The sequence below is a fragment of the Pinus tabuliformis genome, chromosome X, assembly GCF_031772625.1.
Source record: "Pinus tabuliformis cultivar Carrire ecotype Pingquan chromosome X, CPIR1, whole genome shotgun sequence".
Classification (NCBI taxonomy): domain Eukaryota; kingdom Viridiplantae; phylum Streptophyta; class Pinopsida; order Pinales; family Pinaceae; genus Pinus; species Pinus tabuliformis.
In genome coordinates this window covers 318,361,649-318,487,542 of record NC_142308.1, presented here as the reverse complement: position 1 = coordinate 318,487,542, position 125,894 = coordinate 318,361,649, and the positions used below count along the sequence as shown (strand labels likewise).

General features: G+C 37.0%; 1 protein-coding gene and 2 pseudogenes across 1 annotated transcript in view; 2 read left to right on the top strand and 1 right to left on the bottom strand.

The window, feature by feature from the left end:
- Positions 1–23,103: 23,103 nt before the first annotated feature.
- LOC149139716 (uncharacterized) lies at positions 23,104–23,703 on the top strand (annotated as a pseudogene).
- A 16,544-nt stretch (positions 23,704–40,247) lies between these two features.
- On the top strand, positions 40,248–99,530 carry LOC149139715 (uncharacterized; annotated as a pseudogene).
- Positions 99,531–122,768: 23,238 nt separating this feature from the next.
- Positions 122,769–125,894, bottom strand: part of LOC149139714 (mitogen-activated protein kinase 10-like) — a 7,198-nt gene continuing 4,072 nt past the window's right edge. Inside the window, exons 3-5 of the mRNA XM_089450798.1 lie at positions 125,880–125,894; positions 125,654–125,713; positions 122,769–122,867 (exon numbers count right to left, since the gene is read on the bottom strand). The exon at positions 125,880–125,894 is cut by the window's right edge and continues 113 nt beyond it. Coding sequence (XP_089306924.1) covers positions 122,769–122,867; positions 125,654–125,713; positions 125,880–125,894 — 174 coding nt within the window. The remainder of the gene's footprint in view (positions 122,868–125,653; positions 125,714–125,879) is intronic.

Genomic DNA, 125,894 nt, shown 5'->3' with positions numbered 1-125,894 from the left:
AACTTCAACTGGAGTGACCTTCTCTAATACCAATTGTTACGAAAAATACTTGGGGGGCGGGGGGGGGGGGGTGGCAGGGAGGGTGAATAAGTATTTTTAAGTCACTTTAAATTTTCATTTTCTTCTTATGAATTATGTATGCTATTGTTCTTTATGCAACCAGTGTATGTACATGACTTCAATTGAATCAAACAACATATATCTAGTTAACCTATTCTTCATAAGTTCCATCAGATCTTTATCTTTAACCAGTGCATTATTAATTTCATCAGGCATATAGTATGCAGTAAAGAGAAAAATAAACCATCACACATAAGAAACACAGTAACACATGAGAACACCAAGATTTTTAGGTGGAAAACCAATGTGGGAGAAAACCACTATTGTTGTCATCTCTATCTTCTTTTTTATTATTAGGAAAAATTCATTACATCTTGTACTAGTGCAAAATCTTACCAACACATAGGCACCCACCTACAGAAGGCCACAATCTCCATTCGTTTTCCAACACCCATTGGAAGGGATCTCCAAACCCCTTATCTAGTTTATCGGATCCTACTGGAAGGGAGCACCTACCCCCTAAAAATGTTTACTAGCTTCCACTTGAAGGAAGCTCTGACTCCCTCACTAAAGGCTCCAACCCTTAGCACCCTTCATGGACCACGTTTCATAATATTTCATACTGGATCCACGTTAATCAAAACATCAAAACCTATAGGCCACTTTTCATCATATTTTCAAACTGGACCCACTTCCATCATTAAGTCCAATACCAAGTAACAACTCTAAAACCAAATACTAAATCAAATCATCCATCCATTTAACCAACCAAATCATTGTAACATCATAAAACCAATCATTGAGCCGACTGAATCATTGTAACATCAACAAACCAAACACTAAACCAAATCAAACCAATCCATAAAAATATAAACCATTCAAATCAAGTCATCATAACAAGTACACAGAACCCATCAACTGTGAACAACTAGCAGCATTGCAAACCCTTACCAGCTTTAACTTCAAATTGTATACACTACTATTTAGAATAGAAACTACGTATATATGTGCTTCCTCTATATCACACCTTCATACATATCTCGGAATACTTGAATATTAAATTACTTGATCACTGTAACATTGTATCAATAACCGAACCATACACAGGTCACTGAGCCAATAACAAATCACTGAACCAATCCAAGATTAGTGTAACATAATTACTAACCAATATTCCAATCATGAATAACTAACCTTATCAACACTGCAAGACATAGATTAACATGATCAAGACTTCATTGACAGACAACAACAAACATAACAAAATTAATCAAAGGTGATCATCAAGCCATAATGCAAACCCTAGAACATATATGCGACATCAATGAAGCATATCATCATATGTACGTGACCACCATGCATAACACCCGCATATAAATATCAACATACGAAAGACCATATATAAAAATATATATGCGACCCTATAGAGAAATATTCACATATGTACATGACCATCCAAAGAAAAACCTACGTACATATCTAAAAACTTTCGCTGCAAACAAAAATTCACTCTCCTCAACCTTCATTGTCAAAACTACATAGTTCTGAATAATTCATTTAGATCATATCATCATTGTAACCACATATCTATCATTGTTAGTTACTTAAACATTTTCAATAAGTAAACAAATCAAGCATATATGTCAACATACTTCATATCTTTCAGATATGAGACTTCTCCTTGCTCCCCGGTGCACATATGTTTCAAAAAGATCACAATGAGTAACCCATTTTTGCAAACTTAACACCTTGATCTCCATATCCTTATATAACATTTAGCCTTAGCCAATACCTTAGGTAAATCCCTTGGTAATGTCATTTGTATTCCTTGACGGGATCAAATAAACATTGTCACTCCAATTACTATGGGTCAATACCATGGTAAGGACCCATGGTATCCATAATTACATGGTTTGGATTACGTATGCGACCTTTACTCATAGGACCTGTGTATATACGTGATTCTTATTTACAGGAGCCACACATACTTTCTCAAACTTTTAATTTTATCATCCAACTTTCACTGAATTAGCATTCCTCTATACATGTCCTTTGTAGTATCTATACCAAACCACACTTGATCATAATATCACAATTTTGACATCAAGTACATCTTTATCAATCAGGTCGACATCAAGAAGCACACATTATCCATAATTCCAACACTAACCTAGACCTTGTTTTTCATCACTTTCAGCTCTCAATATCCCAAAATCCACTGGAGAGGTGATAGTCTATGGGGATTTCCATCTCATAGTCTACTAAATACACTAGATCCATACTGACACCGCTACAGCCCACAATTTCCACCTCAGCTTTTAGAGGTTTTTTGATGCGCAATGTCGCTAGAAAGGTGTTAGGATATTGACATTAAAACCTATGAAAACGTCACTGTAAATAGTAAAAAGTCAAAATAACCTCCCATTCCTCAAAAACTTTGACACAATAATTTGATCTCTGCAGCCTATAGACTGTAACTATCTTGATGTATGTTCCCTATATTATTAGCTGCTTCATCCACCTTGAAACCCTAGCTACTCTCCCTCCTTCATCCTCCCTCAACTTGCGAATTCAATTTAACATAATAAATTTTTTTAATTAAGTTTGTATTACCTAACAATTTCAAAATATATTATCAAATACATCACAATTCATACAATTTTTATGGTATTTGGTCTCAATATGCCTCAAGGGAAAACAAAGCTATTAACTATAGACTAAAATTCAAATATAACAAAAATATAAACATTTGTTGCTAAGAACTACTAGAGCTAATATGTACTAAACTATATAAAGAAGAGAAATAACAACTAAAATATATATCATGATATCAAGAGTCTTAAGAGATCATTGGAGTTGGGTCATGGGTACTTGCACTTGTAGGAGCAGGAGGCTCAATTTCAGACTCAAGGTGATTTTCCAAGTGAACTAACCAAGCATCAAAATTAACCAAACAAAAATGTTGAGATTACCACACCATTTAATTCTGTTCAAGGATGAGATGACATCGTTATGGTCATCATGCTTCTATTTCAAGACCCCACCCAAAAGAGTTTTCATCTACCAATGGAAAGCGATGGAGTTTAGATATTGGCTCTATTTTTCCCTGGTATGACTAATGTTAGGAATCCAATTAGCTACCTCTTTAAGGATTTTGGAGTCAGAATAAGCTTAATGTTTGCTAGTAGCGAGGGCCTCAAGCTAGTGGATTTCTTCTCAAATTTTAAGTGGAGTAGTATAACGAAATATAGTTGGAGCTTCATGGGCATGGGATTGGGCATGTAACATCTCTATGTAACTCCGCCACTATCTCCCTCATGACTATGCATACTTTTCTAGGGCATATTGTACCAAAAGAGGAAGAGTTAGTTAAGACAGTCATCCCACAATAGCCCATGACTAAGAGGAATGAGACTGAGCAAGCTGAAATGGAAGAAAAGCCAAGATTTATTAGGGAGTTTTAGCATCCCAAGCTATCAAGTAAAGGAGGATCTATAAATCGAAGAGATGGATGAAAAAATCCAGGAAGGGTTACATACTAACCAAGAGACATCGTGATGTAAGCCACAGCCCTTTTAGAATTTAAGGGAAAGGCTCCAAAAATACATTAGAGATACATAGAACCAAAGAAGAAAAAAATTGAGCCAAGAGAATAAGACAATACCCTAATATATCTAGACAACTTTACTTAAGCTAATGAATTCACTTGCATTGAGGATAGGATGATGCCACCTACAACTACAACCTATAGCTCCATTATAATTCATAAAGTATCATACTATGTAGCCTTTGCGTGCCTAAAACCAAGCTCTAGTCTGATATCCATCAGCCCATGTGAGCAACAAGTCCCTTCAAACTCTGAAGGAAAATTGGCTTGCATGGAGACACAAGTCACATCAACTCCATTGCTAGAGGCAAGCAACCTCGACTCAAGAAATTCCCATGAATTATGCCATTCCTCTACAATCTTTTCAAAACACATAGGTATGTCACTTCCAAACAAACAAGAGAATAGCCCGACTTGTGACAGGGGAGGATGCCAAGCACACCATAAAATATAGAATGTAAGTTCTTTCCTCATAGAACAATTGAATAAAGAAAGGATTACATGGTAATGAGCGAGGTATGAATGGTTCACATTTGTAATTCATGTGGTGGGTTGACCACACTACCCCTGCCCCCCCCCGCTCCTAAATGTTGTGGGACAAAATGAGGTGGTGAGCTCCCCCCGCCCAATCTCCCGAAAAGAAGGACCTCCAACATCACTTTTCCCAACACCTCATTTGGGGGAACATAATATTTATCCTTGAAAAATATAACATCAGATACTAAATTAGATAACCCAAAAAGGTCATAATCCATCAGTAGTCATATTTAATATTAAATGCTAGTAGATATTGTTGGAGACTTAAATCCTACTTTCATTGTGCATATTAAGTGATATTCCTGATCATAAAATTTAATTGTTATGTGAATTATTTGGTTTTTAATTCGTTGGATTTGAGATATTAGCTCACAATTTAATGTTTGGTTGAAATATTTTCTCAACTACTTGACTACGTGGTTAAGATAGTATTTCAATCTCAGATCAATACATGACGTATTTATGTGTTTTTAAAAATAAGCTTTTATTTTAGAATATTTCTAAACTAGTATGAAAGATCGTAGCTCTGGGTGTAACTCCCTTATGGGAGACCCAGGAATATGAGAAAAATGTGAGATTTATTTGTTGTATGGATAGGTTAGTGTAGATAGGTAGGTGTTTTATTTGATGTGAAGTCTCTTATGTTCTTCAATGCATATGTTTAGTGAAGGACCTTCCACTCAGTCAAAAGGCCATGCATTCACTCAAGAAACTAACAAAACAACAAAAAAAGAAGAATTAAGTCTTGGCATAGGTTTTATTAAAACTTTTCCTTGAAAAAGTGAGATTACATTTACTTATGTAGACTACTATGGAGAGAACGCTAAATCCCCATTAAGCTCCAAGATTGAGAATATATTACCCTCAATAAAAGGGATCCTTTTGTTAAAAAACTATTCTTTTGTTGGGGACGCATCAATACAGCTTAAGAATAGGAAGGATTATACTTACGAGCATCAGATATGGATCATGAACATGTCCCAAATTCATTGTCTATGCTTTTGCATCACATTTATGTACAACTAATAGAGGTTGAAAGATGCAAGTCAAGAGAAAAAACATAAGTGTCGATGTATGCATTTTCTTTTGTAGTTGATTTGATTATGTGATTATTTGTTGTTGAAATACAAACATAAAAATGAAAAATCACTCAATTACATTCAAAGAATCAGTTTGACACACTTTTGTCACTACTTGAAAATGAGTGCTAGTTGAATTTATCTCTTAGATGAGTTTCAATTGTGCCTACAAATTTAAAACATGTGACCACTATTGCAAAAAAAATCATCTTTTCAAGTACTAACCTATTATGTTAACTAAATAATAGTAAGGTTTGATGGTTTATGCTAATAAGTTTTTTTTTCACTACAAAATTATTGGTTCTGATGTTGAAGGGCATCACAAGGGAGTACAAATCTTATGCCCTCGTGTCTTTTGACAATAAAATACAGAATGCTCAATTCACTATGGTGGGCCTCACAATATTCGTCTGTTTGTTTGAGAAACCAATGTATTATGTTGATGGGTTATGATTAGGTGTTTCTCAAGTATCGTGCATCAACACTTCGAATCCTTAGGCTGCCAAGGTCAGGGACTTGGGATGCTACCCAATTTATAGTCTAGATACAATAAACCTAAAAGAAAAAGAAAGATTAAAGATCAACCTACTTAAGCCCTTTATGCCCTTTATAGATTGGACAACTTTAATGATGCTAGAAATAAAGTTAAAAATTCTCCTCATTCCATAAATACTCTCTCTCTCTCTCTCTCTCTCTCTCTCTCTCTCTCTCTCTCTCTCTCTCTCTCTCTATATATATATATATATATATATATATATATATAATTCTTTTTTCAATTTAACATGAATTTTTTCTTAGATATTTAGATTTGTTAAAAATAAATTATAACCTTAGTGTTTATAAATATTTGATTAAGTAATTATAAGATAGCATTGAATCATTAATTACAACCTAAATACAAGATAATGCAATCCCATTTTTATAAGTGAATTAGGGCATCATATTGTTCCTTATGCAAAAGCATAAATAAGTGTTTCTCTTTAAGTGGATTTTGATTTGTTAAATTAATGAAAGTGAGAGCATCTAATTGTTATGTTTGTATATTTAATTTTTTATTCACTCAATATTTTTCATTCACTTAATAGCATGTCTCTTGTTTTTAGGAATCATTTTTCATTCACTTAATAGCATGTCTCTTGTTTTTAGGAATCATGGTAAGAAAAAGTTAAACCCTTAAAGAAAATGTGAACAAAACTAATTTAAAAGAAGTAGATTAGTGTAAAAAATTAGTAGTTAGTTTTTGTTTTATGTTTTTTATATGTCGATTATTTAAAAAACAATAAAAGGCTTAATTAATTTTTTTTTAATGTCATTTTATATTTCTATTTTTAATATATTTTAACAAAATTTAAAAAGAAATGAAATATAGACATCAATGAAATAAAGTATGTGCATTTGTAAACATTAAAATAAATTAAAAGTGCGCAGTAAAAAATGTGAAAACTGAGAGATTTGGACAAAATTCTAGAATTAAAGTAAAACCAGGATTAAAATAATGCAAGAAAGAGGAATTAAAATCAGTAAGTAGATATTTATAGCTCTCACTACTTTATTACAAAGCATTACAAGCACATTAAATATAAGGACAAAAAGTGATAGCTCAAAGATAAACAATACTCTGTAAAAATTACCACATTTCAAGACTGGCCAAGTTTTGAACGTAGGATTTTTTTACAAAAATATATAAATGGTACTTTTGTTAAGCACTGGTTCAAGGAGAATTGTTTCACTTGAGAAGTAGTCCTGCAATCAGCAATCAATATCACCTGCTCACAATTCTTTAACGCACGGAAAAGGGAAAAGCAACAAGGAGCACTCTCTTCGAGAAAAAAACCCTTACACACTAAAAAGATAAGCATTTGGGCAGGAAAGACGTTTGAGAACCTCTTGTTATGGAAAATCCTCTCCTTTTTTTATAATGGTCTTCACGTTCATTTGGAGTTGGCTCTTTGTGTGAAACTGATTCCCAATGGCGTTTGTCCAATTAAACAACTCATATTGTTCTTAGTTTGGTTGATTATGTAAGCTGGTATTTTTTGTTCTTAGTTCGGTTGATTATGTACGTTGGTATTTTTTGTTTGTAAAGGGATTAGAATTTTGTTGGGTATACGACCAATAGTCCCACATTGACTAGAAGTGGGGAAGATCATGGGTATATAAGGATGGACAAATATCTCCATTGGTATGAGGCCTTTTGGGGTAAAGCCCAAGAACAAATCCATGAGGGCTTAGGCCCAAAGTGGACAATATCATACCATTGTGGAGATATGTGGTGTCCAGAGTTCTAACAAGTGGTATCAGAGCCATGCCCTGAAGTTAGCCAAGTGGATGAATCCTCAGAATACCGAACCGAACGAAGGTGGTGGGCCCCGGTAATATGACGATGGGATCCGTGGATGAGCTCGGTTAGACAGGCGGTGTGCTCCGGATTCTTCATGGACGTGTCCTGGTCCCAACACGGTGAAGAGGAGTTGACCTGGGAAGAGCAAGCTCTCGAGGCAGGTGGTGCTTCCATGTAAGGCGTGTGCTTCCAACGCATTGGAGCTGAGAATCCTGGTTGGTAGAGAGTGGACGGATGGATAATCGTTTGAGGGGAGGCTCGATGGTCCTTTGTTCGAGGGGAGGATTGTTGGGTATACGACCAATAGTCCCACATTGACTAGAAGTGGGGAAGATCATGGGTATATAAGGATGGACAAATATCTCCATTGGTATGAGGCCTTTTGGGGTAAAGCCCAAGAACAAATCCATGAGGGCTTAGGCCCAAAGTGGACAATATCATACCATTGTGGAGATATGTGGTGTCCAGAGTCCTTACAAATTTATCCTTCTCTTTTATTCCAAAACTATCGATAATTTATAAATCTCCAAAGTAACTATTTTTAACATGCACATACGCATACCAAAAGTATAGATATTAATCAACTTAATATTTAAAGTAACTATTTTTAACATTCACGTACCAAAAATATAGATATAATATATTCATGTATAAATCTTCAAAGTAACTATTTTTAACATGCACATACCAAAAGCATAGATATTAATCAACTTAATATTTAAAGTAATTATTTTTAACATTCACATACCAAAAACATAGATATGGCATAGATATTAATCAACTTAATATTTAAAGTAATTATTTTTAACATTCACATACCAAAAACATAGATATTAATTTGCTCGAAGCCATGGACTCATTAGTATTTAGAATCTGACATGAGTGGTGGATGAAATAAAATATTTTTGTCATGCCCAAAATATCTTTTACTGTCATCCTTTCCATATTTGCATGCAACTTTCCTTGATAAAATCAAGGAATCCCTCTTTCTTTATTATTATTTGATAACCTTAATCAAGGAATCCCTCTTTTTTATTATTATTTGATAACCTTATTTTTCACATTGTTCGTGGGAAACTGAAATGCGATAACCTTATTTTTCACATTGTTCGTGGGAAACTGAAATGCATAGTATATGTAGTGTATTTATTTTCATTGTAATTTGAAGATGAAGTGAGCCTTTGAAACGAAATGTAAGGACCTCTTTTGGTTGTGAATATGAAGTGGCCATATACATACTTTTATTTTTTTAATAAATAAGAAATATCCTACATTGATCGTGAGAGGGTTTCTTTCAATGCCTATTCATCTTGATGACTTAGGGACCATCTAACAATAGGTGGGTCTTTGAACCTCGGGAAAGAAAATAGAATATTTGATATATAGTGAGAAATAAGAATGTGAATATGTGAAGACCTCTTTTTTTCAGTTTTTTTCTTTCAGAAGCATTATCTTTATAAACATTGTAAAGAGAGGAAAAATTGTCTTTTCTTCCAACTTTGTGAAGGATCGAAATGAACAAAATTATACGAAATTCATATGGATGAAGTTGAAGATGGGAATACTACACTCACAATGTCTTGCGGAAACTTTGAAACTATTGAGATGTGTCAAGATTTGGCAATTCCACAGGGAGGTTTGGAAATTGTGAACCAGAACTTATAAGACTATGGAGATATGATGGAACTAAGAATGGGAAAAGTAAAGAGGGTAAAGGGAGCGAAGGAGCAAGACAAGGTAGGAAATATCAAGGGTAAGAATAAGTGGCAGAAGATGAGCCTTCAATAAGCCACGTAGGGTATGCCAGATCACTCGAGAATGTAAAGAAAATGGGGGAAGCAAGGAAGTGAGTGAACAAGATGAAAATTTCTTTCGAGCAAGACACTTCTATATGAGTGGGCCATAATCAGGTTAGGTAGGCTAGATAGAGATAGGCCTAGGAGGTATGTACAATTTTTTCTTGCTTTCCTATTCTCCACCAAAACTAGCAAGTTAGTGATGATTAATACAAGATATGTCTACCTCTTACCGTTGGTCCTTTCATAAAGAAACAAAAATTCTTCCTTATAATTATAGAGAAACAATAGAATGAGAGGCAATAAGATGTATTCACATTCAATGGATAAAGTAGAGCACACAAAATTGAAACATGACAAAACTAAAAGCATAAAATAAAACAAAGCAACAAAACAAGAACAAACTAAAGAAGGAAAAGGAAATTTTTTTTTCCTCATTTATTTTCTTTTTATATTTGTTGTTTATTTATGTGCAATTTGAGGGATTCAAGATTGTCAATTGGTCATACAATATGACACTTGGCGTATAGGGTGATCCGGATTTAAACAGGAACGCAATAAAACACAGAGAACCATAAAGACAGATATGCAGCGGAAATAATACTTCATTTCATTAATGTAAAAATACTGAAATATGCTTACAAACAGAAATGGAAATAAACCAGCTAGGGCGATGGTAGCTTATCTCTGAGAAGAGATGTGGCGGCTACATGCCTCTGAACTGTCCCAAAAACTGTGTTACAATGAGGCTCAAAGGCCTATTTATTGTTGAGAAACAATAGAAAATCTTTCACATCCCGAAACCTAACCCTAGAAGATGAAATGCCAAATTGTGGGCCCCATTTGGGTAAATTGGTACATCAATTTCTCGGGGCCGTAACTTTGGCATACGATCTCCGTTTGACGCGTACAATAGCTCGTTAGAAAGATCTATCCGAGCACTACAACTTTGGGTGGCAACATCGTTCCATGGACCCATGTTGCCCCAGATTCCCAAAAAAACGTCGTTTAGGGCCTCAAAACGGCTCCGGAAGTTCAGGACCCGAAAAACTGCTAAAAATAGTAAACTGTGCTACAATTTAGGAAACTGAAAAGACTGAAAGAGATAGTTGTGGGGGTCTAAATGGGATAGGTGGGTGGCCACCAACATCCACTTGGACCCTTCCTCCCCCCTTGGGAAGCAATGGTCCCCATTGCGTTGAGTTCCTCCATTTGCTGAACTTATCCTGCAATCTCTGATGTGTCCAGTAATGGTGAGAAGCATGGTCGACGATGGTCCATATTGAACACTTGGTGCAAGCAAAGGAATGGAGGAATGATGTGCTCCAAAGCATTGTTCCCCATAGCCTTGGTACTGCTGTAAGGACCATGTCGGAGTGGTCTGAGCTTCTGATGGGTTCTGGTAAGGCGTTCTCTCTGCAGATGCAACCAGACTTTGTTGCCCACCTGAAACTTGTGTGGTATCTCTGTGGGTGAGGAGAAGTTTTTCCTGTGTTCTATCATGACCGTATCCCTTTGCTACTGCCGCTGCATGGAGGAACCCTTTGCAGGGGTCATGGATGTAGCAACGATCTTCCCCTTACTTTGCGAGTGAACCAAACAGATAAATTTCCTGGTCTGGGAGATGAGCTTGCTGCCTTTCTTAGCAGTGATCAAAGATGTGGCAGTAGGTGGGGCTACCTCTGGTATCCTGTATAATGAATTATTTAAAGAAATAATGACAGCACGAGGCCTGGACTCATACACAACATGTTGCCTCCACAAGTATGGCTGGCCTAATAATACATCACAAACATCCAGAGGCGTAACATCACACAATACCTCGTCTGTGAAGGGTTTGATGCTGTAGGGAAGGCGGCACTGCTGGCGAACTTTTAGATCTCGTCCTTCGTGAAGCCACCCGATACTGTACGGCTGCGGGTGCGGTGTAGTCGGTAGGCCCAACCGCTTCATGACCTCTACTGAAATGAGGTTCTTTTGGCTGCCACTGTCGACAATGAATTGTAGCAGCGAACCCTTCACCCACATCTGTGAGTGGAAAAGACGCTCCCCCTCTTCTGGATCTGCAGGTTCATTCTTCTAGATCTTGGCAGTGGCAACAGTGGCGTTGGGATCCGCATCAATGATCTGCTTCCCTTTGCCATTCCCCTTGTCAAGTTCTGGCTCAGGGTCAGAACATGCATCTGATTCGGAAGCCTTCAAATCGGCCACCAGCGACTGCTTGGTCCGACACTCACTTGTGTTATGAGTCGGACTCTTGTGGAACTCACACCACTTTCCTGTGTTCTTCTTCGGCTTCGTGGTGTTGTTCTTTTCTTGCGGCTTCGACGGGTTGTCTTGGGTCACCTCGCCTTGGCTTTGTCCTTTGGGCTTCGGATTTGTAGATCCAAAGTCTCGCTTCTTCTGTTTGAACTTTTGCTCGATTTTGACAGCGTATCAGTATGCTGTGCCAAGTGAGGAGATGTTCAAGAACCCCATCTCTTCCTGGATGTATCTGTGTAGGCAGCCGCGGTATTTGAGTACCAGATGCAGCTCAGAATCTTTGATACCCAACTGTGTGCGAAGGGCATGAAAAATGTTTGTGAACTCCGACACATCTTGGTCTTGTCCCTGCCACAGTGTGGTCCATTTGATGTATTTGTCCTCATAGCTTTCGACAGGGTAGTACTGCTCCTTGATGGCATCCCGAAAGTCATTCCAAGTGGGTGCGGCTGAAAATAGTGAGCCTGTACTTTCATCCTTCTGCTCGCAGTAGGTTTCCCACCAGTCCTTGACGTGGGGGGCTGCTTTGAGAAGAGCGAAAACAATCTTTTCCCGACTTGAAAATTCATGAATAGAAAAATACTCATCTAGCAGATTTAACCATTTATCTACGGCATCTGTGTCTATTTGACCCTCGAAGATGGGGATTTCAAAATTAACTTGTACCTTAAATGGTGTGGCGTTTCCAGAGTAGCTGCTGGAAGTCGATGCGTCGCTTCTGGGTAGCCGTTGAAGGATCTGCGCAAAGTTATCCATCATCGTGTTCCTTTGCCGCTCGAGCACTTCTTCGAGCAAGATTTTGATAGGATCTCCTGCCCCCTCGTCTTTCTTCTCATCCGCCATGGGAGGTCGTCGGGATTTGCGAGGCTGATCTTGCAAAGGTTCGACCAGTTCAAGCCCTAACTCCTTATATCCCGACCTTGTTGGGGACATGCAAAGAAAAACATAGAAAAAGCAGACCGCTCTGATACCACTGATCCGGATTTAAACAGGAACGCAATAAAACACAGAGATAACCATAAAGACAGATATGCAGCGGAAATAATACTTCATTTCATTAATGTAAAAATACTGAAATATGCTTACAAACAGAAATGGAAATAAACCAGCTAGGGCGATGGTAGCTTATCTCTGAGAAGAGATGTGGCGGCTACATGCCTCTGGACTGTCCCAAAAACTGTGTTACAATGATGCTCAAAGGCCTATTTATTGTTGAGAAACAATAGAAAACCTTTCACATCCCGAAACCTAACCCTAGAAGATGAAACGCCAAATTGTGGGCCCCGTTTGGGTAAATTGGTACATCAATTTCCTAGGGTCGTAACTTTGGCATACGATCTCCGTTTGACGCGTACAATAGCTCGTTAGAAAGATCTATCCGAGCACTACAACTTTGGGTGGAAAGACCCATGTTACCCCAGATTCCCAAAAAAACATCGTTTAGGGCCTCAAAACGGCTCCAGAAGTTCAGGACCCGAAAAACTGCTAAAAATAGTAAATTGTGCTACAATTTAGGAAACTGAAAAGAATGAAAGAGACAATTGTGGGGGTCCAAATGGGATAGGTGGGTGGCCACCAACATCCACCTGGATCATAGGTACACATCTCAAATATTAGATTCAAGATTAATGATTTGTTGGATGGCAGTTGGGAAAGGGTGATTAACCTACCAACCAACAAGATTGGGTGGGTGTCACACTATTTTAACAAGAAGCCAAAAAAAATCGTCATCATGCATAACTATCCAACAAGTGTGTGATCGAAATCACATACCATAATAGATAAGCGAGGAGGTTCAGGTGTAAAATGCCCAGTATTTATGCCAGGAAGAAGGCCATAATCGTTAGTTATATCACAAGGTGCCTTAGGCATTGCAGACTTGATTCCTTCAAACTCAAATGGAGTAGAAAACATGGCACCTGTTGGATTAGAGAAAAAGGTTTTTCCCTTAATTTCATAAATCTCAAGAAAGCATGAGGCCTTACCCAAGTCCAAAGAAGAAAGTCCCTTTTCAAGTTCACTACAGAACAACTCATCTTCCTTAGAGTCATCAAAAATAACATTATCATTGGGATGAAAAAGGTCATAATCATAATCATTGATATTCAAGAAATGGGAGGTTTTATCAAGATAGGGAGTGGGAAATATTATTCGTCATAAGCTAAGGAAATGGATTAGTCGTGTGGAGAAAGAAGGGCATCCTCATCATCAGGATTCAACACTTTTTCTCAAAATCATCATGAATAACAACATTTTTAGGACAAATAAGTTCGAGATTGGCTTAGGAATCACATTGATCATGGAATTTAGTATTTTCTTCAAAAAAAGAGTCCTCAAATGGAAGGATGTCACATGGGATTTCTGAGTCGATCAGGCAGGGATCAGGAGTGACCTCTTTGTATGAAGAAGAATATGCATGTACAAAGTCTACAAACTGGTGCCCTAACATTGTTAGGCCAACCCTCTTTGATATTTCCCCTATGGTGTACTTTCTGTGAGAATGCCAATCATCTTGCAACTTGTCGAGTTCTCACTAAAGCCAGGAGACTATGTAAACTAGAAAGAAACCATCCTCCTACTTCCTGTTGGTTCCAGTACTCATACCTAGAGAGAGCTTCCTATGGGTTTAAGTTTGCCAATTCTGGAGACTATTCCCCTATTTCATATGGTTTTCAGTTCGTAGATCCCAAACCCGCTTCTCATGTTGAAAGAGCAAGGGATTGAATCTAGAATCTTTGGTTTTGCATACCAAAGCCTTATCAATTGGGCTATACAGTCGCCCAAAATGTTGATGGTTTGTGATTAGGTGTTGCTCCAACACCACATCAACACTTAGAATCCTTATGATAGTTAGGTCAAGGACTTGGGATGCTACCGAGTTTATAGTCGATTAGAATATGATACAAAGAACCTAAAAGAAAAAGAAAGATAAACGATCAACATACTTAAGCCCTTTATGGATTGGACCACTTTAACGACGCTAGAAATAAAATTAAAAATTTATCCCCTTCGATTAAGACAAGTTATATATCTATATATCTATATATATATATATATATATATATATATATATATATATATATATATATATATCTATCTGTGTGTGTGTGGTTCTTTTGTCAATTTAATATGAATTATTTCTTGCATATTTAGTTGTTATTAAAAATAAATGGTAACCTTAGTACTTATAAAGATCTGATTAATTAAGTATAAGGTGGCATTGAATTATTAATTAACAACTAAATACAAGGTAATGCAATCCAATTGTTATAAGTGAATTAGGGCATCACAATGTTCCTTCTATGAATGCATAACATAATGTTTCTGTTTAAGTCAATTTTAATTAGTTAAATTAATGAAAGTGAGAGCATCTAATTGTCATGCTTGTATATTTAATTTGTCATACACTTAACATTTTAAAATTGTAACAATGAAATTATATTGTAAAAGTGATGACATGTCTCATGTTTTTAGGAATCATTATAAGAAGTAAGTTAAAACTTTAAGGAAAATGTGAATACAACTATGTAAGTTAGAAGAAGTAGATTAGTGTAAATAATTAGCAGTCAGTTAATTTTTTGTTTTTTAAATGTTGAATATTTACAAAGACAAGAAAAAGGGTAAATTGAAAAGTAAAAAATTATGTTTTTTTTGTATTATGTTAATTTATATTTTTTTCCCTGATATATCTTAAAACAAAACTTAAAAATAAATTAAACTTAGGCATGAATGAAATAAATATACATTTGCAAACATTAAAGAAATTAAAGTGGGCAGTAAAAAAGGTGAAAAGTGAAGGATGTAAAAGGAAATCTATAACTGAAGTAAAATTAGTTTAAATTAATGAAAAAAGAAGAATTAAAATCAGTGAGTAAATATGTATCATCCTCAATACTTTACTGCACAGCATTACAAACAGATTAAATATAAAGACAGAACCAATGGCTCAAAGATAAACAATACCCTGTAAAAATTACCACTTGTTCAAGAAGAAATTCTTCACTTCTTCGACCAACTTGAAAAGTAGTCCTGCAATTAGCAATGAACATGGCCTGTTCACAAACCTGGGTAGGAAAGAGATTGGAGAACCTCTTGTTATGGAAAATCCTCTCCTTTTTCCTTCACGTACATTCAATTTATAATGGTCTTCATGTTAATTTGGAATTGGGTATTTGTGTGAAACGGGTTTGTGCTGGAAGTGTTCTTTGTTTCGTTGATGATGTACAATGATATTTTCTTTGTTTCGTTGATGATGTACAATGATATTTTTAGTTTGCAGAGCGATTAAAAATTATCTTTTTCTTTTCTTCCCAAAACTATCTATAATTTATAATCTCTCGTTTACTGTATATATAAATATTCAAAGTAACTATATCTAACTTGTAAATATCAAAAGCATGTATATTAATCAACTCGAAGCCATGGGCTCATTCACATTTTTGGAATGTCAATGAGTGGTGGATGAAATAAGGTAATTTTTCTCATGTCCAAAAAAAATATTTTATTGTTATCTTTTCCATATTTGCATGCAACTTTCTTTTATAAAATAAAGGAATCTCTATTTTTTATTATTATTTGATAACCTTATTTTCCATATTGGTTATGAGAAAGTGCAATCTATAGTATATTTAGTGCATTCCTTTATTTATTTTGGTATTTAGAAGCATGTACTACATGTTCAATTATTACAAACAAAAAAATTGATTGTGGTCTAAAACAATTTTATATTCAAGAGATCAAATGGAATAAAGCTTACAAACAAAAAACTAAAATTAATTCTTGTATATTCAAGAGTGCAATGCATAATATATGTAGTGTGTGGTCTAAAGAAATTGTATATTAAAGAGATATTAATTGTATATTCATAATAGAAATTGTATATTAAAGAGTCTAGTGCGTGATCTAAAGAAATTGTAGATTCAAGAGAAATTGTATATTCAAGATATGTAGTGTGAGTAATCGGGTTGTTCCTTCACATGGAATCAACATTAAGAAATGTGATCGGTAAAGTCTCTAGGAATGATTAACAATAATGTTTCCTCCATCCACAACAAGGTTATGCTTGTCAAAGTAATCCTACAGGATTTGTTGTATATTACTAGGTTTAGTTTTTTTCATTTATTCCCGTATGGAGAAGTTATTCAATCTAACTATCTCCCTTTGTTTTTTCATATGTATAAATTCATGTGTTTGATCAATAAAATATAATGATTCATATTTGGTGAAGTTCATTATGAACCTGACAGTGGTATCAGAGCAAGGCTCGGAGGCACCAACCGCATTGTGTCCTATGAGACTGTTACTTCCAGGAGAAGAGGCGTGTGTCCTCAGTGGTTTTGGAAATCATTGTCCTGGCATTAGCATAGAGCGGCTTGAAGATCCTTCGACTTGGAAAAGTATGCATGATGAGTGAGAAACTGGTGTGGTGTGTAGTTCCCACTCTAGTTTCCTGACCCTAATATGACATTATCTTAGATACTTTATTCTTTGAGGACCTTAGGTTCAGGATCCGGACACATGACTCTATTAGTAGTGATTGTGATATTAGTGGTTGTGATGTTTATGTATGCTCTCCATTGACATTATGCTGATGATAATATTAATGGTTAGGTATGTTCTCTATTGGTATTATGGTGATTGTAACATTAATGGTTATGCACGTTCTCTATTGATATTATGATGATTGTGGCATAAATGGTTATGTTTGTTCTCTATTGAATTTACGATGATGATAGCACTAAAGGATATGTATGCTCTCTATTGATATCATGATGGTGATAGCTTTGATGGATAGGTCTGTTTTCTATTGATGTTACGATGTTGATAGCTTTGATGGATATGTATGTTTTCATTGATGTTATGATGATGATAACCATGATGGGTGTGTCCCCTATGTTACCTACATGCATTAGTTCTGGTTCACAATGAACAATGATGCGAATGACTAGGTGATGGTGATGATGTTATTATGACAATGGCTAACACTGAGAAACCTTGTTACTAATGATTAGAGTATGGAAGGAAACCACCAGAGGCACTTGCATATGACAAGTTGACGACACCTGGTTCGATGAAAATTTATATTACTTTATCTTTGAAATTCTAAGTCAATTTTGAAACCTGCTAGATATGTTTATCTATATTCTGATGATATGTTAGTGGTTGCAGGAACAGATTAGTTGCTTGGCCGAATGACTCACATATGGGTGATGGGGTTGTACAAGTGGATGGAACTACATGGGAGGGGTGGGACAATGTCCTTGATCTCACCCACTAGCACTCCCGCCATGACTTGGGCTAGAAAGGTTGAAACACCTTCGCCTTGAAGATCACGATGTCATGAGGGCAGGTCCCAAAGTTGGTCCACGGGTGTGCATCAACGTGGATTCCTTGATCCCCGACACCATTAGTTTCACTATAGCAAGCAACATAAATGATGATAGTGGTCTAGGTCATTGCACCTATACTTTCCCCTCGTAGTCACTGAATGCTTGAAGGGTAAGTGGTGTGGCACCATTGGAACTTCAAGGGAATTTCTTGAAGGGCACGACAAACTTGGCACCCTTGGCATCAAAAATAAACTATTAGGCGTGGCACCCTTGGAACTTCAAGGGAAGTTCTTGAAGGGCACGACCAACCTTGGCACCCTTGAAATCATTAAAAATAAATTAAATAATAAATATAAACAAGCAATGAAAACTAGGTAAATTTACATCAAGGGTAAATGATGTAAGAAACCGAGGTAATTAAATCAAAAATAAAACTTGGGTTAAGAGGATCATAAGAAGAAATAAAATAGGTCACCTTAAAAAATCTACCCTTCCCATGTTCGAAAATAGGAGGTAGATTATGTAGTTTAATTAGGTAAAATGGGAAAGAGGGACATAATTGTAAGGATAAAGATTAATCCTAAAATAGTTAAACCTAATTAAGGGAAGAGGATGGTGAATTAAAATAAGATTAATAAATTAAATTTTAGAGAAATGTAGAGAACCTCCATGTGGCAACAACCAACATAAGAATATCCATCTAAGAGATAATTTGATTTAAATTAGGGAGTAAATAGGGGATCAAATATTGACTCATTAATTGACTTTAGTAATGAACACAAATTGAGTAAAAAGGGGGATCAAGAGGCAACTAGGAGAAGAAATAGGAATCTTGTTGAGGTGAGGAAAATATTAGTTTTAAATTAAAATTGAAGTAAATAATTTTGGAGACCCTTGATGAGAGAGTGACACATGGGTGGGTGAATAATCAAACTATTGAATTATAAAAAAATAATTAATTATGCATGACATGCCAAGTGTCACCTATGCGGACTCCTATAAAAGAAGGGGAAAACCATGGGAGAAAGGACTTTTTTGGAATCCTATTTTTGGAGGGATGAGACGATGTCAGAGCAGTGATTACGAAACTATAATGAGTTTGGTGAAGGAGAGGATTTTAGAGGGGACTTTTGAGCTAAGGAGTGCTCTCCTCTACCAGCTATTGCATTCCTCCATTGTACAACCCCATTGCAGCTCGGGGGTCAGCGGGGAAGAAGAGTACCCAAGGAGTAGGCTGGGAGGTTAACCGGTAGGTCATCGCATTCGGATCAAGTACGTTGTCATTCACTCTTGGAGGTGACCGACAACAAGGGAAGACAAGTAACGACAATTCAAGTGAAGTCTCGCCTTTTGGTGAACGGTACATATGTGTTGCAATATTATTTTGTATGATTTATTTATTGCATTATTTAAATATATGTGAATTTTATGATATGTTCAGTGAAATGAAATTCAGAAATGTGTTAGACAATGCTGAATAAATTTGAATTCCCAATGTTTTTCTCTTTTGGTTGTATTTTATTGTGATTTATTTAAAAATAAAAATAAAAAATATATATAGTATAGAAATGGTCCTTAAACTTGGTATCAGAGCTATGTTGAACCCTTGAGACCTATGGGCCCATGCATGCATGACTAATTTGGTTCAATATCTATTACATTTATAATTTTGCAATTGTTGTTCCAAACTTGAGCAATGATGATTTTTGTTGAGTGCTCATGGCTTCTCTCAATTCCTCTGTTATTTTCACTGCATGCATTGTATACCAAAATGCGATCATGCATATTGGTGTTAGGGCACTCGTTATCTGTGTATGATCGGTGCTCAGCGCAAAAGAATTTTTCACAGCCATCGCAGCTGAAAGGCAAGAAATCCAGCTAATTGCAGGATTCTTGGCTGCAGTGCTTGCCAAGATCAGGAAACAAAGGCGTTCCCCCATATTTCTATTATTCCCTTACCCTCTGTATCATGGATTTCTTTTTTTTTTTTTTTATCTGAATCACTGGACAGGATGAGCAGATTGAATTGAGACCAAGTCATGAAAGAAAGGGCAGGTGCCCAATTTATACATACCACAGAAACTTGGGGGTTAGGTCATGCATGCCGACACGATACGCGAACCCAGATAAGTTTCCTATTTCTATTTGTATTTCTGAACATTTCCAGAAGTTTCCAATAGCCATTTTTGGAAGCAGTTTTCATAATCCAGCTTGTTAGGTTAATTTTTGTCTTTTGTTAGGTTAAGTATTGTCTTTTTAATATTTGCAAAAATCCTTTTCTGAATCATAGTCTTGGTCTTCTGTGGAGTAACAATATTGTATAAAACACACATAATGGTAAACAAGGCACAACCAACAGTAATGATCCCTGTTTCGTCGGGGAGTAATATTCCATAAGTTTCTTCATGGCAGAGATCCATAAATTTCAATATTAAGACAACAAGATACGGACAAATTACCAATTCTACTTAGCCAAATCTTTAACTTGTTTTTATTATTTTAAATACATTACTTTGGTTATTATATGTAAATAATTAATTCAATTTGTGGGAATTTATTGCATCATTTTATATTTATTTTAATCTAGAATTGTGAAAAATAAAATGGTTCATCACATTGTTTATGTATGGAAATTATCAATTTTATTTTTACGTAAGGAAGAAAGCATCCACTCTATTAAAAAGAAAGGAGTACATGGACTTAAATCATTAAACAAAAATGCCCTGAGTAAGTAGTAGATCACGAAGTAGTTACTATAACAGAGAAACAACCATGACATAAGGTGCCAGACACAGATGGTTCATGTAGAATCCAGGTTGCATCAAAATTCTAGAAATGATATGAGAAAATAGACAAAATATTCTTCCAGCAGAAATGAAAACAACAAGATATTGAGTGTACAGTTGACTGATGGGACCACACATCCTTGATGTTGAAACAATCATAATTCATTCCCAAATCTTGTTTTGGAGGTCTTGCTAGAAACAGTGTTGTTCTCGAGAAAAATGATCTGCGGAGATAGAAATGTGCCCTCAAAAAAATATGTAACCATCTTTTGCACAGAGAGCCTTCTTGGAGAGAGAGTCTGTCTGTCTGTTCCACTCTATGTGGATGTGCTAAAAAGGAAGAGAGTGAATTGTTTTTAGGCCAGAAATTCTGTCCATCTAGTGTTTTAAGCTTAGAACCTGTAGATTGTTGATTCAAGTGATCCAGTCAATGACACATTTTGAGTCACCAAAAACCTGTAGAGCTGTAAGATGCATGTGGAAGGAAAAATAAAGGAAGGTCTAGCATGCATAGATATCAACCTTAATGTTAGTGCTAGAACCAAAGTATATGGAAGGAAGATGTCCCTTGAAGTGCCTCCTTGCACTCTGGACTAATTGACCTAGACACAAGTGTTAGTAGATCTCTGTTAGAACCTGTTAGGAGAATGCCATAGACATAAAATTCTTCCAAGTGCAGAATCGTGACACAACCCTCACGATTAGGCTCTAGGGTTCCCCGGACATTCCCTAATTGTGTATGTAAAAAAAATTAAAAAATGATGAAACACTATGCTAAAACTCCACGGAAACCAGACTTATCGATGTAATTGGTTGGGTACTCGAGTACTCATGTTTTATAGGGAGCAAGTATAAATTCTGGGTATATAACTTGAGTTGAGTTGCTTGTTACCATAACCAATACCTTATACTACCAAAGTAGTACTTTACCAAACTTTACTGTGTGTTATTTGTGCATATTTAATTCCAAATATCTTCTCTTAGCGCCACGCTCCTTTTGCCAACTTTACAGCGTGTGGTTTCTGGGTTCCTCGAATTGACACGTATAACAATTCTGCACCATATTTTTAATTGTTCTTTGAATAAGAAACAATGCCCATATTCAATTTTGTTGGAATGACTCCGAACTAAATTTCTTTGAGGACTCTGCACAGTTCAGTATAGCTGCCTGTGTTATGTCAGTGTCACTACTTTTATTGAATCATGGAGAGCATGGCTGGGAAATGTTTTTATCACCCACTTCAATCTGCTCTACCTCTAAATGAATCGAATACCAGATGAGCCTGGTTCCGGCCATCAAAGGTGTGCAGAATTAGAAATAACGTAAGCTTTAGCAAGATAGGTTTTGGTTCTGGTTTTGGAAGGCCTTTAAAGGTACAGGTGCAGGCACATGCATCTCTATTTCCCTTCCTAAACAAGAGAAAAGACACAACTATTGTGAAAGAGGAGCTGTTGGAAGCCATCAGACCATTGGACAGAGGAGCTAAAGCAACTCCTGAGGATGAGTACCGCATCGATCAGATTGCACAAGAACTAGAAGTGATTCGATCAGATTGCACAAGAACTAGAAGTGATTAATCCAACTAAAGAACCTCTTCAGTCTCCCTTGTTAAATGGAAAATGGGAGCTTTTGTTCCTGAGATGGCCATTGTACTAATTTGTTCATCAAAAATTGCAGGCTTGAGCCTTGACCTGCCTCTCCTGCTGCAGATCTGCCCTAACAGAAATGTTGTAGTCTGCTCAGACAATACCAGCCAGCCCTTGAGATTGGTCTACTCCAAAACAAGGAGAAAAATACGCTTGACAACTCAGTCCTTTTTCTTTAGTTAGCACAGCCCTCCACCAACTTGTTGTTGCTGCTACCAAAGGTGTCTGAGGGTAGGCCCTGTGGCCCGCACACCTGGGCTGCACCTGCGATCTACAAACAGGTCGATGGTCCCAAAAATTTCGGCCTAGATGATCACAGAAGTTCAACGTTGTTCTTTACTGTAGAGAATATCGTAGACAGACCTTGCAAAACTCAGATTTTGCAACACATAATCATAGAATATACCTAAGAAATTCATCCTTATCCCAAAGCTTCAACTGGAAAATACACCCTCTTGCAAACCTTGTGTTTTAATTTTTGTAAATAATTAATGAAAAGGATATTACATTTCTATTTATTGGTGAAAAGGGTGACTATGTAGCATGTGTTGGAAATATCACACAACGAAACGAATTGGATGAGATGCAAACTCCACCTTTATCAGAGGGAAACATAAAATAGTCCAATGATTTACAGCAGTAGGCTTGCCTTATTTTAAATGGCATATGTATGTGCGCTTCCCCTCTCTCTTTTTCATGTGTCTTTCAGCGCTTGCTCATCACCAGCCAAGAGGGTGACTCCTTACCCCAATCCTTGCTCTACAATAGGCTGGCCATTATATACAGTAGCCAACACCCAAATTTTTATGGTTGTTCCGATGGTGAAGCTCTGAACTTGCTAAGGAGAGGCTTGCTGAAGGGAATTGGAATAACTGGGATTTCAATGTGTGTGTCAGTGATAAGTGAGCCCTATGTTCAAGGTACAACATCGTGAGGTTGGAAAAACTTTCAAGGTTTACGCAATAGACCTGTTGGGTTTTGGATGGAGCGAGAAAGTAGTTATTGACAACCATGCTTCTATATGGAGGGATCAGGAGGCTGACTTCTTAAATGAAATAGTCAAATATCAAGCAATATTAGTAGGAAATAGCCTAGGAGGACTCACAGCATTGATAACGGCAGCCGACTGTCCAGAATTTGTTTCAGGAGTCGCAATCTTAAATAGTGTGGGACAGTTTCGCAATCCTTAAGAACAATCGAAAAATGTCGTGGAAGAGACGACCATACAAAGGATTATAATAAACCCTTTGAAGGATTAAGGCCAATATTTATTGAAATATGTCAAATCTTGCAAGCTATTGAAATTTTATTCTATTTAAGTATTTGATTTTTGCAAAATCATTTATTAAAAGTTAATAAAAATTTGGACCAAACCTATGAAGACACTAAATATCACTGGCAAGTACCAATGGGACCCTTCCAATGAATTTAACCAATTAAGAAAGAAGCTTTATTTATGAATGAATGGATTATGGAATTTATTTTACAATTTCTAATACACATATTGAATTGCTAAAGTTAAAGAATAAGAGACTTTGCTTAGGGTGGTAATGAAACATACAGTTGAAAAGCACTCATCCTTAAAATGAACTGGTTAATGCACATGTTTTATGACAGCTAAGGACGTCTGAGTGCTTAATATATTTATAATAATTTAATGATTAACAATCACCAGAAAATAATAACAATAAAATAAAACATACAAATAAGTTTGACTAATGAAACTAGTTCCATCTCATTTCAATAAGTTGTCTTTTTCATCATATAATACCAAAAACTTAATCTTGACCTTGTCATACGTTAATTTTCTTGGTTTAGGCTTTGAAATCGGATGAGTGGTTGGATGTGAAGCATTTTTAATGCTCTAACACTAATCAAGCCATTCTTTTAAAAATTAATGACGAGTTATAAGTGCCACATTATAGATTGACATATGGAAATTATGTTTGTGTAGTAATATCTTGGTTAATAAATTTAATATTTACATCAATTGTATAGAATTTTTATATAATGGTATGTATTAAAGAAAAGTCAATAATTAAATGTTCATTTCAAAAGGATTTTTTTTACATGCGTACATGAAAAGTTATGAGTATATTTTAAAATATTATTAAATTAATTTGTTTTGAAAATTTTAATAATAACTTGAATTAAATCATAGTTTTCATAAATATAATTATTGATATAAATATATATTACAATTTGGATATAATAATTTTAATGTGTTGTCATGATAATTTAGCAATTTATTTAATTATTTATGTATGAGTGAGTGAAGTGGAGTGGTCACTGGTCATAAGTTATGACCACTTAATAGTATCCTTGGGTTTTCTTTGAGAGAGGTTGTGATTTTTCTTTTGGGATGAACCTTAGTGATAGCAGGGGATGTCACTATCTCTTTCTTTATAGGTGAGGCATGGTAGGTGTTATAATCAATTTGATTCATCTCGATAGTTTCTATGTAGCTAAAACAAAATTTTCCCACCTTTGCAAATAGAAGACAACTTCCTTGGATTGGGAAGTATGCTTTTTGTTTGATTGGCATAAGTTCCTTATTTAGAGTATTCTTGTTTATTTCTCAATTCGATGCTCGATATATTATCAACTGCATGATTAGATCCTTCAATTGTTAGGTCACATGTCACATCATCTCTAACTAGTTGAGACACTAACATCATCGCTTACTAGTTGGTGTAACAAGAATATTACTATAATCAATTAATGTGGTGATGTTTCAAAGAGTTTCTTGGTTGACTGAACTCAGAGGAACTATTCCTTAAACACTACATCTTGATGCACAATCACTTGATTTGTATGGTATCTATTTATTTATTTATTTACAACTGCTACTAAAGATGTTTTAAGTTTTAGCACTTTTGACATCAAAATCATTCATCTTTTTGCAAACTCATGAGATTAAGTTCACCATTTGAAATTCTTCTTCTTAATTGTCCACCTCTTTCGATTTTTTTTGCATATGGCCTAAATGAAATACTATAAATATCATTTTAGGGAATATACTGATAAGGGTCCAAAATGACACTTATTGAGATATTGGGGAAAATACTCCAGAATTATCATAAGGGATAACTTAGAATTTAAGAATTTTGAAAATATAGAACATATGAACAACTTAATAAAATAAAAATAAAAAAGGGGAGAATGAAAAAAAAAAAAACAATCTCAAAGACTCATTGAAATAATTTGTATGCTCTTTTCTTCTACGACAATATTATTGCAACGTCTATGACAGTGAACTTTAACATATGCAATGATGATCATACAAATCACTTTTTGTTACATATTCTCCCCGACATTGTCATGTATAGGGTCATGTAGACGTAGTTTGAAATGAACTACTATAATTGGAAGCTACAGGAGTATAGTGTGTGAATGACTTTACTTGGTTGAATGCATCATATATATTAATTGTACCATGAGATGAATATTGATTTTGATTGTCCTGCTTCTTGTTTTGTTGTTTCTTAATACATAAATAATTGTGGGTTGCAATGATCACCAGATATAGTCCTTTAGTTTATAATGTAATCCATGGTATAGATACCTTGGGAAATTCTAACCTACCCACTAGAAAGTAAATCAATTTGGATATTCACTTACTAAAGAGTCACTATTCTTTTAATATCTTCACCTTCAGATTTTGCAATTGAAATACACCTTCCTCACTTCTTAAGGAATCAACTTCAAAACTTTGATCATCCACTTCTTCAATAATCCCCAAATCATCATCACTAGATTGGCAAGGAAAATGTCCATGACTAAAAATATCATTGGCCATACCTTTTACCAGCATAATATTTTCTCTGGGTTTTGCAACATCCTTGGATTGTTTGCATGTTTTAATTTTCTGAGTTTTCTTCTTCTTATTCTTTACCATAATCCCACAATCTTCTCTCAAGTGATCAAGTTTCACTGAGATAACCTTGCCCTGATACCAATTATCGGAAATGTATTCACTACTAAGGTGGGAGCGGTGAATCAGTAATGACTATGTTTCTTAACTTTTAAAATCCTTCTCAATTAATGCAACACAATCTTCATTAATTCATTAATAGAATAAATCATATAGAAAAAATATGAGAACCATGAGAAATAACCAAATAAACATGCACAAGAGGACACAATATTGTTGTTGTGCTACTCAAATAATTATATTAATCGTCAAGCAATTCAATTATATATAATATATAAATCGCTACTATTAAAGAGAACTATGATCCTAACCTATGACTCTACATACACCCATCTGATCAACAAGCCTTGCCCAACACCCATTGGACTTATGAAAAAATGTGTTCTCTACACTAAATTTTCCATAGCACCCACTCCACTCTTTTATCTAACCTTTGTTTCATAATATTTCAAACTAGATTCAATCTAAATCGCTCAACTAGAACAACACAACAACCTCTAGCAATATAGGCTCAATACAATATAGAAAACTCACTGAAAACCAATCTGCACAACTCACTCAATCACTACAACAATCCAATCAATAATACATGCAACATACATAAAATATAATCTGTTGAAAACATGATAAGCAAGTATGAAGGAAATGATCTACAATCCTTCCTACTATGTTACCATACTACTACATATGATCTTAGTTGAATCATAGTTTTGTTGCCATCTTATGTCATTGTGATCTACTGAAGATATTCTACATAAATCCCTGCACAGTTTGCACACACCTCTCTTCACTCACTCACACTCTCCAAGCTCACACAACCATCACACTTTCTTCTCAAGTGAACCAACCAAATAGACTCATGATCTCCATCTATTTGTAATCTTTTATAAAGGTTAAATCAATAATTGCACTTTTGTATTGGATCTATGTTCATATGTTGGGAGTGGTTCGATTCATTACTTCTGAACTCAATCAAGTCACTAACTTCATTTACTAATGAATATTCTCTTTTAAACAAATTTTATAAGCACAATAACCTTTTTATAACCTTTACATGATGAATCTCGAATAAGACAAGTCAGAAAAAATAAATAAACACCTAATGAGTGCAAGAAATGTAGAGGAATTTTAGTGACAAACATCGATCACACCCACATCACAAGCGCCATATGACTGTAACTCCTCAGTCACTCCCATATACCTATCTTCCAGCAACTAGAGCTTTCGCTCACTCCTATAACACATTCATGCAAGTGAATATGGCATAGGATGATTAAAAACACTTTTCCTTCGCTCATATTTTTCCCAAACTTGCTCCACTGGTTGATCATCATCAGTAAGTCGTCAGGAAGACACTGTAGCCTCTGCAACACTCCATAAATCCACTGTAGCAACTCCATCATCATCAAAAGTCACCCTAGGTTGACTTGAATTCCATTCATCAGCTGCTCCAACACTCAAGCCATCAAATTTCACCACAACTACTCCAACATCTACAACAATCAATGATAGACCCTGCAACTGATCATACAAGATGAAAACTTTCCACACACACACCTAGCTCCATAAACATGACTTGAAATCCTCCAATACTATCAACTCAGTGTAGTATTTCCACATCCTTCCAATGCATCCATACACAAGGCAACAATCTGCCCTAACATATGCAACCACTAAGTTAAGGTCTGCAACCAATGCACAAGCCAAGTACCATCTCACTAGCATAAGCACAGTCTTGTACCTATCAACCAATAGTAGATCATCCATACACACACACACACACACACTAGAGACCATAAACCAATAAACTATATATTAATCAAACATATGAATACACAATCTCATACATCAATTCCAACCAATCACTAACGCAACCTCCAAAATCATGTAGAAATTTTGACTGTAGATTAACCTAATAATGCAATATAACTAAATCAAAATACTTTAATCTACTTCTATAATCAAAATTGCAGAAGCTTAATAGATTTGAGCAAGATCAAGTAGAATAGATATAACCAGAAGCAGAATCAATGCACATGAAACACATAAGAATACTTAGGGGAAAGCCTCATCTAGAAACCCCACTATCTATATTATCATACAAGGTGGAAATATCTCAGAATTACACAAAGCTTTAGCTCTCACAGCTAGCCAACTCTCAGTACAATCCTCTTGGATGGTCACAGGCAAGCAAGGCTTCTCACAAACCTTCTCCTCAACCCTCCAAGCCTCATATTTCCTTGAGCTGTTTCTCTTGGGTGATCCTACTGTTACCAAGTGTAACACTAATCTCACACCCTATAAAACTACGCAATCCTCAAGGAACCTTGTTCCTTCTGCATGGATGAGTTTCCTTTATAGGAATACTCATGCAACGGATAGTACAATGTCCTTGTATTTAATCTCAACTAGGTCTTTCTATGAATAGACATGCATGAGTTATTAATGAGAGCACCTTCAGTTATCTCGAATACACTAGTTTGATGCATGCATGCATTAACTAATTGAACTCACAATTAGTTCCTCAAATTGTTTGGAACTAATTTAACAGGACATAACTCAGTTAACTGAGCTAAGTAATTACAACTCAATTATAAATCATCCTTACCTCCTTAATTAAGGGATAATTGTTGCATGACTTCACAAAGACTTCTAGCTTGAATTTCTCCAACTAATTAATCCAAGATGAATTAATTAATTATTTTTCAAGCAGCTGGTGAGACTAAAGTCGAATTTAATTCACAATTTTAATTCAAGGACAAATTAAAATTGGAATATTCTGAATGTTATTTTTAGCATTTCTATTTTTAGTATTTCTTGTTGCTATTCTCAACATTCCCTCTCAACAAGAAAGGAATTCAACTCGATCCCAATCTTGAATCTTTGGAATGTTCTGCATGCAACACTTCTCTCAAGTGTTGATGTTGTAGCAACTCCAAAAACAAAAAAAAAATCCAACTTGAATCAGTATGATGCCTCTATCATCAAAGTCTTTAACTGCTATTGCCTTTGTCGACTAAAAACTCTGAACTTCTACTGACTCAGCCTTTTTGCACTGTTGTCAATCCTTCTCTGCGCTCTTCAGTATCGTACTGCTCTAGCCTCTGTCACTTTGATCTTTGACTACTTTAATCCCTTTGATTCCTCCTGCTACTATGTACTTTGGGCTCCCATAGCAAGGTATGATCCATGAGATAAAACTTCTCAATGGACCCTGCCCAATTTCAGTCTTCTTGAGACTATCACTTCACATCGCCCCACCTCACACCTGGAGGTATGGCTGCATGTGATCCCTCTGCTGACTTGGCTCGAAATTTCCCCCTACTAGAGGTCTCTCCATGAGTGGATGCCTCCACTCAGTCTCCTCGTAGCATCTCCACTTGTGGCTCCTCCACAATTGTCTGAGACTTCTTCTGGGGTTGCATGTTGAGAGGTAATTTACTCTCCCTCTTAACCACCAAGTCTCTAACCTCTGCCTTTCTCCTCAAGGCTTTGCATGCATCTTTAACCTTAAGAGCATACAGGTTCCTGACTCATGAACTGATCTGCTTCACCTGTCTCATGGTGATGTGTCTAAGGAAAACCTTTCCCTTACTGAAGACAACATCGTAGCCTTTGTCCTCCAACATCGCGATCGATATCAAATTATTCTTTAGTCCAGGCACATACTTCACATCTGTCAAGGTGATAAGAGCTCCATGCTCCCTCTGAAAAGAAACTGTGCCCACTCTTGAAACACTATACCTTTCATCATCACCCATCTCTATGTGCATCTTGACGTCTTTCTCCTCCAAGGTACTGAATAAACTTTTATCGCTGGTCATGTGGAATGAGGCTCCACTATCAAGAAACCAACCACTACCCATCATCGATGACACCATGCATGTGATGAGAGTAAATTCAATTTCGAACTGAGAGGCTAATGTCTCACCTTCTGATCCTTCCAAGGAGCCCTTCTTGGACTTCTTCGATGGGCAATTAGTCGCATAATGACCCATCTCATGACAATTAAAGCATCTCACTTTAGACTTGTCAACCTTCTTCCCTCCATGAGAAGAATTCAATTTGGAATGAGAAGAATTTGATTTGGAATGAGAATCCTTCTCCTTGCTTTACTTGCTAAGGCCAGATTTTCTTCATCGTCCTTGGATGAAGAACCATCTCATGTGCTCCTCATGATCTCCTCCTGCATGAGATCCGACCATAGTTGTTCCCAATCTGGCAGTTTCTCCCTTCCATTCATAGAGTCCTGGTAGCTATTCCAGCTCTTTGGAAGGCCGAGGAGAGTGAGGCTCACCATATCTTCATCAGCAGTAGTTATTCCCACACTTCTAAGCTCATCTCTGCAAGTGGTGGGCTTGCTCAGATATGTGGAAATAGTATCGCCGTTCTCCATCTTGATTCTTCGAAGCTTATGCTTAAGCACCAATTTCCTCTGGTCACTACTGTTCTGGTAGAGGTCCTTGAAGGTCTTCCACATTGAATATGGAGTATCCTTCCCATGGAGACTCGAGACAATATGGTCTCAAACTCCCTCAAGGATGATCTATGTCACCCTCGCCACACACCTATTCCACTTAGCTAAATCTTGTGCATTAGTTGAATTTGGCTTTGGGATTTATCGATCAATGAAATCTTTCAAGCCCTTGTCTTCTATTACATCCTCCATGCGATCTTTCCATGTTATGTAATTTGAACTACCATCTAAGGCATACTCGAGTCTCAAGCCACAGAACGCCATTGACCAACTTGAAGTATGAGATGAATTTGATTTGCACCTACAACCCCGAACTTCAAACTTCGAATTCTCTTCTCAGTATACTATTCACAACTTTGATAACCTTTGCTTTGATACCATGTAGAAATTCTGACTGTAGATTAACCTGATAATGCAATATAACTAAAGCAAAATACTTTAATCTACTTCTACAATCAAACTTGCGGAAGCTTAATATATTTGAGAAAGATCAAGCAGAACACATATAACCAGAAGCAAAATCAATGCACATGAAACACAGAAGTATACTCAGGGGAAAGCCTCAGCTAAAAACCCCAATATTTGTATTATCATATAAGGTGGAAATATCAAAGAATTACATGAAGCTCTAGCTCTCGCAGATAGCCAGCTCTTAGTACAATCCTCCTGAATTCTCATAGGAAAACAAGGCTTCTCACAAACCTTCTCCTTAGCTCTCCAAGTCTCCTATTTCCTTGCGCTGTTTCTCCTGGGTGATCCTATTGTTACCAAGTGTAACACTGATCACTCACACCTTGTAAAAATGCGCAATCCTCAAGGAACCTTGTTCCTTCTACATGGTTGAGTTTCCTTTACAGGAATACTCATGCAACTAATAGTACAATGTCCCTATCTTTAATCTCAACTGGGTCTTTCTATGAATAGACATGCATGAGTTATTTATGAGAGAATCTTTAGTTATCTGTAGTACACTATTTTGATGCATGCATGCATTAACTGACTAAACTCACAATTAGTTCCTCAAACTGTTTGGAACTAGTTTAACTGGACATAACTTAGTTAACTGAGCTAACTAATTACAACTCAATTATAACTCATCATTATATCCTTAATTAAGGGATAACTGTTGCATGACTTCACAAATACTTCTAGCTTTAATTTCTCCAACTAATTAATCCAAGATGAATTAATTAATTATTTTTCAAGCAGCTGATGAGACTAAATTCAAATTTAATTCACAATTTTAATTCAAGGACAAATTAAAATTGGAATATTTTGAATGCTATTTTTAGCATTTCTTGTTGCTATTCTCAAGAAATCAATGCTACTAGGTTGACATCAATGCCAACCAAACAACTAAGTCATAATGTGAAGAACAATCTCTCACTTGGAGACTGATTATATAAACTCCATCGCTGCTTCATTTGTTGGACAATGACTCCACTTGGACCTAGTTGTTTCTTATCTTTATCATCATTCTTGAAGGCCAATTGAAATGGAGCAGAAGCTTAATTTCTCATTGATTACAATCCTTGTCAAAATATATGCAAGATTCTGGTTAGTGTGTGTCTTTCTGAACTTCAATTGTCCATCATCTAAAAATGACTATATGAAATGATACTTGAGCTGTATATGTTTAGTCTTAGAATGAAAGGTTGAATTATTTGCAGGATGGATGGCACTTTGGCTATCACTATATACCTGCTCATCTCTTTCTTATTTCCCAACTCATCTGTAAACCTTTGTAACCAAATCATTTTTTTACTAGCCTTTGTAGCAGCAACATATCTTGCTTCTATTGTTGAAAGTGCAACAATGTTTTTCAATTTTAAAACCCAACTGAAAGTTGTTCCACTTACTATAAACATATACCATGTGGTGATCCTCTTGTTATCTCTATCACTTGCCATATATTCATCAACATAGCCCTGTATAGCAATTTTTGAACCTCCAAAACATAATGTTTGATTTCTGGTACCTTGTAAATACTTGAGAATCCACTTCACTGCCATCCAATGCTCTTTTCCTAGATTTTTCACATACCTTCTTATAACTCCAACTACATGTGCAATATCAAGTTTTATGCAGACCATTTCATATATTAAGCTTCCAACAACTGCTACATATGAAACTTTACACATATAATCCATATCTTCCTCGGTCTTGGGACACATCTCCTTATGTAGTTTGAAATGGCTAGCCAATGGTGTACTAAATCGTTTTTCATTCTGCATATTAAATTTTTTCAATACCTTTTCTATGTACTCGCTCTGAGACAATGTTAATTTGCTATTTTTCTTGTCTCTAGTTATTCTCATACCAAGGATTTGTTTTGAAACTCCCAAATCCTTCATTGCAAATGAATCAGACAATTTTCTTTTGAGCACATTTATTTCCTGCATGTTAGACCCTGCAACAAGTATGTCATCTACATACAATAGCAATATAATATGTTCCTTATCATTTTTCATTTTAAGATACACACAATGGTCAGAGTGACATCTAGTATAACCTTGTTTAGACATAAACCTGTCAAATTTTAGATACCATTGTATTGGGGCTTTTTTAATCCATATAGCTCTTCTTCAACCTGCATACTATTTCCTCCTTCCCTTTGACTTCATACACTTGTGGCTACTTCATATAAATCTCTTCCTCCAAATCCCCATGGAGAAAGGTTGTCTTTACATATTACTATTCTAGATGCAAATAATCTGTTACCACTAAACTTAAAATTGTTATGATTGAAGTCATTTTAACAACAGGAGAAAATATTTCAACAAAGTATATAGCCTTATTTTGTGCGAACCCATTCACCACAAGTCTATCCTTGTACCTCTTTTTAACTTCATCTTCTTCCTTCAACCTATAAACCCATTTATTCTGCAATGTTATTTTGCCTGTAGAAAACTTGACTAAGTCCCAAGTCTGGTTATGCATCAAGGAGTCCATCTCTTCTTCCATGGCTTACTCCCACTTCTTCCTGGTTTCCACCTGCATTGCTTCTTCATATATTTCCAGTTTACCAGAATTAGTCAACAATACATAATATAATGAAGGAGAGTATCATTCAGGGGCTCTACTTATCCTTGTAGATCTTATAACACCACTTTTAGGTGTTATAGGTTCATGTCATTGTTGTGGTTTTTTTTGTTGTTGTGGCTATTGATCATTATTATTTTTAAGCACCTTTAATTTTTCTCTAATCTCATCAAGCACTATGTCTTATTTTTTTTCCTTTTCCTATTTTGTTCCCTACATCTGATCCTTATAAATGCATTTTCATTAATATAACATCTCTGCTCCTAATAATTTTGTAATTTTCATAATTATATTTCATAACCAAAATCATTAACACCATATCCAATAAAGTTACATTTATTTGATTTATCTTCAATCTTTGTTCTATTTTCTTTATTATTGTGGACGAAGGATTCACAAACAAAAGTCTTTAAAAATGAGTAGTTTACCTTTTTACCTGTCCATGGCTCCTCAAGAATGCCACCATCCAAGGAAATTGAAGGCCCTCTATTTATTAGATAAACAATAATATCTACAACATCTTCCCATAATTATAAGGGCTATCGTGCCTGCAATCTCATGCACCTTACACACTCCATGACTATCTCATTCATCCTTTTTGACACATCATTTTCCTGTGATGTTCTTAAAACTGTCATCTCTCTATGAATTCCATTCTCTGAAAAATAGTTATCAAACTCTTTGTTGGAATATTGACTTCTATTTTCTATTCTGAGACACTTCAACTTCTTTCATGTGTCATTCTCAACCAAAGCTTTCCATTTCTTGAAAGTATCAAATGCATCATATTTATTATGAATATAATCAATACAGGTTTTCCTAGTTGCATCATCAATAAAGTAACATAATAGCTACATCCACCAAGATATTATACCTGATCACGTCCCCATACATATGTATGCATGAACTCTAATTTTTCGTTTTTCCTTCCAAACTCTAAAAAATCTGACTTTCTTTTGCATAAACACAATTTTCACACTTCAAACCTGGCAACAAATTTCTTGAGTGAAGAATTTGCATACCCTTTTTACTCATGTGTCTGAGCCTATGATTCCAAAGTGTCATATATACACATGTGGAGGTTAAAGAATTAACATAATTAGAAATCCCATTGCATAAATACAATGTACCAACCTTTTCTCCTTTCTCTATTGTTGGGGATCCTTTAATGACATTCTAGGTTTTGTCTGTAAAAGTAGTTACACATCCTTCACCTCCCAATTTCCCTCTTGAAATTAAATTTTTGTTTAAATCTAGAACATGCCTTACCTTCTTTAATATCCATTGGTCTCCATTTTGTTTCTTTACAAAAACCTTACCCACACCAATGATTTTACATGTTTATCATCACCCAAATGAACCGGTCCAAAATCTCCATGAGCATAGTCATGAAAATGTTTCCTATCAGGTGTGGCATGGAATGAAGCCCCTAAATCTACCACCCATGAATAAATAATATTTTCTAAGAAAGAATCAAACCATCTTGCAACATATCACATATTACATTCGCTTCATGATTGTTCTCTTGAGGTCCATCTCCTTCTTTTACCTTTCGAGATTTACAATCTTTCATCAAGTGTCCTTTCTTCCCATATTTCCAACACACTATCCTGAATCTAGACTTGGATATTCCTTTCCTCAACATACTGTGATGTCTTAGGCTATTTCCTCTCTCTAGTTTTCTTACACTAGTATGTGAAGTTAAAGCATTACATGTTGTCTCACCTGAGCTTTTAATCCGCATTTCCTCACTAAACATAGCACCAATAACATCATTAAACTTTAAAGCACTAGATCTAGAGATAGGGATACTAATAGCCATGACTAAGCCATTCCAACTTTCTAGCAATGAGCACAAAACAAATAGAGCCCTAGCTTCATCATCAAAATTTATCCCTACAAAACTTAACTGGCTAGTAAGCATGTTAAATTCGTTTAAATGATCAACAACAGATCCACCTTTTGACATCTTCTTATTAAATAGATGCTTCATAAAAATACCTTATTTGAGTTTGAGGGTTTTTATATAGTTTGGCCAATGCCATCATTAAACCTTTTGTTGTCGTTTCCTTTGAAATGTTGAATGCTACTGACTCCCATACATAGTCGTATTCTTCCTAATGCCTTTGTGTCGAGAAGATCCCATTCTTCACCAGTCATACTCGTCGGCTTCTTTGATTTTCTACTTAATGGTAGGTACAAATGTTTCTAATACAAATAATATTCCATCTGCATATTCCATACCTGGTATTTTTGGCCGTTAAATTTATCAACCCTAAACCTACCATCTTCCACCATTACTCCCACTCGAACTAGGAACCCTTATCTCATGCGAGTTTATCAGCCAAATACACCTTTGGCTCTAATACCAGTTGTTATAAATTAATTAATGGAGCAATGAAAAACATTAAATATTGTGGAATACAAACACATAAATTCATAAAAGAAGAGAGACACAGATATATGTGTTTTCACCCAATTTGGGCTATGTCCATGGAGAAACAACCAGTCCTTCCTTTTATATTATCCAACAAAATGAAGAGATACAACCTGTAGCAAATCCATTGTAATTTCCTCTTTGCTCTCACAAAGTATCCTCTGTCTTTCTTGCTCAGAATAATAATACACAACTGCAATACAATTCCCTCATATAAACTTAGGGTTGCCTTCTAGGGAAGAAAACCATAAATTAACACAATTGCTACCATCAGATCATCCGCTTAATGAACGATGCAGATTTACTACTAAATTACAATATTTTAGAAGGTAATTTTTCATCTATTTTTAGCTTCAGGGGCACTTCCCCTAAACCCCCACCAGGGGGGCCTCATAAATATCGTTGTTCCCCCCCCCCCACCGTATCCCCCTGAAGGCAATCATACAAGCGGCATTTCCGCCCTATTAGGACTAGGGATCCAACGTAGCTGAAACAAAAAATTCTAAATAATCATGAATATAATCAAGCTCCATAACCAACAATGTTGAATTCCATTACCATTTTCTTTCTGAGTGCTTTGATGAAGTTGATATGCTTTTTGTCTTCAAATTTCTTGTTACTTGTCTCTCCTCCACAACCCAAGCCAATATTTATTAGAAGATATATTTGAGATTTAAGAATTTCATCTAACTTTTCAGATCCTTTAATTTTCTTTATATTTTAATGTAGTTAAGCTTGGGATTTCTCCAATTCCATTCTTAGTGTGATTACCTCTTCTTCCAATTTTTCACATTATTTGCCTTTCTCTTTCGGTTGTTGCAATAAAATGTCTTCATCTTCATTGCTTCTTCCAATTCTACCTTTAAAATTCTTCATGTCTAGGTTCTTCTTTAACATACTTAACCAATAACTCTTTTTGTTTCTTATTCTTTTTCTTAAGTCCATAAATTTCTTCTAAGACATGTATTAATTCACCTTCTAGGTCTACGTCACATTCGCTTCACTTAATTCACATTCATTATGTCCATCTTGTATTTCTAAGGCCATAGGCATGAAATCACTAACTTCCTCATCAACAAAATATTGTTCATTATTATCTTTAGAAGAACTACTATCTTCTTGAGTATAAAAGATTTTATTTTTGAAGTTCTTCTCTTTCTTAATTCTCTTATATTTATTATTTTCTTTGCGATATAATTTATTTTCCCTTTTGAATGGATTTAGATGCATAGTGGCCTACTCTTCCACAATTAAAACATGTGGTGGGTATCTTACCTTTATAATTTCCAGTTACTTTCTTCAGTATTCTAACAAACTTAGCCTCTTCATCATCAGATCTAGAACTTGAGTATTTTTGGTCATATTTATTTTTTCTATATGCTTTAAATGCTACTTCCCTCGATGTGGATTTACATCTAGCATTTCTCATTTCATAGGTTGTTAGAGATCCAAGTAATTGATACATTTCTAAAGTTTCAATGTTAGACATTTCCTCAATAGTTGATACTTTAGGATTAAATTTGGTAGGAAGAGACCTCAACACCTTTTGAAATATTTTGGACTCCTTTATCTATTGGAATTATGACTAATATGTTGTCCTTGATGCAAACATACTTGATAAAGATGTCAACATGATAGTTATGCAGATACTACAGGTGAGATAGGCAAGGGGATATCAGTTCAGAGATAGAGGAATGATAAGGGTGAAGTTTGGAAGGTATATGAGGGTCCTGTGAATAAAGGTCATGTACATACGCGGGTATGGTGAATAAAATTCACGTACACTTTTCGCACCATGGTATTGTCAATACCAATGGTCTTTACCATGGAATTGGTCAATGGTAATGAGCGCGGCAACGAATATTTGATCCCTTCATAGAATACCATCAAAATTACTAAGGGATTGGCATAAGGTATTGGCTAAGGCCTAAGCTATATAAGGAGATGGATATAAAAGTGTTAGGTGTGCAAGTTTTGTGTTTAATATGAATGATTCGATCTGAAACAAGTGTATGCCATGGAGCAAGGAAAATATACAGATCTGTAAAATCTAAAGTATGGTATCATATGTACTTGTTTGATTTTTTTGTTGAAAATATCTAACTGTGATACATTTGTGGTGTTAATGATACTCTGACATGAATATGAGAGAGTAAGGGTTGTAAAGTATATTCTGTGGTTGCAGTGAAAGCATGACTTAGTGATTTCATATTTGTATGGTAGTTTTCCTCTGAGAGATCACGCACATAGACAAATATTCTTCTAACTAGTCGTGTATATATTTTGTAGTATGGAAAAACCTATACGGGGGTGTCAAGTATAAAAAGTGCATACATACACAGAAGTTCTTTATAAAAGTAGTGTACATCTACTAGCGTTTTGTAGTATGAGTTGTTAATGATGTCTAATCAGTTATGTTATGTTTATTGTTGTCTATTGATGATGTCTCTCCCATGATAATCTGTGTTCATTAGTCTAATTGGGTTGAATTATTTATGGACTGATATGTTTACTAGGGATGATACTACTGTGTGATGATCTGTATTTGTTTCAATTATTTATGTTGGCTTCAATATCTGATTAGGTGATTGATTTAGTGGCACAACGATTCATATTCAGTTAACGATATTTTGATATTTGTACACGGGTATTCTTCAGGAGAAGCATGTACATACACATGTATGATTAAGAATAGTAGAGTATAAAATATGATGCATGCTTGATCAGAGTTTGCAGTGGAAAAAATTAGTTTATATGATGGGTAACAATGTTTGACTTGGTATATTAATGAGTGGTTTTTCATTCGCATGATTTTTTTTTAATCTAGTTTGATCTAGTTTCATTGGTTACATTAGTAGATTTGATGATTCAATATTTGAGTAGTTGAATTCAAAATTGTTGGCAGTAGATCCAGTTTAAAACATTCTAAAAAGTGATCCACAAAGGGTTAAGGATAGAAGTCTTCTGGAAGGGGCTTGTAGATCCCTTCTAGTAGGAGCTGGAAAACAAGAGAAGGTTGTAGCCTTCTGTAGGTAGGAGCCTATGTACTAGTTAACATCTACGCCAGTACAAGATTGTAAGAAGATTATTTTTAATAAAAGAATATAGAGACAACAACAATGGTAGTTTTCTCCCACATTGGGTTTCCACCTAAAAATCTTGGTGTTCATATGGTTGTGTGTGTTAATATGCTTCTTAACTGCTCTTTTTTACTATTTAATTGATGAATAATGGAATCATATAATGCACTAATTAATGTTTCATAGATAATGAGATAACTTATTTCGATATACGCGGGTTTCTATAGTAACAGTCACGTACATACGCTAGTTTCCTTTCCAACAGTCATGTATAGAAATCATAATTTGAAATTGAAATTGAAGTGTGTAAAATATTGAGTCACCCCCCCCCATCAATATTTTTCCTAGCAATTGGTATCAGAGCAGGTCCTTCAGAAGAAGCTTGATCGCTTGAAGGGAGATTCATCAAGATGAGAAATCAAGAGGGAGTAGCATCTATCAGACCATCATTGTTCAAAGGAACCCACTTGATTTTCTGGAAATTTAGAACAAGAGGTTATCTATAGTCACTTGGAACTAATGTTTTGGGAATCGTTGAAGGAGGCTATTAGTATCCATCCTCCATTCCAACAGATGAAGCATAAAAGAAAAAGTAGGAGACCAATGAAGGTGACACTAAGGTAAAGAGTGCCAAACTTGCAATGTTTCAAATTCAATATGAAACCCTCAGAATTCATAGTGATGAAATTATTGCAATTTTCTTTCTTAGGGTAGATGAGATAGTTAATTCAATGAGAAATCTTGGAGATGAAGTCAAATAATCAATTCTTGTTGAGAAAATCGTAAGATCTTTAACCCAAAAATTTGATTTGAAAGTCTCTTCCATTAAATAAATGCGAGATTTGAAGAACCTTATTGTTGAACAACTTCATGGGGTATTAATAGCTTATGAAATTGGAAAAGCGGGTCCTTCAAATATCATAGAAGAAGAATTCAAAGCTACTTCTAAAGGAAAGGAAAAGGAGGAGCTTAAGGAATCAAGTTATGTATCAAATGAACAAGCTGTGAACTTAGTAAGCAAACTCCAAGTAGCAACTGGAAGATTTAGAGGTAAGATTCCTTTCAAACTGTTTTTCTTGTGGAAGAGTTGGTCATTATTTTTCTAGATTCCCTTATAAAGAAAGGCATGAGAAAGGGAAAATTTCAGCAAAAGTAAATTTTAGAGGAAGGTTTGAAAACAATAAAATATTCTACACACATGAAGATAGTGATGGTATTTCAAATGGTGAAGAAGGTGAGTGTGATCAAGAATATCAATTAATTATGGCATTTTAAGATAAATGTATTGATGAGTTTGATGGTGTTTTTATGGATTCCCTAGAAGAAAAATATAATCTCATTGAAGAAATAACTCAACTTAAAATTATTCTAGAAGAAGCTATATTAGCAAAAGAAGCACTAAAGAAACAAATTCTAGAAAAGTAGAGGCAAAATGAAAAGTTAGACCTAGAAATAGTAATTCTAATAAAAGAACTTGGGAAAACAAAAGGTATAAACCTTAGACTTGCTAAAGGATCTGATACCCTAGAAGAAATCATCAAAGTATAATGCTATCCTCTAATAAAAAAGGGCCCTTGATACAATGGAGAGTCATCAAAGACTGTAAAATGTTCTGAAACAAGTACAAGAAACTATCTCAGTGTAGTAAAGGGGAGGAGTCAACAAAATTCCAACTCTCAGCAAAGGAATGAGGGATAAAATGTCTCTCAGGTAAATCATCCTTACCACAATCAAAAGGGAAACTATAGAAAAAGGTACTATACTCCCAAGAATTTCTACTTCAATGGTCAATGCTTCACTTGTCATAATTTTAGTCATAAGGTCGCTCGATGTGTCACTTATAAAACTAAGCAAGAAAACAAAAGAATGAGATTGGATTAAAGAAATACTTTTACAATACTTTCTCACCTCTCCAAGATGAGACAAAATTTTTCTTTTGCAATAATTGTGGGTTTATACAGTCTAAATGCAGAAGTAGAATGAGAACAAACAAGGAAACAACATCCAAGGTATGGAAAAAGAAAACAATAGAATCTGAAAATTGTGGTTTAGCTTTGTATGAAGGAGATCAAGAAAATTTGTGGTACATTGACAGTGGATGCTCAAAGCATATGATAGGTGATAAAGATAAGTTTATGTCCTTTAATGAAATAAAGAAAGAAAAGAACATAACCTTTGGAAATAACTCACCAGTTGCTACAAAGGGAAATGAACTATTTTTCTAAAGGATAAGGTTAAAGATAGAAATGTTTTGTTTGTTGATGGATTAAGACATAACTTGTTGAGTGTTAGTCAAATGTGTGACCAAGGGAATGATATTGTTTTTAGTTAAAAGAATTGTGTAATATGAAATCTCGATATAGTTAAGATCAAAATAAAGGGAACAAGAACTCCAGGTAATGTCTATGTCTTGGAAGGAGGCCAAGAGCATTGTTACTTGAGAAAACCATAAGAAATTTGGCTTTGGCACAAAAAATTGGGACATCTAAGCTTCACTCAATTAAACAATTAAAGCATAATGGGAGCAGTACATGAATTTCCTAACATCTCTCTGCAAGAAAACAACATATGAAAACCACGTCAATTCAGTAAGCAAACTAGAGTTTAGTTTAATGTTAAAGATGGTACTTCAAGTAAGCCACTTGAAATTATTCATATTGATTTGTGTGGTCTTATGAGAAAGAAGTCTCCTCTAGGTGAACAATACTTCATATTACTCATTGATGAGTTTACTAGAATGTGTTGGATTGGCTTATTGAAACATAAAGATGAAGCATTTGCTAAATTTAAAGTCTTCAAAGCTCTAGTAGAAAATGAGTTAGACTTAAAAATAAAATGCCTTATATCTGATGTTAGTGTCGGTATCTTCATCCCTCCATCAGAGATAAAATACTCTTGTTGCATTGCATATTAGGTGTCCCGTTCAATCAAATGCATTCCATTAGGCACATGGATCATCTGACGGTAGTGGCTTTCCTACAATTTCCCTCATGTCATTTATCTGCTGGCTCATGTTGTTCATTTCAAATCATATACAGTAATCTTTTGTCTTCAAGATTGCAAAGGTTTTGCTTTAGGGTTTCATTGTCATTTAGTTCTAGGGTTTCATTAGGGTTTCATCAAAAAATGTTTCAAAGTGTCTAATAATAACTAGCAGGCCATGAGGAGGTCCCAACATCAATAAATTTCATCATCAAGTGCTTAGAGATGTGTCTTTCCTCAAAACTCTATTTTGAGGAAAAACAGAGTATTTTTGCTTTTATGGTATAAATTTATGTAATTTTATTTTCTCCATATGTAAATCACTCCATCTGTAACCCTAGTTTCTTTCCTTAGCCCAGTAGTTCCAACAACTGCAAAACAAGCAAAGCTCAGGTCATTTAGTCCATCACAAAGCTCAATGAAGTGAAAAAGTCCAAAAACAGAGTAAAAAACAAAGTCATTTTCAAACATTATGAAAGTGGGTTTTGCAAAATTAAAATTTAAAAGCTCCATGTATAAATCATGTCTCCAAATGTTTAAATCTCATTTGCACTCCAAGATCAAAGAGAAAGCAAAGCAAAATCATGTTGTGGTGAGCAAGTGAGAAAATTGGGTGAAAATCGCTCCAAGTCACTGGGCGCGGCGCACTGGGCAGGAGGCGCGGCGCACATAACTGGCGCGGCGCATTGGGCCACATTTCTCAGTGCAAAAAGACACAGGCGTGGCGCATATGCTGGGCGCAGCGCATTGGGTTGTATGTGCGGCGCACACAGCCAGAAAGCCTGAAAACTACCAAAACTTGCTCCAATCGCTCGAAACTTGTGGATCATCACTTATTCAAGTAGGTTGAGCCTCTGTCACTAATTTTCATCCAAATTTGGTGGTTTTTGTATGGTGTTTAATGTATGGTGATTGTTTCAAGGAAAACAAACCCTATCTCTTCAAAAAAATTAAAGAAAATTGCTGCCTAGGGTTTTATATTGACTGTTTTGCTACCAAGTTATCCTCTCACCTTACCACTCCCTTAGCCCATTTTTCCATTGATTTCCTTATTCTCTAAGTTCTCCTACCCCCTAAATTCACTAATCCCCTATCCCAAGTTCCCTTTCCCAAAATCTCAAATGCAAATTCCCAAACCCTAGTCTCATACTTAAAACTCCCAAACTACACTCTAATTCCCTGTCTAAACCCTATCGCAATAGTCCCTCAATACCTCACTATTTTTCCCTCCCCTTACAGTCCTTTGTATCACTCTTCCCTTGGTGGCAAAGGTCAAAAAACACCATCAAGACAGTTCAATACATCACAGCTCACCTATTTCTCATCAAGGTGGCTCCAAGACAGTTTATCCACTAGCAAACATGGCATCTGATCCTTCATATGATTATGAAGAGGAGACCCACAGTGACTCACCTACAGAGGGACATGCACCTAGGAGGCCTCATAGAGGTGGCAAACATATTAGAGAAGAACCAACCACTCTTGCTGAATTACAGGCCTGCCCTCTTGCCATCTCTTGTTTCCAACATCAGTCATGTTATGAATTTTGTGAGAAGGTTGCTAGCATTCAGTTTCATCATGAGTTGGCTCGTTTGTTTGTGTTGCATTTACATGATGGTCAAGCCACTCTAGCTGGTGTCACTTTCATATTAACACCAGAATCCATTTCACTAGCAACCGGTATTCCCAACATTGGAGAGCAATGGAACAAGAGGCAGAAAATTGACCGGTAGCATTATGAACCATACATCAAACCTGGCTATATGAGGCAACTCAGCAGAGTATTTCCTTTCTGGTATCTCAAAGATGCTTATGCTCCTTTGATGAAATTTATCATGAGGTATTTCAGCTGTGAGGGTCGGTTTTCATGTTTGTATGCTTATCATATCAGGCTGCTGATGCATTTTACTAGGGTAAGGATGATGAACATCCCTTACTTCATGTGATGAAAAATAGAGAAGATGACCACTTTATTGCAGCACAAGACTCCTCAGTAGCAGTTCAACAATATTTACCATTTTGTTATCATTAAAATTGTGGTCATTCATCAGCTTGGCTTACAGGGCATCACTTGGGAGGACTTCATCTCTCGTGAGTTTTTCAGAGCTCCATAGGGACCTTCAGAGGCTTTACATGAGACAGGTGGACCTTCTTATCAGCATGAGGGCCATGAGACACAGACCGCTAGCATGCCGATGTTCATCACCTATCAGAAGGGCACTAGATGGTTGTTTGTAGCAGCAAAGCGAGTGTTATCTCCACCCGGGGTGGAAGGGGCCTCGCTTCTATCATTAGCACAACAGGTTCAGGACCGAGGCAAGAGGCCACTGTAGGAGGAAGGACCATCAGGTGAGCGGGAGACTGATTTCATTCTCATTGAGGGCGGTGATACTAATATTGGCCCGCAAAGCACAAATCTTAGAGAAATCATTCAGGAGCTGCAGGCGGACATTGATGCCTTGTCTATCAACTTGGATAGAGCCCAATGGACAATACAGTACCTAGATCAAAGAAATAAGCAGCTTGAGGACCAGCAGGTGATTATGGAGTTGCAAAACATTCGGGAGAATCGCCAAGCTGCCCAAAGGAGGAGGGTAGAGTTCACTTCACTTGAGCAAGAGATTAATGCTGATAGGGAGTCGTGGCTTGAAAGAGTCAATATCCACTTGGAGAGGAAGCTAGAGAAGGCCATAAATGACAATAAAATTCTTAGAAACCTGTCATATCATTACTTTTCAAGGAACTTGGTGTGCCAAGCGAGAATCAAGAGTTTGAAGGCAAAGTTGAAGAGAGCATCAAGGAGGCGAAAAGAGGATGAAGGACTTCAGATATTGGCTGAGGCTTCCTTGGCCCAACACCATATTTGATAGAAGAAACTCAGCCCAAATTTCAAAAACTTCGGAGCACTTTTTTCATTTTTCAAATTTTTGGCACAAAAAATAGGTTTTTCTGCCCTATACGTTGTGCCACGTGGCGCTCGCTTTTTCTAGCAGCCTCCAAAGCACAAAAACTCAGTATTTTTGGATTTGGGTTGAAACAATATGCTTGCCTACCAATGGCCAAGAAATTTGGATAGGTTTTGAGCCCTCAAAAATGTTAAAAACACTCAAAAAATGATCTCACTGCCCCTATTTTGACACACAGGAAGCAGTGTTGGGAGAATGGACTTTTGGAAGGGCAAATGGAGGCCAAATTGAAAAATTCCACTTGGGTTGGAAAGTAGACAGGTAGACCTTTCCAACAGGCACACCTGAAGCTCATTTGGACATCGGTAAGGCCTCAAAAAGTGGGTCCAAACAGGCGCAACACATAGAGAATCAGGCGCGACGCATAGAGGAAAAATTGCCAGTTTGACCAAGTTTTGCTCTATTTTTCGCCCAGCTTTGGCTAGTTTGATTTTTTCACTTTTCTAATGGAAAATTTGTGATGTAATTTGATGTACATTAATGGATCATGATGTAAATATGTTAAATTTTCACTTGTAGAGGTAGATTCATCAGTTTAAAGGTTGTTTGAAACTGAATGAATCAGTTCCCTTGTTTCTAGAGGCACGCTGTTATGTTGCCTAATTTCTAGTTCTCAATTTAGAATTAGTTGAAACAGCTCCTAAACATGTGTGCTCGACCCCTAGAGGCAAGGATGAGCTATGTTTGTCTATATTATGTTTTTTTTCAGTCATTAGCATGGTTGGACTCTTGAGAAAGCATTGAGCTTCATTGTACATTCATTTCAGCATTTTGGCTAAGGAATTGAGACCAGGGTTTGCAGCACTCTTTGGGATTCATGTGGAAATTTGTCTTGGTACAGTGCTTTTCTTTGTAATTTTGAATTTTCTTATATATCATGTATGCCATTCTCTATCTTATTTCTTCTTAACTAAACAAACAAGAGTGTAAGTAGAATCCATTGAAATTGCAGTGCTCTACTTGAAGTTTGCTTTAGTTTCTTGATGTTTTCAGCTGTTTGGGGAGGATCCATGATTGCTCTTGCCCTCTTCAACACCTCACCTGTCTATTCCTTCCATCTCATTCAATTTTAAGTGCCAAAAACAATTGCCTACCTTGCCCCATTGAGATCTCTGCAAGACTGAGCCTCAATCCCCACACCCAAAATTTGTCTTTCCATCTCAGCCAACAAAATCATCATTTTATTTAACCAAACTCTCTTGCACATATACCTAGCCTAAGATTAGAAGATATTTCAGTCATCTCAAGTCCTCATCGATCATAATTTGCTAAGATTGACCTGGAGAGAGCCCTCTCCTGACCTGGTAGGGCTAGCTACCAGGCTGAGCGTGGTTTGATGTTGGCCCTGGATCCTACCTTTTCAACCTGAGTTAAATCTAGGCACTAACATAGTGGCGACTATACTGGGGATCGAACCCAGAATATCGATGAGGGCTTGAGATGACTGAAATATCTTCTGATCTTAGGCTAGGTATATGTGCAAGAGAGTTTGGTTGAATAAAATGATGATTTTGTTGGCTCAGATGGAAAGACAAATTTTGGGTGCGGGGATTGAGGCTCAGTCCTGCAGAGATCTCAATGGGGCAAGGTAGGCAATTGTTTTTGTCACTTAAAATTGAATGAGATGGAAGGAATAGACAGGTGAGGTGTTGAATAGGGCAAGAGAAATCATGGATCCTCCCCAAACAGCTGAAAACATCAAGAAACTAAAGCAAACTTCAAGTAGAGCACTACAATTTCAATGGATTCTACTTACACTCTTGTTTGTTTAGTTAAGAAGAAATAAGATAGAGAATGGCATACATGACATATAAGAAAATTCACGATTATAATGAAAAGCATTGTACCAAGACAAATTGCCACATGAATCCCAAAGAGTGTTGCAAACCCTAGTCTCAATTTCTTAGCCAAAATGCTGAAATGAATGTACAATGAAGCTCAATGCTTTCTCAAGAGTCCAACCTTTGGAGGAGCTCTTCGATCAGGATGATGTGGCTAGAAAATCAAGCTTGTTGCCAACTGAAAAAGGAGTAGAGGATGTGAACATTAGATCAGCTGAAAATCCCAAGATGGTCAAATTATCAAAGGCATTGCCCCCAAAGGTAAAAGCAAAGTATATCAGTTTGTTATCCTCTTTTACTGATGTATTTGCTTGGGATTATTCAGATTTGAAGGCATATGACACGAGCATAATTCAACATGTGATCCCGATCAAGCCAAATCAAAAGCCTTTTCGTCAAAAGCTAAGAAGAATAAATCCAAAGTTGCTGCCCTCAATCGAGAAGGAAGTGAATAGGTTGTATAAAGCTGGTATCATAGTCCCCATAAGATTTTCAGATTGGATTTCAAACTTGGTGCCCGTCCGCAAGAAAACAGGTGAGATCCGGTTATGCATTGATTTTAGAAATATGAACAAAGTTTCCTTGAAAGACAATTATCCATTGCCCAAGATGGATCACGTACTTCAGAGAGTAGTTGGAGCATCCCGGATGTCACTACTCGATGGTTATTCCGATTATAACCAAATTCTGGTCCATGAGGATGATCGTGACAAAACAGCATTCACCACTCTATGGGGAACTTTTCATTATGCAAAGATGTCGTTTCGATTGAAAAATGTTGGTGCAACATTTCAGCGGGCAATGGATATAGCATTTGCCAATGAAAAAGATGTCTTTCTAGTTGTTTATCTTGATGACTTAACAGTTTTCTCTAATACAGATGAAGAGCACCTCCATCATTTGAAGATTGTTTTTCAGCAGTGTAGGAAATATGGCATCTCTCTCAATCCAAAGAAAAGTTTGTTTGCCATGGATGAAGGCAAGCTTCTCGGGCATATTATCTCAAAGGAGGGAATCTGCATCGATCCAGCTCTGGTGGAGGCCATTCAAAAGATTTATTTCCAATGAAGTAAGAAAGAAATCCAATCCTTCAATGGTAAGATAAATTTCTTACGTCGCTTTGTGCCCAATCTTGTAGAACACTTAAGAGAAATCACAAACATGCTGAAAAAGGATAGTGTAGTAAGGTGGACTGAGGAAGCAATTAAGTCTTTTAATTTGGTGAAGTTAGCTCTCTCTTCAGCTCTGGTTTTGATAAGCCCGGACTATACTCAGGATTTTATTTTGTTTTCATTTGCCTCGGATCATACTATGGCAGTGGTATTGATGCAGAAGAGAGACCAGCTTGAGAAACCAATTGCATTCTTCAGCATAACCATAAGGGATGCAGCATTGAAGTATAATATTATTGAAAAACAGGCCCTTGCATTGGTAAAGGCATTGAAATATTTTTGGGTTTATATTTTGCATTCCCTAATGCTGCTGTTAAGGATGTCCTAGTGCAAACAGATCCGGAGGGAAGGCGAGGCAAACGGATTGCTGCCTTGCTGGAATATGACATGGAAATCAAACCGACGAAGCTCATTAATGGACAGGGGCTAGCTAAACTGATGGCTGAGTCAAATTTGCACACCTTGGACATTAATCTAATTGCTGCTATGTCCGAGGAAGATGAAGAAAATATGCCCACTCAGGTATCAGAAATTTTCCTCCTTTCTCCTTGGTATTCAAACATTGTTTACGTACTCCAAAATATGTCATCACCTCCCAGAATGGCTAAGAAAAAAAGTAGGACACTGAAATTGAAGGCTGCAAAATTTTGTATCATGAATGGTGCACTTTATTGGAAATATCCTAGTGGTGTCCTGCTGAATTGTTTAGTAGAAGAAGAGGCAAAACAAGTTATGGAAGATTTTCACAAGGGAGATTGCGGAGGCCATCCTTTTTGGAAAACAACAGCCAATAAATTTTGAGAGTGGGGTATTATTGGCCAAGTCTATTTGCTGATGTGTATAAAACAGTGGCCAGCTGTCACGAATGTCAAATTCTTCAAGGTAAGAGGAAGTTGCAGCCTTTACCACTCAAACCCATTGAAGTAAGTGCTCCATTTCAGCAGTGGGGTTTGGATTTTATTGGTGAGATTCATCCTTCTTCTTCAGCACAGCATAAGTGGATCCTCACAACGACGGATTATTTCACCAAATGGATTGAGGCAATTCCTACAAGGCAGGCCACCGATTCGATAATTATCTCATTTCTTGAAAACAACATTTTGTCTCATTTTGGATGTCCAAATAAGTTGATCACTAACAATGAAGCAGCTTTTAAATCGAAAAGAATGATTGACTTTTGTCATAAGTATCAAATCACTTTGGGCATTCGATTGCCTATTACCCACAAGGCAATGGATTGGTGGAATATTCAAACAAATCTCTTGTCAACATCATTAAAAAGCTGTTGGAAACTAACAAGAAGGGTTGGCATAAAAAGTTGGCCAATGCACTTTGGGCTGACAGGGTAAGTCAAAAGAAATCTATTGGCATGTCACCTTTTGAGCTTGTGTATGGTGTGGACATAGTCTTCCCGACCTCTTTGGCAGTCCCAGTTGTAAAAATTTTGCAAGAGGCTGGCAGTGAAGATGATAGTTTGCAGCGGAGGATCAATCAAATGATACATTTGCAGCAAACTAGAGAGGAGGTATTTTTAGAACACCTCCAAGCTGCAGGAAATAATTAAGAGGATATATGACCGAAAAGCAAAGGCGGATAGGTTTGAAATCGAAGACATAGTGCTGAAATGGGATGCAAGGAATGAAGAGAAAGGTAAGCACAACAAATTTGAAAATATTTGGAAAGGACCATACAAGATTGCTGCACATCGGGGCCATAATGCTTTCCTTTTGCAAGAGCTGAATGGCGAAGACTATCTTGGCGGGCCGGTCAACGGTCGGCTCCTCAAACGGTATTATGTGTGAACTGTTTTCTGCTATCCTATTCATCATTGTATATACCGGTTTGTTTAAATTCCATTGCAAGTGTGTACTGTTTTCATTCTTCAGTTTGGGGCCCAAGGTGAAGGCTATAAAGCTGAGGTTTGATTTCAGTTTTGGTTTGGTTTGTTAGAGTCAGGTCTTTTGGTCAATTTCAGTCTTGAAAATGAGTCAATTTGAGTCACGTTCAGTCCTGAAATTGAGTCTTTAAGTCAAGAGTTCAGTTTTGTTTAGTCAAAGTTATTGACTCCATAGCCCAATGGACGAAGGCACTGCCTACTTTCCGAGAGATCTGTAGTTCTTGGCACCTCCAAGGAGATACAATCCCCATTGGAGCCAATGTTAGTGTCGGTATCTTCATCCCTCTGTCAGAGATCAAATCCTCTTGTTGCATTGCATATTAGGTGTCCCGTTCAATCAGCTGCATTCCGTTAGGTGCATGGATCATCTGATGGTAGTGGCTTTCCTACAGTTTCCCTCATGTCATTTACCTGCTGGCTCATGTTGTTCATTTCAAAGCATATACAGTCATATTTTGTCTTCAAGATTGCAAAGGTTTTGCTTTAGGGTTTCATTGTCATTTAGGTCTAGGGTTTCATTAGGGTTTCGTAAAAAAATGTTTCAAAGTGTCTAATAATAACCAGCGGGCCATGAGGAGGTCCTAGCATCAATAAATTTCATCATTAAGTGCTCAGAGATGTGTCTTTCCTCAAAACAAATTGAGTATTTTTGCTTTTATGGTATAGATTTATGTAATTTTATTTTCTCCATATGTAACCCTGGTTTCTTTCCTTATCCCAGTAGTTCCAACACCTGCAAAACAAGCAAAGCCTAGGGAATTTAATCCATCACAAAGCTCAATGAAGTGAAAAAAGTCCAAAAACAGAGTCAAAAACAAAGTCATTTTCAAACATTATGAAAGTGGGTTTTGCAAAATTAAAATTTAAAAGCTCCATGTATAAATCATGTCTCCAAATGTTTAAAGCTCATTTGCACTCCAAGATCAAAGAGAAAGCAAAGCAAAATCGTGTTGTGGTGAGCAAGTGAAAAAATTGGGTGAAAATCGCTCCAAGTCACTGGGCACGGCACACTGGGCAGGAGGCATGGCGCACATAACTAGCGCGGCGCATTGGGTCGCATTTCTCAGTGCAAAAAGACACGGGTGCGACGCATACGCTAGGCGGCACATTGGGTTAGATGCGTGGCGCACACAGCCAAAAAGCCAAAAAACTGCCAAAACTTGCTCCAATCGCCCGAAACTTGTGGATCATTGCTTGTTCAAGTAGGTTGACCCTCTGTCACTAATTTTCATCCAAATTTGGTGGTTTTTTTATGGTGTTTAATGTATGGTGATTGTTTCAAGGAAAACAAACCCTATCTCTTCAAAATTTTCAAAGAAAATTGTTGCCTAGGGTTTTATATTGACTGTTTTGCTACCAAGTTATCCTCTCACCTTACCACTCCCTTACCCCATTTTTCCATTGATTTCCTTATTCCCTAAGTTCTCCTACCCCCTAAATTCACTAATCCCCTATCCCAAGTTCCCTTTCCCAAAATCCCAAATGCAAATTCCCAAACCCTAGTCTCATACTTAAAACTCCCAAACTACACTCTAATTCCCTGTTCCCTTAACTAAACCCTATCCCAACAGTCCCTAAATCCCTCACTATTTTTCCCTCCCCTTACAGTCCCTTGTATCACTCTTCCCTTGGTGGCAAAGGTCAAAACACACCATCAAGACAGTTCAATACATCACAGCTCACCTATTTCTCATCAAGGCAACTCCAAGACAGTTTATCCACTAGCAAACATGGCATCTGATCCTTCATATGGTTATGAAGAGGAGACCCACAGCGACTCACCTACAGAGGGACATGCACCCAAGTGGCCTCATAGAGGTGGCAAACATATTAGAGAAGAACCAACCACTCTTGCTGAATTACAGGCCTGCCCTCTTGCCATCTCTTGTTTCCAACATCAGTCATGTTATGAATTTTGTGAGAAGGTTGTTAGCATTCAGTTTCATCATGAGTTGGCTTGTTTGTTTGTGTTGCATTTACATGATGGTCAAGCCACTCTAGCTGGTGTCACTTTCATATTAACACCAGAATCCATTTCACTAGCAACCGGTATTCCCAACATTGGAGAGAAATGGAACAAGAGGCAGAAAATTGACCGGAAGCATTATGAACCATACATCAAACCTGGCTATATGAGGCAACTCAGCAGAGTATTTCCTTTTCGGTATCTCAAAGATGCTTATGCTCCTTTGATGAAATTGATCATGAGGTATTCCAGCTGTGAGGGCCAATTTTCACGTTTGTATGCTTATCATATCAGGCTGCTGACGCATTTTACCAGGGTAAGGATGATGAACATCCCTTACTTCATGTGCCAAAACATAGAGAAGATGACCAACCTAGTGCAACACAAGACTCCTCAGCAACAGTTCAACTGTATTTACCATTTTTCTCTTATTAAAATTGTGGTCATTCATCAGTTTGGCTTACAAGGCATCACTTGGGAGGACTTCATCTCTCGTGAGTTTTTCAGAGCTCCACAGGGACCTTCAAAGGCTTTACATGAGACAGGTGGACCTTCTTATCAGCAAGAGGGCCATCAGACACAGACCGCTAGCATGCCGGTGTTCATCACCTATTACAAGGGCACTAGACGATTGTTTGCAGCAGCAAAGCGAGTGTTATCTCCACCCGGGGTGGAAGGGGCTTCGCTTCCGTCATCAGCACAACAGGTTCAGGACCGAGGAAAGAGGCCACTACAGGAGGAAGGACCATCAGGTGATCGGGAGACTGATTTCATTCTCATTGGGGGCAATGACACTGATATTTGCCTGCAAAGCACAAATCTTAGAGAAATCATTCAGGAGCAGCAGGCGGACATTGATGCCTTGTCTATCAACGTGGATAGATCCCAATGGACAATATAGTACCTGGAACAAAGAAATAAGCAGCTTGAGGACCAACAGGTGATTATGGAGTTGCAAAACATTCGGGAGAATCGCCAAGCTGCCGAAAGGAGGAGGGTGGAGTTCACTTCACTTGAGCAAGAGATTAATGCTGATAGGGAGTCATGGATTGAAAGAGCCAATATCCACTTGGAGAGAAAGCTAGATAAAGCCATAAATGAGAAGAACATGCTTAGAAACATGTCATATCATTACTTGTCAAGGAACTTGGTGTGCCAAGCGAGAATCAGGAGTTTAAAGGCAAAGTTGAAGAGAGCATCAAGGAGGCGAAAAGAGGATGAAGGAATTAAGATATTGGTTGAGGCTTCCTTGGCCCAACACCATGTTTGATAGAGGAGACTCAGCCCAAATTTCAAACAATTTGGAGCACTTTTTGCATTTTTCAAATTTTTGGCACAAAAACAGGTTTTTCTGCCCTATGCGCCGTGCCACGTGGCGCTCGCTTTTTCTAGGAGCTTCCAAAGCACAAAAATTCAGAATTTTTGGATTTGGCATGAAAAAATATGCTTGCCTACCAATGGCCAAGAAATTTGGACAGGTTTTGAGCCCTCAAAAAGGTCAAAAACACTCAAAAAATGACCTCACTGCCCCTATTTTGACACACAGGAAGCAGTGTTGGGAGAATGGACTTTTGGAAGGGAAAATGGAGGCCAAATTGAAAAATTCCACTTGGGTCGGAAAGCAGACAGACAAAACTTTCCAACAAGTACACCTGGAGGACATTTGGACACTGTGAAGGCCTCCAAAATTGGGTCCAATCAGGCGCAACGTATAGAGAATCAGGCGCGGTGCATAGAGGAAAAATTGCCAGTTTGACCAAGTTTTGCTATGTTTTTCGCCCAGCTTTGGCTAGTTTGATTTTTTCACTTTCCTAATGGAAAATTTGTGATGTAATTTGATGTAAATTGATGGATCATGATGTAAATATGTTAAATTTTCACTTGTAGAGGTAGATTCATAAGTTTAAAGGTTGTTTGAAACTGAATGAATTAGTTCCCTTGTTTCTAGAGGCATGCTGTTATGTTGCCTAATTTCTAGTTCTCAGTTTAGAATTAGTTGAAACAGCTCCTAAACATGTGTGCTCGACCCCTAGAGGCAAGGATGAACTATGTTTGTCTATATTATGTTTTTTTTCAGTCATTAGCATGGTTGGACTCTTGAGAAATCATTGAGCTTCATTGTACATTCATTTCAGCATTTTGGCTAAGGAATTGAGACCAGGGTTTGCAGCACTCTTTGGGATTCATGTGGAAATTTGTCTTGGTACAGTGCTTTTCTTTGTAATTGTGAATTTTATTATATGTCATGTATGCCATTCTCTATCTTATTTCTTCTTAACTAAACAAACAAGAGTGTAAGTAGAATCCATTGAAATTGCAATGCTCTACTTGAAGTTTGCTTTAGTTTCTTGATGTTTGCAGCTGTTTGGGGAGGACCCATGATTGCTATTGCCCTCTTCAACAGCTCACCTGTCTATTCCTTCCATCTCATTCAATTTTAAGTGCCAAAAACAATTGCCTACCTGGCCCCATTGAGATCTCTGCAGGACTGAGCCTCAATCCCCGCACCAAAAATTTGTCTTTCCATCTGAGCCAACAAAATCATCATTTTATTCAACCAAACTCTCTTGCACATATACCTAGCATAATATTAGAAGATATTTCAGTCATCTCAAGCCCTCATCGATCATAATTTGCTGAGATTGACCCGGAGAGAGCCCTCTCCTGACCTGGTAGGGCTAGTTACCAGACTGAGCATGGTTTGATGTTGGCCCTGAATCCTACCTTTTCAGCCTGAGGTAAATCTAGGCACTAACATATGATACAAGAGATAGTTTATATCATATGAGTTCTTTTACTTTTTTGAACAACATGGTATCAAGAGGAAGTTTTCTATAGCTAAAACTCCCCAGCAAAATAGAGTGACAGAAAGAATGAACATAAAAATCCAACAAATGGCACATGCCATGCTTGATGAGTCTAGAACACCTCATACCTTTTGGGGAGAAGCAACACATACAACCATGAATATACTCAACAAAACTCATATTCAGGTAAACAGTGATAAAACTCCTTATGAACTGTGGTTTGGTAAGCCTGCAACTGTCAAACATTTTAGATTTTTTGGAATAAAATGTTACATAAAGAATAATGATGATAAACTTGTAAAGTTTTCATCTAGAGTTGATGAAGGAATTATCCTTGGATACTCCTATAGAAGAAAAGGATATAAATACTACAATAAAAGGCTTTAAAAGATTGTTGAATGCATTGATGTTGTAATTGATGAAGCATCTACAGGCACCAAAAGGGAAGCACCAGCAGTTGACGAACTTGTTCCTACAACAACCCAAAAGGATGTAGGAGAGGGAATTAATGAAGCACGAGAAGGAATTGAAATAATAGAAGAATTAGAAAATACTCCTTATGTTAGTTTCAGCCTTTGAAGCCTTCCATTAGTGATCAAATATTCTCTTACAAAGCGGTTTTAGTATGTCAAAGTCAAATTTTGTCATTTCAGTGAGTCTTCAAGTAAAATTTGGTCACTAGGTATTAGGTCTAGGGTTTGTTTGCACTCCTTTCAAAATTGTCCAAAGGCTAGCCCATGTCACCATTCAGCTGAGTGTACCACCATTCAAAGGGTTGTCATCATCATTTCAGGTTCCAATGGGTCATTTTACACCTTGTTCGTGCTTCAGTTGTATTTGGGTAAGGCTCATTTCCCTCTCCTAGGGTTTTGAAGGTAATTTCTCTTGGATGGTCAAATCATCAAAAAATCTTGCATATTGATGCTCATACACCTTCCCCTATCCTTACTGTACCTTATTAAACACTTCCCATCACTGATATCCCTCAAATTCCTCATTTTCCCACAAACCCTAGTTTCTTGCTACAATTTGACAATTTTCTAGGCTTGGCCTGTGCTTAGCCCTTTTGGATCCCTTCCCCTCACTTGATCTTTGAAATTCCACTTTCCCCTGTTTCCTAACATCCCTCCCTACTTCCAAAAATTTCCTCAAGAATTTAGAAGCCCCTTATCCCCTTCATTTCCCTTCATTTCGACAAATCCCCTGTTCCACACATCGGGGTAGGTTTTACTCAAATGATGTTTCTGAGAAATAGAAGATGAATTTGGAGAAAGTGAGAGAGGTTTTTGTCCAAAATAGGTCAGGGAAGAAACACCACCTTAAATTTTTACACAGGTTTGATGGTTTTAGAGAAATATCAAAAATACAGTTGTCTCAGGAGAATTGATGCACCTCTGAAGTGACCTTGGTAAAATAAATATTTTTCCTAGTGTGGTTGGCCAAATGACTTGATTTATGAGTTAAATGATAACTTGATTCAAATATATTTCCAATGAGCTATCATGAGCTCAATTTGGAGTTGAGGAAGACCTTAAAAAGTTGACTGCAACAGCACTCTGCCTTTAGACAACCTCATTTTGCACATTTTGACCAGTCTTGGGAGATTTGACTTTTGTCAGGGCAAAGGAACACCAAATTGAAAAATTCAAGTTTTGTTGGAAGGTAGACTCAATACTATTTCCAACGAGCTATTGTTCACCCAATTTTGACACTAGGAAGGCCTCCAAAACGTGATTTGAAAGCGGCGCTATGCATAGAATCAATGGCGCTACGCACAGGGTTTTCCAACAGGTGCGTAGCGCCACCTGGCACTCGCTTTTGTAGGGACCTCCATTTGAAGAAAAATTTGAATTTTTGGGTTTCTTATGGAAAGTTATGCATGCTCAGAAATTACTAGGAAGTTTTGACTAGTTTTGGACCTCCAAAAGGACCAAAAACACCCAAAAAATGCCCTCTTTGCCACTTTTTGGCCACACGGGAAGCAGTCTTGGGCGATTGCAATTTTGGAGGGGAAAATGGACACCAAATTCAGAAATTCCACTTGTACTAGAAATTAAACAGACATACCTTTCCAACAAGCTATCTTGGAGAAAATTTGGTGAAATGGAAGGCCTCCCAAATCAGCTTGGAAAAAGAACTATGCACAGGATGAAAAAGTGCCAATTTTACTCAAAAAACTCTGTTTTTCACCTAGTTTTCTTCAAGTTTGACTTTTTCTCTCTTATGGTCAAATTAATGATGTGAAATGATGTAAATTGATGTACTATGATGTAAAAATGATAAAAATTGACTTGATAAGGTAGATACATCAAGTGTAGGTGGTTTAGAGTTGAATGAATCAGTTTCCTAGGTTTTAGAGGCAAGCTGTTCCACTGCGTATTTTTCAGTTTTTAGTTTAGATCTTGTTGAAACAACTCCTTAACTCATAGATTCGACCCTGATGGATAGCATAGGTGGTTTGGAGGTCTATATCATGTTATGTTTCAGTAATTTGTAATGGCTGGACTCTTGTGAATGCTTTGAGCACTATTGTACATCATCTCTCTAGTTTGGCAAGGAAATAGACCAGGGTTTGTAGCATTTTGTGGGATACTTGTGGCAAGGTGACTTAGTAATTTTTTTACATCAGTGATTCAATTTATCATATGTTTATGTGTGCCATTATCTCTCTCTTTTCTGCTTAACTAAATGAATCAAGTATAATGGTGGAAATCATTGATGTTGCAGTGCTCTAACTTAGGGTTTCATTAGTTTTACATGTTTTCTACTATTTGAAGATGACTCATGACACATTCATGCCCTCTCCAACTCCTCACCAGTGTCAAAACTCACCATTACACCTAATCTGAAGTACTAAAGCATTTTCCTACCTCGCCCCATAGAAACCTCTACAAGACTGAGTTCATTCCCCGGACCCAAAACTGCCTTTCACATTTGATCCAACAAACCAACATAAAATTCAATCAAACTCCTCTGAGCATATACCTAGCCTAAAATTAGTCTTTATATCAGTCATATCAAGCCTCATTTGCTATATTCTCCTGATATTGACAAGGAGAGAGCCATCTCCTGACCTGGTAGGGCTAGCTACTAGGTTAAGCGTGGTTTGATGTTACCCTAGACCTGCCTTTCTCAGCTTAAGGTAGATTTAGGCCTTAACATAGTGGTGACCATACTGGGGAAGACAAGTTTGTTTGCTTGTTATTGTTGTTTTCTTTATGAACTATAGATGGAGCCTGAAGTTATCCAGGTAGGCTTCGAACTGCTCTTGCTTTGCGAGTGCATAAGTAGATGAACGCTGCTTCAGTCAATATCCAGTTTAGTTTATGAAACTAAACAGTTGACTTGCAAATTTTATGTTCCCAAGTAAAATGTAATCAAGTTTTGATCTAATTATTGATGGTGAACAACGATCAGACACAGTAAGGCCGAAATCATTCACCTGGAAACTCTAAATCAGTTTCGAGATCATATCTAAGGACTCCACTGGAGGATGAACCTGACCAGCAGAAACATGAAAGGACAATATGGAAAGATCAGGTATTCAAGTTGGAATTTCATCCAAGACATTATGTTCTTTGTTATAAATTATTTATTCTCTTTTCCCGAGAATGTCAAGAAGGCTTTACAAAGTATATTGTATTTGAGAAAAGATCCAAGACCTGCAGTTGATTCTTTTAAGACCTATATCTACCAAGATTTGATGGTGAAAGCGACAACATCACTGCTGAGAAACATGTATTGAATTTTGAGTCTTTTCTTTACCTTTTTGAAGTTGATGAAGAAGATGTCAGTATTAGGCTTTTTGCTCTTTCCTTGCAAGGCAAAGTCAAGAGTTGGTTCAAAACCCTGCCTGATGCAAGCATCTCAGATTTCCAGCAATTCGTCAAAGTTTTCCTTGACAAGTGGGTGGTCAGAAAAAACCCTTTCTTGATTATAGAAGAGTATAACTAGCTGAAAAGACTGTCAGGGGAGATAATACAACAATTTTCTGCCAGATTTAATCAAGTCTACTTTTCAATGCCAATTAATATAAGACCTCCTCTTCGATTCGCTCTCTTGCACTATCTGAATGCTTTTGATCCAGAAATGGAGTTTTAGCTGAGAGAAAGGAACCTTGCAACACTTGAAGAGATGCAGAACAATGCAGTAGATGTAGAGGCTAATTTGTTGATCAGAAGGGCAAAGTTGAAGGAAAAAGAGATGAAGAACATAGATCCAGAGAAATCAACATCTTTAGAGGTAAAGCTCAACATTTTGGTAAGTGCAATGGAAGAGATGATGCAGAAGATCACCACAAGGAATGAGTATGATGTGCAAGACCATGGCTTGCTGATTGAAGAAGAACAAGTGGTCGATCCAAAACATTTTCTTTCTTATCCCAGTTGTTATAGATCCAATAATGATTGTTTTATAGATAATCTTACAGAAGAGAGATCTATTGATATGACATGTATGCTTGATGATGTATTGTATATTGATGATTTTCCTAAGTTTGATCAGTATGATGATGATGATGATGGTCTCCAAACAGAAGCTAATCTTGCAGACAAATCAACAGCTAGTTTGTGGGAGGAGGAAGTTCACTTTCAGCAGCTCGAATACAATGATCAGCTGATACATATCAGCTATGGAAGTGAGGAGGAAAGTGCACCAAAGTTTGAAGTAAGTGAAGGATCTTTGCCTTTTTTTTTGCCTCATTTCAGTTCATTAGAGACAACATTCATGCAATCAGAAATCAACTGTCGACAAGTCTTGATTTGGACCATCTTGAGGGCAATGAAAACCTTGTTCAAGACATATCATATCCATAGTTTCAGCCCCCGAATGCCTTTGGTTGTCAAGTTACAAATGAAGACTTGGAAGCTGGACCATGTTATCAAATGATGCAAGATGATTCCATACCATTTTGTTTTGAATCATTTTAGTTTTTGAAGGGAAAATTGCATAGTATATCTTCAAATGAGTAGCTTGTAGAAAATCATGTAATCTCATCGAAACCAATAGAAAATGAGTTGTAGCAGTCTTTTCAAGTTTTTCACGATCCAATAGCTGATGTGTTGGATGATGTCTATAGTCAAAGTCCTTGTCCATTAGCTACCTATGAGATTGAAACGTGTACTTATACAAACTTGATCTGGCAGCCGGTTTCTTTGTCATTTTCAGTAGGAGTCACGTCACAAAGCTCAGATGAAAGTTTGCATTCATGGTATGAGGAGAAGAAAAGTAATCCATTGGATGAGCTAAGTCCCAGTGCACATGAATTTCAAGATCCTTATGCAGTGTTTTTGGAGTCAGATAGAGAATCCATATCATTCAACGGATCTATTTACAAGTTTTCATGGGAGTTGCCTTTCAGTAGTTCTCTCTTGTTGATCAGAAGCAAGCACTTGCGTAGAATTCAAATGGTAGCCGGAATACTTACTTGGTCGCATTGGTTGTTTCATTTCACTTGATCAGGTGATGAATGAAACAGTTAGAGTGGGTTTTATTGAATAAGCTCCATTTTGAGCATATTTTCCAGTTTGTCAGTTATGTTTTAGTCTTGAGTCATTTTTTGTTTTAGTCAGTTTCAAAATAGTTTCAGAGTCAGTTTGTATCGTCAATTTGTCAGTTTTTAGTCATTCATTTCAGTTTGAGTTTTTGACTCCATGCCCAATGGATAAGGCACTGGTTTGCTTTCCCAAATATCTGCGGTTCTTGGCACCTCCAAGGAGCTACCATCCCCATTGGAGCCAATGTTAGTGTCAGCCTTTGAAGCCTTCCATCAGTGATCAAATATGCTCTTACAAAGTGGTTTTAGGATGTCAAAGTCAAATTTTGTCATTTCAGTGAGTCTTCAAGTAAAATTTGGTCACTCGGTATTAGGTCTAGGGTTTGTTTGCACTCCTTTCAAAATTGTCCAAACACTGCTCCATGTCATCTTTTAGCTGAGTGTACCATCATTCAAAGGGTTGTCATCATCATTTCAGGTTCCAATGGGTCATTTTACACCTTGTTCGTGCTTCAGTTGTACTTGGGTAAGGCTCATTTCCCTCTCCTAGGGTTTTGAAGGTAATTTCTCTTGGATGGTCAAATAATCAACAAAGATTGCATCTTGATGCTCATACACCTTCCCCTATCCTTAATGTACCATATTAAACACTTCCCATCAATGATATCCCTCAAATTCCTCATTTTGCCACAAACCCTAGTTTCTTGCTACAATTTGACAATTTTCTAGGCTTGGCCTATGTTTAGCCCTTTTGGACCACTTCCCCTCACTCAATTTTTGAAATTCTACTTTCCCCTATTTCCTAACATCCCTCTCTACTTCCAAAAATTTCCTCAAGAATTTATAAGCCCCTTATCCCCTTCATTTCCCTTCATTTTGACAAATACCCTGTTCCACACATCGGGGTAGGTTTTACTCAAATGATGCTTCTGAGAAATAGAAGATGAATTTGGAGAAAGTGAGAGAGGTTTTTGTCCCAAATAGGCTAGGGATGAAAAAAATCCTTCATGTTTTACACAGGTGTCATGGATTTAGAGAAATGTCAAAAATACAGTTGCCTCAGGAGAATTGATGCACCTCTGAAGTGACCTTGGTAAAATAAAGATTTCTCCTAGTTGGCCAAATGACTTGCTTGATGCCTAAAATGATAAATAGACACAAATATATTTCCAATGAGCTATCATGATCTCAATTTGGAGTTGAGTAAGACCTTCAAAAGTTGAGTACAACATACCTCTGCCTTTAGAAAGCCTCATTTTGCACATTTTGACCTGTCTTGGGAGATTTGACTTTTGATAGGGCCAATGAACTCCAAATTGAAAAATTCAGGTTGTGATGGAAAGTAGACTCAATAAGACTTCCAACGAGCTATCTGGACCAAATTTGGACACTAGGAATGCCTCCAAAACTTGATATGAAAACGGCGGTACGCACAAGCTTTTCCAACAGGTGCGTAGCGCCACCTGGAGCTCACTTTTGATAGGGACCTCCTTTTGAAGAAAAATTTGCATTTTTGGATTTCTTATGGAAAGTTATGCATGCTCAAAAATTACTAGGAAATTTTGACAAGTTTTGGACCTCTAAAAGGTCCAAAAACACCAAAACAATGCCCTCTCAGCCACGTTTTGGCCACACAGGAAGCAGTCTTGGGAGATTGCAATTTTGGAGAGGCAAATGGACACCAAATTCAAGAATTCCACTGTCATAGAAATTAGACATACAGACCTTTCTAACAAGCCATCTTGGAGAAAATTTAGTGAAGGGAAAGGCCTCCAAAAGCAGCTTGGAAAAAGCACTACGCACAGAAAAATGGCGCTATGCACAGGATGAAAAAGTGCCAATTTTGCTCAAAAACTTTGTTTTTCACCTAGTGTTACAGGGAAAAGTGCCTATATAGAACTGCTCTATCCCACTAAGGTGTGACAGCTGCCTTAGAAAAAAACAGAGAAAAGCTACTTATGTTTTTCCTTTATGAATTATAGATAGAGAGGAACAGAAAGACCAACCTCTATCTTGCGCTAATCCCTTGATTCGATCCCTCTCTTCTTTGATAGTCCTCAGCTACCTACTCCCTTGCATGCCCAGCTTCACAAAGTACCTATAAGATCACAGAAGCATAGCACTATACAAAGACATGGATCTATAATCATAAACAATCTAGGATCAGATGTAAATTGACCATACAAATGTAACAAGCATCAATGATACCAAAGCATGGAGGAAAGTCAAATAGCTTTTATTGATAAACAAGAAAAGAGACAGGAGGAGTTACAACCAGTTGTTCCGACCTAGCATCAACCTCCCAGCAAAGAAGCCCCTCTTCACCTCAAACAAAGCTTAGATCACCCAATAATCTGATGTTTGTCTCTAGAAACCAACAACAATTCCTTACAATATGCAAAATTCCAGCCTCCAGATCTCTGGGATGAGGGATCCATATATAGATATCTGTAAGGGGGATGAGTCAGCTTGTGATTTGATTAGTGTCTTCTCTCTGATAGTTCTTGCTTCCACTTGGAGACTGAGGGCCTCTTACTCATCCTTGGTCGAATTCAGTGAGGCAAGTGTCATAGGAGAAGATTCTGGAAGCTTCCATTGCCTCTCCACCTCGCGGAATGACACTGCCATTTGTCATTTCTCGCCCATCGCACCCCACAGAAGGTAATTTTGAAATGCAACGCACCCTCACAATGTATTTGGGTGAGATGCAACGCACTTAGCCAGTGGAGCAGCTGCAATGATCCTGTTTTGACCAATTCTGAGCAGTTTCTCATGGAGAACTTATGGGAGAAGCTGTAATCTGTTGACCTTGTTCCTTTAGGGGTTAGAACAACACTTTTAGGGACTTAGGAGCCCTTGGTTTATGGACATTTCATGCTTGGGGTTGTAGGGCCCAAAAATGTCTATAACAGTTGCCCCCTAAAGTATGAGGCCGTTAATCTTTTGGTGTCGGGTGAAATGCTTTATTATGAGGATCCGAAGTTCTTTCAATGTTGAGAGGAGACCTGTAATAAGATACAATACAATACATTATCTTCATACTATTTTCATGATCTAGCTGAGGCGGGAATTCCCATGCTCAACTTTATAAATTCATTTTAATGTACATAGGACAGACAATCGTCTGAGTGTAGACTGATGATTCTGATAGAGCCATCATCCTTTTGAGTGGATGATTATCTGTGCAACAATGATGTACATTTAATGTCTTTATTTCCCTGAATATATATTGCAGCCCGGATGGATGAAACTAGATCCGGGGTCTTCAATCTCGTCTGATCTTCACTCGAAGTACAAGTCAATCCATGTGAGAAATTTTCTGAAGTCGAACATAGAAAGACATCACTTGATTACCAGTCAATGATGTAAACTGTTAACAAGCGCGAGAGGAATCACCAATAATGATAATGACCCTCAAGGTACTGCAGTACAATTCACGTGGTGTGAATAAAGGACTTGGCGTCAAACACCACGCAAAATCTTTCGGTCGAAGGCCATTGATGTAAACCTGTCACCAGAAGTGAGAAACTTGCCATTGAGGCATGCAAGCTTCAAAGTACTGAATGGGGTGTTCCTAGATCAACTTCTTGGATAATGAGCTGATGTCGACAAGAAGTGATCTATCATAGGAGGGCCTTAATGAATCCCACATCAATGACACGGAACGGAGCAAATGATTTTAATGGAGGTGAAAACGATCTGGTGATATAAGGTTCAGGGTGTCGGTCATGAAAGAATGGAGTATAAATGTATGGTAGTGGGTGAGACACAGGTTTATTCTCTGAATGACTTCTCTTGAACATATCGGCGACACTGATGTGATGGATTGGTAGCATTAACCCCAAATGTGGATGGTATGGCGTGACCATGGTGATGTGACCGATGAATGAAACAACCCAACCCAACTCGGATACGGAGCGGAAGTGTTATGTTCCAGAGCGACTTGCTACCAACAAAGCTTCTTTAAGTTTTCTTCCCAATTTTTCCCCAGTCATTGCTGACCAGTACCTCTTTATTTTTGTCAAGCTTGAGGAGGATAACATATGCTTGTTCTATAATTTTCCCTTCAGGAAAACCCATCGCTATGTTTTAACGAGCCTAGCGATAGTGAAACTCATTCTCGTCTATAGACAAGTTTGTCGTTATTAATCTTTTTAACGAGTTTAACGACAAAGATAACTCGGTCCTTTTCAATTTTAGAGAGTCTGAAAAGGAACGTAAAGGTAACTCCAAAATTCCTTTTTTGTCATCTAATCCCTTAAGTCCGAAAAAGTATAAAACAATACAGAAGGGATGGATTTTCGATACTTTTAACGAGCCGAACAAAACAAGCGCTCGATCGTTTTGTGTAATAATCCCTCAGGTCCAAAAAGATTAAAATCTAGAGGAGCGATAGCACTTCCTGTCCCTTTAACGAGCTGGAGAGGCCAATGGCTCGGCAATCTTTTCATATTTTACGAGTCAGTTGAAAAGAGCTTAAAGGAGACTCGTCTTTTGAGGAACGAGTGATAAAATGGGTAGCAGCTGATTCCAGGTAAGGTTTGGAATTTTCCAATCGCGACAGTGTCACAAGGATGGCTAGTGAAATCACTCTTCGCAGCTGTTCCTCAAAATGGGTAAACAATCAAATGGAGGTGAATGATCGGCCAATGAAAAAGTGGAGGTGACAGTGCAAACACGACCAAGGCTTTAATGGCTGAAGTACTACATTCACGATGGTTATTTACCGGGGAATAGTTCATTTTTTAACGAGCTTAAACGCGGGTGGAAACACTTGCTCATGTCTTATGTTTATTTTTTAACGAGCTTGAACTATGCGCTAAAACTGCTCGATTAATCCAGTCATGTGATAAGAATGTCTCATATAAAAACGGCAACTTTTAGAGTTTTGCCCCGCATCCTTTCTTTATGCAAGTTAGGAAATGACCAATCTTACGAGTTTAAAGGGTTAGAGGTCCTAAAAATTTAAAAAATAAATAGTCGCTCTTCGCTTGCATGCCAAAAGGTTTGCATGCCCCCAGGTATAAAACAGAGTTTCAAGGTCACCTTCTATTCGAGCTGACAAAACATTTGTTTTATCAGGAAAGGTATACCTCTTTCAGGTTACCCAAAGATTGTTCTATTCACGGCGTAAACAAAACACCTGTTATCGGGAAAAGTGTCTATTTAGAACTGCTCTATCCCACTAAGGTGTGACAGCTACCTTAGAAACAAATAGAGAAAACTACTTTTGTATCTTCTTTATGAACTATAAACAAAGAGGAATAGGATGAACCAACCTGTGTCTTGCGCTAGTCCTTTGATCCAATCTCTCTCCTCTTTGACAGCTTCCAGCTACCTGCTCCCTTACTTGCCCAGCTTCACCAAGTACCTGTAAGATCACAGAAGAAGGAAACTATACAAGGACATGGGTTTATATTCATAAATAACTTAGGATCAGTTTTAAGTTAACCATACAAATGTAACAAGCATCAATGATACAAAAGCATGGAGAAGAAACTCAAATAGTTTTTATTGATATACAAGAAGATCCAGGAGGAGTTACAACCGATGATTCCTGACCCAGCATCAACCTCCCAACAAAGAAGTCCCTTCTTCAACCCCAACAAAGCATAGATCACCCAATTCTCTGATATGTATCTCAAAACCAACAACAATTCCTTACAATGTGCAAAATTCCAGCCTCTGGATCTCTGGGATGAGGGATCCATATATAGATGTATGCAAGGAGGATGAGTCAGCTCATGATTTGATTAGTGGCTTCTCTCTGTCAGTTCTTTCTTCCACTTGGAGACTGAAAGCCTCTTACTCATCCTTGGTCGAATTCAGTGAGGCAAGTGTCATTGGAGAAGATTCTGGAAGCTTTCATTGTCTCTCCACCTCGCGAAATGACACTGCCATTTGTCATTTCCCACTCAACACACCCTGGTAGTGCATTTAGGTGCGTTGCAACGCACCTAGCTAGTGGATTTAGGTGCTATGCAACGCACTTGGCTAGTGGAGCAGCTGAAATGATCCTGATTTGACTTATTCTGAGCAGTTTCTGGTGGAGAACTTCTGGAAGAAGCTGTAATTTGTTGACCTTGTTCCTTTAGGGGTTGGAACAACACTTTTAGGGACTTAGGAGCCCTTGGTTTATGGACATTTCATGCTTAGAGCTGTAAGGCACAAAAATGTCTATAACAGTTGCCCCCTAAAGTATGAGGCCGTTTATCGGGTGAAATGCTTTATTAGGAGGATCCGAAGTTCTTTCAATGCTGGGAGGAGACCTGTAATAAGATACAATACAATACATTATCTTCATACTGTTTTCATGATCTAGCTGAGGCGGGCATTCCCATGCTCAGCTTTATAAATTCATTTTCATCTACATAGGACAGACAATCGTCTGATGGTAGACTGATGATTCTGATAGAGCCATCATCCTTTTGGTAGGATGATTATCTGTGCTGCAATGTTGTACATTTCAATGTCTTTATTTTCCTGAATATATATCACAGCCTGGATGGATGAAACTAGATCCGGGGTCTTCAATCTCGTCCGATCTTTACTCGAAGTACAAGTCGATCCATGTGAGAAATGTTTTGAAGTCGAACATGGAAAGACATGGCTTGATTACCAGTCAATGATGTAAACTGTTAACAAGCGCGAGAGGAATCACCGATAATGACAATGATCCTCAAGGTACTGCAGTACAATTCACGTGGTGTGAATAAAGGACTTGGTGTCGAACACCACGCAAAATATTTCGGTCGAAGGTCATTGATGTATACCTGTCGCCGGAAGTGAGAAACTTGCCATTGAGGCATGCAAGCTTCAAAGTACCGAATGGGGTGTTCCTAGATCAACTTCTTGCATAATGAGCTGATGTCGACATGAAGTGATCCGTCACAGAAGGGCCTTAATGAATCCCACATCAATGACACGGAACGGAGCAAATGATTTTGATGGAGGTGAAAACGATCTGATGATATATGGTTTAGGGTGGCGGTCATGAAAGGATGAAGTATAATGTATGGTAGTGGGCGGGACACAGGTGGCCTTTCTGGATGACTTCTCTTGAACATGTCGGCGACACTTATGTGATGGATTGGTAGCATTAACCCCAAACATGGATGGTATGGCGAGACCATGGCGATGTGACCGGTGAATGAAACAACCCAACCCGACTCGGGCATGGAGTGGAAGTGTCATGTTCAAGAGAGACTTGCTACCAATAAAGATTCTTTGAGTTTTCTTCCCAATTTTTCCCCAGTCATTGCTGACCAGTACCTCTTTATTTTTGTCAAGCTTGAGGAGGATAACATATGCTTGTTCTATAATTTGCCCTTCGGGCAAACCCATCGCTATGTTTTAACGAGCCTAGCGATAGTGAAACTCGTTCTCGTCTACAGACAAGTTTGTCGCTATTAATATTTTTAACGAGTCTAACGACAAAGATAACTCGGTCCTTTTCATTTTTAGAGAGTCTGAAAAGGTACGTAAAGGTAACTCCAAAATTCCTTTTTCGTCATCTAATCCCTTAAGTCCGAAAAAGTATAAAACAATACAGAAGGGATGAATTTTCGATTAGCTTTAACGAGCCGAACAAAACAAACGCTCGATCTTTTTGTGCAATAATCCCTCAGTTCCAAAAAGATTAAAATCTAGAGGAGGGATAGCACTTCCTGTCGCTTTAACGAGCTGGAAGGCCAGAACTCGGCAATCTTTTCATATTTTACGAGTCAGAAAAGAGCTTAAAGAAGACTCGTCTTTTGAGGAACGAGTGATAAAATGGGTAGCAGCTAATTCCAGGTGAGGTTTGGAATTTTCCAATCACGGCAGTGTTACAAGGATGGCTAGTGAAATCACTCTTCGCAGCTGTTCCTCAAAATGGGTAAACAATCAAATGGAGGTGAATGATCGGCCAATGGAAAAGTGGAGGTGACGGTGCAAACACGACCAAGGCTTTAATGGCTGAAGTACTACATTCACGGTGGTTATTTACCAGGGGATAGTTCATTTTTTAATGAGCTTAAACACGGGTGGAAACATTTGCTCGGTGCGGGTTTATTTTTTAACGAGCTTGAACCTTGCGGTAACACTGCTCGATTAATCTAGTCATATGATAAGAATGTCTCATATAAAACGACAACTTTTAGAGTTTTGCCCCACATCCTTTCTTTATGCAATTTAGGAAACGACTAATCCAAAAAACAGATAAATAATAGCTCTTTGCTTGCACTCCAAAAGGTTTGCATGCCCCCAGGTATAAAACAGAGTTTCAAGGTTACCCTCTATTCGAGCTGACAAAACATTCGTTTTATCAGGAAGGGTACTACCTCTTACAGGCTATCCAAAGATTGTTCTATTCACACTGCAAACAAAACACTTCTTTGGCGATGTTTATCGAAACAAACAAAGGTGAGCGACGATGCCCGCCAACTCACATAACTTTGACAAAAGAATCTTGTTCTAGAATAACCCCTCTTCCAATCACGGACGGGGTACAGACTAGTCATATTCTCCTACGGAAACCTACCCTATACCCGAAGTTTTCCTGCCGAAGCAGACAAGGATGCATGCCCCCTGGGTTTCAGTCATATCCCTCCGAATTACTCGCGCTCATCGGGAGGACGGACTGGGGATTGAGACATTTCTTGTGTGAAAAGACCATTTAGGGACGGTATATGACTATTTGCTATGTGTGATCCGGGAAATGAAAGCTGGTCCACAAGCTTGACCACTCTTCCTTCGTGCGGAAAACACATTACTCTAAAGAGCGAGGAGACAATGGCTCCCATGTAATAAATATAGTCTCGTCCAAGGAGTAGGTTATAATCCAAGGGTCCTTGAACTACCATTAGGTTCATGCGAACTGTCTTCCTTCTCAATGTTATGGGCACATCGGGAAGGATCCCTAAAGGTCGACTGGTTCCTTTATCAAAGCCTGTCAGATTTCTCATCTCAGGCAAAAGTGATGGCGAACCAAGCGCTTTCCAAGCAGTAGAGGAAAGGATACTCACAGAAGCCCCCTCATCTATGATGGTACCAGCCATAACCATTCTATATATTTGAACGATAATTCGGAATGGTACGCTTGCTGGTAAACGGGGTCTGCCTAGTTGATTCCAGTCGAAGGAGACAACTAGGTTGCTTGGAGGTGGGACCGAATAGACGGCCGGGTATGGCTCTGACGAACTTCCTTCCTGCGGTAAAGGAACGGGTAGATTGCCCCCATGTTCGTCGGAGTCTGTGCTTATGAAGAGAATTTGGACGGTGTCATCCTTGTTCTCTTCAGTGACTGTATCATCTGAAGATGAAACCTCTGAAGGCAAGACCGGGTCAACTGCCGCCTCGACCTTTTGACTTTCGTCTAGTATGGATCCAGATGGTTTATCCTCAATGATAGGCGCTTCAGCCGACCACCTGAGCGTGCCAGCCGAATTCTCAACTAGTGACGAATCGGCAAGAGTTTTTTATATCTAGGAGGGAGTCGTAACGGTGAAACCAGACGATCATCCAAAACTCTTTTAGCCTCGTCTAAGAAGGGACAACGGTGGACGGCATGATTGCCTTCGCACAGTTTACAAGGAAATCTAGCTTTCCCTTTTTGTCCTGGGGCTTCACTTTCACTAGTTGACGGTGTACTTTCAACATGATCATCAGAGGTTGACGACACCGGGTTGTGCAAACGAGGAGACTAGTCCCTTAATATCCGAGGGATGCAAGGACAATCTCTGTGAAAGTGGTCTCCTTTGCAGATGACACATGGCGATTTAGGCCTGGTCGGTGCAGTGTGTGGATTTTCGCTAGACGACACTCGTTTGCCCCCATTCGCTTTTGGCTCCTTCTTCTTCTTCTCTTTCTTCTTCTTTTCCTTCTTCTCCTTAGGAACTTGACTTTTGGCTTTACCAGCCCCATCAAGCGAAGAGGAAGGAGGAGAGGAAGAATTAGAGGAAGTAGAAGGTTGGTGGGTAACTCTGGACTCGTCTAATTGCTGATTCTATTGTTCAGGAATAGTGGTGTTCTGAACGACAGAGGTTGAGAAGAGCCATACAGGCAAACCAATTGTCAGTCCTGGAAGCGACAATGTGGCCATATGGGGTGCACCAACATCTCCCCAAGAGGAGAAGGGACTAGGATTTCCACCAAGGGGAATTCCTTGGTTGGTAGACTCCATTTTCTCAACCTAAGATCAACGTAGGAAAGGGGTAATGAATATTCCGTTTAAAATAAATTTTAACAGGCTTTGACACAACTTGTTTTTTCAGTTTTTAAGAGTCGAGAAAAAACAAAAGATGACTCTAGTCTCCTTCGATTTTTAATGAGCCTGAAGTGACAAGTGCTCAGATGGACCTTTTCCGTTAAGGAGTCTGAAAAGGAATGAAAGGGACTGCTCTGGAGGTCTAGGTAGAGGGAGTACCAAACCAATTGCAAAACTGCAGAATACTTTTTACGGTACGGCAGTCAATCTTCCCGAATGCTGTGTTCGGTGCATTGTGATCAGTAGGGCGGCCGACACGGCTTCCTATGGATAAAATGTTTTAAGCCTATAGGGGTCTCCCAATATATACTCGATGGTACGTGGGAGCACAAGTCCGTACTGGCACTTATCGTCTCAAAGTGGAGGAATCACCCAACCATCAGTGAGGACAACAGTTACCAGGCTTTACGATGCCGGAATACGTCTCTAGCCTAGACCTCTAAATGTTGTGCGTTAAGTTCCAAAGCGTTGTTAGGTTCATTGAATTTATTTTAAGTTGATCTTTCTTATGAAGTTTGCCTTTTGGGTTCACCACGAGATGTAGATGTAATTCCTGAAATGCAATCTAAAGATGATAAACAAACTTTTATCTCTTTTCAGCAATGAAAATCCTAGCTACTAGGGGAAAAGAAAGACACAATCTTTTCGCAAAGAGCAAAGAGCACATCGTAAATGCACTTTCCTAAATCAAGCCAAACAGACTGTCAATATGCAAATGCACATGCATGTATTTGTTTTTCACTTTCTTAGTATTGATGCCTAAAAAGAAAGTTGATGTACAAATCTGAATTTGCTTTCAAGTGACAAACACAAACAAGCTTCTTTTCGAAATCAAAAGGTAGAGATGATTACGACACTTTATGATTTTGAAATAAATACTCGTTTCGACACTAGAAAGTCACAAATTCAAACCAAAGGCAAAAGTAAAAGCATAGTCGACTATCAACAGCAAATAAACTTTCTCCTATGATCAAAATCGACACTTGCGACAGATCTAAATCAAAGGACGACAGTACGACTATTATACTTTTGCAATGGAAAACTGTAAACGACTCAACAAACACATAAAAACATCTACAGTTCTTTTGTACAACTGAGGCGGAATATTAGTAAGGAAAAGGGGTCTGAAACAGTCATATACTGATCACAGGCTGCAAAAATCAGAGATAAAACTGGAAGAATGAAGCAAAGAACCTCAGCTGCACAGGGCTAGGCTGATCAGCGCACCTGTTACACAGAGAAACTGCATTGCAGCGCAGGTAGCCCTCTCGGGAAGTGCGTTGAAATGTAGAACCTCTTCACAGAGCCTGCACTGGGGCAGAAACGAGAATTCTATCCGGGTTCTGGGTCACGATTTGCAGTTTAATCTTTGGTTTTTGGCCGAGTAAAAGAAATCAGTAATGCACAATCAAATGTGGATCTAAGGGGGGGTCTAAGAGCTATCACAAGGGCAATCAGTTAGTCTATGAATCAGCTGTTCAAATCATAAACAGATCCAGTGAATGGATTGAAGTAGCAGATATCTACTTTGCATTTGTTAATGGCAAATGCAGTTCGATTGCTACTTATAAGTTTATGAAATAAACAACAAGAGAAACACAAACAAACTAATTAGACACGATCCCCAGCGGAGTCGCCATTTTGTTATCGGGAAAAGTGTCTATTTAGAACTGCTCTATCCCACTAAGGTGTGATAGCTACCTTAGAAACAAACAGAGAAAACTACTTTTGTATCTTCTTTATGAACTATAAACAAAGAGGAATAGGATGAACCAACCTGTGTCTTGCGCTAGTCCTTCGATCCAATCTCTCTCCTCTTTGACAGCTTCCAGCTACCTGCTCCCTTACTTGCCCAGCTTCACCAAGTACCTGTAAGATCACAGAAGAAGGAAACTATACAAAGACATGGATTTATATTCATAAATAACTTAGGATCAGTTTTAAGTTAACCATACAAATGTAACAAGCATCAATGATACAAAAGCATGGAGAAGAAACTCAAATAGTTTTTATTGATATACAAGAAGATCCAGGAGGAGTTACAACCGATGATTCCTGACCCAGCATCAACCTCCCAGCAAAGAAGTCCCTTCTTCAACCCCAACAAAGTATAGATCACCCAATTCTCTGATATGTATCTCAAAACCAACAGCAATTCCTTACAATGTGCAAAATTCCAGCCTCTGGATCTCTGGGATGAGGGATCCATATATAGATGTATGCAAGGAGGATGAGTCAGCTCATGATTTGATTAGTGGCTTCTCTCTGTCAGTTCTTGCTTCCACTTGGAGACTGAAAGCCTCTTACTCATCCTTGGTCGAATTCAGTGAGGCAAGTGTCATTGGAGAAGATTCTGGAAGCTTCCATTGTCTCTCCACCTCGCGAAATGACACTGCCATTTGTCATTTCCTGCTCAACGCACCCTGGTAGTGCATTTAGGTGCGTTGCAACACACCTAGCTAGTGGATTTAGGTGCTATGCAACGCACTTGGCTAGTGGAGCAGCTGAAATGATCCTGATTTGACTTATTCTGAGCAGTTTCTGGTGGAGAACTTCTGGGAGAAGCTGTAATTTGTTGACCTTGTTCCTTTAGGGGTTGGAACAACACTTTTAGGGACTTAGGAGCCCTTGGTTTATGGACATTTCATGCTTAGAGTTGTAAGGCACAAAAATTTCTATAACAACACCTCTTCGGCGATGTCTACTGAGATAAACAAAGGTGAGTGGCGATGCCCACTAACTCATATAACTTTGACAAGAGGATCTTATTCCAGTCCAACTCCCTCTTCCAATCATGGACGGGAGTACGGAGGTCATATACTCTTGCGGAAACCTACCCTATATCCGAGGTTTTCCTGCCGAAGCAGAGCAGGGTGCATGCCCCCTGGGTTTCAGTCATGTCCCTCGAATCACTCGCGCTCATCGGGTGGACGGACTGGTGGTTGAGACATTTCTTGCGTGAAAAGACCATTCAGGGATGGTATATTACTATTTGCTATGTGTGATCCGGGAAATGAAAGCTGGTCTATGAGCTTGACCACTATTCCTTCGTGCGGAAAACACATCACTCTAAAGAGTGATGAGACAATAGCTCTCATGCAATAAATATAGTTTCGTCCAAGGAGTAGATTGTAATCCAGGGGTCCTTGAACTACCATTACGTTCATGTAAACGGTTTTCCCTCTCAACATTATGGGCACATTGGGAAGGATCCCTAACGGTCGACTGGTTCCTTTATCAAAACCTGTTAGATTTCTCATCTCAGGCAAAAGCGATGGCGAACCAAGCGCTTAGGTTGATGCTGGGTCGGAACAACTGGTTGTAACTCCTCCTAGCTCTTTTCTTGTTTATCAATAAAAGCTATTTGAGTTTTCCTCCATGCTTTTGTATCATTGATGCTTGTTACATTTGTATGGTCAATTTACATCTGATCCTAGATTGTTTATGATTATAGATCCATGTCTTTGTATAGTGCTATGCTTCTGTGATCTTACAGGTACTTTGTGAAGCTGGGCGTGCAAGGGAGCAGGTAGTTGAGGACAATCAAAGAAGAGAGGGATCGAATCAAAGGATTAGCGCAAGACAGAGGTTGGTCTTTCTGTTCCTCTCTATCTATAATTCATAAAGGAAAAACATAAGTAGCTTTTCTCTGTTTGTTTCTAAGGCAGCTGTCACACCTTAGTGGGATAGAGCAGTTCTATATAGACACTTTTTCCTGTAACAAAATGGCGACTCCCTTGCACGCCCAGCTTCACAAAGTACCTGTAAGATCACAGAAGCATAGCACTATACAAAGACATGGATCTATAATCATAAACAATCTAGGATCAGATGTAAATTGACCATACAAATGTAACAAGCATCAATGATACCAAAGCATGGAGGAAAACTCAAATAGCTTTTATTGATAAACAAGAAAAGAGCAAGGAGGAGTTACAACCAGTTGTTCCGACCCAGCATCAACCTCCCAGCAAAGAAGCCCCTCTTCACCTCAAACAAAGCTTAGATCACCCAACAATCTGATGTTTGTCTCTAGAAACCAACAACAATTCCTTACAATATGCAAAATTCTAGCCTCCGGATCTCTGGGATGAGGGATCCATATATAGATATCTGTAAGGGGGATGAGTCAGCTTGTGATTTGATTAGTGTCTTCTCTCTGATAGTTCTTGCTTCCACTTGGAGACTGAGGGCCTCTTACTCATCCTTGGTCGAATTCAGTGAGGCAAGTGTCATAGGAGAAGATTCTGGAAGCTTCCATTGCCTCTCCACCTCGCGGAATGACATTGCCATTTGTCATTTCTCACCCATAGCACCCCATAGAAGGGACTTTTGAAATGCAACGCACCCTCACAGTGTATTTGGGTGAGATGCAACGCACTTAGCCAGTGGAGCAGCTGCAATGATCCTGTTTTGACCAATTCTGAGCAGTTTCTCATGGAGAACTTCTGGGAGAAGCTGTAATCTTTTGACCTTGTTCCTTTAGGGGTTAGAACAACACTTTTAGGGACTTAGGAGCCCTTGGTTTATGGACATTTCATGCTTGGGGTTGTAGGGCCCAAAAATGTCTATAACACCTAGTTTTCTTCAAGTTTGAATTTTTCTCTCTTATGGTCAAATTCATGATGTGAGATGATGTAAATTGATGTACTATGATGTAAAAATTGTAAAAATTGACTTGATAATATAGATACATCAGTGGTAGGTGGTTTAGAGTTGAATGAATCAGTTTCCTAGGTTTTAGAGGCAAGCTGTTCCATTGCCTATTTTTCAGTTCTTAGTTTAGATCTTGTTGAAACAGCTCCTAACTCATGGATTCGACCCCTGATGGATAACACAAGTGGTTTTGAGGTCTATATCATCTGTTTTTTCAGTCGTTTGTAATGGTTGGACTCTTGTGAATGCTTTGAGCACTATTGTACATCATCTCTGCAGTTTGGCAAGGAAATAGACTAGGGTTTGCAACATTTTGTGGGATTCTTGTGGCAAGGTGACTTGCTATTGTTTTTCATTCAGTGATTCAAGTTATCATATGTTTATGTGTGCCATTATCTCTCTCTTTTCTGCTTAACTAAATGAATCAATTATAAAGGTGGAAATCATTGATGTTGCAGTGCTCTACCTTAGGGTTTCATTAGTTTTACATGTTTTCTACTGTTTGAAGAGGACTCATGACACATTCATACCCTCTCCAAATCCTCACTAGTCTCAAGACTCACCATTACACCTAATCTGAAGTACTAAAGCATTTGCCTACCTTGCCCCACAGAAACCTCTGCAAGACTGAGTTCATTCCCTGGACCCAAAACTGCCTTTCACATTTGATCCAGCAAACCAACATAAAATTCAATCAAACTCCTCTGAGCATATGCCTAGCCTACAATTAGTCTTTATATCAGTCATCTCAAGCCTTATTTGCTATATTTTCCTGAGATTGACAAGGAGAGAGCCCTCTCCTGACATGGTAGGGCTAGCTACCAGGTTAAGCATGGTTTGATGTTACCCTAGACCTGCCTTTCTCAGCCTGAGATAGATTTAGGCCCTTCAGTGTTTGAGGGTCAAATTCAGGTCTGGTGGTGTGTTTATGCTGAAAAGAAGTTCACAGCAGTCGTTCACCTTCCCCTCCTTTAATTTCCTCATACTCTCCTAGCCCCGTTACCTCTGTTTCATCCATAGAACCTCTTCATTCCCCGCTTTCCCTGTTCTCTTTTGAAATTCTGCATAACCCCTTTTTTCTTAAGCCCGGGCGCTTAACCCATTAACTCGCGCCCATACATCCCTTTGTGATTGCACGACTCCGCGCTTCCTCAGCCCTTCGTCGTTCTTCAATTACAGCCATTGATCGTCCTGATCCAATGATCCCTCTCGCCGCAGCCCTTTTTTCCCGCACGTTAAACCCTCCTCATTTCCCCACCGTCAATTGTATTCACTGCGATATCTAATGGTGATCGCGCCTCCCACTCCTGTAAGCTGCTCGTGATTTAGCCAGCGGGGAAAGTGGTTTCCCCGCCGTCACATCCGCCACGCGTCGCAATTTTATTGCATCGTGCCCCCGCATACGAAAACTGCCGCAGCTCCAAAGGCAGTGTGGGGAATACCACCCGCTCGCGAAACCACTGTTCCTCGACCATTAATCTCCATGCACCTTTTTCACTTGATCGCCGTCAGATCTGCCCGACCACGATCTGACGGTTCACAATGGTCTCCGCCCGCTTCCTCCCGATAGCTCCCCCCCATGCAATCTCAACTGTTCTTCCATGCAATCCGACGGCCAATAGTTGTTCTCGTCATATGCATGCCTCCGCCATACTGCCATGTCCATAGCTTGTCCAGTGTACTCGAAGGAGGGAGAAGGCCAGAATCCAGCACTCTGGGTAGTAAATCCTCAAAAATTGTATTTAAGGAAGAGGATGGCCGAGAAGAAAAAAGACGGCCTCGAGCAGATCAAAGCATTAATCAGTTATGGCGCTCCTCTCAGACAACATTCGACCTGCTCAGGAAGGACAACAGAATATCAGAAAAGATCAGATCTATCCATTAAAGCTAGCAGATCATAACAGAGACTCCATCAGAGAGTGAATGTGGTTGGTGGTTCATTATGACCCCTCCACGCATAGCCTAGCAGCATATCTTTGTAAACAAACTCTATAAATACCCAGAACACAGATGTAATGAGGGTTGATGGATATTGTTGTGATGTAAAGTTCAACTTCTGGAGACTATAACTATTGTGATACCTACAGCGTCTGGTCTTCATTTTCAGCTAATGCAAGCTTCTTTTGCTGTTAATTGCTCACTTTCCACTTCTTCTTTGTTCCAGGCTGTGCCTGTTATGCATTTTTCATGTGCTTTTGATGTTTAGCATTAGAGGGGCCGTTATCCCACCTCTGTGTTAGAATCTAGTATGTATCATTGAGTGTGTATGCAGGTTTCTATTATTTTAATGCCAGATAGCTGTCATCCTGTCTATGCATTAGGAAATAGATTTATAGACCTTTCAACTGGTTGCAGCGGGCTATCACAGGGTCCTGTGCATCTGTTGGTGTGGTCAGTATTCTCCATGTTCACCTATTCCTTAAACTGTGAGTAATTGGTGGTCTAAAGCCTTTTAGTCTAGGGGTGTTCACCCATGTCTAGGGTTAAGCATAGTAGAAGTGGTTATCTGGCTTGAAAATGCATCATTCCTTCCATTCATCCACCTTTTTCCAACATTTTTGTTTAGTTTGTAATGTTCCTGAGCATCTCTGAGATACAACCTAGGAGAGTTTCTTGGGGCGATAACAATGCTCATACACCTTCCCCTATCCTTAATGTACCTTATTAAACACTTCCCATTACTGATATCCCTCAAATTCCTCATTTTCCCACAAACCCTAGTTTCTTGCTACAATTTGACAATTTTCTAGGCTTGGCTTGTGTTTAGCCCTTTTGGACCCCTTCCCCTCACTCAATCTTTGAAATTCCACTTTCCCCTATTTCCTAACATCCCTCCCTACTTCCCAAAATTTCCTCAAGAATTTAGAAGCCCCTTATCCCCTTCTTTTCCCTTCATTTCCCTTCATTTCGACAAATCCCCTGTTCCACACATCGAGGTAGGTTTTACTCAAATGACGTTTCTGAGAAATAGAAGATGAATTTGGAGAAAGTGAGAGAGGTTTTTGTCAAAAATAGGCCAAGAAAGAAAAACCACCTTCACATTTTACACAGGTGTCATGGTTTTAGAGAAATATCAAAAATACAGTTGCCTCAGGAGAATTGATGCACCTCTGAAGTGACCTTAGTAAAATAAATATTTCTCCTAGCTTGGTTGGCCAAATGACTTGCTTGATGACTGAAATGATAACTAGATACAAATATATTTCCAATGAGCTATCATGAGCTCAATTTGGAGTTGAGGAAGACCTTCAAAAGTTGACTGAAACAACACTCTACCTTTAGACAACCTCATTTTTCACATTTTGACCAGTCTTAGGAGATTTGACTTTTGATAGGGAAAATTATCTCCAAATTGACAAATTCAAGTTGTGTTGGGAAGTAGACTCGGTAAGATTTCTAGAGAGCTATCTTGCACCCAATTTGGACACCAGAAAGGCCTCCAAAACTTGATCTAAAAATGGCACTATGCACAAAATTAGTGGCGCTACGCACAAGCTTTTCCAACAGGTGCGTAGCGCCACCTGGCGCTCGCTTTTGAGGACCTCATTTTGAAGAAAAATTTGAATTTTTGGATTCATTATGGAAAGTTATGCATTTTCAAAAAATACTAGTCAATTTTGACAAGTTTTGGACCTCCAAAAGGGCCAAAAACACCCAAAAATGCCTTCTCTGCCACTTTTTGGCCACACAGGAAGCAGTCTTGGGAGATTGCAATTTTGGAGGGACAAATGGACACCAAATTCAAAAAATACACTTGTCCTAGAAATTATACAGATAGGCCTTTCTAACAAGCCATATTGGAGCAAATTTGGTGAAGGGTAAGGCCTCCAAAAGCAGCTTGGAAAAAGCGCTACGCACAGAAAAAATGGCACTACGCACAGGACGAAAAAGTGCCAATTTTGCTCAAAAACTCCGTTCTTTGCCTAGTTTTCTTCAAGTTTGATTTTTTCTCTCTTATGGTAAAATTCATGATATGACATGATGTAAAACTATGTACTATGATATAAAAATGATAAAAATTGACTTGATAAGGTAGATACATTAGTTGTAGGTGGTTTAGAGTTGAATGAATCGGTTTCCTAGGTTTTACAGGCATGTTGTTCCACTGCCTATTTTTAGATTTGAACGACACACATTGCTCCTAACTAAGAAAAATACTGACCGCACATTCTTGAAGAGACGCAGAGATTCACTGTCAGCTTAGCATCTCATCTCTATTTATTTAGAAAAATGGGAACAGTCTTTCTATAATATTTCACATCCTGAAGATGAACCATGGTTGCTGGTTCGAAACATCGATCAAAAATAAACCTAATGCGATGTATCCGGAAGATCTACATAATGAGGAAACTCGTAGAAACCTCAAAGACAAAATAGTTTAGATCTTGTTGAAACAATTCCTTAACTCATGGATTCAACCCTTGATGGATATCACAGGTGGTTTGGAGGTCTATATCATGTGTTTTTTCAGTTATTTGTAATGGTTGGACTCTTGTGAATGCTTTGAGCACTATTGTACATCATCTCTGTAGTTTGGCAAGGAAATAGACCAGGGTTTGCAGCATTTTGTGGGATTCTTGTGGCAAGGTGACTTAGTATTGTTTTTCCTTCTATGATTCAAGTAATCATATGTTTATGTGTGCCATTATCTCTCTCTTTTTTGCTTGACTAAATGAATCAAGTATAAAGGTGGAAATCATTGATGTTGCAGTGCTTTACATTAGGGTTTCATTAGTTTTACATGTTTTCTACTGTTTGAAGAGGACTCATGACACATTCATACCCTCTCCAACTCCTCACCAGTCTCAAGACTCACCATTACACCTAATCTAAAGTACTAAAGCATTTGCATACCTCACCCCATAGAAACCTCTGCAAGACTGAGTTCATTCCCCGGACCCAAAACTGCCTTTCACATTTGATCCAACAAACCAACATAAAATTCAGTCAAACTCCTCTAAGCATATACCTAGCCTAAAATTAGTCTTTATATCAGTCATCTCAAGCCTTATTTGCTATATTTTCCTGAGATTGATAAGGAGAGAGCCCTCTCCCAACCTAGTAGGGCTAGCTACCAGGTTAAGTGTGGTTTGATGTTACCCTAGACCTGCCTTTCTCAGCCTGAGGTAGATTTAGGCCCTAACACCTTCAAGGTATGTTCAAAAAAATCATCTGGAATCTGAAATTCTCAGTGAAAAGGAAGTTGGAGTACAAACTAGAAGAACTTTTGTTGGAACTTCCAGTTATCTAGCATTACTATCCACAATTAAACCTAAAAATGTAAATAAATCAAGAAAATATGAATGTTGGGTTAACGAAATGAATGAAGAAATTGTTCAAATAGAAAAGAACCATACATGGGAATTAGTACCAGTACCTCATGATAAAAATATTATTGGGACAAAATGGGTATTAAAAAACAAACTGAATGAAAATGGAGAGGTAATTAGAAACAAAACAATACTTGTATGCAAATGCTATTCTCAACAACAAGGAATATAATTTGAAGAAATATTTGCACCCATAGTTAGACTTGAAGCCATAAGAATGTTCCTTGCATTTTCAATCTTTCATAACTTTAAAGTATCTCAAATGGATGCTAAATCTACATTTCTAAACAGGGACCTAGAAGAAGAAGTTTATATTGAACAACTTGAAGGGTTCATTTTGGGAAATGATAAAAATCTTCTTTGCAAACTTAAGAAGGATCTATATGGGCTAAAACAAGCCCTACGTGCATGTTATTATCATCTTGACAGATATCTTCTACAACAAGGCTTCACCAAGGGGTCTGTAGATAGAAATCTATATATAAAGATGGATACAAATAAACTTTTGATAGTTGTTTTCTATTTAGATGACATCATATTTGGAAGAAATGAAGAATCTATGAGTCAAGGATTTGCTTCAATTATGCAACAAGAATTTGAAATGTCCTTACTTTGTGAACTAAAATACTTTCTTGGTCTTCAAGTTCAACAAACAAAGAATTGTATCCTTCTCTCACAAACCAAGTACCTCAAGAAGATTTTGAAGAAATATGGAATGGAATATTGCAATCCTATATGCACACCAATGGTAATAGGATGTAATCTTAGCTCAAATGATGATTCTCCTTCAGTAAAACAAAACAAAATACAGATCTGTGATCAAGAACTTACTCTACCTTATAGGAACGAGACCAAATATTATGCATGGTTATGAGTTGTTGTTGTTGTTTTGACTTTACCAATTTATGAGTTGTATGTGATCTGACCTGACAGTGAATAGTTGGCACATGTTCAGGGGGAGCATTTGCTATATTTCTAGAAGTGCATTGTTGACATTATGACTTCTTGAGAATTCCTTGTTACATAATGATGCTTATGATTGGTGATGCTACTAATGGCACATTTTCTACTGAATTTTTTGATGATGACTATATGTTGCTTAACAAGTTGACTATATTATGTTGCTTTATGATGATGTCATTGGTTCTCCAATATGTTGGTGATACATGATGATGATGCAGGATCCTAAACGTATATGATGGTTTTTGAAGACTCTCATGGTATTTCTTTGATCTTGGTCATAAATGTCATATTTGTCTCTTGATGTAAAGGTCATGTAAAGACCCATGATGTAGTCATTGTAACACTTAGTCATGTTTGGACTATTGGTGTCAAGTCAACTATGTATGTAATCCCATTATTTTGGGCACTTAATGTAATGTTGAATCAAATATGTAACCCCACTATTTTGTGTGATTAATGTAAGCATGAGCCCTTGATGATAGGAAAGGTCATATTTGGTTGATTCATAGAGACATGTACTTCATTGAAGATATTCTAGAAGATTCAACATATGCTCAAGGGGAGAATGGTCAATGTTCATATTCAACAGATCGGACCTATAGTGATCCTCTCTATAAAGGGGGAAAAAATTCTTCATTCGACATTGATCAACCCTTTTCCCTTGATGTCAAAGGGGGAGAGTAGCTTGGTGTTTGGATAAAAATGTTTGGAGAGAAGCTTGGTATGTCTACAGATGTGTTTACAGGTATCTACAGGTAGTGGTGACCAAACACCAAAGTGGTTTCCATCAAGTCCAAAGGGGGAGATTGTTGGCATTATGAATAATGTGTTGTCCTTAATGGAAACCTACTTGATAAAGATGTCATCATGATGGTTATGAAGATTATACAGGTGAGATAGGAAAGTAAATATTAGTTCAGAGACAGAGAAATGATAAAGGTGAATTTTGGAAAGTATACGTAGGTCTTGTGAATAAAGGTCACGTACATACACGGGTATGGTGAAGAAAATTCGCGTACAGTTTCTGCACCATGGTATTGTCAATACCAGGGGTCTTTACCATGGTATTGGCCCATAGTAATGAGCATGACAATGAATATTTGATCCCATCAAAGAATACCATCGGAATTACTAAGGGATTGGCCTAAGTTATTGGCTAAGGCCTAAGCTATACAAGGAGATGGAGATCAAAGCATTAGGTGTGAAAGTTTTGTGTTTTCTATGAAGTTTTTGATTTGAAACAGGTATGCACCAAGGAACAAGGTAAAGATAGAGATCTGAAAAATATGAAGTATGGTATCATATGTACTTGTTTGATTTGCTTGTTGAAAATATCTAACTGTGATAGATCTGTGGTGTTAATGATACTATAACATGAATATGAGACAGTAAGGGTTGCAAAGTATATTTTGTGGTTATAGCGAAAGCATGACTCAGTGATTTCAGATTTGTACGTTGGTCTGCCTCTGATAAATCACATATATATGTGGATATTCTTCTAACTAATCACGCATATATGAAACGCATATTTTTCAAGTATGAAACGCATGTACATACATGAAAGTTCTTTATAAAATTTGTGTAAATCTACTAGGGTTTTGCAGTATGAGTTGTTAATGATGTATAATCAATTATGTTATGTTTTTTGTTTCCTGTTGATGATACCTCTCTCATTATAATATGTGTTTATCAGTATGGTTGGGTTGAATTGTTTATGGAATGATATGCTGACTAGGGATGATGCTACTGTGTGATGATCTATATTTGGTTCAATGATTTATGTTGGCTTCAATATTTGATTAGGTGATTGATTCAGTGGCACAGTGATTTAGATTCAATTAATAGTATTTTGAGATCTGTACGCGGGTATTCTTGAGGCGAAGTGTGTACATATGCAAGTATGATTAAGAACTATAGCGTATACAATTTGTTGCATGCATGATTAGAGTTTGCAGTGGGAGCAGTTAGTTTCTATGATGGGTAACAATGTTTGACTTGGTATATTAATGAGTGGTTGTGCATTGGTATGATTTGTTCTAATCTAGTTTGATCTAACTGCATTGGCTAGATTAGTAGATTTGATGATTTAGTATTTGAGTAGTTGATTTTAGAATTGTTGGGAGTGGATCCAGTTTGAAACATTTTTAAAATTGATCCACAAAGGGTTGAGGACAACAATCTTTAGAAAGGGGATTGTAGCTCCCTTCTAGTAGGATTTGGAAAACGAGAGAATGTTGTAGTATTCTACAGGTAGGAGCCTGCGTACTAGTTAAAGTCTACGCCAGTATAAGATTGTAAGTGTTAGTTTTTGTAGCATCGGATGTGTTCTAGTCACGAAACTTTGTGGAGAGGATAAAATACATGAGATATCCATAACCTAGAAATAATTTATGGAAATTCCACCTAGATATGGATTAATTAGATTATTAGCATATATTTTAATGACTCGTTAATTAATAGGAATTAATTAAGTCAAGGCGTGAATTCTTTAAAAGCTCACACGGATCGATCTAGAAATTATCTAAGCCATCGATTATTATTTGATCTTGGTCATTGGAGTCCCAACATGAAGATATAGAATGGGTCGATGTGGTGATGGAGATGTGACACTATAGTAGGAGTTCCTTGTGCAGATCGAGCTAGTAGTAGTAGATTTTGAGCCAGAGAGGGATGCAGTGTTAGTGAGGGGTACAGACAGTGATTCGGAGGAAGATTTCCAGATCCAGAGAGGCAATAACAAGAGGCAGAGTTATTCCTAGTGCAGGAACACGAGTGGAGGAAAGTGTAAGTGTAGGAACGCGAGTGCAAGAACCCGAGTGTAGGAACGCGCAAGTATAGAAAGTCCCGGGGTTGCTTAGGGAATATCTCTGCTAGACTTTCTTTCTATTTGGATTTCCAATTGGGCATCCATAGATGTACTTAGATTTCACTATTGCATAATAAAATAAAACCCTCGTTGCTACACCAGTTTTCTCAGGTTGGGTTTTTCCAATGACATTTGTCCAAAAAATAACTGTGTGAATTTATGTGTGTGTGTTAGCATTTCTTCCAATGTTTATTCTTCCACATTATTATTTGTGTAGGTTGCAACGTGAGTTGTTTAGTATTTGTTGTAGGAAATAGTAAATAAATTGTTAAATTTAGTTAACAATTAGGAGAGTAATTTCCAGTTGCTGCAATAGGATTCGAGTTTCCGAATTTTCACATGGTATTAGAGCTAGGATGTTGTGGCAGGATGTGTAGCACTAGAACATAGTCCTTGCTAAGAGGGAGTGTTATTTTTTGTAGCATAAAATGTGTTCTAGTCACGAAACTTGGTTGAGAGGCTAGAATACATGAGATATCCATAACCCAAAAATCGTTTCTAGAAATTCCACCTTGAGATGACCTAATTAGATTATTAACCTATTTTTTAATGACTGGTTAATTAATTAGAATTAATTAAGTCAAGGAGAGAATTCTGTAGAAAATCACATGGATCAATCTAGAAATGACCTAAGACATTGATTAATATTTCGTCTTGGTCATTGGAATCCTAACAGCAATATATAATAAGGGATCGATGTGGTGATAGAGATGTGCCACCGGAGTAGAAGTTCCTTGTGTAGATCGAGCTAGCAGTAGTAGAGTTCGAGCTAGAGAGGGACGCAGTATCAATGAGGGGAAGGGAAAGTGGTCCAAAGGAATATTTCCATATCCATAGAGGCAGTAGAAAGAGGTTAAGCTATCCCTAGTGCAAGAACGCAAGTGTAGGAATGCGCGAGTGTAGGAACGCAAGTGCAGGAATGTGCAAGTACATGAAGTGTCGGGGTTGCTTAGGGAACATCTCTATCAGATTTTCTTGCTGTTTGGATTTTTAGCTTCGCATCCGTAGATGTACTCAAATTTCACTGCTGCATAATAAAATAAAACCCTCACTGCTGCACCGGTTTTCAAAAGTTGGGTTTTTCCAAGGAAATTTGTCCAAAAATAATTGTGTAAATTTATGTGTGTATGTGTGTGCTAGCAATTTTTCCAGTGTTTATTCTTCCGAGTTTTATTTTTGTAGGTTGCAGTGTGAGTTGTTCAGTATTTGCAGTAGGAAACAGTAAACAAATTGTTAAATTTAGTTAAGAATTAGGAGAATAATTTCCAGTTGTTGCAATAGGATTTGGGTTTCCGAATTTTCACATGGTATCAGAGCCAGGGTGTTGTGGCAGGATGTGCAACACTAGAACACGGTCCTCGCTAAGCGGGAGTGTTATTTTTTGTAGCATAATATGTGTTCTAGCCACAAATCTTAGCGGAGAAGATAGAATACATGAGATCTCCATAACCCAAAAATCGTTTTTGGAAATTCCACCTACAGATGGCTTATTTAGATTATTAACTTATTTTTTAATGACTAGTTAATTAATCAGAATTAATTAATTCAAGGTGAGAATTCTCTAGAAACTCACACGGATTGATATAGAAATGACCTAACCCATCGATTAAGATTTAATCTTGGTCGTTGGAGTCCCAACAAAAAGATATAAGAAGGGATCGATGTGGGGATGGAGATGTGACACTGGAGTAGCAGTTCATTGTGAAGATTGAGCTAGCAACAGTAGAGTTCAAGCCAAAGAGGAATGCAATGTTAGTGAGGGGTATGGATAGTGATCCAAAGGAATATTTCCAGATCTAGAGAGGTAGTAACAAGTGGCTGAGCTATTCCTAGTGCAGGAACGTATGATTACAGGAAGTGTCAAGGTTTCTTAGAGAATATCACTACCATATTTTCTTGTTGTTTGGATTTCGAGGTGGGTATCCATAGATGTACTTACATTTCACTACTGCATAATAAAATAAAACCCTTACTATTGCACTGATTTTCCCAAGTTGGGTTTTTTCGAGCACATTTGTCCAAAAATAACTGTGTAAATTTATATGTGTGTGATAGCATTTCTACCAGTGTTTATTCTTCCACAATTTTATTTATGTAGGTCGTAGTTTGAGTTGTTCAGTATTTGTTCTAGGAAACAGTAAATAAATTGTTAAATTTAATTAACAATTAGGAGAATAATTTCTAGTTGTTGCAATAGCATTCGAGTTTCCGAATTTTCATAGTAAGAAGATAATTTTTAATAAAAGAAGGAAGAGACAATAGTAGCAGTGGTTTTCTCCCACATTGGGTTTCCACCTAAAAATCTTGGTTTTCATATGGTTGTGTGTGTTAATATGCTTCTTAACTGCTCATATTTACTGTTTAATTGATGAATAATGGAATAATAATGCACTAATTAATGTTGCATAGATAATTAGATAAGTTATTTAGATATACACCGGTTTATGTAGTAACAGTCTCATACATACACTAGTTTCCTTTCCAACAGTTGTGTATAGAAATCAGAATAAGAAAGTGAAATTGAAGTGTGTAAAATATTGATTCATTAACTTTAAGAATAAATTTTTCAACATCATCATCCTCATTCATTTTTATTGAATCAAACTACATTCTATAGACTTGTAGTTTGGCTCTTTTGACTTTTCCAACACCTTCATAGTTGGTCTTTAATTTGTCCCACATTTCTTTCTTAGTCTTATAATGCATAACTTTAACGAACTCTGATTCATAAAATCCACTAAGGATTGCATTCATTGCTTTGGAATTAAATGAGAATTAAATCTCATCTTCCTTATCAACTAGTTCAAGTGGCTCTCCATATCCATTTTCCACTTCTCCCCAAACTTCTACACCAAGGGACATTACATATGTCTGCATTCTCACTTTTGAGAAGGTATAGTTTGTTCCATTGAAAAGAGGAGCTTTATTGGTAGAACATCCTTCTTGGCTAGCCATGTTTCAGGTTTAGATCTTCCTTCCAATTGTTATACTAATGCTAAAGGATCATGCTGAGATACCAATTATTGGAAACTAAGAAAATTATGAGAGGGGGGGGGGGGGGGGGGGGGGGTTGGGGGGGGTGGCGGGGTGGTGAGGGGGGGCGCTGTGGGGAGGTTAGTCAATATTTTTTCATTTTTAAAAATGAGAAGAGTTATTTAAATATTCAGCAATTAAGCATGAAGTCAATGCACAACAATACCATCAACATCACATACATAAACAACACATACAGACACCATATATACGTGGAAACCTATAAAGTGATAAAACCACCAAACTTTTTGTTTTGAAGTAAATGCAAGAACCAACTTCCTTTTACATATTCATATTATGTAGGTGCCAACCTTCAGCAGGCTCCAACCTCTCTTTCTTTTGCAAACACCCACTTGTTGGAAGCACCAACTCCTATTGTTCACAAACACCAACCTATTGATGTTTTGGCCACCTACCTGAAGGAGACTTCAATCCGCTGATAAAATATTTCAAAGTTTAGTCTAGTTGACTTAGTTGATCTTTTCTTTGTTGTACCTTTTCAATTTCTGATCCTCTGTACTTTCCTTTCTACAGTTAATTCTCATACAACCTTTTATCCCATAGTTCGTTGTATGCTTCAGATATTTTTTTGTTTAGCATGTTTTTATTCTCTATGCTTATCATCTCTCTCTCACTTTCTCTCTTATATTGTTAATTTTATCAGAATTAGTGCCAATATATTTTTTTGCAATTCGAAGTACCTATTTTTATATATTTTTTTACGTCTTTTTACAATCTCATGCATTAGGAGTCAAAACTCTTCAAATTATTCTTGTTCGGTTCGCAGGTATCTCTTCAAAATCATGGAATGAAACACAAGATTTAAACCACTAAAACGAACTGTCAAATTCAATAATCACACTGAAAAAGTCAAATTTCTCTGTTGACTTACGTGACCATCAAAATGTTTAACAATGTACTAATTTACCCAAGTGCCTATATTGTAGCACCTTTCAGAAACAAAAAACCGTGATTGTGAGAATGTCTTTAATTCCTTAAGCACCAAAACAATAAACTCCATTTTCTTGGCTCCTTTGTGATAGAACCATGGGTCACGGCCGTATTTTTTTACTCTGAGGGTTGAATGTGTTCATTCAGGTTCGATACTCTTTCCTCTTTCTTCCCTGAACACTTTATGGACCCAAACAACCGAACTAGGTCCCATGCTAGTTCGTAGGTTTGAGGTTCATGACACTTTCACTTGCACACTTTGGATATTCATCTGAATTCTGAAAGGCCCAAAGGTCATGTGGTCCCTATGCCCTGTCTTGGGCCCACTACCAATGGTTGAAAGGCCTGAAATACCCTTTTCATAAAAAAAAAAAAAAAAACTAACACATAAAAATTCTCCAAAACACGTCCTCTAGCACAAACTCCAAAGCCCTACCACATCATCATACTATCATCACATTGACATAATCTCGACCATGTGGTGGTCCTAGGATGTCCCACATGTAACTTGGATTTGGCCCACTTTGCCACCCAAAAACACCAAATCATCATGCCACATATCACTTGTATGGCATGTACCATGTCACTTGGCTGACTTCACCCCACTATATCAAAATCTAAGAAGGGAAGAGGTTTGGGTTCGAGAAATTTTTTTAATTTTCCTTTGTAATTGTTTTAAGAGGCTGAATGCTTGAAATACATCTAAATTCCCGAATGGCCCGAATAGCCTAAATCTGGGATGGGTGCCACGCAAGTTCGAAAGTCTAAGGGTACGAGGCATTTTCTTTGTGCACTTTTCAATATCTGCCCAAATTGGCACTGGCCCTAATGGCCTAAATGACTGGGTCCCATGGCTATTTGGGGGTTTGGGGCCTAAATGGCCTAAGCTAACCTGAATGGCACGAACTGGCTCTTGGCTTTAACAGATTGCCAGAATTTAAAATGCATTTTCTCATCAATACTTGGGATTTTTTCTAAGTTCCATATACTGTTGGAAAGGTATTTCCGAGGAATATCCATCCAAGTACTTTGCATGAGTATTTGAGTTGATCCAATACACCAAAAATTCCTTAAAAATGAACATCAAATACACATCAATGATTGTTTGACATCAATGAAAACCAATTATGACTCTCCAACAGGCTCTCCCTGAGATTGATACTTCTTGACATCAATGACTCCTCCATTGAAATCAATGAAAACACTTTCCCCAACACTCTAAAGGATATGAAAGTGGAGTTTAAGTATCCCATTATGTGTGATAATACTAGTGCCATTAATATCTCCAAGAATTTTGTTATGAATTCAAAGACTAAAACCATATTCCAATTAAGTAACATTTCTTGAGATATTAGGTTGTTTACCATATTGTTAGACTTGAATATGTGGTTACTTATGAGAAAATTGCAAATATTTTCACAAAACCACTTCCCAAAGAACTATTTGAATACCTCAGGGAAAAATTACGAGTGGCTTCATCTTCAACAAAATGACTCAGTTCATTTGAGGACAAACAACTACTCAATTTTTTGACATATTTAAAGAGTAAGTTGTAGGATTAGAATGATTAAATGGAGTTTTTTTTGCTATCCCTATATGTTTGGAGGGGGAGAAGTTACACAGTTGCATTCTTTCTTCTGAAGAGGCATGGTCTTAGGGGGAGATCTTTCAACCATGTACACCCTTTACCATTGCTTTCAAATGAGGATAAGAAGTGCCCAAACATTGTGATACATGGAGAATAGATAAGGGGGAGTAGCATCCTAATAAGAACTAGCCATGAAAAGTGTCCAAGGCGGAGGAGACCCTGATAGGTGTTAAGGGGAGTATTGCTAAGATTTGTTGTCATCAATACTACTAAAATGTTTATTAATGTTGCCACCAATGTCAAATGGGGAGATTTTTTATTAGATTGAAATATGGTTTCCATTGATGTCACATTGTTCATTTATGTCAAGGGATTAAATTCGAAGTCATTTTTCTTATAGTGGATCAATTTGAGTGCTTTTGCAAAGAGTATAGTTGGATGTTTCTCTCAGAGACATTTCTAATGGTATATGACACCTTGAGAAATTCATAAGGGTTGAGTAGTTGTGGAGGATTGAACTTTAGTAGGGTTATAAGCCTCTTGGTTCCGTAAAAACCCAAAGTGCAGAAATCCCCCTCTATTAATTGATGAATATATTGGGGCCCACACAAATGTTATGAACCATTAGATTGAGGAAAGATGAAATATGTTGTTGGTGCACATTGAGGAATGTATGTAAGGTTAAGTTGTAAATATGACAAAGTGCAAACCCCCCTGTTAACAATCGAGCATATGCGGGGTGGGGGTGTTGCACTTAACCAGGACCATTAATCATGCGAATATTAAATCAATAAATGGTCAGTGAGTCAGAAGGTTTGTGGGAACATAGGATGGAAAAAAGAAGGTGTGGATAAGAAATCTCTTATTAGTTGATGGATGTCACATTACGCCTAGTTGAATCAATCCATGTGAAACTTTTGGCAATGGGCATGCTTAACAGAAGGCGCAACAAGAAATATTTTATAACACTAGTAAGTGACATAAATTCCTATCTGAGCCCATTTTTATTAACAAAGAAAATAGTTGCAAAACAACCAGTCCCAAAATATTTCCTTTATACATATGGTGACATGGAATCGGACATATGGTAGAATCATATTGGATGACAAGGATGATGTGGAAGCTAGTTGGTAGTAAAACTCATCCATATTACATGTGGCAAGTGATGTGTGACATGCAACTTTTGGTTTTTCAAGTGACCAAGTGGGCCAAATCCATATGTCATGTGGCATCACTCTTCAAGCGACACGTGACATGGAAATGATGTGGTATGAAACATCATCGTGCTATGCTAAGGTCTTTTTGAAGAATTTATAGAGTTAGATGCATTGGTGTGATGGTGTGGTTGACAAAGTCTAAGCCACATGAAACTCCCTATCTATTGACTGGCAATTTGATGACACACAGTGCCAAGCTGAATTGGATGAGGACATGGAATGTTAGCGCAAGGGGCATCGTGTTAGATGGAGAGAATAATAAAGACATGGAGTTTTTGTAGATTGATGGAGAATTACATTCGACGAGAAATGCACACCCCATACCATTTTTGGTTTACAAAATATTTCATCACAAAACACGAAATTTGGGGCTCTCCTCCATACTATGATAGGTGGATGACAACTCGCAGTAACAAATTAAGAAAAAAAGTCTGCCCCAATGGTAAGAGGACATGTGGAAAACATGTGGCAATGAGATAGTCAAGGGATGACATGGCACACTCTATACAGGTGACATGTGGTATACAGTTTTGGCATTTTCAAGTGGCCAAGCGGCCTATTTTCGTATGACACATGGCATGAGTCAGAGGTAGAAACATGGCTGAAATGATGCTAGAAGATCACATGGTGGGTGACATGGCACATTATTTTGAATCAAACTAGGGACGTGTTTGTAAGGCTTTTCCCATGTAATGAGCTTTGGCACTTTGGGGCCAAAAAAGCTTAGGAGGTTTTTTCGATATTTGTACAAGTGTGGTTGGTGGAAGGACACGGTTATGGCCCTTGAGCATATAACACCCAATTGCTAAGGTTTAAGGGTGCATATTTGATTTTAAACCATAACGAGGCTAAACACTCTTTGTGCTTAAGTAGTGGTTCCTAGTACCATGTCATATGCACCAAGGGCCAAAAGATTAAGGTCACAACATTGTTTGAAATTTGGAATCTAGTACACCAAAATTCAGTTAGTGGAAGTTGGAGGAAAAATAGTATGTTTGGATGTAATGACCACACTCAGCTGAAACAATTCTTCAAGTTTAATATAGAGCAATCAAAGGCCAATTCGTATAGAGTATTTCATTTGTGATGAGAAGCTTCTTCTCGAGTTGTGCAAGAAGTAAATGAATTTAATTTTCAAGCTTTATGTGTATTGAAGCTATTTCTCGAGCAGTATGTGAATCAAGGCAGTTTATTCTTTGAGTTGTGTGTGAATCGAATGTAAATTCTACTTCAAGAAATATACATCAATTTGAAGAAAAATCACTTGTGAAGACTGTTGAAGAGTTGTTGGGTGAATGTAGTGAGTTAGAGAAAGCATGAGTTGCTACTATTCCTGAGACCGAGAGAACTCAATTGAAGCAGAAGCGTGTTGTGATGCACAAAGTTTGCAAAGTTTGTGTGAGAGTGCTTGCAAAAGCAGAGAGAGATTGATGAAGTAGAGGAGAGTTGTAGATGCACATGAGGTTGTAGAAAACATTTTAGTGATATTTTTCAATTTATAATTGTGGATATTATCTAGGGATCTCAATCTAAAATTTGTAAGAAATATAGATATGTTGGCTACAGTAAGTTGGTTCTCATACATATCAGAGGTTTTGGCATCCAACAAGTTGATTCTTATTGATCTGAGGGGGTTGGGTGTCTTGTGAGTGAGTTCTCACAAAATTTGATGTAATTAGAGTTGATTATTTTTATTTACATCATAATAAAAACAAGTTTTTGTGGTTTTTCTCCCAAAATTATTTGCATTTTAAAATAACTATGTACAAATGTCATGTGAATGTTGTCTTGTTGTTTGCTGATTGCAATTGATTAAATGATTTCTTTAAAAAGTGAAAAAATTCAATGAATACTAATTCACCCCCACCCCCTCAGTATTTTCTGATTCCCAACAAATTGCAAATAAAATATTTCAATGTCAACTATATAAATATTATATAAAAACAATTGAAAATAAAACTTTTCACTAGTAAAATGTTTTAATGTTAATTAAGAATATATATATAAACAACAATTGCATGTTCTAACTATTCTATATTTTTTGAGTCAATGTTGTGTAAAATCTAATAGACATTTGTTGAAATTGCAAATTTAAATTGTTAGTCAACACAATAAAAATGCCTTACGGAATTTTTAAGGTGTTGAACCTATTTATGCACTTAAAAACATAATTTAAATAATGAAAAATTAGAATCTAAATTGTAACACTCAAATATTGCATCATTAAATTGCAAGGAGATGTGTAATTCATTTCATGTTCAACTTGAAGTAGATATATGGTACATATAGCCATATATGTAATTTCCATGCTCACCATGGAATTTATACATGATATCTATCTATCTATAAAAAATGTATCATAAATATAGTTTAAGCTTGGGTCTATCAAGGGTTCATCTTAAGCCCAAATGTATCAAACATTCAGATGAATCAAATTACTTGAGGTGCAAACATTTCTTCAACTATTGCATTCTAAAAGAGGTTTGAACCTCAAACTATTTAATCTCTCTTGCTTTTGATAAATATGAAATTAAGATAAATATGATTACATATATGCATATTCTTTATTTTAATAATATATTTAATAGTAACTTTCATTAATATCTATTGAAATAAACATTTTTAAATTTGCTTTCTTTTTCTTTCATATTATTTAAATGTAGTGAAATGTAAATTTATTATCATATCCCATAAACAAAATTTAATAATTTATAATAATAATAAAATTCAATTATTTTAAAATTTATCCCATAAACACAATTCAATAATTTATAATAATAATAAAATTCAATTATTTTCAAATTTATAATAATTTTTTATATTATATTAATCAGGGTTCTAATATTATATTTTTTAATTTTCCTAAATATTTTTAATTAAATTATTTCTTCCCAATTATTATTAAAATTATCATAAAATTATTATTTGTAAATATTTATAAAAATTTGCTTCCTCCAATTTATTATTATTCATAAATTTAATATAAATAACTTTTTAAAATTTAATCACAATGAAACTTATATTAAAACAAAAAATTAAAATTAAAATCCAAAGCAACATAATCTAGATTTTACTTCTTTCAATAGTTACACAATAAATTGATGATATATTTCTTTTAATAATTCTCTCTTATGGGAACTCCTCTCCCATGTCACTGTGTGCAGTGGTAAGCTATTAGATCAGTGTTAGTTGTAAGTCATTGGATTATTGTGTTAGACCATCAAAGTAATACTATTTATTGGATATTTTGATTTTGTTATTAACTAATAAAAATAATAAAATTCAGTTTGTTATATTTTGATTTTGTTATTAATTTGTGAATAGCTTTTTTTTTTTTCGAGGAAAAAACGTAATTTTTATTAAAAATTAAGAAAATTACATATTGTATGCCAGCATATGAGAAATGCTTTCACTATTATCCAGAAAAGTATCAGTCCAAAAGTCATGAGCGCAAAATTTAATATTTACATATCATCCTTCATTAAACTTGAAGGGTCAAAAGTAAATCAAGCCAAGTCTGTAAACTTTAAACTAATAGCTGCAATATAAACAAAAAAAACAAAAATGCAAAAAGGATGATCACATAGATCAGTCCTGAGAATGTCTTGCCCCTTCGATGAAGGGTCTGTGGTAGATCTGGAAAAAGGTCTCGTCCCTGTACTCCTGGATCAACCAGTGTCCTCTGGTCAGCTGCACGGCCTCTTTGGAAAGAATATCAGCGACTTCATTCCTTTCCCTGTAGATATGAGAGTAGACAAATAACTCAAACTGAGATTTTAAGTATATAGCATCCTCCACCAAGTCTTTGAGTGTGTGCAAGTGACAGTTATAGGTCCCATTGATCCAATTTACGATGAGCTATGAATCCCCAAAAATCTGAATTCTGTGACATTGTTGTTCTCTAGAAAAGAGGAGGAGATGTCTAAGGTTGTTTAGTTCCACATAATTGTTTGTGCCCCTCCCTAATCCCACTTTTATTTTGAAAAAAACAAAGTCATTTAAATGAAGGACAACCCCCCCTCCACAGCCCTCTGGCTGGGCCGAACCGTCAAAATATGCCCACGGCTGACTTCTGTCTATGATTTCTGGGTTGATGACTCTAATGGGGCGTTGAATCGGATCCTCTGGGGTCGAATTGAAAATGTCCAACATATGATTGCAAATCGATGCCCCCAAGATATTTGTATCCTAGAATATTCTTTCATTCTGGATAATCCATATACTCCAGCATACAATGAGAGGCAGGTTTTTTAATTTCTGCTTGGCAGCGCTCGACCACCAAGCCTGCCAAGCCTCGTTTACATTATGTCCTACCCAGCAGGTTTGTATTAAGAGTGTCGATGTGGTGATGTTCCAGATTTCGGCCGAAATCGGGAAATGAAGGAAAAGGTGATCTGTATCTTTTGTGTCTTCTTTGCACAGGCACTTGAATAACATTTTTTTACAACACCGTGGCTTATCAATACCGCATGCCTAAAAACCATAACTTATTTCACAAGCAAAATATTTTATAACAATATCACAAGATTCTTAATCATGGATATTCACCCCCACTTTACTGTGGATATTATTAATTTGTAAAAAATAATGTTTGTTACAATACCATGGCTTATCAATACTACATGCCGAATAACATAACTTATCTCACAATCAAAATATTTTACAAAAATATATCAAAATTGTTAATCATGGATTTTCACCCCTACTTTGTCATTGATGTTATGAACTTGTGAATAGGCTTTGTTACAATAGTATGGGCTAATACCATGGCTTATCAATAACACATGCCAAAAAATCATAACTTATTTCACAATCAAAATATTTTATAACAATATGACAAGATTTTTAACAATTGATATTCACCCCCACTTTACCATTGATATTATGAACTTGTAAATAGGTTTCGTTGCAATACCATGGGCCAATACTATGGCTTATCAATATCACATGCCCACAAACCATAGCTTATTTCATAATAAAAATATTTTATTTTAATTTAATGTTATAACATTTTTTTAATTGAATTTAATAGGAAAAATGTTATAATTAGTTTTGAGATATATCTAAACCCTTTATCCTCGCCACTACTAAAATTATTACCATATAAATTCAATTAAGGTTAAAATTAAAAATGAGAATACTTTTATATTTAAAAATGTGAAATTTATTTAATACAAATAGTATTAGTAAGAACCAACATAGATCCATCTTAACTAAGGATCCAAGCGATGACAAGAAGCAAAGTGAATGAAAGAGAGTGGGAGGGGGAGAGAGGGAGGCAAATAGTGACAAAGTTGGAGGGCATAGAGAGAGAGTGATGGGAGGAGACTGAGAGAGGGAGGTGGGAGAGAGAGGAGGGGAGAGAGAGAAGGAGAGAGGGAGGTGGGAGAGAGAGGAGGGGAGAGAGAGAAGGAGAGAGAGAGAGAGAGATAGCAGGAGAGAAGGAGAGAGGGAGAGAGAGATAGCTAGAGAGAGGGAGAGAGAGGGAGGAAAAAACAAAGACATAGAGAGATAGAGGTGGAGAAGGAGAGAGGAGAGGTGGGAAGAGAGAGAAGAGGAAGGGAGAGATAGAGAGGAAGAGAAGGGTAATAGAGAGAGAGAGGTAGGCACAAATATGGAGGGGAGAAAGAGAAGGGGAGATGGAGGGAGATAGTGATAGAGTTGGAGGGGGGAGAGAGAGAGTGTGTGTGTGAGTGATAGGGGAGAGAAAGAGGGAGGTGGGAGAGAAAGGGACAAAGAGGACCCAACAGAGAGAATGAGAAAGAGAAAGAGAGAGAGATGGAGTTCGGGGGGGAGAGAGGGAAGGAAGAAGAAAGACATCAAGGGATAAAGGTAGAGAGAAAGAGGGAGCAATGGAGAGAGAATGTGGGTGAGAGGACAGTGGGAGGGAAGAGAGAGAGGCATAGAGGAAGAGGGAGGGAGAGAGAGTGTGTATGTTTGTGGGGTGATATAGAGAGAGGGAATAAGAAATAGACACATAGATACAAATATAGATATTATATATTATTATATAACTAGCCTAGATCCATCTGAACTCAGATCTATCGAGCACCGTGAGGGATAAAATCTCTCAAGGTGAAAACCTTTCCTCAAGTTTTGCACTAAAAAAAAAGGTTTTTACCTCAAGAGATTGGATCCCTCTCGACGCTTGATAGATCCGAGTTAAGATGGATCTAGGTTGGTTATCATCTCAACTGCCGCTACACAATATTTTGTGTTATTTCTAATGTAAAAAGGGGAGGTCTGTTGATTGGAAAGTTGACGGAAATTCAAGTTGTGCCATCAGATTAGAGGAGGATGAAAAATAGGTGTTAGGGAAAGGGTCATGACGGTTAACAGGATCTTGATCTATCTAATTAATAGGATCTTGATCTATCAAATTAGTTTCTTTCATCTTTTTGTGGACGGATATGTAATTCCAAAGTCGTGAGTTTTGGCAATTCAAGGGGATCCAGAGGCCTGTCTTATGGGTTTGTTCGAGGATACAAGATTGTGTTCCATTCATGCGAAGAGGGTAACTATCATGCTCAAGAGGGCTCAATAAATTACTTAAACCAATTTTGCAAATGCTCATTTTATCCAATTATGTATCTCATTAAAAATGAAGGATACCATGTCAAAGATATTGTTGATGTTAAATAATATTCAAACATTTTTGGATTGTCTCACTTTCTACTCAAATTTCATGTTAATAATTCATTTTTTTGCTAGGTGCCAATGGGACTTGTAATAGAAGAGATTGATTGGATATTATGGCGAAGAGGTTCTGCAATTTTCCAAGATAAGTCTTAGATATAATAAATGAATTGGTGATCTTGATAAAATAATCGCACACAAAAGTTAGACTCACATGCTCGAAAGAGGAGGGGATTTTGTGTGTGATTTTGTGTTCACATAAGGCTATTTGGCACTCAACATTGCCCAGAATGTTTGCATTTTTTTTCTTTTATTACCAGGTTGACATGATATATGTGGCCCTCGAATTTAATATACCTTGATTTATTTTGCTCAAGGAAAGGGTGGAGTAGTGTATGTTTTGTCTTGGTTCATATTGATATAGCCATTAGATTATTTGGCTTTATATGTAGAGTCGATAAAAAAAATATTCAAAATTTGTAAGGTGAACATAAATCCAACCTTTTGGGTCATCTATTAATACTTTAGGGATTTGGATAAAATATGTAAGGAGTTGGTTGTGTTAAGAATTTTTTTGGAATTCTATTTGGTAAATTTATCATAAAGTTCGCTATGATGCAAGCAGAGCATATTGAACTCATAATTTTACAAGTTTACACTTGTAACCAAATTCGTGAATCTAGAAAGCAACCAAGACTGCAGAGGCGTATCCGTCGACATTAATCGTCTAGAAAATCTTGTTTCACCTAGTTTTTCATTCTGTTAATCGTGGGCAAAGGTAATTTTGAGTGGCATTTTTATGTTGATTAAAATTTTTCTAAAATTGGATTTACAAACGGAAAGAAGTTAATAGCTAGAAATTGCAGAAAATTAGAAACGATGTCTTCTTTCCATCAATAAATTTGGTACAATTATGCTTTCAAATTGAATTAGTGGAAAAATAAAAATATGAATGAGCAGTTATTAGAAGATTGGAAATCTCATCTCCCTCCATGTCTACTTTCTCTTCTCTCAATCCCATCTCAGATCATCAATCTTTCTCGCGAGTTTCCCTCCTTCTGCCCACACCCCATAATACCATTCTTCTTCTCAATTTCTCCCAGAAGTATTATGAGATATGTAAGAACACTTCTTCTGTTGATTGCTAGGATCTGCATGGGAGTTTCCTTGGATTTGATGGGCTGAGGGAACAGGTTTGAAGCTCCTCGTCTTCGTTCGGTTGCTGCACCAAGGATTTCTAGAGGCTGGGGAAACAGAGCTTAAAGGATTTGTAGTGTTCGCATTATATGAGTGTGTATAAGAAACAGGACAATGACGTTGTTGCGGCATACGGAATTTCGCTCTCCTTCTCTGTTATCGATCATGGGATGGACTTCAGACTTTGTGATGAATGTCAAAGCCCTGATGGGGACTGCGGGATCACACTAAGATGCATATATTACCCCAGTGAATGCAATAATTGTTCCCACTCTCGACATTTTGATTTTATCTTTTTGAAAAATTGATTTTTGAAACATGAATTTTCATGTTTGATAAGAAATGGGAGCAGTTTTAGGCATTTTATTTTTATCAAGCATTTGGCTGAATAATTATGCTTCAACCTGGCATTGAAAACTTTGTATCTAAGTTTTCATACCCATGATTTGTTTCAGAAAAACAAAACCCATTTTATTTTTTACAGTTCTCAATTGAAACTTCAACTTCCATTGCAATTTCAATTTACTTTTTCGCAGTAATCAGATTTCCCTGAAATTGTTTGAAATTACTATTGAAATGTACATTGTTATCTAATAGATAGGAATGGATTATGAACTTTATCATTGAAATACTGTTGAGAGGGGATAATGTACAATTTTCCAAATTCATATTTCAGTCCGAGAGAAAGTGGAAGCTTAGGCTTGACCAAAACTAGCACACGTGCGGTGCTTTACAAGGAAGGGAAAGGGAAAATTTTGTTGCACTGAAAACGAAATCAATTTGTTTAACTGAAAAAGCTTTGTGTTTAAAAACTAAGCCATTGAAATTCTGACATTAGAAACATAAATAACTAGGCTCAATATTATGAAGTGAAATTGAGGGGATCAAGTACATCGGGAAGCAATTTTACAAAGGAGAATATGGGACACTCAGAAATTGTAATTGTAATTCTAGTAATTTAGATTATTTTAGAATTCATGGATCATGATTGTATGGTATTTTTTGAATGATTGAAGTGACATTAGGTTCAGGAAAATTTCTTCTTAAAAATAACATTAAAATAAATATGACAACTAGATTTGGGCAAAAATTTCATTGAAAATAATATTAAAATATAACAATTTTGCTAGAGATTAGCCTATGCCTTTATGAGGGAATGTATAAGGCATTATATTTGAGTGGATCAATGAATTGAGGGAAAGGATTAGGTTATGAATTGATAGATGGAACACTAGGACATTCCCTATGAATGGGAGAATGAACCACTATAAGATAAGTGGAGAGCTAGGAGAAAATGAGATATACTAAATGGAGACTATATTGTTTGATTTTCACATTTTATTGGTATGAGAAGATATTTTTAAAAGTTGGATGCATAGATCATGAATTCATTCCCAACCAATGATGTAGGTTCAAGGGTTTGGACACCACTTTGTAACCTAGAGATAATACCTATCCAAAAAAGAGGTGAACATGTGGTTCCCAAATAATAATTTAATGATGAGGCATAGAGAGGAAAGGTAAATGTTATCATTTGGAGACATTAAACTCATAAGGGCTATATGAGACTTTGTTATAGTGTGGTTATAGTACAACCCATAATTTACATTTCTATGTATACACAATGATGGGGTCACCATCATTGACATCTTGAGACTTGGATCACACTAGCAGGTAAGGATAAGGTAAGAGGAAAGAGGGTAGAACACACAAATAAATTAATGGATACTCACAACCTAACTAGCTCCCCACCTCCCCTCCTTATGTCCTATCAACCTATTATAAACTTGAATGTGAAATTTTTCACAATTAGCCATCATTTTGTTAAAATATTCTTGAAGAAAACTATGTAGAAGTGTTCAAAATGTCCAACGCTTCATGTGTATACTCTAGCCATCATCACATACACATAAATATACAATGATAGTAAAAAGAGTGCAAGTGCAAGTATTTAAAAGACTTTACTTGTTATTCAATGGAAAATAATAGTAACTCCTTTAAAGTCCTTTAAATACTTGTTCTTGTACCTTTTTTTACTACCATTGCAACTTTATGTGTCATGATGATGGGTTTATCAAACATTTCAAAAACATCTGCACACTTTACTTTAGAATAATTCAACAATGTTGTGAACCTCTACCAATTATAGCTATCTATCTCATGATCTTTTCATTTGTTAACAAAAAAGTGTTATCTTATATTGATTTGACCACTCCATGAAATGGACATTTCTAGCCACTAACATGTTGCCATTTGAGTCAACAATGACACTTCAACATTCTTATTAAAGAATGCAAAGTTAAAATACTAGAAATGGAAGAAGAACTATTGTTTTGAATAAGGAAAATATAAGATTTGAAGAGGATTAGATTAGTTAAAATGTGTGTGAAGGAAGGTGTCTTTGAATCGCATTACTCCTCCTTGCCATGGGAAACATCAGCAGACAACACCTCAAGTGGCATATTTGGTGGAAAATGTTTTATCCTTAAGAAATGACAATGATCATATGGCATTATAAGGGAAAGGAAGGGAATTCAACTTCCATTTTCACTTTGGTATATTATCTTAGTATTATATAGAGAATTAAATAATTATTACTGAGTGATTCTAACCTTGGAATGGATCCCTATTCATATTGAATATAATACCTCCATACTCATGGTGAGAATATGTAATGGTATCATAGGAGAAATATCTCACTTGGAAACTCTGTAAAATTTGATTTTCCTACTAAAATATGACATATTTTGATGCATGACGTGAGATAACTTTGGGAGTAATTTTTCTTCCTCAAGGAGGAGATGAAAGAGATTGAATATGATCAAAATTCATGAAATAATGTATCATATATATTCCATCATGAAAGTGTTCAATAATTTCAATAAGATAAGAATGATACACATGACTCTTATTTTCTTGGATATGGTGATATTTACGAGTATGGTATTGAATACCTAGAGATAGATTGTCACTAAGAAAATGAAGTAGCTTCTCTCTCTCAAGAACAACATGAACACTTAAATAGAAAAGACATTCATTTAGAAGAACCTATTATAGACAATAAAATCCTTTGAAATGAGAATATTTAGTCATTGCGAAAATTTCACCATTGAAATCCTATTGCAGCAATTGGAAATTATTTTTCTAATTATTAATTAATTCAACAATTTATCTACTATGACAAATACCAAATAATTCACACTGCAACCTTCAAAAATAAAACTGCAGAAAAATAATAGCACGTTGGAAACTGAAGAAAGGCTAGCACACACACAAAAAAAATAAACACATTTATTTTTTGCACAAATGTCCTCGAAAAACCCAACTTCGGAAAACCGATGTATCAGCTAAGGGTTTTTATTATTATTCAGCAGTGAGAAATTATGAGTGCAACTGGAGGCCGAATTTGGCTATCCCACAGAGAAAAATACTGGCAAAAATCTAGTGAGGACTTTTCCTCACCCAATAAGCAAATTTGGGCTCTGACTGTAGCTCCAAGTGAGTCGTCCAATCTAGTTTGCATAGGCCTATGTCACCCTTTCGCAGTCTCTTCCCATGCACAACCTTAAATTATCTACCACTTTTGTAGCTGCCTTGTCTTCCACTGGATGAGAAATTGTTTCTCTGGCCTTCTGGAACCCTTTTGTGGCCTCTGGAACTGAAACTCAACTTCTCTCCATCAAAATCAAACTACCTCTAGAGGCTTCTGCGTAGCCCCTACATTAGCCTCATTGTGGCTATCTCTGCCTCTCTGCAAATGTACTTACCAGATCTGGAAAAATTCCTTTAGCCTCACTATCTCTACCCTTCTCTATATCTTCTTCCTTCTGAAGCTCGAATTCTTCTCGCAACTTCTGTCTCTCTTGAAAAATCAAACTCTCTAAGGAAACTGAACCCCTCAAGTGTGTACTCCATATACCCATCGACTTCTTCTTATAATATTTTGTTGAACCTTGAACGACTAAGATTAAAACTTAATCAAGGGCCCAAATTATTTCCCTCTCAATCTGTGTGAGTTTCTAGATGATTCACACCTTATCCCAATTAATTATGATTAATTAACCAGATTTCCTAAGTTTAGACTTAGGAAATATTGAAAAATAGGCTAATAATCTAATTGAGACACTTCTATGTGGAATTTCTAGAAACAATTTCTAGGTTATGGAGAACTCTTGTGTTTTAACCTCTCCATAAAGTTGTGAGACTAGAACACCTCCAATGCTATAGAAAATAACACTCCCTCTTAGCGAGGAAGGTGTTCTCTCCAACTCTAGTCCTGAACCTCCTGCCACAACACCTTGTTTCTGTACCACCCTTTTTCATGTTTGCTGATGTCTAGCCACTGTCACTGTGTGTCACTTCCCACCATAACTACCCAACTTTGATGTTGCATCTGTGTTGCTATTAACACTATCATACTATTGCCAACCCTACAATTCCCTCTCAACTATTCTTACTGTAACTACAACTACTGCAACTAAGAAGCATCCTAAATATTAAATCAACTTTGTTTAGTATGATGCATCTATCTCTCGAGTCCTAACTACTACTAGCTATTCCACTATGTACTAAATAATTTTTGCTTCTTTTGACTCTGCCACTGTGCCACTTTTCACTATTGCCAATACTGTACTACACTCCTCTATACCTAACTTCTACTGGTCTACAACTACTACACTACAATCTCACTGCATCAACTGGCAATGATCCATCCAGTTACTGAATATTGTGGGTCCTCGTAGCAAGGTAATGATCTATGAGGAGGACACCTCAAGGATCCTTCCCAATATCTTCAGTTCTAGACTATAGATCCAAGTCGTCCCACCTCACTCCTTGATCCAGGTGGTTCCAAACACATGCGAAAGTCCAAGAGGACTCAGAAATGGTCAAAATTCAAAGTGGTCAAATCACAACAAACACAACATCAGATCAAATTGCTCGTCACCCTGATTCCAACGGTATGAACGACACTCAAAATCGAGCTCATATGGAGGAGATAGAGCCAGTCAAAGTTGGGCAATGGGCCAGGTTTAAGTGTCCTACAATTTGACTGACACCGGGGCATGAAACCTAGCTCCCGCGAGTGGGCAAATTTGTTTCCTACTTAAATTGCCCAATATCCCTTATTTTCGAAAAAATTGAAAACAACCAATTTTATTATTAAAAACAAAAAATATTATAATAAAAAGGGGGTGGGTTGTCACCCCTGCCACCCCTACTCCATTATTATAACAAGGTATTAAGGGGTGGCAGGCAATCAAACCCCGCCACCCCCAACTAGAATATGTTATTTGTGGGTCAGTAGGACTCGAACCTGCTCGGCCACATGGCTGGCCCACTCCACGGGCGGCCCAACCAAGCCACCATACCATGCAACTTGAAACCATGTAAAAAAACCAATGTATCATAACCGCCCCATGGCCCATGGGCCATTAACATAATGGAACCGCGATAAGGGTGCCAGCAGAGGTCGCACGACTAGCCCCCAAGTGGGCGGCCCCATAAATATGTCCAACTCAAAACGAGCGAAAAAATATATATAATGCAGCATAAAACAGTTCTACCAATTTCAGAGGGGTGGAGATTTGACACCACGACCTTCGGCCTCCTAACCTCCTCCACCACGAACATGCCACAATGGCTTCGTTGCTTATTCTACCACGAAAATGTATAAAAGGCATTTCTCTTTAGTACGTCGGGCAGGAGAGGACTAACGAATGCCAAGGACTAATATTATTTTATTTGCACGGGGTAGAACGGAATGGAGAGAGAGAGATGACGAAATGTGGAGGCCGATAATGGAGTTTCATGCAATGGAACCACGCCCAGGTGGAACCATGATTCAGTTCTAGGAGGCGGAACCTTGACACACTTTTCAAGACAGGGGATATTCTCTTGATGCAGAAGATTCCTTGGGAGGTAATTTTTCTCAGTGTCAGAATGTAATCAAGTTTATAGTCATTTTTCATAGATTTTCACAGGGAACACAATGGCAAGGTCGGATTTTCCTTTTGAGCAGTGGATTTTCATATTCCCAATGAAGGAGAATCTTCGAGAATCTTGAGGGAATATTCCAATTACTTGGAGGCTAAAATTTTCTAGATCCAGAATGCAACCAACTTTATACTCATTCTTCTCTGAATTTCACAAGGATCTCAATGGTGATATCAGTTTTCTGATTTGAGTTATAGATCTCCAATCAACCCAAAGGAGGGAATATTTGGAGAATCACGGGGGAACCTAAAATATTCCTACAGGCCCATATTTTGTCAGCGTCAGAATTTGACAAATGGATAATCAATTTTACACCTCTCGATGACAAAAATTCAGTGGTGCTGTCATGTTTTGCAGTTGAGCCTTGTATGTTTTGGCCATTTTCCAGATTGGAGTGACGGTGTTAGATTTCAAAGCATGGATAGTCGATTATATGTCATTCGATGCCACGATTTCGATGGTGCATTCAGATCCAGCAACTAAGTATTCTATTCTTCAACCAACATCAGATTTGATGTATATGAAGTGTTGTTGTCATGTACTTCTTTGATCATTTGCTATGAGATGTACTATGTTGTTTGATTCGTGCTTGATGTATGATGCAAAATATTTGTGTCTATTTCATGTGAGATGTATTCATCATGGATTGTTATGTATGTTTTGATTGATATCCTTTTGTTTCCATGATGGTGGGATACTCATTGTCACCATGGGTGTTTTGGTTGAGGTCCATTTGATGCCATGATGGCAGGAAACTCAATGTTACCATGTGTAATCTTATGTCATGTTGATAGGAGGTCTATTGTGAGTGATAGTTCCTATATAGGAATGTCTCATGGAGAGACTTTGCCACTCATGTAAAGGGCACATGTCCTTGGATGACAGAATACATAGTCCACGTACATCTTCACCATTTCCAGCACTGAATGAAGCATCCAACACCTTCTTGACATCGGGCCCTCACACGTAATCCACACTAGACGAACTTCGTTATCAATGTCTCTTGTTTATGATTTTTTGATCGTCATTATGTTTCCATTTGCTTAATCGTGCATATATGTTCATTTATGCTCTTATAAAATGAAATTTTAACTACATCACAGAAGTAAAAGATCTTGGTTAAATCCGGAAGTTGTGTCAACTTTGATCAAGTTTGGTATCAGAGTGGTCTTCGCGTGGATGTGAATTGCGAGCTTGAACAATAGAACGTGCATCAATGGAGGATGACAAAGAGATGTACGAGACCATTCTCAAAGTGTCCAAAAATATGGACATAATGTACGAAGCTCTACAAGAAGAGACAGAGGAAAATTAGTGATTGCAGTTTCAGTTGCAAGCCACGGAAGAGGTCCTGGAAGAACTGAAGCACAACAACAAGAATCTTCAAGCAGATAACATTGAATTGAAGATGCTTATACGAGAAGAGAAAGAGGAGAAACAAAGACTGCAACTTCAGCTACAAGACATGCTAGAGGCCTTAGAGGAGTTTAAGCACAACAAAGGCTTAAAGAAGCCCTCATCACCTGTTTCCAAATCAACACTTGAGGTAAACAGTTGCAATTTTTCTTTAGTTTCATCTTCACATGACACTATTTCTGTTGGAAATGTAGAGGTTCTGATTCCAAGAACTAGCATGAGACTCCTTACCAAGATGGTGTACAAAGGAGGAGGACTTGGCATTAATGACCAAGGCATAACTCAGCCATTGGAGGTTGTGTAGAGACCTCGATTCACATGTTTGGGATACACCGAAGGGGAATGCTCAAAGGTGTCAGGAGCTTCCATGACATTGTTAAAACCATCAAGGAAAGAGAATGATGGGGACACATCACTACCATTCCATGGCAATGCCCATTGTAGGGAAAGAGTTGAGGCAAGAACTCATCACCATAATTACACCAGAGACAACCAGGAAAGGTATAAACAGTCTCAGTATTCTAATGTTCATTTTGATTAAAATCATGTTGTTAATGATGAACATAAATCATGGCATCAAAAAACATGTGCTTTTTGTGGTTTACATAACCATGTATTTGATTAGTGCTAGAAGAGAATGGCAACACGAAAGAGGATGAGGCGTGAAAGGCCATCTCCACAGCGGAAGAAGAAGCATATTAAGCATATCTGGAGGAAGAAGACTTTTTGTAGTCATTGCAACAAAGGTGGTCATCAAAGAGCCACATGTTGGAGGTTCCATCCAGAGCAACTCCTTAAGGACAAAGTACCTATGAAGAAATCAACTAGTGAAAATGTTCAACAAGAAAATCACCACATTCATCATGGTTCACTTTGTTGAGTAAGAAATGGTTTTTCTAGATTGGGTAGCTTGTCATGGCCGTATTTTTGTAAATCACGTGTTTCAATTTACATTGTAAATATGACGTGTTTTCCATCACTTGTTAAGAAACAATGATATTTTGGCCTTGTTTTCATAGCTGGGGTATTGTTTCCATTTTGATGTAAACTTGACCACAGAGTATGTGTTATAAACTCATGGCAAGTATAGATGCTTGGGTCATTAGTTGGCAATGTAAATTAAGCATGTAATTTGCAGAAATGTACACTAGGTTTGCAAAGGATACAAGTGTCAACTCATTTCTTATGGCTCCAAAGGACAACGGTGAAGGAGAAGGAAGGGTGACATATCAGGGAACTTGTGGTGCAAACAATGTACAAAGTTGCAGATTATTTTCATGCATTTGGAGGACCAAAAGCTGCTCAGTGGGTAGGATTGATCTAGGTGGCTCCAGATACATGTAGAAGTCCAAGACAACTCAGAAATGGTAAAAATTAAAAGTGTTCAAATCACAACAAACCCAACATCATATCGAAGTGCTTGTCACCCTGATTCTAGCGATGCGAACAACACTCAAATCCGAGCTCCTATGGAGGAGATAAAGCCAGTCAAAGTTGGGGAATGGGCTAGGTTTAAGTGTCCTACAATTTGACCGACATTGGGGCATGAAACCTAGCTCCCAAGGGCAGGAGAATTTGTTGCCTACTTAAATTGCCTAATATCCCTTATTTTCAAAAGAATTGAAAACAACCAATTTTGTTATTAAAAACAAAAAATAATATAAAAAAGGGGGGCGGGTTGTCACCCCCGCCACCCCCACTCCATTATTATAGCAAGGTATTAAAAGGGGTGGTAGGCGGTCAAACCCCAACACCCCCAACAAAAGTATGTTATTTATTGGCCAGCAGGAATTGAACCCGACCGACCACGTGGTCAGTCCGCTCCACGGGTGTCCCAACCAAACTGCCATACCATGCAACATGAAACCATGTAAAACAACCAATGTATCATAACCGCCCCATGGACCACGGGTCGTTAACGTAATGGAATGGAGATAAGGGTGCTAACGGTGGTTGAATCCGCCTGACCCACATGGCTGGCGCACAAGCGGTCGACCCTATCAATATCTGCAACTCAAAGCGGGCAGGGAAATATATTAATGCGGCATAAAATAGTTCTACCAATTTCGGAGGGGCGGGGGATTCGACACCATGACCTCCGCCCTCCTAAACCCCTTTGTCACCAATGTGCCATAATGGCTCCATTATTTATTCCACAGCAAAAATGTATAAAAGGAATTTCTTCGTTGTACATCGGGCAGGAGAGGACCGTTGAATGTCAAGGATTAATATTATTTTATTTACACTAGGCAGAACAAATCGGGGAGAGAGAGAGCCAACGGAATGGGGAGGCTAAGAATGGAGTTCATGTAGCAGAACCATGCCTAGGTGGAACCATGACACAGTCCCAGGAGGTGGAACCTTGACATGCTTTTCAAGATGAGGAATATTCTCTTAATGTTGAAGATTCCTTCAAAGGTAATTTTTCTCAGTGTCAGAATGTAATCAAGTTTATAGTCATTTTTCTCAAATTTTTTGAGGGAATGGAATGGTGAGGTCAGATTTTCCTTTTGAGCAGCATATTTTCAGATTCCCAACAGAGGAGAATCTTTGAGAATCTTGAGGGAATCTTCCAGATTCGTTAGAGGCTGAAATTTCCCAGATCTAGAATGCAGCCAAATTTATACTCATTGTTCTCAGAATTTCACAAGGATCTCAATGGCGAGATCAGTTTTCCGATTTGAGTTATAGATCTCCATTCAACCTAGAGGAGGGAATTTTTGGAGAATCGCGAGGGAATCTAAAAGATTCATACAGGCCCAAATTTTGTTAGTGTCAGAATTCGACAAATGGATAGTCGATTTTACACCTCTCGATGATGAAAATTCAGTGCCGCAGTCAGTTTTTGCAGTTGATGCTTCTATTTTACGACCATTTTCTAGATTGGCGCAACGGTGTTAGATTTCACAGCATGGACAATTGATTCTATGCCATTCAACACCATGATTTCGATGGTGCATTCATATCTAGTAGTTGAGTATTCTATTCTTCAACCAGCAGCAGAGTTGAGGTATATGAAGTTTTGTTTTCATGTACTTCTTTGATCATTTGTTGTGATATGTAATATGTTGTTTTGATTACTGCTTTATGTATGATGCAGAATCTTTGTGTCTGTTTCATGTGAGATGTATTCATCATGTATTGTTATGTATGTTTTGATTGAGATCCCTTTGTTGCCATGATGGCATGATACTCATTTTCACCATGGGTGTTTTTGTTGATATCCCTTTGATGCCATGATGGCGGGATACTCATTGTCATTATGTGTAAGATTATGTCATGCTGATAGGAGGTCTATTGTGAGTGATAGTTCCTGTAGCGGAACATCTCATGGAGAGACTTTCCCACTCATGTAGAGGGAACATGTACCTGGATGACAAAAAACATAGTCCATGCACATCTTCACCATTTCCAGCACTGAATGAAGAAGCCAACACCATATTTACACTGGGCTTAGAGACGTAGTCCACACTAGATGAACTCCGTTATCAATGTCTCTTGTTTATGATTTTTTGATCGTCATTATGTTTCCATTTTCTTAAGCATGCATATATGTTCATTTATGCTCTTATAAAATGCAATTCTAACTACATCACAGAAGTAAAAGATCATGGTTAAATCCGGAAGGTGAGTCAACTTGGATCACTCCTAAAGGTATTGATGCCATCATAGCAGAGTCTTCCTCCAACCTAGAGGAAAACTTTTCAATCTCAACATCTGTTGCCGCTTGGTCCTGCTTCTCCTGCTTTTCCTTCTTCCTGAGAAGATACTGCATAATGTAGTGACTGAGCTCACCACATTTGAAGCACTTGAACTTTTATAGGTCCTTCTTCTTCTTTCCCCCTGCCCCTTACTAGGACCTTTAGAGGCTAGGGCCACATTTTCTTCTTCCTTATCACTCTTCAAGGCCTTGTTGTTATTTCCGTTGATGGTACTCTTCAATAGAGCATGCCTCAAATCCTCTTGTTATAGATCGTCCCACATCCTGTCTCATCTTGGCAATCTCTCTCTACCAAAATTGCTTCAGAAAAACACCTGCCAATCCTTCAAGACATTGTTTAGTGTCAGTTTTACAAGATCTGTAGGTTGGGGCGCCTCCCCAGTTGTTATTAGCTTATCATAAACATCCTAAACCATAGTGAGGAAGCCATCTATTCTCTCTCCCTTCTGCATCCTTATGTTCCTCACCTTCTTCTAGAGAAACATCTTCTGATGCTCGGAAAAATCCTGACATAGCATGGAGAGAGCATCTCACATTTCCTTGGTTGTCCCTTAGCTAACTACATGTGAGACTATATGGTCTTAGACTCCATCCAGAATCATCAGCCTCACTTTGACCATATCTCTTTTGTACTCCTTCACCTTGTCTGCATCCTGGGGTATTGCTACAACATTGTTCACATAGGCTTTTAAGCCATGCTCATCTAGAAGGAATGACATCCCAACCTTCCAGATGACATAGTTGGAGGCTCCCTCCAACCTATCCTGATCTTTAATCCCAACCATGGCTATCTCAAAGAACTAGTCTAAAACTCCCTCTTTCCCCCTGCTCGGTTTTTGGTTCTGCTATATGCACTTCCTTCTAGAGTTAATAAATCCACACTCAACTACTTCCAATCTGCCTTGGAAAATCAGACCTCTAAAACTCAAAGTCACCGAAGAGAAATTTTCCCTCTATGTGTGTGCTTTTCTCTTCCACTCAATGTTGATTCTGCTACTGCAAACCCTTTGTTTCCAACAAAGGAATCTTCTCAAGAAAAATCTGAGTTTTTGCTACACCCTCTACCTACTGGAATCATTATTATGGGCAAATAGAATTTTTTGCCTCTATGCAAGTGAAAATCGAACCTTTTCCCTAGAAATTCGTACTTCCTGGTTGGGTACTATGAAACACTAGAGAATTTCAGCCTGCTTCTCCCTTTGAACAATGGAATTCTCCTATTCCACTTCTGAGCTTCTCAGCTGACCAATCACGTTTTGATACCATGTGAAAATTTCACTGCTAAAATCCTATTGCAGCAATTGGAAATTATTTTTCCAATTGTTAATTAATTGAACAATTTATCTTCTACGACAAATACCAAATAATTCACATTGCAACCTTCACAAATAAAACACTAGAAAAAACTAGTGCTGGAAACTGAAAAATGCTAGCACACGCATAAAAAATTAACACAATTATTTTTTGGACAAATGTCCCTGGAAAAACCCATCTTGGGAAATCCAATGCAGTGATTGAGGGTTTTTATTCTTATGAAGCAATGAGAAATTCTTCATACAACTTAATTCCGAATCTAGTTATCCTACAGATAAAATTATTGGAAAAAATCTAGTGAGGAATTTTCCTCACCCCACAGGAAAATTTAGGCTCAGACTGTCGCTCCAAGTGAGTTGTCCAAACTAGTTTGCGCAAGCCTGCAACACCCTTGCAGAGTCTCTTTCCATGCTCAACCTAAATATGTTTCTCCTGTAGTCGTCATGTCTGCCATTGGATGAGGCATTGTCTCTCTAGCCTTCTAGAACCCTTTCTTGGCCTATGCAACTGAAACTCGACTTCTCTCTAGTAAAATCGAACTACCTTTAGAGGCTTCTATGCAGCCCTTGTGTCAGCCTCACTGTGGCTATCTCTACCTCTATACAAATGCACCTAACGGATCTGGTAAGCTTCCTCTGACCTCACTTTCTCTGCCCTTTTCTCACTCTACTTCCTTCTAAAGCTCGAATTCTTCGAGCAATCTTTGTCTCTATGGAAAAATAGAACTCTTTAAGGAAATTGAACCCCTCAAGTGTGTTCTCCTTTAACCCATTGACCTATTCTTATAATCTTCTATTGGACCTCCAATGGCCGAGATTAAAACTTAATCAAGGGCCCATATTATTTCCCTATCGATCCACATGAGTTTCTGGATGATTCACACCTTATCCGAATTATTTGTGATTAATTAACTAGATTTCCTAAGTTTAGACTTAGGAAATATTAAAAAATAGGATAATAATCTAATTGAGACACTTCTAAGTGGAATTTCCAGAAACAATTTTTGGGTTATGGAGAACTCCTGTGTTTTAGCCTCTCCACAAAGTTTCCAGACTGGAACACCTCCGATGCTACAAAAACTAATAGTCATTTTGTTTGACAACATGTAGATGGAAGCTATGTTTGGTAAGTTGGAGATTGACATCAAAAGAATATATGATTTGATATCAAGGTTTAACTACACTAAACAAGATATAGAACAATGTCCAACTTAGTCCCATTCCAATAATACCATGGATAAACACAAGATCATTGTTGAAGATATTTTTTTGAGGGATATTATCAAGAAAACAAAGAAATTTCCCTCTTTGAAGGTGGGGACGAAATTTTCCAAAATATTGCACCAATTTATCTTATTTCTTTAAATTTTTCATGGTAGAGAGATTTAACCATTAAAAACAAAGAGTATTAGGAGGTTGCAACACTTACTCTTTCTTTAAACAATACAATATTTAAAGTTCATCATTATTGCATACATGTATCTTCTTCTTGCTTCTAGTTAACCCAGATGCCACAATTAACAAAAGTGAAATTATAATAAAATTTCCAAGGAGATTAAGGATATTATCTCCCTCCCCTATTCCTTGTTGATGTTAATTCCTATTAGGGTGTAGACCCAAGGAATGATTTGAGAATTTCCCAAGGCAAAGGTCCCACTTGGAGGTCTTACCAGTTGGGTAAAGATATTATTAAGGGATTATGAAATATGTATTCTCCTTCAATTTTAAGATGGTGGTAACATTTCAGTGGGTAATACAATTGGACTAATAGAAATAGTGAAATCAAATATTTTAATAAAAGAAAATAAATTTAACATTTAACCAAAAATATAGAGAGACTTTTTAACTTACATAAAAAAAAAGAACCTTAATATTTTGGACTAACATCATCCTTAAAAAAGACAAATATTTGACTAATGTCAACATAAGTTATTGAAAATCCTACCTTAAAACAAAATTGTATTCATCAAGTTTATCAAGGCATCTAAGCCACTCAACAACACAATTTTCTCTGTTGAAGATATAAAATATCGTTTCAAGTATCTCTTATTAATAAAAAACTAAATACATTGAAGAATACCAAGCCAAGGCCTTAAAACTTAGGAGCTTGATTTTCCTACCTCATATTAAACATTCTCTCAATCAAGTTGTTTTTCCCAAATTGGTGTTAAGGGTGCAAATTTTCCCAAACTTTTTGACATCTATATTAAAAAATTGAATAATGTTTAGAACATCAAATATGTATTAGTATGCTCAAACTCATTTTTGTCGTTGTATATGTTGATGATATTGTCATACTTACAAAAAACATTGAATATATTCACAAGCAACTCAAAGCCTTTTAATAATTTAGCAAAATAATATGAGCTTGCTTTTAATATCAATAAAATCAAACATTATGATAAATAATGTAAGAAAATAATTTATTGTCATTTTAAATGGTGATTATACCATTGAAGAGGTGTAATCTTCCAAGTACTTGAAGCTATCAATGTGAGGGATCACTGTGTTGGAAAAAAAAACATTAGTGCTTTGAAATCTTATTATAATCCTAAAGAAATTGTAGAAATTTTTAAGAAACTCATTTTCATCACTTTAGATACCCTAAATATTATTTAAGTTTTATGAAATGTGGTCTTACAATACCACATTAAATTTATAAGCATAAAATTATGCAAAATCCAAAAATATGTCATAACCTATAATTTAAAGGTAAATACAACATCCCTTACACCATTCCTTTTAATTAAACTAGATGTACATCCATAGAATATAAATTCATCCATAGAATATAAATGCAAGCTTCTTATTATTACATATAGTATGAAGAGTAGTCACCCTAGACTTAACACATATTTTAGAATTACAAATAATAAAAATAATATTAAAAATAATATTTAAAATGAAAATAAAATTACAAAAAACAAAAATGATGAATACTATATTTAAATTTTATAAATCTTAATTTATAATCAAAACTATTGTTATGATAACTTTACCTTAATAAACAAGATGAATATTGTCAAAATTAGTACAAATGTTAAACTAACCTAACAACACTTTATAATAAGAAAATTAAAAAAAAAAAAAATAGTGACATAGAAGAGGTTGAGAATGCACAGCTCCTACTCTTAATAATATAAGAATAACTTTTTATAGTTTCATAATCCAACCACTCTTCCACCCTTTTTCTTAAAAAATTATAATAATTTTAGTACTACTATTTCCATTATAATTAAACATAAAATTAAATTTAAAAATATTTAATCCACTTTATTTTATTTATTAAAAACAAATCTCATTAATGTTAAAAGATAATAAACATAATTTTCTATTGTTTTACCCAGTTTCTTAACAAAGGTCTCCATCATCTTATTTCTACATGTCTTTTTTAAAATATTAATTTATATATTAAAAAAAATTTTCCCTTTGACCAACATTAACATTATTAATAAAAGAAAATTATCCAGTGCTTTTTAAAATATTGACCAACATTAACATTGTTAATAAAAGAAAATTATCCAGTTCTTTTTGAAATTTCAAAAAGGGAAAACCAAATTTATTTGAACTCATAAAGAAGGGAAAAGAAACTTTAATTTTTATATATAATATACTAGCATTTGCACCAAATGTTGCAAAAGAAACGTCGTAAGGCATAAATTGAGGAACAATCACTACATGGGAATGGGAAAATCTAAATGAGATGCAAATATGTAGTAGAAATGAAATTCTAACGCTATATAAACAGAAGTTGATTTAGGGTGCCTCACACTATTTTTTATTAATTATTGAATTAATATTGCATATAAATCTCATAAAATTCAATCAACTTATAATTTAAGGCTCTGATCTAAATTTGACTTTGGGTCATTAACAGGGTGATGCTGTGTCTCAACTACTTAACCACTAAACCATAGGCCAACAAAGAAAAGACTGCAAAATATTACAGGCATTACCATAGTAAACCCAATGACTCTACACACAAGAATTTTTGGGGGAGAGTGTTATTGGAATTAATAAATGGCATAACAGGAGCAGAACCCTTGTCTTGCTTCCAATCCTCATTTACAAAAGAAAGCTCATTCTGAATGATATATCTTAGGTTTGGATCAGAAGGCAGAGCTGAAGCCTCTAATAAAAAAGAGCGACATTTTTCCTTCACTTCATTAAAGCGACTGTAAGTGGGAGTGGGAATATAATTTTTGTTAGTTTTGAAGTTAGATGGAGCATCAAATTTCATTTATTTGTAAGGGGATGAACTGGCCTCATTGCAGTTGTTGTGGTCTAAAGTGGTTGTTAGCTATTTTTGTGGTTGATGTGAGTAGTTTTGTGAGTGTGGCCTCAATGCAGAGTGTTCTTTGTCTTTTGTGCTTCTATTGCATTGTCTACAAACTCATTCTGGTGAAAATTGGGCTGGCTAGGAATTTAATGCAGGACCTGCTCTACCAGTGAGCTACTTGCCCTTTTGATGATGGGCATCTTTACTAGTTTGATATCAAGGTGTCAATTGGTACCTCCAACATTCCATTGGGTTAATGCCAAATGGTGTAGTAGCACATAGGTAACTTTTGCAGTGACGTTTCGGGGGAGTGGTTCAAGTTTTGCTGATATTCACCTTCTTCTGCTAGCTAAAAACGTGTTTTAGGTATGGTTACTCAAGGTTGAAGTTATGATAACGAGAAAGATCAAGGCCTAGGTTTTGGGCTGAGTTCTTTGTATGTTTAATCTGCTACATGTGTCTCTAGTTAGAGTTTCTTCTTGAATACTTACTTGAGTTGGTGGAACTCGGAGTTCATAACACTTTCCAGCTTATTTCAAAATTCATTCCATATTTTCATGCAGCATTGCCTCAAAGTTTCCATGTCGGCACTGGTTGCCTTTTCTCCAGACCAATCCCAGTTCAATTATGCAAGTACTCTTCTTAATAGCATACGCTGTGTTGGGTGCCAAATTATACATTTTTGTTATTGAAATTCAACTCGAGAATATGGTAATATGGTCATATGGTCATATGGGCATATGGTCATATGGTCATATGGTCATATGGTCATATGGTCATATGTTTATTGTGTTTTCTATTTTCCAGTTTTGGTCTACCAATCATGTACACGAGCTTTTTTTTCTTATCTTCACAAGATAAGATAATGCATGCTATGTACGTTTAGGAACATTTGAAATCTTCTAAGAATTGATGGAAACAATAGATGTTACTATGGAAAAATCAGATGAGTCCAAATTAATATGATTCACATGGATCTTTTGATGAACTAGTAGTTGTACCTAAGCGAACCTTAACTGACAACACCTACAAGTCATTACCAACTCCCGTGTTTTATGATGCTAAAAAATAACTTATAGCCTTATCTGTTACAAAAATGGTTCTCCATCAACAAAAGGAGCATTCTACATCTGCAAGTGAATGGATTTATTTGGATTTCCATCACTCACAGGGAGGGGACTGCAACAATCATAGTTGTTTTTCTCTTCAGAAAAATATACAAGATGAAGACAACTGCAAATTGATTAAATTTACAGATCCTTCTTTGAAAGTGACTTCAACTTTTTTGAATATAATGGAGTATTTTGATAAGCACAAGGATAATCAACCTGAAAATAATGGTCTTTAGCTCTCCGAAAATGTTGGTATATCAGATATTCCAAGGTTCAAGTCTGAGACTGTTCTGGGTGGGGTACCTAACAACATTAACATGAAAACACAGGATAATCTGCAAAATGCACTTCAATCAAGAACTAAGAAAGTCTCTTTATTGTTCAACTCTATGTTTGTAGCCAGTGATCTGTCATTTTACTTGAATGTGAAAAGAAGTTTTGTAAGATGTGGAGATCCTTCAGCCAAAGAAACAAGTAGCATGCAAAATTCTTTGTATACCGATCTCAATGAATTCTCAAATACTATTTCATCCGATTTTTATTGTCAAAAGAACATGATACAACTTCATCATATTGAGATGTCCAAATCTATCATAGACATTATTGATTGCATTCGAACGGATTCTGAAATGGTTTATGAGTTAGATAATGAGCTAAAAAGAATAGTACATACATTTCCAAACTTGAAAAAGCTTTGTATTCCACATGTTAATTAGGTAGATCTAATGAGTTTGATCAAGGACAGGGTTTCCCAAATAGGTTCCTTGAAATATGATACAACTTTGAGAGGACTAGGCACTATGTATATATTATAGAAGACAACTTTTGATGTTTGTTTCTAAGTGTTCAGGTAGCATATCTATGTTTGATAGAGTTGGTTCAAAGCATAGAGTTTTTGGAAGATTATATAAAACTACCCTATTCTTTGCTTAAATATGCCTTTCTTGACCATCAATAAGCACTTTGGATGTAACAGCACCAAAACAGAGAACTTTTGGAGGAGAGTCTACCATGGACTTCATTTCCATTTTCTTATACATTTGGTTAGATGTACCTAATTTGTTTAATGCATATATAATTTTTTCTGAGTTCCAATATGATGCTCACTAAAAACAAACAGATAAATCTGATGCAGCCTTGCACCAATAAGTAAACGATGTAACGTTTCAATTTAAAACAGCAGCATTGGTCCACAATAAAAAAGCCTTCAAGAGCCATCCATTTCCTCCAACTGGCTACCTCGAACATCTAATCAAGTGATATGATACAACCTTGGCTTTTAAACCAGCAGGTATAGCGATGTAATCATTCTGTTAAAACAGTAGAACTTGTGCACAGTAAGACAGTAATGAAGGGTTATCTACTTTCTCGAATTGGCTACACCATTTTTTTTAACTGTTGAAAATGCATCATATACCACATTAAAAATCAAAGATATCTGGTGATTGACAAAATATTTTGTAAAAGAAATACTTGTTTAGATTATAACAAGCAGATCATTTTTTACACAATGGATCACAAAAAGTCCATTTGTAAGGGAATAATAATCTGTTAACTTGATCAAACAAGGGAAAGGGTACAGGGTCGTAGAAAATGTGGATTCAAGCTGTTGCTGTAACGTTTTTGAGTAACCCACTTATTTTGATGATGTTTTTTGGTTTTGTCCAGATATTTTTCCATGAACAGGATAAAAAGTTGCTATAGTATTTTTTTTAAACATTTGTTAAATAAAATGCTATAGTACTCCATGCACCTCAGTTTTTTAAAACTAACTTGTACTTGGATGTAACAGGTTGTAAATTAGAATTGGAAGACAAAAGGATAGTGTGTGAAAAAGATGAAATACAGAAAACAAAAATAGACTTTCCTGTAAGCCTCGTATCATGCCATAGAATGGGCCTTATTGCAAATGGCCAAAGCCTCTAAGTCTGTGTTTCAGCGCATTGGACATTGGGATTTTTCTCTCCCCTTGCACGCAATTATGATATATAATGGGGCTTCTATCTTTATTGCGATTAACATGTTGACTCTGTTCCATCTGCATCTATGTTCCAGATTTATTTTCTTTTTAATCAGGCCATCAATAGGGGCTTATAAATTTTCATGCATTGTTTCTAGCAGGACAGTTGCTATTGCAGTATAGTTCTCATGCTAGATGGCCAACTTTCTTCTTTATCTATCCATATCTAGTTATCAAAAACACGGATTTCGAGTGCCTACTTTAATGAAGTCTCCTCCAGTGGATGAGTCACACTGTCTGTACAACATTCTTGAAGGAAATCGGATGAGAAATGGAAGGAGGGCCTTAAGTAGTGCAAGAGCAATGCAATGGTATTTTGTATTCATAAGCCTATTCAGACAATGAATAATGCAGTGTGGAGAATGTGATTCCAACCTTCCCGATCATCTTTTGTATAGAATTCCTAATTATTGTGAATTGCAAGTGTTTTCCAGACAACAATGGCTTGTAAAAAATAAAATTCCATCACACAGTCAAGGAAACTCATCTGGTAGTGGTCCACAGTACCTTCACAAAGGCCCTGGTACTTCATGAATTCAGAGGATGCATCTGGGTTTGCATGTGATCATGTTCTAGCAAAATGTTACAATTTGTTTTAAAAATTTAAACCAAAACAAAAATCTTGCATTGCATTCAAAAGTACAACTCACTTGGCCAAGGGAAGCAATTAGAAAGTTTAAGGAGGTCAGCTTCCAGTATGTAAAGAGATAAGGAAATATGGTAGCAGACCTATTGGCTAATATTGCAGTAGAGGAGGAATAGAAGGATCAGACCTAAACACAAATTCACTAAACTTAGCTGAAGGGGAGTGGACGTCAAGCTTCAAAAATTGGTCCAATCAAATTGCAATGATCTTTAGGAAGTATTTTATCTAAAGATCATTTGTCTTGTTTCAATCCCCTAATTTCAGAGGCATTTCAGAGGCCCAGTATTCCCCAACATTACTATGGGTTACGGTCCAATCATGTAAGCTTTTTTAGAAGGACCTGTTTTAATTTGAGAATTTATGAGAGAGATACCACATAGAATTCCAAGGTTGAAAGTAGATCAGCTTAATAATTTCAAAGGGTGGAAAAAGCCATGCAAGGCTATAAATTTAATAAGAATACTCCTCGCCAGCTCAAAGAGGGAGAAATCTTGTTGCGCAGGAATTGTAAAGCCATGAGGAGGAATTTAGAAGGACCTGTTTTAATTTGAGAATTTATGAGAGAGATACCACACAGAATTCCAAGGTTGAAAGTAGATCAGCTTAATAATTTCAAAGGGTGGAAAAAGCCATGCAAGGCTATAAATTTAATAAGAATACTCCTGGCCAGCTCAAAGAGGGAGAAATCTTGTTGCACAGGAATTGTAAATTGTTCAACTCTATGTTTGTATCCAGTGATCTGTCATTTTACTTGAATATGAAAAGAAGTTTTGTAAGATGTGGAGATCCTTCAACAAAAGAAACAAGTAGCATGCAAAATTCTTTGCATACCGATCTCAATGAATTCTCAAATACTATTTCATCTGATTTTTATTGTCGAAAGAACATGATAGAACTTCATCATATTGAGATGTCCAAATCTGTCATAGACATTATTGATTGCATTCGAACGGATTCTGAAATGGTTTATGAGTTAGATAATGAGCTAAAAAGAATAGTACATACATTTCCTGACCTGAAAAAGCTCTGTATTCTACATGTTAATCAGGTAGATCTAATGAGTTTGATCAAGGATGGGGTTTCCCAAATAGGTTCCTTGAAATATGATACAACTTTGAGAGGACTAGGCACTATGAATATATTATAGAAGACAACTTTTGATGTTTGTTTCTAAGTGTTCAGGGAGCATATCTGTATTTGATAAAGTTGGTTCAAAGCATAGAGTTTTTGGAAGATTATATAAAACTGCCCTATTCTTTGCTTAAATATGCCTTTCTTGACCATCAATAAGCACTTTGGATGTAACAGCACCAAAACAGAGAACTTTTGGAGGAGAGTCTACCATGGACTTCATTTCCATTTTCTTATACATTTGGTTAGATGTACCTAATTTGTTTAACGCATATATAATTTTTTCTGAGTTCCAATATGATGCTCACTAAAAACAAACAGATAAATCTGATGTAGCCTTGCACCAATAAGTATCTGATGCAGCCTTGCACCAATAAGTAAACGGTGTAACGTTTCAATTTAAAACAGCAGCATTGGTCCACAGTAAAAAAGCCTTCAAGAGCCATCCATTTCCTCCAACTGGCTACCTCGAACATCTTATCAAGTGATATGATACAACCTTGGCTTTTACACCAACAGGTATAACAATGTAATCATTCAGTTAAAACAGCAGAACTTGTGCACAGTAAGACAGTAATGAAGGGTTATCTACTTTCTCAAATTGGCTACACCATTTTTTTAGCTGTTGAAAATGCATCATATACCACATTAAAAATCAAAGAGATCTAGTGATTGACAAAATATTTTGTAAAAAAATTACTTGTTTAGATTATAACAAGCAGATCATTGTTTACACAATGGATCACAAAAAGTCCATTTGTAAGGGAATAATAAACCGGACGTAGGAATGTAATTTTCTTCCTTAGAAGGCAATCCAATCAATCAGATCTCATTTCAACTTTAAAATAAAAATACACTTAACCGGTCAAAACCTAGATAAGCGAGTAACCCATCACATGCACTGTACCTGCTGAAAACAAGACGTCTGAATGTAATTTTCTTCCCTCGTTTTGTATTCAGGGACGGCTCTTCCCGGAAGGCAGTTCAATGAGATCTTATTTCAATCTTTAAAATAAAAATATCCTTAACAGGTCAAAACCTACGTAAGCGAGTGAACCTTTAAATGAATTTAAAGCGTCAGTGAGTTTCCCTCGAATTACTTTCTTGTTGAAATCCCAATGAGTTGTGTCTAAGTACTTAAAACCCTGCAATAGGAAAAAAACAATCATCAAACAACCCTCTGATTCATCTTAAGATTCCAAACCATTATCTACCAGAGGGCATTCTAAATTCTATACACCTATATAATATATTGGTTTGGAATTAAACAAGAAGCATACCTGCTCAGGTAATTACCCTTCACAGAAATCTGAAATCATGCATTTCATCTCTTCTGGTCCACATCGAACCAAACAAAATAAAATCAACCAATCCAAAAAAGGGAAAAAAAAATAAAAGAAAATTCAACAAACACCAGCTGGTAAAAGAAAAATCGACAAAGAAAATGCACAGTGAAAGCCAAAAAATAACAAGCAGAAGCCAATTCAAAGCAATGCAGAATACAGAAGAAGATGAGCTCAAAATAATAAGATATAATTTGCCTGCAACTCTTATATAGCAGCTCCATCTCAAACAGTCATAAATTTGCCCCAACTTCTAGTTCTTTCCCACTTCCACTTTAATCTATATTTTAGATTTTATTTTATATTCATATCCACCGACATGGCCAGTGCTCTGCGATTCAAAATTTGTTTAAAAAATCGCAAATATTCCGAGTGATTACGGTCGATGGCGATTACATGGAAGCAGTTCTGAAAGATTTCCAAACCAAAACCTTCAGATTGCGTTTTTAAATGGAAATATTTTACAGGGACATGAGATACTTTAATATTTACTGTTTTTCTAAGATATAATGTACATAGCTATGCATAGTCATTTAATTACCAAACTCGTTTCGAACATGCTTGAACAGGATTACAGAACAGAAGCAAAAGCAAGAAACCTGGCCTGGCGCTCCTCCTCCTGCAGAAAAATCCGCCATGCGCGGCCCTCCCCATCCTCCTGGCCCTCCTCCTGCAGAAAAAGCTCGTGCAGCACAGGACGGACTGGCTAGGTAGACGGACGGGCTGGGCTGGGTTTAATTAATTTTTTAACTAATAACTGTTTTTTAATGTTTTCTTTGGACGGCAGAGAATTGTTGAATCGTTTAACAATAGATCTAACGGTTAATATTAGGACAGGAAGACATTTAGGGGAGTTCATTTCAGAGGGAAACGCCTTACGACGTAAATATAAAAGTATATTTATAAATAAAAGGGTAAGTATTTTAATTTACCATTATAATTAAATCTCTAAATTGTACTATTTTATGTAAATTAAAAATTATGATTAATAAAATTATTATATAATTTTTTTTAAATAATTTTTTAATTTTATTTTTTAATTTTTAATTTTTATTTATTTATTTATGTATTTATTTTATTTATTTATTTTTATTTTTTTCACGTTGTTGTTATATTGATTTGGTATTGAATTTATTCGAAGTGGCGTGAGAGTAGTTATGGTAAGAGGAGAATCTGGTTATATGAGATGGAGGTTTTGGTTTAAGCCATCAGATGCAAGCACTTCATTGATCAACTTTGGCTCAAGTTGTGTGGATATAAACAAAGACGATACCTCCCTAAGGCAGTCGAGGCTCTGAAATACGAAGTAAAATCAAACAAAATTGAGAGCTACATCTAGCATGTGAAGGATTACACCTTAATATGCAAGTTCATTGATATGTGGCCAATGGAGAGAGCATTGGTTGGATGGACCCAACAAAATGGTAGCTAAAGGAACACTTTGATCTTGAGCTTGGAGCAAAGGGTTTCATTATAGTGATTTTTGCAAATCTAGAAGACATAAACAATGTATTCGAGAACAACATGTATTTTTTCAATAATGTGGGGTTATTCATGAAATTCTGAAAAGAAAGTTACAACCTAGAAAAGGAAAAATTACCAGTAGCCCCATTTTCTTATGCGAAAAGAATATCGAGAGGAGAAAATCATAGAAGGCATTGGAAACATGATTAGAGATTTTGTGAAAATATCCCCATTTTCTTTTGCCAAAATAATATCGAGAGGAGAAAATCATAGAAGGCATTGGAAACATGATTAGAGATTTTGTGAAAATATCTAAAGTGACCAAGCGAGGACACTACACCTCATGTAAGGATATGTGTGTATATGAATATCTCCTTACCACTTTCAAAATCAATCGAAATCTCCTACCATGATGAAGTTTAGAAACAACCTTTGGATTATGAGCATGTATTGTTTAGATGTCATAGGTGCTAACCATCTCTTCAAGGATTGTCCCCTGAATCTCACAGAGGAAACAAAAGAAAATCAACATAAATTAGACCATGAGGGTTTTCAGAAAGTCCAGCCTCATCGAAAAAACCCTCAAGCACAAAATGTGGCAACGCCATAGGAGCCTCTTCAGTGTGTTGATTTTTCCTTAGGCCCTAGATCTGGTTTGAGGCTAATCACGCACACAAGCACACTAGAAACCCTCAACTTACAAGCACTTAATAGCCACCCTGTTTTCCCATCAATTCACACATTCTCTCTCAACAATCATGGAATGCTAATCCATTTTAAGAGATCTCCAGAAAAAAATAACACAACTTTGAACAACCATAACATTTGTTTGTAACATCAGAACTGTGCAATATGAACAATTATGGGGCTCTTAAAAGATCTACAGACTAATGCAAAAGAAATTCAATTCTTGGTTCCTCAATTGCGAGATACAACCTTGTCATCTTATTTAAAGTATTTTTCATCTCTATACTTTTAAAATAGAATAATTATTTATGCTTACATCTAGTATTCTCCTCTATAAAAGAAAAGGTTCCTTTCATACATGCAACATCATGGGCCTCAGTATATTCATTCATGTGTCTCACCAAGATACACAATCACAGAAATGAGAAATTACTTGTAAAGTTCAAACCATAACATTTGCATGTAACATCAGAAGTGTGCAATATTAACCATTATTCTGGGGCTCTTAAAAGATCTTCACATTCGTGCAAAAGAAATTCAATTCCTGGTCCCTCAATTGCAAGGTACAACCTCTGCATCTTATTTAAGTATTTTTCATCTCAATACTTTTAAAATAGAATAATTATTTATGCTTACATTCAACATTCTCCACTATAAAAGAAAGGATTCCTTTCATACATGCATCAAAGGCCTCAGTATATTCATTCATGTGTCTCACCAAGATACACAACAGAAATGAGAAATGACTTTTAAATTTTGCAACTGACATCAGTTCTTGATAAAATAAATTTCTAGGCGTCAGTGTTTCCCTGGCCAAAATTACTGATAAGAGATTGAACACCTAAAAATAATTAGCATGCATACTGTTACGACTCGAGATAAATGGATATGGTGAATTAACCAATGTTGCGAAAATCGTTATCAGGAGTAAATCAGCGAGGAGAAAAATTGTAAAAATCGGGATAAAATCGGTAAAAATCAGGAAAAAAAATCATGATTTTTTCTCAAAAATTCATGATTTTTTACCAAAAAATCGTGATTTTTTCAAAATGAAAAAATCACTGAATTAATCGCGCGATATTATCAGGAAAATGAAAAAATCATGATTTTTTTATGTTATCGTGATTTTCGCAACACTGAAATCAACACACTAATACCAAGCAAACACCTAGTTCCATAACATCTAGAGAAGCAAGAAGATGAGAAGAATGTTATACATCTAAGAATAGTTAGTCACAGCAGACTAAGTAGAATGAAATTATTATTAAAATAGATCCAACAATGAATCCTTTAAAAAATTTATACCATGGAGAAAAAGGATCCACACAGGACTGGAGCCCTATACCATCTTGTGGCAACATAGTCCTGCACTTCATCAAATATATACATCTTAAAAATGGGAAATTTACTAACTAAAGTACAACAATCAAAATCAAATAGAGAATTCAACTGAAACCCTGTCAAACCAGATATAACAATATAGCAACTTATTAGATTTGGATCTGTATAATATAGATTTAAAATAGTATACCGTCCAGAAGATTGT